The 144,179-nt window shown below is 42.9% G+C and overlaps 3 protein-coding genes across 7 annotated transcripts in view; all 3 read left to right on the top strand.

The window, feature by feature from the left end:
- LOC116516343 (TLC domain-containing protein 5-like) overlaps positions 1-7,603 on the top strand; it is a 10,953-nt gene extending 3,350 nt beyond the window's left edge. Inside the window, exon 2 of the mRNA XM_032228771.1 lies at positions 7,014-7,603. Coding sequence (XP_032084662.1) covers positions 7,014-7,603 — 590 coding nt within the window. The remainder of the gene's footprint in view (positions 1-7,013) is intronic.
- A 7,369-nt stretch (positions 7,604-14,972) lies between these two features.
- Positions 14,973-16,016, top strand: LOC116516369 (TLC domain-containing protein 5-like). The gene is made up of 2 exons (XM_032228800.1): positions 14,973-15,168; positions 15,478-16,016. The coding sequence occupies exons 1-2, from the start codon at positions 14,973-14,975 to the stop codon at positions 16,014-16,016; spliced, it is 735 nt and encodes a 244-aa protein (XP_032084691.1).
- Positions 16,017-27,121: 11,105 nt separating this feature from the next.
- Positions 27,122-90,095, top strand: ARHGEF12 (Rho guanine nucleotide exchange factor 12). Of its 5 annotated transcripts, XM_032228859.1 has the most exons (42): positions 27,123-27,269; positions 27,961-28,655; positions 51,178-51,201; positions 51,497-51,585; positions 53,852-53,908; positions 58,871-58,969; positions 59,359-59,408; positions 60,577-60,634; positions 61,393-61,574; positions 62,017-62,094; positions 62,562-62,681; positions 63,176-63,307; positions 65,142-65,213; positions 66,948-67,040; positions 67,593-67,703; positions 68,126-68,224; positions 69,205-69,247; positions 69,482-69,587; positions 70,073-70,210; positions 70,803-70,835; positions 71,486-71,600; positions 73,087-73,189; positions 73,343-73,552; positions 73,799-73,931; positions 74,190-74,225; positions 74,691-74,845; positions 75,268-75,414; positions 76,286-76,371; positions 77,439-77,564; positions 78,868-78,982; positions 79,467-79,567; positions 79,719-79,796; positions 80,143-80,218; positions 80,542-80,709; positions 82,699-82,786; positions 83,462-83,551; positions 83,720-83,799; positions 84,211-84,423; positions 85,203-85,676; positions 86,416-86,723; positions 88,115-88,184; positions 88,920-90,095. In XM_032228859.1, the coding sequence occupies exons 2-42, from the start codon at positions 28,624-28,626 to the stop codon at positions 88,928-88,930; spliced, it is 4,599 nt and encodes a 1,532-aa protein (XP_032084750.1). In that variant the 5' UTR covers positions 27,123-27,269; positions 27,961-28,623; the 3' UTR covers positions 88,931-90,095. The 5 variants fall into 5 exon arrangements, with proteins under 5 accessions (XP_032084752.1, XP_032084751.1, XP_032084750.1 ...); XM_032228861.1 differs by having other exon boundaries at positions 27,122-28,655; positions 63,218-63,307; XM_032228860.1 differs by having other exon boundaries at positions 27,122-28,655; positions 73,346-73,552.
- Positions 90,096-144,179: the final 54,084 nt, after the last annotated feature.

Genomic DNA, 144,179 nt, shown 5'->3' with positions numbered 1-144,179 from the left:
GGTAGGTAGATAGGGAGAGAGAGAGTAGGGAGAGAGGGAGGGAGGGAGGGAGGTAGAGGGAGAGAGAGAGAGAAAGAGAGAAATACAGTAGGTAGGTAGGGAGAGAGTAGGTAGGTAGATGTTTCCAGGTGTATTTATCCATGTGCTGGAGAAGGAAATCGCTGACAATCTGCAGTCCCTAAGACTTTGTTTCTGTTGGCACAGCACTTGATCAATCTAATTCTCATCAATCAAAGAGTTTTCCAAAAGGAAAAAAAAAAAAGTTTTTGCACTCTGCAAACCTCCCCAAAATGGTAATTATTCTTAACTGCCAGGAAATGTTAGATGTCCCTGCTCTATTCCCCACAACCCAGAAACCTCTCAGCTCACCTTGCAGGGTGGAGGAGACCGAGAGATTACAAGCGATCTTAGGCGATTCAGCAATCTGGGTTGTAAATAGGGATTTGAATGTTGCATTCGGGCGCTCTTAAGCCCTGTTGCTCACTGCATTGCACAGGCCTCGGTGACCCAATTAAACACCGAGATTTCTTTACAAGTTGCAGGTGGGTAGTGCAGAGCCAGGGACAAGTTGGACTCGCCCTGCAAGGATATTTCTGTCACTTCTGAAGCACGAATCCCGGGAGTTTCAGAGAAGATGGAGGCTCTTTGAGGTCACCACTGGACACCCCAGGTGTCAAGGTGGCAGGTATAAAGTCAGCCACCAACGAAGAGCTCTTAGCTTTATCCCAATCTTTACATAACTTTTGGGGGAGGCGGTGATGGTTTATGGAATTCTGAGCCTTTTGCTAGCAGAGTGGCCACCCAGTTTCAGTCATAAGGACTAGAAACTTCCTTCTGCAAGTGAAAACAGTGCACCCCAGGAGGACATGCCAAAAGCATGTGAGGCAAGTTGAGGGAGTAACATGCTCATTTTCTTCTTTTCCTTCCTCCCTCCCTCCTTCTGTTCTTTTCTCCCTTCTTTTTCTTCCCTCAACCCCCTCCTTTTCTTCCTCCCTTCTTTTCTTCCTCCCCCTCCTTCTGTTCTTTCCTCCCTCCCCTTTCTTCCTTCCGCGCTCCCTTCTTTTTTTCCTTGCTCTTTCCTTCTGTTCTTTTTTCCCTTCATTTTCCTCCCTCCTTTTCCTTCTTCCTCCCTTTTTTCCTCCCTCCCTCCTTCCTTCTCTTCTTTCCTCCCTTCTTTTTCCTCCCTCCCTTTTCTTCCTTCCTTTCTCCCTCTGTTCTTCTCTTCTTTCTCTTTTTCCTCCCTCCCTCCCTCCTTCTGTTCTTTTCTCCCTTCTTTTTCTTCCCTCAACCCCCTCCTTTTCTTCCTCCCTCCCTCCTTCTGTTCTTTCCACCCTCCCCTTTCTTCCTTCCTTCCGCTCTCCCTTCTTTTCTTCCTTGCTCTTTCCTTCTGTTCTTTTTTCCCTTCTTTTTCCTCCCTCCCTTTTTTCCTTCTTCCTCCTTTTCCTTCCTCCCTCCTTCCTTCTGTTCTTTCCTCCCTTCTTTTTCCTCCCTTTTCTTCCTTCCTTTCTCCCTTCTGTCTGTTCTTCCCTTCTCTCTTTTTTCTTCCTCCCCCCTCCCTCAGTTCCCTTCCTTCCGTTCCCTCTTGACAGAATCCTTCCTTCCTTATTTCTTTCTTTTCCTCCTTCCCCCTCCCTCCTCCCTCCCTCTTTCTTTCTTTCTTTCTTTCTTTCTTTTACTTTTTTCTTTTGTCCCCCCCCCCTCCGCAATCATCCATTTTGCATCTCTGTCTCTGTGTGTGTGTGTCTCATCCACTGCTTCCTGTCTTTAACGCTGGGACTTAGATGTGGATTCAGTTGTGCTGGCTGCATGTGGCCTCCTCCGTTGTGTCCTCACAAGCCCTCTCCTGCCTTTAGTTTAGCTCTCGTTCTCTGGGATTAGATCTTGAACCCTTTTCACGCAGCACCTGCCAGCCTTGTGTGTCAAATAATTCCTTGGAGGAAAGTCTTATTCTAAGCTTTTGGCTCTCGGCCTCCTACAACAGGGGCAGCATTTACAAGCCCTGCTCCTTATTAGCCATGTGGGAGACCTGTAATTACTCTGAGGGTGATAACAGCGAAGCAGCAGCAACAAAAATAATATCCTGTATTTTGAGGAGTATTCAATGAATAGTAAGCCGTGGCATTCCGCCCTTTCACCATAGAAAAACCCAGTATGTTTACCGGGAGAATTAGAGAGAAAACAAGGAGGAGAATCAGGAATGTGATCCCAGCTGGAGGAGTTGTGATCTACGCAGGGTTTCCGCACAAAGAGAATTTCGAGTTTCAGCTTTAATACCCTCCCATAAACATCTTTCATTTGCTCCAGGGAGAGTTTTTGGTGTGTAGATTTAGGTTCAAGGTCTCATAGGTGCTTCCCCCCCCCCCAAAAAAAAGGCAACTGAACTTTGTTTTTCCTTGAAGAGGTTTCGCTTCTCATCCCAGAAGCTTCTTCAGTTCTGATGGAAGGGTGGAGGGTGGAAATGTTTATAGACTTTACAGTCCTCTGGTTGTTAGGGCTCCCACTGAGAGTCTTTGAAGCCACTTGGAGGTTTATCTGTGCCCTCGGGGTCACCTGAGTAGCGCAAAAGGTGTGGAGCCCTTTGAAAAAGCACATTTGGGACAACCGTGACCTGGATGATGGAGAAACTGTGTAGGCCAGTGTTTCTCAACCTTGGCAACTTGAAGATGTCTGGACTTCAACTCCTAGAATTCCCCAGCCAGCGAATGCTGGCTGGGGAATTCTGGGAGTTGAAGTCCAGACATCTTCAAGTTGCCAAGGTTGAGAAACACTGGTGTAGGCATTTAGGATCAAGGATGAAGGTTTAGGTTTGTTTTTTTTGTTAAATGCGCCTTTACAACACCTGTCCAACTCCGAAGGAACTGCGAAGGAAAGACAGACACTGCTCAAGCATGGAGAATAAGCAGCCTATGGAAGTGTCATGTGCACAAATTGGGGGGGGGGCGGGAAGAGACCGAACAACAATACAGATTACAGATTAACAGAGCTGGAAGGGACCTTGGAGGTCATCTAGTCCAACCCCCTACCCGAGCAGGAGAACTGACACCATTTCTGACAAATGGTAGTCCAGTCTTTTCTTGAAACTGCTCCCACAACTTCTGAAGGCAACTTCTGTTCCATCGGTTGATTGTTCTCACTGTCAGAAAGTTCCTCCTTATTTCCAGGTTGAATCTCTCCTTGTTCAGTTTCCATCCATTATTCCTTGTCTGCCCTTCGGGTTCCTTGGAGAATAGCTTGACTCCTTCCTCTCTGTGGTAGCCCCTCAAATATTGGAAGATGCTCTCCTGTCTCCCCTGGTCCTTCTCTTCACTAGACTAGCCAGGCCCAGTTCCTGCAACTGTTCATCGTATGTTTTAGCCTCCAGTCAGATAATCTTAGATAGGTTCAGATGAACAGAGTTGGAAGGGACCTTGTAGGTCATCTAGTCCAACCCCCCGCACAAACAGGAGACCATTCCCACACCATTTCCAACAGACGGCAGTCCAATCTCTTCTTGAAAGCTTCCAGTGATGAAGCTCCCACAACCTCTGAAGGCCAAAGGAGGAGAAAATTCCTCCTTATTTCTATCTTGAATCTCTCCTTGGTCAGTTTCCATCCATTATTCCTTGTCTGGCCTTCAGGTGCTTTGGAAAATAGCTTGACCTCCCCTCCTCTCTGTGGCAGCCCCTCAAATATTGGAAGATGCTCTCCTGTCTCCCCTGGTCCTTCACTAGACTAGCCATGCCCAGTTCCTGCAACCGTTCTTCATATGCTTTAGCCTCCAGTCCCCTAATCATCCTGGTTGCTCTTCTCTGCACTCTTTCCAGAGTCTCCACATCTTTTTTTATAGTATGGTGTCCAAAACTGGAAGCAGAATTCTACGTGTGGCATTGACTTACAGCCATTTATTTAAGAGCCGAGGTGGCGCAGTGGTTAGGGTGCAGTATTGCAGGCCACTTCAGCTGACTGTTATCTGCAGTTCAGCGGTTCTAATCTCACCGGCTCAGGGTTGACTCAGCCTTCCATCCTTCCGAGGTGGGTGAAATGAGGACCCAGACTGTGGGGGGCGATGTGCTGACTCTGTAAACCGCTTAGAGAGGGCTGAAAGCCCTATAAAGCGGTATATAAGTCTAACTGCTATTACTATATAGAGCCGAGGTGGCGCAGTGGTTAGGGTGCAGTACTGCAGGCCACTTCAGCTGACTGTTATCTGCAGTTCAGCGGTTCTAATCTCACCGGCTCAAGGTTGACTCAGCCTTCCATCCTTCCGAGGTGGGTGAAATGAGGACCCAGACTGTGGGGGCAATATGCTGACTCTGTAAACCGCTTAGAGAGGGCTGAAAGCCCTATAAAGCGGTATATAAGTCTAACTGCTATTGCTATTAATGACCATTCATTGTTTCAACAGCACTGCTTATGACTTATGACCATTTTTCACACATTAAGACCACTGCAGCACAGGGTCAGATTTTGGATGCTTGACAACCGGTTCATATTCATGCGGTTTTCTCGGCTCTGACTTAGCGTGCTGCAGTAGATGAAGCCAGTAGTTATGGACGGCAAAGTGTGGTTTTCCCCCTTGATACGCTGTTTAAACCCGAACGCTGCAATTTGTCAAATTATAAGTTACAGCTCAGCAAGTGGGCCAAAGCCAGCCAGTTATGGCTTGTATAACCCATGATTAAAACAAGCCTTCTCTTAGAAAAAGTTAACGCTGAGGGAGTGGTGGGGAGACACGTCAAACCCCACTGAGAATGGAACTCAAGGTATAGCAATAGCAGTTAGACTTATATACCGCTTCATAGGGCTTTCAGCCCTCTCTAAGCGCTTTACAGAGTCAGCATATTGCCCCCAACAACAATCCGGCTCCTCATTTTACGCACCTCGGAAGGATGGAAGGCTGAGTCAACCCTGAGCCGGTGAGATTAGCAATAGCAATAGCAGTTAGACTTATATACCGCTTCATAGGGCTTTCAGCCCTCTCTAAGCGCTTTACAGAGTCAGCATATTGCCCCCAACAACAATCCGGCTCCTCATTTTACGCACCTCGGAAGGATGGAAGGCTGAGTCAACCCTGAGCCGGTGAGATTAGCAATAGCAATAGCAGTTAGACTTATATACCGCTTCATAGGGCTTTCAGCCCTCTCTAAGCGCTTTACAGAGTCAGCATATTGCCCCCAACAACAATCCGGCTCCTCATTTTACGCACCTCGGAAGGATGGAAGGCTGAGTCAACCCTGAGCCGGTGAGATTTGAACCGCCGAACTGCAGAACTGCAGTCAGCTGAAGTGGCCTACAGTGCTGCATTTAACCACTGCGCCACCTCGGCTCTTGGTATGGCAAACTCCCTCACCTATTATGCAGTACTGGCTGCCCTGATATAATTTTTTTTTAAAAGAGAGATTTTGAAGTCTAGACTAAAACATTTTGATTCCCACAGGCGATGTTTGATGCCGTTCCCCTATAATTTTCTTTGAGCAACGTAGGATATTTTCTTGGCAGAAGGTTGATTCGGGTGACAGCAGGGAGGTAAAAGGAATGTGTATCAAAGCTCAGCTGGCAAATTTATTAAACCTTCAAGACAGCGGTGGGTTCCGCATCCTGGTGCAACAGGTACGGTGCAACGGGGGCCGGCATTTACCACATGAATGCATGCAGCACGCACGCGCGCATGTGTCCTTACCTCCTGCGATGCTGCAGCTGCTCAGCAGAGCATCGTGCAGGCCCCTTACGCTCCGAGCGCATGTGCAAAAGCGTCGGAGACTTCAAATACAGGTAAGGATGGCATGTGGGCACTCCGGAGCACCGTACAAGAACGGTACCCGGTGCTCCCAGAAGGCACTGGTACGGCCATACCAGGGCGTACCACTGCAACCCACCACTGCTTCAGGATGCCAGACGATGATCCACATTATAAGAGCCGAGGTGGCGCAGTGGTTAGAGTGCTGTACTGCAGCCACTTCAGCTGACTGCTATCTGCAGTTCAGCGGTTCTAATCTCACCGGCTCAAGGTTGACTCAGCCTTCCATCCTTCCAAGGTGGGTAAAATGAGGACCTAGACAGTGGGGGCGATATGCTGACTCTGTAAACCGCTTAGAGAGGGCTGAAAGCCCTATGAAGCGGTATATAAGTCTAACTGCTATTGCTATTGCTATTGCTAAACCAGCTTTAAAATCTATCATTTCAGTGCTTTGGACTGGGAACCCTTCCAATATTTGAGAAGCTGCCACAGAGAGGAGGGGGCGGGGTGTGTGGCCATCTCAACGTCCACTCATCGAGGCTCTGTTTTCAGCCACAACGGCCTCCTGTAGCCCTTTGCCAGGGAAAACAAAGCTTTGGGGGGGGCTTTGTGTGGTCTGCCCAGGCTCCGTTTTCAGCCGGAGTGGCCTCCTGCAGCCTTCTGCCCACAAAAATGGAGCTCGGCGAGGCTGCACACCGCCCTCCTGGACTCCGTTTTTGCTGGCAGAGGGCTGCAGGAGGACATTGTGGCTGAAAACGGAGCCTTGGAGGCAGTGGTGGGATTCAATTTTTTTTTACTAGAGGTTCTGTGGGCATGGCATGGCTTGGTGGGTGTGACAGAAGGAGGTCACTGCAAAATCCCCATTCCCTCCCCACTCCAGGGGAAGGATACTGCAAAATCCCCATTTCCTCCCGATCTGCTGGGACTTGTGGGGGCAGAGAATGGATGGGGGCAGGGCCAGCCAGAGATAGTATTTACTGGTTCTCTGAACTACTCAAAATTTCTGCTAGTAGTTCTCCAGAATTGGTCAGAACCTGCTGAATACCACCTCTGCCCTGAGCTCTGTTTTTGCTGGCAGAGGCACTGCGGGCTGGTCCTTTGCTGTTTCCAGGGCGGTCCCGCTTTGCCAGATCTAAGCACCCCATCTGTTGGATCCAGCCCACAGGCCTTGTGTTTGGCACCCCTGTCCTAGACCCTCACTGCTTTCAAATGTTCAGAATGGGATAAAATGCAAAATGGGAAGCGCAAAACTCAATTGCTTTTCTTTTCTTTTTTTTCTAATTTACCCCTTTTCTAGGCCACCCAAACACGCCGCTCCAAGAATTTATCCTCTGCCTGTCGCTGGGCTATTTCATCTTTGACTTCTGCTGGTGCGTCCTTTTGGACGGTGAGAGCGACCTGATGCTCACTCACCACCTGCTAAGCATGGGCGGCATGTCACTGGTCTTGGACACCGGGAAGTCGGGCCCCGAATTGAACGCCCTCATCTTCGTGAGCGAGATCACCAACCCGTTTCTGCAAATGCGCTGGTTCCTGCGAGACAGTGGGGGCTACCACAGCTTGGCCGGCGATGTGGTGGACATCTTGTTCGTGGCTCTCTTCCTGGGGCTGCGGATCGTCGGCGGTGCCTGGATTATGCACTCCGTGATGAAGTCCCCCGAGACGTACGGGACGCTCAAGGGTGGAATCCTAGCGATGTACGGCGTGTCCTTCATGTTTTTGGTGGAGATCTTCAGTTTCGCCAAGAGGAAGATCAACAAGAAACTCCAGGCTTGGAGAAACGAAAGAAGCCAAGGAGATCACACCAAGGTTAGCCGACATCTTCCTAGCTTGGGTATCCGGGGATCTGTTGAACCCAACCTACAAAGAGCAAATAGATCTTGTTGAATTTGGAAACTACTTTCCGCGCCGGATCTGGATTCATCACCCAGCTCCAGAGCCATGCATAGAATTCAAGATGATGGTCAAAACACGGCCAAAGTCAGTAGGGATGGCCTGAGGAAAAAAAACGGTTTGCAAGAGGAAGAGGTTTACTTCTGAAATCAGCCAATCCAGTCGAAGGCTACATGCCCAAGGGGGCTGCTCAGATGGATTACAGTGAAGTAAGAGCAACAAAGATGATTAGGGGACTGGAGACTAAAACATAGGAAGAACGGTTGCAGGAACTGGGTATGTCTAGTTTGATGAAAAGAAGGACCAAGGGAGACATGATAGCAGTCTTCCAATATCTCGGGGGCTGCCACAAAGAGGAGGAAGTCAAACTATTCTCCAAAGCACCTGAGGGCAGAACAAGAAGCAATGGATAGAAACTAATCAAGGAGAGAAGCAACTTAGAACTGAGGAGAAATTTCCTGACAGTTAGAACAATTAATCAGTGGAACAACTTGCCTCCAGAAGTTGCGAATGCTCCAACACTGGAAGCTTTTAAGAAGATGTTGGATAGCCATTTGTCTGAAATGGTGTAGGGTTTCCTGCCTAGCCAGGGGGCTGGACTAGAAGTCCTCCAAGGTCCCTTCCAACTCTGCTATTGTATTGTATTAAATATGGATCTGAGATAAGAAATGTTGGGTTGTTTTGTTCCGGGGATCAAGCCAGGGGACAGTCCCACCAGATTTAGAGGATCACTGCAGGTGCTAAAGAGGAGATGCTTGCCAGTTGGTCAAGGACAGGATACGAAACCACATTTCTGGCTGTTCCAAAGATGCATTTTATTTATTCCCCCCCTCCCCCTACCACCCAAAGCAACTGGACTTTCTTGTTTTTTTCCTTGAAGATGTTTTGCTTCTCAACCCAGGTGCTTCTTCTGTTCTGACCGAACGGCGGAGAATGGAAGGGTTTATATGCCCTGCAGCCGTGGAGGTCTTAGCAGCCTGAAGGCCGCCCATTCGCTTTCTGAGAGTCTCAGAAAGAGTGCGCACTTGGGGGGGGTGTTATCTGCACCCTCAGGGTCGCCCGATTCAGGGTGCAAATGGGCGAGAAAACTTCACGGTGTTGTAAACAGGAGATAGGCGTATCCCACCCCACCACCCCTCAGTTGGGAGAGGGCTGTTCACTTTTAATGTGGATGGCTTCCGTGTGTGTGTGTGTGTGTGTGTGTGTGTGTGTGTGCGCGCGTGTGTGTAGCTGGGGGTCCGCACAGGTTCGGGCGATCCTCTAGCTAGAATTTTGCTCAGTTTGGTGAATCCCCAAATGCTACCCCTGGCTGGCCACGCCCATCCCATCCCATTCCCCCCCACCCTTCCCAGGAGTCTCCACGTGGCCCATTCATCATGCAGTGCAGGGCACATGCAGAGGGTCGGGGATAAGGGGGGAAATGGGCCTACTGGAAATTCCAGACATCCAGAAACAAGCCTGTTTCCAGCCTCCGGAGGGCCTCCAGAAAAATTCAGTTTTCACCCTCCCGGAGGTGCGAGAAAAGCCTCCCGAGCCTGGGGAAGGAGAAAAACGCCTCTCCTTCTGCCATGGTGCAGGAGGCTGACTAGGCCACGCCCACCATGGCCACACCCACTCAGCAATGGGGTAGTGAACCTGTTGGTGAAATTTTTGAAGCCCACCCCTGCTTCCTTGACCCCTCTTTCAAACCAGCGGTCAGTCCAGAATGTGGACTCTTTCCAGAATGTGGGATTCCCCCTAGACAGATTTCTGGTACTGTTATCCTACCTGGTTAAGCTAGAGGCTGGGTACCTACCAATCACAGGCCACTAATTTTGGGTAAATCTACACAATGTTTTAAGGGATGCGGTGGCTCAGTGGCTAAGACAGTGAGGTTGTCGATCAGAAAGGTTCGGCGATTCGAATCCCTAGCACCACGTAACGGAGTGAGCTCCCAGCTTCTGCCAGCTTCTGCCAACCTAGCAGTTCAAAAGCACATAAAAAAGGAAGTAAAAAAATTTGGTGGGGAGGTAACAACGTTCCATGCGCCTTCATTGTTTAGTCAAACTGGCCACATGACCACGGAGACATCTTCGGACAGCGCTGGTGCTTTGGCTTAGAAATGAAGAGGAGCACCGCCCCCTAGAGTCGGGAACGACTAGCACATATGTGCGAGGGGAACCTTTATCTTTATCTTTTATGCAATGTTTGCGCCTCCAGAGGGTGCAATTTCACAACTCACTCAAGCCCGTGTCTGCTCATCCTGAGAGCAGCCATTCCAGTCAAGCATTCCCACTACGACATCCTACTCATGGTTTGCTCTGGGTCTATTTCTTCCCAGCGCAAATCCCCGGGGGATTCGAATAGTTTTTGAACTCCCTGCTCCAGAGTGGATTTGAGGATCTGGAAAAAACAACAACATTCCAGCTCTTAAGTTTGCTTACAACTACAAAGGAAAATATTTCGAAGGACTTGCAAATACAAGTCAAACAAACAGATCCGTGAAATCAAATGAACAGGATCGGCCAAGGGAACAATGTTCTTGGCGGTTGGGTTTTTCCCCCCTACTTTTTTTGCAATATGGACAGAATAATTGCATCGATATAAAAATAGCTACAGTTTTTAAATAAACCATTAAACTTGAACTGCATGGAATCAGACTGTTTGGTGCTTGTTTTATGACAATTAAGGACCAATTCAAAGAGGGGAGAATGGACCGTTTGTGGTCTGTGACACACAAGGGTCCTTCCAGGAATATAAAACAATATTTTCAGCAATGGAGTGTGCAGGATGTATCCCAAGCTCTTTGCAAATGAACCCCTAGGACAATAAGGAACTAATCATGAAAATGATCCAAATATTGATATCAATATTTTGATGATATCAAAAATGACTCTAACAGGAAAGGAATAATCCAATTTTCCTCTTTAGGAGACCAATCAACCCGAAAAAGAATTTTTGTGGCATGCTTCTTTTTAGATCCTAACAAATATATTTCATATTCTTTGAGACCTGAAAGTATTTTGTAATAGAAGAATCTCTGTTTTTCCAAATTTCTTGTATGGTGTTCGAAATTATTGTAGTATTTTTTTTTAATGTTGATAGTATTGTTGTTTAACCTCCTATATAAAAACCTCTTGTGTAAATATATTTGGAGGTACAAGGTTTTCAGAAGAACTGGACGAAACACAGAACATGTTTTCACATATTATGAATAGTTTTCTAGATGTAGAGAAGAGATTGGTTCTTCTTACTACAGTAAGCCTGTAGGGATCTTCCTTCCTTCCTCCTTTCCTTTCCTTCCTTCTTCATATTCTATTCCTACTTCCTTCCTTTCCCTTTCTCATACTCTATTCCTCCCTCCTTCCTTCCTTCCTTCCTTCCTCATACTATATTCCTTCCTTCCTTCTTCCCTTCCTCATACTCTATTCCTCCCTCCTTCCTTCCTTCCTTCCTCATACTATATTCCTTCCTTCCTTCTTCCCTTCCTCATACTCTATTCTTCCTTCCTTCCTTCCTTCTTTCCTTCCTTCCTCCTTTCCTTTCCTTCCTTCTTCCCTTCCTCATACTCTATTCTTCCTTACTTCTTTCCTTCCTTCCTCTTTTCCTTTCCTTCCTTCTTCCCTTTCTCATATTCTATTCCTCCTTCCTTCCTTTCCCTTCCTCATACTCTATTCCTCCTTCCTTCCTCATACTATATTCCTTCCTTCCTTCTTCCCTTCCTCATACTCTATCCTTCCTTCCTTCCTTCCTTCCTATCCCACCTTTATTATTTTCACAAATAACTGATGGCAGCAAATAGATCAAAGACAGCTTCCCCTTCCTATTCCTCCCAACAACAACCCTGTGAGGTGAGCTGGGCTGAAAGAGAATAACTGTCTTAAAGTCTCCCAGATGGGTTTTGTGGCTAAGGAGAGTTTTGAACTCCTGGTCTCTTGCTTTCTAGCCTGGCGTATTAACCATTGGACCAAATCTTCCCAAAACTCCATGAACCAAGAAGCGTGTGGACATTTAACAAGCAGTGATTTCCCCTTGCTTCTCTACTCCTGACGTTGTTCTCCTGTACTCAGGGGAATAATTAGTGCTAACCTCACAATGCTCCAGAAAGCTGCCCTTAATCCTTCTCTTCAAACGTCCCACGGGATTGCTTGCGGAGTTTAACTGGGTCATATTTGCGGCAAGGAAAACTTGAACAAATCCACAGTCTAACCAATTTAGGCAAATACGGGAAACGGGGGTCTAACGTGTGAATCACGACATGGCAATTCAATTCAATTTCTTGATATCCGTGTGGGACGTGGGAATCTGCGACGAAGGGAGAAGGTTCAAGGATTTGTTCAATTATATCCTAAGATATTTGGAATTTGTCACATCAATAATACGTTTGCTAAGCGAGAACAGAGCTACTCGACGGAGTTTAGCCTGAATGAATGTGATTTAATAAATGTGCTTATTCAGTTATAAATTATGCTGTGTTTACTGATTCATAAACAGACAGCTTTCTTTTTGTATAAAACTATTTTGGGGGGGAGGGGTTATATGATTTGGACCCAGCGGGAATTCCCAAGCAACTAATAAAGAGCTAATAAAGCATCAGCCAGGATTCCTAGTCAGATGCAGGCTGCTTGTTGGGAAAAATCAAAGGTTACAAAAGCAATATCTGTCTGTCTGTCTTATTCTCCATCCATCCATCATCTATGGTATCCATCCATCATCTGTCCATCTGTCTGCCCATCTGTCTGTCTGTCTGTCTATCTATCTGTCTGTCTATCTAGGTTTCTATCTAATATCCATCCATTATCTATGATATTCATCATCTGTCTGTCTGTCTGTCTGTCTGTCTGTCTGTCTGTCTGTCTATCTATCTATCTATCTATCTATCTATCTATCTATCTATCTATCTATCTATCTATCTATCTATCTAGATTTTACAACCCCCGGTATGCCCAAATATGGGAGGAAGATCACTACTTCCATTCTCTGTCCTTCGGCTCATCACAAGAGACCATCCAGACAGAACCCAATATTTTTTTTACTGTTGCCTTTTTGTTACATTTATTATATTTGTGCTGATAAATAAATAAAGGGAGACTAGTATAGATCTATTTCAAGCTATTTAGCTCTCATCAGCTAGCCATACCCTTACTGGGAATCGAAACTGTGCTGTATTGCCTCTAAGGCAGATGTGTTAACCATTGAGCCACAGAGCTCGACTCCTTATCAGCCAGCCAGGGTGAAAGGTATCTATTCAGATACATACCTATCATCTATCTATCTATCTATCTATCTATCTATCTATCTATCTATCATCTATCTATCTATCTATCTATCTATCTATCTATCTATCTATCTATCATCTATCTATCTATCTATCTTCCATCCATCCATCCATCCATTCATCATCTATCTACAATATCCATCCATCATTGTCTCTTGTCTGTCTGTTTATCATCCATCCATCCATCTATCCTCTATCCATCCATCATTGTCTGTCTGTCTGTTGTCTGTCTGTCTATCTATCTTTTGTAACATTTGATTTTTTCCCAGTAAGCAGTCAGCATTGTCACCCCTGAAGATTTTACATACATTGTAACATGCAGGAATCCTCTAGACTTAACCCATTAAAACTTGCCCAATTGCCAGTCCTTAAATGGACGTGAGCCTTCCCAAATACTTCAATTGGCCACGTACATCTTCTTTATACCCAACAAGGTTTTGAAAGGATTGCATTCTGACCAGGGACTGACCAGCTGCATTGCCAACTGTAACCCAACAGCTGTTGGCCTTGGATCAGATTTCTGGCTGCTTCCTGCCCTGTTGCCAACTGGCCAAGCTGCAGATAGTTACAGGTATTTAACTTCAGCATTACCTGTTGGCAAACTAAGCGTAGGCGCCTCCTTCTATGGCATCTATCTACTGTACCTGAGGGACCGACGCGTTCCTTCGCCTTCTCAGTTTCGCTGTTTTCCTTCAACGACCGTCGGGAAAGGGTTTTCTAACCTTAAACCAAGTTCAATTTAACCGTGGTCTGCCTGCCAAGTAAGCCCCTGGCCGCGTTCTCCCAGCAAGCCGAGGCCTCAAGCGATCCAGCGAGGCGCCTCCTTCCCCTCGTTGCGCGTTGGGACTCCTGCGCGCAATCGGCGGGCGGCGCGGTGCCCGCGGGCGCTGCCATCCGTCCTCCCCACCAGCAGGTGACCCTAAGCTGGCTTCCGTTCTCCGCCTGCCCGGACGAAGCTCGGTGATCTCGGTCACCGGGAGACGCCTCGCCGCCGGGGGCGACCAGGAGAAGAAAGCCCGGGGCCTGGCTTGGCCAGGTGAGCTCCGACAGGTGCGCCCGCTCGCGCGCTCTCCTCGGCCGGAGGGACTGGCTGGCTGGCTGGCCTTGGCTTGGGTGGGGCGGTGGGCGAAGGGTCCGGGCGATTGCAGTGGGGAGCGCTCCAGCTCACCGGGAACGCGCTTCGGCCGGTGTGCGATGCTGCGGGGAAAAAAGGCTGGAGGAAGCGGCAGGGGCGCGCAAGGAACGCGCCACAGGTTGCGCTTGGGCACAAAAGTGAGCCTGGGGCTCCGTTCCGCCCATGTGCGGCATTGCAACCATGCGCCACGGCCGGGGGCGTGGAGGAGGAGGAGGAGGAGAGGGTCTCCGCAGAGTTAGTTCCCGCGGTGCGCTTGCTCTAAGTCTAAGGAATATATGCTTGATGGCTTGGAGATTTGCACAGCTTGGGATGTATGGGGTGAGCTCTGGTTAAGGGAGGGAGGGAGGTCTTGTCCCGTGTGGGAGGAACCCAACCATAGATCCCATGTGGCTTGGCCAGGGAAGGACCAGAAGGACCCTCTAGTGTTGTGTTTTTAACCTTTGGCAGCTTTGAGATGGGTGGGCTTCAAATCCAGTTTTGAGTGTTGAAGTAGGGCCATGTGGGGCTGAGAGAATCTAGGTGGTTGCTAAGATTGGACAACAACTTGATGCACATCATCCATCTATCCATGCATCCATCCAATCAATCATCCATCCGTCCATCCATCCATCTATCCATGCATCCATCCAATCAATCATCCATCCATCCAATCATCCATCCATCCATCCATCCATCCATCCATCCATCCATCCATCCATCCATCCATCCATCCATCCATCCATCCATGCATTCATCCAATCAACCATCCGTCCATCTATCCATGCATCCATCCATCCAATAAATCATCCACCCATCCATCCAATCATCCATGCATCCATCCAATCAACCATCCATCCATCCATCCATCCATCCATCCAATCAACCATCCATCCATCCATTCAACCATCCATCCATCCATCCATCCAATCAACCATCCATCCATCCATCCATCCATCTTTTTCCACATTTCCCTTCTATTCCACTGCAGAAGGATGGTGGCCATGATGCTGTGGGTGGCCCTCAGCCTGTGTGGCTGGCTCTCCCTCTACGCCTGGTCCTGCCATCACTACCGAGAGCGCCCCTGTGAATGGAGCTGCCGACTGGTCACGTTGACTCATGGCGTCTTCGCCACCTGCCTCTCCGGCTACATTGGGTTTATTGACGGCCCCTGGCCAATGACTTACCCAGGTATGTCTGGTTCATTTCCATAGAAGCAAACCTTGCAGAGGTGCAGAGACAAAGGATGACCTTGGCTTTCTAGAAAGGAATTTTGCTTTGACTACATAGCATCTACTCCGTACAATCCCCCCTCCCATCTTCCCACAGTAGAAAAGACATAGTAGAATATTAGAAAGTATGGCAGGCCAAGGTTCGAAGAAGAATATGACTGCAGGCCTGACATTAGAAGCAGAAGTCGCCTGCAGTACTGCACTCCTAACCACTGCGCCACCGTGGCGTACTTGTATCTTTGATTTTCCTCTCTTCCTTGTCCTCTAGGGTACCCAAACACGGTACTTCAAGTCTACGCGTTGTGCATCAGTTTGGGTTACTTCCTGTTTGACCTGGGATGGTGCGTCTACTTTAAGGCTGAAGGACCTTTGATGTTGGTCCACCATTCTGTCAGCATCCTGGGCATCAGCGCCTCCCTGGCCTTGGGCGAGTCTGCCGCCGAGGTCAACGCCGTCATCTTCGGCAGCGAACTCACCAACCCCTTCCTGCAGGCCCGCTGGTTTCTGCGGGAGAAGGGGCTGTACCCCAGCTTGATAGGAGACGTGGTGGACTTCCTCTTCGTGGTGCTCTTCGCAGGCATGAGGATCGGGGTCGGGGCTTGGCTGATGTACAGCGTGCTGCTGTCACCCAGGCCCAGGGTCTTCATCAAAGCGGGAGGTTTCATCATGTACGCTGTGTCGTGTGTTTTCATGGTCAGCATTTTTAGGTTTGCCCGGCGTAAAACTGTGAAGAAATATCAAGCCTGGAGGGCTTGGTGGAACAAAGAGGTGGACTTGAACGCCAATGGGTATCTCAAGAGTCACTGACCCAATTGTGGGTTGTTCTCCAAGATTTAGCATCGATAATTAGTCTGGGCTGTACCTCCAAGATCTTGTTCGAATCATCAACAGAGTGAAGGGGGGGGTGCCAAGGCGGCGTTTTAGATAGATCATGGGACTACGTCTGGAGAAACCCAGGGTCCACCTCCCTGCTCAACCGTGAAACTCGGTTGGATGAGGGTGGACTTGCTGCAACCCTACTTCCCAGAACTGTTGGAGGACGAAACAAACAACTGTCACTGCTACTGTCCTAAGCAATGGGTGGGAAGGTGGAAGATATGTATGATCTAGGGAGATGCGTCAGATGTCGCAAGCCGGAATAGAGTTGATTCCTGTTTCAACCCAGTGCAAATGCTTGTGCTTAGTGGGAATGTGTTGCACACCCTCCTATTATGTGTTTGTATGGAGGGGGGGCGGGACCTTTTCTAACAATCTTTCTATTTTTCAAAATTAAGGCACGATCCCAAGTAAGCCAGGAGTATTTCTAAAGAATCTCCTGGTTGGGTTGGTTTTCCTGGTTTGGATTTTTCCCCCCTCTTGTTATCTGAACTAAGGGGACTAGATGCAAAATGAGTAAGATATAGAAGAGCACAGTCTGTACTGTTAAATAATGTAGAATGGGTTCTTCCTAGGTCTTCTTTGGAGGATGGTTAAGTTATAGGCCATCAATCCTTAGCTTCCCTGGCATTAAATAGATAGAGGACTGTCTGTCTGTCTGTCTTTGTCTGTCTGTCTACCTCTATCTTTCCATCCATCCCTCAATTTTCCATCCATCCACCTTTTCATCCATCTATGCTTTCTACCTTCTTTCCATCTTTCCAACTATCTATTCATCTATCCTTCCTATCTTCTATCCATCCACCCACCCACCTACCCATCCACCCACCCATCCTATCTTCTATCCATCCATCTATGCATCCATCCACTCACTCACCCATCCATCCATCCACTCACTCACCCACCAACCCACTCACCCACCCACCCCTCCATCAATCCATCCATCCATCTATCTTCTATCCATCCACTCATCCACCCACCCACCCATCCTATCTTGTATCCATCCATCTATGCATCCATCCACTCACTCACCCATCCATCCACTCATCCACCCACCCACTCACCTACCCACCCCTCCATCAATCCATCCACTCATCCAACCACCCACTCACCCACCCACCCCTCCATCAATCCATCCATCCATTCTGTCTTATATCCAGCCACTCATCCACCCACCCACCCATCCTATCTTGTATCCATCCATCTATGCATCCATCCACTCACTCACCCATCCATCCACTCATCCACTCACCCACCCACCCCTCCATCAATCCATCCACTCATCCACCCACCCACCCACTCACCCACCCACCCCTCCATCAATCCATCCATCCTATCTTCTATCCATCCACTCATCCACCCATCAACCCACCCACCCATCCATCTTCTATCCATCCATCTATGCATCCATCCATCCATCCACTCATTCACCATCCATCCACTCATCCATCCTTTCTATCTTCTATCCATCCACTCATTCGCCCACCCATCTTCATGCATATCTCCTTCCCGGCCCCCTCCAGAACCCTTTCTCCATAGCTGCCCCCTTCCAGAAGACAAGCTGGGAGATCTTCTGCATTACTCTCTTTTCCTTGCCAATCCTATTGCTGAATTACCACAAAACAATTTCCGTTATCATCTGTGCTAAGCAAAGGAGAGTCAACTAAGACCAAGAAAAAAAGACGTTTAGAGAGCAGCCTGGATTCCCACGGTGAGATTGCAGAATTTAGAGAGCCTGCACCTCTGCAGACAATGCAACCCAATTCCCTTTCCCATGCCAGGCTGATTTTCATGTAGGGGAGAAAAGGGAGGTAAAAGGGTCTCTCTTTGGTGTGCTAGATTTCCCATGGTCAAGGAATCTGCTTGGCTTTCCAAACAGAGGAACCTGTGAATATTCATCACATCTGCACATTCCAGGTTTCGAAGTAGGCTTGTTTCCTTGGCTCACCTGGCCCCTCATCCATCTCTTCCGGGTTCAAAAGACAGGGAAGCAAGAGAGTCCAAAAGAGATGAGCTGTTTATTTATTTTTATTTATTTATTGACAAACGGATGGACTGACAAATGGTTTCCTTTACTACGGTTTCTACGCTGCTCTGTTTCCCCAAACTCTTCCTTTCCGGAGGGTGAAGGGTCTTTGAAAAGGCACTAAGAGTTGTCACTCAGAGGCCAACAACATATATCCGTCCTTGGCATTACCATGTAACAATGATTCCAATGTCCCACCAGTGATGGGCACAGCAAAACTTGTATTATGTTTTTATAACAAATAATAAAAAGAAATGATTTTATGGACATAAAATTGGCAGAGTGTATGTCTGGGGCAGGCATGTAGAAGAGGCAGCCCGGATGCTCATGATTTGGAGTTGTTATGACCGAGGCTTCCCAAGAGCATGAAGCAAACTCCTTGTCCCAACAAAAAGCCCTTTTATTAATTTGCTGTGAATTCTGCTCATTCACTTCCAGCAAAGCCTTTCAAGGGAGGATTTACGGTCACAGACCATATCTGGCTTGGAGAGCTGCCAGGCCGATGTCTGGAAAATTTGGCCAGGAGTCTCGGAGAGTCATGAACCAATTAAGTGAACTAATTATCTCCTGCAAACTCCACTCCCCTTTCGCTCCTCTTTTATCTCCTCTGGGAGGGGCCATTTGTTGTCCACCTGTGGCCTTACTCCCAAGTCGACCCCTGTTCTTTAGCTGTTCCCTTCATCTGGCAACTCTGTACATGCACACACTGGGAACAGGCTCCAGCTGTTCTTCTGCCTCACTGATGTCTGACTCTGAAGGCAGCTGATAACTGTCAGACGGCCCTGGTCCCCCCTTTGCCTCGGACACAGAGCCCTCATCAGAGCCTTCCCCAGACTCCAGGATTGGCCCAGGTTTCCTCCCCAACCTCCTCACTCTCCGAATCTGCTGTCAGCTCTGCTGGCTGCTGGCGGGCCACAAGAGGAATGTTGTTACATCCCTGCTCCACCATTATACGCATACACAAAAATAAAAGCTGTTTCCATTGTTAAAAAGCTTACAGTAAATAGGTGTTCTTTTTATTAACGCGTATAAGGATGGAGCAGAGATGTGATATACACCATTGGCAGGACTTTTCTCATCTTTCTCAAATTTGTCCAGTCCCCTTAAAAACACTAAAGCTTCTGGCTATCGTGTTTTTTGACATTTTGGAAAAAAAAACATACTAACAACTCTCCAATACTGGAGGTTTTTGAGAAGAGATTGGACAGCCATTTGTCTGAAATGGTATAGGCTTTCCTGCCTGAGCAGGGGGTCGGACTAGAAGACCTCGAAAGTCCCTTCCACCTCTGTTACTCTAACTGCTTCTCCAGACTGAGGGAGGGAGTCAAGAGCATCATGAGTCTCAAAACTCTCCGCACCCACAAAGATCTAAGTTAGTCCATCCGTTCACCTTATCTACCGCCAATTCACTTTGACCGTTAGTAGCTCAGATTCTTGTAGAGAATCTGATTTTGTTCTGTTATCCTAACAAATGAAAACACAGCTCACTATCCGGCTTTTTTCGAGCCTTCATCGGCACACCAGAGTTCCCCATCGTCACTCAAATGTTTCAAGCCTCCAGGAGTCGATCTGTCTATAAGGCAGAACGGGAAGGGGAGTTTGGAAGAAAGATTCATGAAGAAAAATTCGGAAAACCTGCTGCATTCTAAGACACATTTCACTTAACTATGTACTGCTGGATTTAGTTTGCTAAATGTGCACATCCCTCTAAGTCCAAAACTGAACAAGCCATGCTTGGTGAAGGGGGAATCAAGCATCATGGTTTATGCTTTGATAGATAAATCAAACCTAGCCTGCGGTTTTATTTAGTGTAATAAATTTGAGGCTTTGTGTGGTGCGTGAAGGAGGTCGCTGTTTCTGGAGCAAATTCATTTTCCACAAACCAGGCGCTGTACATAATAATAATAATAATCCTAATTGTTTCTTGAAACGCTGCGGTTGAAATGCTCCATTTTCATAGCCTTCGTATTTTATAACCTGCCACAGTTTTTTCTATTTTTCTCTTGCCAATTCTCTCTACAAGAGACACAATAATTTAAAAAGGAGGTTTCTGCAAAAAAATTTTTAATTAAAAGCAACAACAGCTGTCTAATGGCGTACAAAAATTCAGTTTTTCTTCCTGTATATCTGTGGCATGAATGTTGATTAGCAAACTAAAGCTTTTTACTCTGGGGTCTCTATAAAATTGTAGCAGGTTCTAGAAACTTCCTTCTTAGAAATGAAAAATGAGAGAATATTTAAAATCCCAGAAAGCTATCTATTTTGTGCAGTATAACAGCTCGTTATACTGCACACGGCAATGGTGTTTCTCAGCCTTGGCAGTGGACTTCAACTCCCAGAATTCCCAGTCTTCCTCCCTGGGAATTCTGGGAGTTGAAGTCCACCCATCATAAAGCGATCAGGGTTGAGAAACACTGCATTAGAGGAGCCTGCTTGTTTTGTATGAGTGTGTAAATTGTATTTATTACATTGCTTCGCAATGAAACTATGTGAGTTGTCGGAGACAAATCATGGTTCGTAATCCTTTGGCTCAGTGGTGGTCGGTGAATGAAACACATAAGGGATTATCACTCCCTCTGCCTTGAATCCGGATGCAGTTCCATAGGTAGAAGGCGTAGACATTTTGATAAGATACCGACATTTAGTACTGTAAGGCGCCCCAGACCACTCCTGAGTAAAGGAGTGGAACGTCTGCCAGTTTGAATTGAGGTAACGGAATGTGAGGCAAATGGCAGTTGGAACAGAGTTCTTTTCAGGTGTGCAGGGGGAGTAGACCTCCTTAGCAACAGAGCTAGCGTGTTAATTACTGCATAAGAAATACTAATGATCTAATGGTCATTTTGAAAAATCCTTTCTTACCGAGCACTTAGAAGCCAAGAGGAACATACATGCCAAATTTCAACTTTGTAGGTTTTACGATTCTGGAGATTTCGTGATGACTGAGTGGTATTAGCCTTTTATATATAGCTAGCTAGCTAGCTAGCTAGTGTTGGGTTGCTTCAATCATGCAACACAGCCATCTTTAATCTCAATTGCTATTTTCATCTTTCCGTTCTCCCTCTGAGAACGTTTCCTGGAAATTTAGAGCCTCTTTCAAATGTTCCTGACATCACCAATGGATGTTGTGCAGGCTGTTCATTTGGCCCCGAATCTGTGAATTAAAAGGAACTTGTGGGGCAATAAAGCTTTAATGGTGACAGATTGCAGCATTAGAGAATGAACTGAATTCAGGTTGCCCATGGATTTCCTGGCAAGTGGAAATAAATGAGGCAGGACTCCTGACATAGAAACCTTGCTTAGCCCAGCCAAACTGTTCCCCCCCACCCTCCAGAGGGCCGTGGATCTAAAAGAGAGCTGCAAAAGTCAATAAAAAGTTTGCCGTCTTTTTATTCCGAGTAGACAGTTTCTCAGAAACCGTTTGGAAGCTGGAGTTTTCAGCTCAGCTATTCTTTTTCCCTGAGTCAATACATCGAGCGATGTCCCCTTCGGTGAAGTATATAGGAGTCGTTGCCCAGCAAATGTAAGGAGGAAAAAATTCCTCTCTCTTTTTTGGGGGGGAGGGTGGGACTCTTTCTTAAAGTTTACAGCAGTGTTTTTTCAGCTTTGGCAACTTTAAGATGTGTGGACTTCAACTCCCAGAATTCCCCATCCAGCAACCTTGAGAAATAGTGGTCTAAACCAGAGGTGTCGAACTTGATTTCATTGAGGGCTGCACCAGGGTTTTGGCCTCGGGAGGGGGGGCAGAGTGGGCATGGGTGGAATGTGCATGGCCAGCTCGACGTCACTTGTGTCGGGAGGGCCTGTGGTGGCCCGAGAACTCTGCCAGCGAAAATGGGCCCCAGAGCTCCGTTTTCAGCTGGGTTGGCCTCCTGCAGACTTCTGCCAGCGAAAACGGCGTTTGGGAGGGGTGCACACCAGTCCTTCATTGTTTCCATGATGTGACCCTTGCAGGATTCTGCAGGCTGGATCCGGTCCCCGGCCTTTGAGTTTGACACCCCTGGTGTGTAACAAAACTATGTGGGTAGTTTTGTTACACCGTTTTTATTTTTGAAAACCTCCCTATTTTAAACGTCACAAGGGGAAAGAAGATAACTTGTGTTTCAGTACTTAATTTTGCTTTTCATTCGTGAAGAACACGGCTACAGCTGGAAGAAAAGTCTTGTTTCTGATATACAACTTTGGATTGTTTCTGCCATTTATGTTACCGAGCCGTAAGGCAAATGGCTGGGAATGGACTTAGACTTAAGAGTCTTTATTTATTGATTTGATTTGTCGCACCTTTTGCTTCAAGGAGATTCCTGCATCATTCCAGCTCTTAAATTGTGATTTGTTGATTAGCATTTTATGCAAACCTTAGTGAACTTGAACCACTTCAAGTAAGGCTGTCGGTTTGAGCTCCGAGCTTGACAACTTGGCTGCAAACATTTCATCACCATTCGAGGAGACATTGTCCGTGCATTTTGAGTTGGGCTCGTCTGTCAGAGCACTGGTCTTTAAATACCTTTTTATGAGATGCAAAATAATCCGGCTCAAACCAACTACTAATTAATCCGGCTCAAACCAACTACTAATATTTACACATTTCAGCTACTAAAGCTGAAACAAATTGTGGATAAATGCAATGAGAGAACCAATCCAACGGCGAGGGGCTGCCTCAGAATCAACTTCGTGCGTTAAAACTTCTAGTCCTCATGGTTGCAAAGGAAAGGACTTTAAAATAAGTGGGATAAACAACTTTAACAATCAAGAACCGAAAAGCAAGGCTTCTTTGTCATCCATCTTTCCCTTTCTCTCTATCCCACGGCAAGTCAAATACCAGCATGAAACCCACACAGATGCCACAGCTTCTTCGCCTGGCCTTCTGCAGCAGCTGGCTTTCATTCTGTAAGCAAGGACAGAAACACAAGCCCCAATCCATTGTTTCCATGCCATGAATAAATCTAAACATATCCTCATTATGCCTCTCACAATCACACACACACACACACACATAATAAGAAATGGTACTTGCACACAGTATAGCATGTTCAACTCTGCAGAGTGTACAATAGCAATAGCACTTAGACTTATATACCGCTTCACAGTGTTTTAAAGCCCTCTCTAAGCGGTTTACAGAGTCAGCATATTGGCCCCAATAATCTGGGTCCTTATTTTACTGACCTTGGAAGGATGGAAGGCTGAGTCAACCGGTCAGGATCGAACTACCAAATTGCAAGTTGTGATTAGTTGCGAAGTTGTGTCCGACCCATCGTGACCCCATGGACAACGTTCCTCCAGGCCTTCCGGTCCTCTACCATCCTCTGGAGTCCATTGAAGCTCACGCCGACTGTTTCAGTGACTCCATCCAGCCACCTCCTTCTCTGCCCTCCCCTTCTTCTTTTGCCCTCCATCGTTCCCAGCATGAGGCTCTTCTCCAGGGAGTCCTTCTTCCTTCTCATTAGGTGGCCAAAGTCTTTGAGCTTCATCTTCAGGATCTGGCCTTCTAAAGAGCAGTCAGGGTTGATCTCCTCTAGGACTGACTGGTTTGATGGCCCTGCAGTCCAAGGGACTTGCAGGAGCCTTCTCCAGCACCAGAGTTCAAAGGCCTCCATTCTTTGGCATTCAGCCTTCCTTATGATCCAACTTTCACAGCCATCCATTGCAACTGGGAAAACCATAGCCTTGATTATAGTAAATAGTCAAGGTACGTTAGTAGTAAGTGATCAAAAGTAAGTAGACTTTGTTTTTCCTGGAAGATGTTTCGTTCTCATCCAAGAAGCATCTTCAGTTCAGTTCAGAAGAAACTTCTTAGATGAGAAGCAAAACGTTTTCAAGGAAAAAGAAAGTCCAGGTGCTTCTTGAAAAAGCACCTCTGGGACATGATATGGATGGCCGAGAATTTCCATAGACAGGTTGTCTCTAATGCAAGTCATTCTCCTTTGTGTAATGATCACTGGATTTAGACCCAAACGGGATGGAATCAGGGCAAAATAATGTAGAATGACCTCAATTTTTGATTCACATCAAATATCTTCTTAACCCTCATAGTTTCAATCTGAAACTGTCTACCATGGACCTCACCCCATTCTTAAGAGGTCTGTAAAGGGGGCGTGCATAAGCACACCAGTGTGTCTATTATCCCTGTCCTACTGTCCCCATTTATCTATATTTACTTCAGAGGTGGCATTCATAAGGTTCTGACCAGTTCTGGAGAACCAGTAGCGGAAATTTTGAGTACTTTGAAGAACCGCTAAATGCTATCTCTGATTGGCACCACCCCCATCTATTCTCTGTCTCTCCAGCTGATTGGGAGGGAATGGGGATTTTGCAGTAACCTTCCCCTGGAATGGGGAGGGAATGGAGACTTTACACTATACTTCCCTTGCCATGCCCACCAAACCAGGCCACGCCCACCAGGCCACGCCCACTGAACCGGTAGTAAAAGATTTTGAATCCCACCACTGATTTACTTCCTTTGTTCATGTTTATGTTCATACCTGCACTTATCATCTTATACATGTTTGACAAATGAATACAAATAAATCTTTGGGTTGTATAGCCAAGCTATGGAATCCACACTGGAAAAAATCCCCCAAGAAATTCAGGGTTTCCAACCAACTTTTTTTGCTTTTCTTCGTCCTGGACTTTCAAGTTTTAATTATCTTAAAAGACTGCAATTTTTTTTTAAAAACTACTGATCTTATTCAAACATGGCCAAGCAAAAACACTAGGAAAGTGGGGCGGGGGGGAACCCCAGAGATTTTAAAAATTCTGTATTTGTGAGCACGATGGTTCTCTTGATACATCCCTGGTTTTGCCAGCCCTCCTTTCCATGTCTCAACATTTTGCATATCATATACGTACATGATGTATATTTGTATTTAAAGAACCGGTTTTGTTAGAGCACAAGCTGGTAAGTATACACTCTGCTTAAAGCATTAAAGGCTGGGCCACATTTGGACTCTCTCTCCATTGGTCTTTTCTCACTCTCTGGAAGGAAATCCTTGTTCTTCTTCTTCTTTTTCTTCTTCTTCTTCTTCTCCTCCTCCTCCTTCTTCTTTTTCTTCTTCTTCCTCCTCCTCCTGTTCCTCCTTTTCCTCCCCCTCTCCCCTCCCCTATCCATCACTGGACATTGGCAATCCTATTTTTATCAACAGCCGCACGAAAAAGTGCTGTGGAATTTTGTCCAAAATGGTCCCTTAGGTTTTGAAGCTATGATGTTGTTCTTCTGCTTGGACCTCATTTGCCTTCAATCTTTCCCTGGAGGATTAAGTGAAGGATGCTGTATTGCGTCACTTGTCCAAAATATTCTAACTTTTGTTTTTTTTAATGGCTTTGATGATTTCCCTTGGCTTTCCCAGGCCACCTCCTCGTTTCTGATTTTGTCTGCCCATCGTATACGTAACAGCTCCCTGTAAATCCACCTTTCAAATGCTTCTAGTCTCTTGAAGTGGCTTTCTGTCAGAGACCGACTTCCTGCTCCGTAGAGCAGGATGGAGAAGATGTAATATCTGACAAGGAAGGCCACAGGAAGGGAAAATAACAAAATCACATCAACTCGGCTGTATGACCTCCTCAAAAGCAGTTAGCAACCAAAAATGACGTTTCACACAGTTGGAAGTGTCCCTTAGGGCCAAAACTCTCCCCCCCCAGGGGGGGGGTGTTCTTAGCTGCAGGAGATTCTGAGCAGTTATTGTCCATGTCTGTGTCCTAACTTTGAAATCTTTCTTTAAAAAAAAAGGAAGGAGATGAGCTCACTTGGTTAATTCACAGAAGTGGAAGCAACTTTGCAGCTCAGTCTCAACTTCACATTTTGTGGCTTTCCTCTTTCGCACACCATTCCAAAAACTACTTCGTTGCACTTTAAAAGTCTCCTCTTTTGGAAACATTTGCATCTCTGCAACGGGAACTAAGTTAATACAAGAAACGGAAGAATTTGGAAAGGTGGCAGAAGAAATAATCTTATTCAAAATTATTCAAAAAATTTTTCAAAAGAAATAAGATAAGACAAAGATAATCACTAAAGACCTTATCTACAGCCAGAAAGAGGAATTAAGAGTGGAAACTGGAAATAAAGGTAAAAATGTTCCCCTTGCTAGTCATTCCCGACTCTAGGGGATGGTGCTCATCTCCGTTTCAAAGCCCAAGAGCCAGCGTTGTCCGAAGACGTCTCCGTGGTCATGTGGCTGGCATGACTAAATGCCGAAGGGGCATGGAACGCTGTTCCCTTCCCACCAAAGGTGGTTCCTATTTTTTTACTTGCATTTCTTACGTGCTTTCGAACTGCTAGGTTGAAAGAAGCTGGGACAAGTCACGGGAGCTCACTCCGTTACGTGGCGCTAGGGATTCGAACCGACGAACTGCCGACCTTTCTGATCCACAAGCTCAGTGTCTTAGCCACTGAGCCACCGCATTCCCTTGCAGCTAGCTACTTGCAAATTATTGGCTTGGATATCAGCATTTTTTACCTTGCTGTAATTTATTCAATTTTTATACCGCAGGTAGTCCTTAATTTACGGTCACAATTGGGGACCGGACTTTCTATTGCTGAGCAGTTGGTTGTTAAGCGAGTCACGTGTGATTGTACCACCTTTTTCACCCTGAATCACTGCAGTCGCTAAGTGGGTCGCTTAAGTCGTTAAGAGAGTCCGCTGAACCATCACACCGCGTCTTTCCAAAAACTGGAAATACAGACAACTAAAAAAGTTTTTTTTTTTTAAAAAATGGAAACCTGCATCTCTCTCCCCCTCCCCCGAGCCCACTTTATCCTTAAACCACGTGGCTCCTGCCTCCTAGCCCCCCCCCTCCTTCAAGGGACTCCTTTTCCTCCCATCCCTTTCATTTATTTATTTTTGCCACCACGGCGGAGGGGACAAGCGTACGGGGGAGAGGAGAAAAAAAAAACACCACCACGTCAGGCGAAGTCCCGGCGGAGGGATCTCGCGAGGTCGGGTGGAGGGAAGGGGAAAAAAAAGCTGGAGCGCGGAGGGAGGGGGGAGGAGGGAAGAGCGGAGGGAGGGGGGAGGAGGAGGAGGGAGTCGGAGTCCAGCGTCGCAAAGGGAAGCGGGAGAGCCGAGGCGGAGGAAAAACGAGTCCCGGGAGTGCCGGAAAAGGCCGAAGGTTGCCGAGGGGGAGCCGAGGCCTGGCTGAGGGAAGCCGGCGGGGACCGTTGGCCTGAGGTAAAAAAAAAAAAAGATCTCCTCAGGAGCGGCGGCGGCGGGAGAAAAGGCGGACGACGGAGGCGGCGGAGGAAGCAAAGCAGCGGCTCGCCAGGCAGCGCAGAGCCGCTTCTCCCCTCACCGGCCGCGGCGGACGCTCGTCGTTCCCAAATCTCCTCAGGCGGGACGGGCCGAGCGGGCCGGAAAGGGCCGCCGGTGGAGCGTCCGGAGGGGGGGGGGGTGTCTCTCCCGCCTCAAGCCGCCCTGTCAGCAGCCCCCGAGGGCGGGATGAAGCCCGCCGAGGCCTAGGAAGCGGGCCGGGGGGCCAAGGTGGGCTCCTCCTCCGCCTCCGACCCGGCCCACAGGCGCGGGACTGTCGGGGGGGGGCCCTCTACAAGCCCCCTTCCCCCCTCGCCTATGTAGCCATTTGTATTTTATTTTAATTTTTATGTCTGTCTCAAGGTACGGTGTGAGCGTCTTCCCCCCCTTGGAAGGGGCAGCTCCACTTTTTTTGACACCCCCTTAAGGAAAAGGCCTGCCTGCCTTCTTTTCCCCCCTCCTTTGGGGTATTTTTGGGTGTTTGGGGGTGCTTCTTTCCCTGGAGGTTTGAAAAGCCGCCCCATAAAGACTTATTTTGGGGGGGGGGAGTTGCTTTCTCAGCACCCAGACCTTGCAGAGATCCTGGACGTAAATCTTTTTTTTTTGTTGAAAGGGTGGAAGGAAGGAAGAAGCTGGAAAAAAACCCCACTTTTCCTGCTCCCCTGCCTTGAAAATATATACAACAAATCCACCCCCCTCCTGCACCCCCCCACCTCTAGTTCCTTTCCTGTTGTTTTTCTTGGGGGTCTTTCTGAAAGGGGGGGGCAGCCCCAGCCTATGGAGGAGGAGGACTCCTCTCTCTTTGACCTACCTGGCTGGACTTGGATGCCGTAAAAGACTGGAGAAGATCCTGGGGTTGTAATGAGGGAACTAAGGGCCGGGAAGGAGGAATTGAACCAGAGGCACCTTCGTTGTCTTCTTCGTCTTCTTCTTCGGCCGGTCAAGTGTCCTTCGACTGAGATGGGTCTCCCTTTCGGACCGAGGCGACAGCTGGGTCTCCAGAGGGGCGCATCATGGCTGTGACGGCCTTCCTTTCTTCCTGCCAGAAGATCCCGGTGGCTTTTCCTCGAGTGTCCTGGGAGGTGGATCTCTTGGAAGACTGAAAAACAAACTAAATAACAAACAAACCCCCGTGTGTGGCTTTTAATTCTGCTCTCCTTTTGGAATACGGCTGGATTCTGAACTCGGGTCTGGAGTGTGGGAAAGTGACAGTCGCTGGAGAATCGCCCGTAAGATGCAGATTGGCTAAAAAATCGTCCTGTTGCCGGGGGCTCCAATGAGTGGCACACAGTCCGCAATCACGGACAGGTCAGTGGGACCGGCGGCTGCTGCTGCTGTTTGCTTGGGATTTGGGTAAAAAAGAAAAAAGTTCAGTCCGGAGGCTTAAGCACAAAGGTGGTCAGGAGTGAGGGCTGGGCTGCACTTCTGGAAACGGCTTTGGATTTGCTGACCGAACGATCTGGATTTGCCTTTCCGAAATGTGTTGGCCTGGTAGTTTTCTAGGCCACCAGACTGGCAATTTCTCACGAAAGGAATTCCAATTGAGAACTTGATATAAATGCAATGAAGGTTTGGGCTGTGCAGAAGGTCCTTGTGTCTTAGGTGATGCTGTACCACTAGCAGTAAAGGTCATTCAGGGTGATGTTAGGTTGCCTACCTATGTCCCAAATGGTTTAGTGGCACGAATAGAATAGAATAGAGCTGGAAGGGACCTTGGAGGTCTTCTAGTCCAGCCCCCTACTCAAGCAGGAGAACCTATACAAGCTCAGACAAGTGGCTGTCCAGTCTCTTCTTAAAAAGAAGTGATGGAGCACTTTTTAGTGGTTTGTTTATCTCTACCTTTGGAGTCATTTTAGTAGGTGGACTTATTTGGCTCTCCAGGACTAAATACTAAAACGTTTCTTCGTGTAATAGAAGAGACATGTTATGGTTGGCCTATGGCCATGTTGTTTCCCCTCCCTTACCAATTTATATTTCTACCCACCCCATTTCCTCTCAGCAGTTGGAGACTTGGGAGTGATGTAGTCTTGGAATCTATAAGATACTCTTCCCCTGTAGAAAAAGGAACCTGTAACAACTTTGGTCTGGACTGCATTTCTCATTTTACATTATTGATTAAGTTTATTGGAACTGATCTGATGGGAATTGAACTACAATTGGAGAATCAACTTCCATTCTGTGGTAATTAGGGATGGGCCCAGTTAGCTCTGTCTCCTAATATACTGGATTTTGATCAGGGTCATGTGATAATTTTAAAGCATGAAATTTTCAGCTAATATAAGTGCAAAATCTAGGGCTACCACAAGCCTGTATGATGATGAGGAGATTCAATATCATAAATAGGAATAGTGCACTAGTCACCACCACCCCCAAGCAGATAACCTATAACATTTTAGTTTGCCATTCAGTACTTAAATGTTACAAGAAATAAATGTTTGGTATGGGGATCACTGCAACAGTTCTGAAGAATACATATTATAAAAGAGTTATGGAATCAGTAGGAGCATAGATTATTTAAGATACATGGGATGATTTTATGGATTCCAAAGCTGACTACAAAATAATGTGAATATGGTACATTCTTACATTTCTAAAATGCTGAATCTGGGGGATGGGAAGTGTTGAAATGAGGATAGATATCTGGTTCCTTTTAATATGATTTCATTGTGAATATTAGGAATTCTGGATGTTTTTCCTAACTAGATTCATATTCTAAAATATAGTAGAGAACATTGCTGAAACATTGATTATTATTCTTCATAAAGACTTTTTGAAGGTTGTAATATAAACATGTTTACTTCTGTAGCTCAGCAGAAGATCTGCAAGACTATGTTATACTTTAATGCAATTAATAGTTAACATCAAAGTAGGTGGAAAGTATGTTGTAATAGTAGAATACATTTTTTTCCTGATTCGTTTTATAATATTTTTATTCTGTAAGTTCTAAAATATTGCTAGTGATGGTGGTAACAACAACTCAGATGCAATAGCAACAGTGAATGTATAGGAAGCTGATAACTTTCCTTGCTATTGTCCTTGACTATCCTAGTGGAGCTTCCTTTTCTAAGGTAAATATTTTGCTACTCTCTCCTTTGTAAGCCTTAATTGGAATATCAAGTTGTATATAATGGTCTCTGTAATGCAATGACAAGATTATCTGATTGCTACTTTTGGCAATTTGATATTTCTTCAGTCATGGATTGAGTCAATGTGCAATAGATAAAATTGTATCTGCCTAAACTACTTGCAGCTCTTCCAGATAACTTTGTAGTAGTGGCTTTGTGTTAAAATCATTAATTTCTCTGTGCCTTGAAGTCTTCCAGAAACTTGGTTTAGAAGTCAGATTGGTGGGATTGAATGAGAGTGCTTTTGCAGTTGCAGTACTTCCACTGAACTCTCCATCCCTTGACATCATGATCTGGGAAATATGTCCAGTTTGTTTCAGTAAAAATATATTCACTAAAGCAAATGTTGTTTACCAAACTGTGGATCAAAAGTGCACATTTTTATTCTATAATTTTAATGAGGCTGATTGGATTAATGATATTATATTTTGAGAATCTGCTTATAACGTTTCTCATTTTGTAGATTGCTGAAATTCTGTTTTAAGCAGTGTGTCTTGAGAGGAGTAAAAAAGGAAGTGTAGATGGAAAATTTCTTTCGCTGTACATTTTATATTTTAAGTATGGTTTAGGCATATGTAGATGAAGCTTGAACTGCTCAGAAATGGGTTGTGGCACATTTTTGCTGATAACTGGAATACCCTCACAAATGATCTTCATCCTTTTCCATCCAGTTCCTTCCATCCATTTCATCAAGTTTATTGGGATTTTTCAGTATGCCTGTAATTTTTATGTAGATGAAATCATATTATCCCTCTAATTTTATTGATCTTTTTAACAATAGGAAGGATGGCTCTCTTGGACATTACTTCTGTCATTAATATGAAGTGAGTTTAGTAGTCTTTATATGTTAAGGCAGGGTATTTGCTATTTCAGTGACATTAAAATATATAATATTATTGCTTCTTGAACTACACTTAATAAATTTCCTACTTGATATTTCTCAAGGATATGAAATTTGTCTTCCTCTATTAGCTTCAATCAATGTCTGTAGGATCTCATTCAACTCATTTAGAACACTTGAATTACTTCTTTTAAAATATTTTATTCTCAGATTAAATAATAATACGCAATAATACAAAAGACTCCTTTAAACATTTATCTGGTAATAAGGCCTACTGAAGTCAGTGTGGCTTATGCTTGAGTAGATGTGTAGAATTGAGTTGAAATTGAATTGTAACCAGATAAAAAGAATGTTTCTATTCCAGCCTGATTGCAGACAATCTTTGTACATTTTCTGTCTTGTGTCGTTTGTGATAGGGAATACATAGCTGAGGTGAGCTAGATGCAAGTTTTTATTCTTCATTACTGGGCAAGCTGGGGCTCGGATGGAATTTAGAAAAATCTTAAGATGTGAACTCTGGCATATTATGTTGCTGCAGCCTAGAAACATTGACTGCCTTTTTAAAATTTGCAACCTAGACATTCTTTTCATGCATTTTCCAAACTATGCTCTTTTAAAACTTTTTATAGACATGGCATGTTTTATGTTTTTTATTTTATAGAAATAAAGACTAATCCTGGGGCAAATTTATGGGTACTTTTTTTTTAAAAAATGATACCAATTCTCTTGGTTATTTTCTGTGAAATCTTCTTGAATGGAAAAGGATTTATATAATGACTTCCAGTGGATTTTTAATTGTTGCTTTCTCCCCCCTGCTTAGATGCTGAAATTGATTGAGGTTGTAGCTAGCCATCCTCATATTCTCAATGAGCCCCGCTGAGTTCTAGGGATTTTTTTCATAACAGACATGTATAGAATTATAGTGCAATTGTTATTAATTTACTTGATTAACTTATATTGTCTTCTGTCTGAGTGTATGTCCATACACTATATATCATTTCTGATACTCAGCTGCACAGTCAGGAATCACACTCAATTCCAGAAGTTCAGTTTGTTGTTTTTATACTTCCACAAAAGCTGGACCAGCTTACTTTTTTCATCTTGATCAACTGGAGTGTTCAGGCAAGTAAATTATTGTTGACTGCTCTTTATTAGAACAGCGGGATAAAAGTGTTTTTAACCCAGATTATTAATCACAGTCTCTTGACTCATCAGAGAAACCCATTGAAGACCAAAATATAAATCATATCATAAAGCAATTAATGCATTTTAGTTCCTTAAATTCAATTTTTCAGGTAAATACCTCAAAGTTCACATTAAAATATTAGTATAATCCATTTTTCTGAGCAGATAGTTCACAGTGTATATGTAGCTTCCTACCACACAATCTTGAGAGGAAGATGAAGCTATGAATGAGTGACCTGAAAAAAGACACATTTCTTAGACAAGGTCATTAAACAGCCCTGGGTTGGCTTCCAAGGGAGACAAAGTGTGTAATAATTTATGTTGCCTTAGAGCCACTTTTTAAAATTTAGGGAAGCATCAAGCTGGTTTGGAAACCAATTGGCAAGAAGAAATCTAAAGACTTCAATATAGTTTTTTCCACACAAAACTTTGGGTGAATATCTAGATAATTTGTTTTAATGGGGCATCAGATATTACAGAAAAGTTTGTTTTTATCTAATGAACAGTTCACTTTTCTTTAGCAAAGTTTGAGGAATGCCATATGTGATGTAGAATAAACATCAAAAATATGAGCATAACCTTGATCTTTGCCTAGTTCTTCCTTCTCCTTCTCCTTTGTCTCCCCTTCCTTTTCCTTCCCTTTCCCCTTCCCTCCTTTCCTTTCCTTTCCTTCTTATTAAATGTTTAAGTTTTCTGTTGGTTATAGCTGGATGGTTATGCTATGTCTAGGCTTCTGTCAGTAGCTGATGCTAGATCTTGCTTTTCTGGTTTTGAAGAAAGCTGAGATAATTGCTTAGGTGGAGACATGATACTTGCTGGCCCAATATATGTAATTGGTTGCATTGAACTTATGACATAAATTATTAATATCTACAGAGAACTAAAAGATTCAGAGAAATGATATACTGAGTTATTTTCATTGCATTCAGAACATCCTTTTTGGATATATCACCATATGAAGGAAACTTATTCAATCTTCATATTTTAGATTGGCTGCCGAATACCAGAGGGACAGATTTTTGTACCAAAACCTGTATGTGAGAGCTGCTTAGAGTTATAGGGTTGGAAGGGATCTTGGAGATCATCTAGCTCAACCCACTGCCCAGGAAAGGATCCCATCCCACTCAAATGACTGTCCAGTTGAAAAAGCACCTTTGGGTGTCCACTCTTAAATAACTTTATATAAATATGATAGCAAGGGAGTTCTATCTATAAAGAATTATAAGTAGTGATGTAGGGGTGATTCTTGTCAAAGGATTGCATAATGAAATTAAGGGCATTTTTCCCCACCCCCGTGACTCATTTTGTCCTTCTGTAATGCTCTGTTCCTGCAACTCAGAATTGCAAGATGATACTGCACATTTTAGCAAAATATCATTGAATTTCAGTGTGGAAATGAAAAGCCATGAAAAAAATGGCTTTTGGTGAAGATTAAGCAAGGTGAATTTCCTATTAATGTTAAAAATAATCCCAAGGACATACACTCTTTTCAAGTAAATGTGAACCAAAATTTTTGAACTAGTCCTTTCCAATCATGGCCTTTTTCTATTAATGTATTTGGATACAATCTTAGATTTGTACTGTTGCTCAAACGGAAACTTCCCTGATATGTTTTCCCCAACCCAGTTAGCTAAGAATTTCAGGACTTGCAATCACTACATATTTCTAGATACCACATTAAGTGAAACACTTAAGAGATAGTGATACTGAGGCTATTCTATAACATGTTATTGAATGCTGGGACTTTTACTGTTCATAACCTCAGGGTGTTAGTTTTAATTTTTTACACAACTTTACCACACTTTTATGAAATATAATTCTCCTGATGCTTGGCTGTTTGCTTAGTATGATTTGTTAATAATACTATAAAACAACTTTAAACACTATGAAGCAATCTATAATTGCTTTTTAGCTCCTCTTTCCTGATTGATGTTGGTTTTAATTTTGAAGTTAGCATTTGTTGAACGTATCTTGTGATATATGATGAACAATCTGTTTATGTTAATATGAAAATCAGTGTTAATAATAAAATACATAGCACACCCAGCCTACTTATTAACAGCTTCAGTATTGTTCAGATGAATTTAAAGGGGGGGAGGGGTGTGTTAATTTTTTTTCCTCCCTCTCACCCAACACTTTTCCCCCCATGAAATCGTTTGCAGAGGATGTTGCATAAATAAACAATACATATTTGTTTATGAGAAGCAGCCAGAGGTTAAATAAAAAGATAGGAAGTTGTACATTCACTGTTTAAAGAATAAAATACAATGTATGAAAATGTGCATGGATCTGATGGAGGATGGTTTTCAAGATTAGAAAAGGGTATGGAAAGGTTATAATTTAACCTCAGATTTAACAAGTCTTTTTAAAAAAAAAAAAAAAAAAACAACCTCATGCCTTTAATTTCTTTAGCTTATTATTTGTATTTACTTACCCTAAGGGGGTAGCCTAATTAGTATGTATATATGTACATTCATTACTTTTGTTTTGAAAGCACAATCTTTAATTAAAGTGGCAGAAGGAGGAGCAAATCCAGGGCAAATCAAGGAAAATACAAGTTTTATATGGGACAAATTTCAGGGGGGGGGGGGACACTGTTTAAAATTACTAAGGGAAAACAAGAGGGATTTTCATAATGTGTATTGTGAAGACAATTATAAAAAAAAAGAAAACAGGAAAAGGAAGTGGACTGTCTGATCTTAGGGGTGCTTTTTTGTTTGGATTTTTTTTTTTAAAATCCTTTGGAAATATTTTGCAAGAACTTGGCATCCGGTAAAGAAAAAAGCTTATAGGAGTATGTTCTTGCAGACTTTTTAAGTTCTTGGCCAAACTATTGATCTTTATATGGCATTAATAGCCTATAAAGCTCCCATGGATTTGTAATAAAAATAAAGAGTTTAGGTATCCTAATTCCTGACAACAACAAAAGTTCCATGTACTCATTTCCACCAGTGGTGCGTTCCTAACCGGTTTACTACCAGTTCGCTGAGTGCGCTCATGCACAATTGAACGAAAATTACTCAGAAAAAAAGGAAAGCAGCTGAGAAGCGGCGTTTCAATCTGCCGCCCCAGATCAGCTGGGCTTCGGAAGCTGGAATAAAGATAAGTATAACCCAGGGGTGGGCAGGCGGGCGCACTTTTAAAAAACCCAGAGAACCGGTTCACTCTCTTGTTTGAAAGCAGCACTACTGGTTCGGGAGAACCACTCTGAACCGGTAGGAATCCACCACTGATTTCCACTACAAGAATAAATATCCTCCATTTATAGGCAGATCATTTTATATTTCCCATTGTGTTGTTTGAATTGACCCCCTCACATGTGCTTCCCCTTCACATGTAAGTTTCTGTCCCAGTAGGTCAGAGGGACAGAAAACGAGTTGAGGACCACGTATAGCTTGTCAAACAATCTTTTTTTGTGACTCACAGGGCCCCTTAGGATATGCAGGGTTTTTTTCATCCCACATTTTGGGGGGTTTGGAAAGCAAAATATATAGATTATGATTTACAGTTGCATGTGGTATCCAGTTTAGCTCTTAAAACTCGATGACTCCCACTCCCTTGCAAAATGCCTATGGTCCTACTGACATTTGAAGTACAGGCAATCCTAGACCTATGACCACAGTTGCACCGAAATTTTCGGTTGTTAAGTGAAACAGTTATTAAGTGAATTTTGTTCCATTTTATGCACTTTCTTGGCACAGTTTTTAAGTGAATTACTGCAGCTGTTACATTAGTAGCATGATTGTTAAGTGAATCTGGCTTCCCCATTGACTCTGCTTGTCAGAAAATCGCAAAAGAGGATCACATGACCCCGGGACACTGCAACTGTCATAAATATGAACCAGTTGCCAAGCATCCAAATGTAAATCACGTGACCTGGGGAATGTTGCAGTGGTGATAAGTGTAAATAATGGTCATAAGTCACTTTTTTCAGCGGGCCTTATAACTTTGAATGGTCACTAAATGAACTGTTGTAAGTCAAGGACTACCTTTATAAAGTTTTTTATTTTTATCTTTATGTTTGCAACAGGATGTGCTGATTTTGGGATATTGCACTTTAAATCTCTGCTTGTTTAAACAACTCAGCAAAATTATGCTGTCTCTTTTATGATCTCATTGGGCGATGTGGCATGAAGCACAAGGTGTGAATTAACAATATGGGCCTCTCAGTGTGGATAAAGAAGCAAAGGGAAAACCACTTAGTTGTGTGCTTGTATCCACACGAATGAGGTGTGGCTTTTCAAGGGCAGTGTATTTGGAATAATTTAATTTGCTGCTTAGCCAAATGAAGACTACAAAGATGTGACTGACTTATTTGAGCAAATTCATTGTCATTCTGCACTGATTTGACCAAAAATTGAAGTTCTTTATCATGAAAAGAATATGCAACTCTCTCACCTAGTACGCTTCTACAATTTGATGAAAAAATGCAAAAAAAAAAAGTGGTTAGTTTTGTGCAAGACATTGTGGTTTCAGAAGCGGAAGTGATTATCTAGATCTGGGTTTTATAAAACCCAAGTTCACAAAGTCATTAGTCTACTCTTGTTTAAACTGTTTTGCTTACTCTTAACCTATGCTAGCATCCTAGAAAGCTGATTTTCCTTGGAGGAGGAATATACATCAAATACTTGTTGCCTTTCAGTTTATGAGGGAATTATTTGTAAATTTTCTATTTTTAGAATATAAATTGTTAAGCTTATTTGAAATGCTTTCATTTGTGAGAAGGGAAATAGCAAATGATAGCAGTGTTTCCAGCTATCACAACTTAGAGATCTCCCATGTAGTCTGAGAATTTTAGAGTTGTCTGAACTCTTTCTATTATTGTTCATTACTGGGGTTTTCCAATTGTTGTTGTCAGGCATTAAGTAAAAGGAGCAGCTGATAATCCTTTTAAATATTATTTTTATATATGTAGCTAATGTACTGTCTCAATCCAACTGGATCCAACACAGTTTACTGTACCTGTAATACATATTGCAATAATGTAACTGTATAACTATAGCTTGTACTTGTACTTGTACTTGACGCCTCTTCACCCATCGTGGGTATAGGCGACTTCCATGGAAATTTGACGCCACTGTTGGATACGGCGATCCATGGAAGCTGTTTCGGCTGGATATACCCAAGGGGACGCCAGTCCCAAGGGTCGACAGAGCCCGATTGGTGGGAACGGGGGGCACCATGTGAAGGCCGGGTTGTCGTTTGATAGTTGAGAGGCTTTGCAATAAGCGTTGCAATGTATATTTTGCGCATCAACTATCCTTGCCCGCCCTACTATCCTTGCCCGCCCCTATCCTTGCCCGCCCTATAACTATAGCAATATAGATCATAATAATAATGTCAATATAGGATAGAAAAGTATTGGTGCTTTTGAAATTCGGTGTTGGAGAAAACACCTGAGAATACTGTGGACAGCCAAGAAAACAAATAAATAGATCCTCAGACAAATCAACCCAAAATTCGTATTAGAAGCACAGATGGTCATCAAATATTTGATGTATATTTCCTTGCATTGCTCCTACACTTTATGCTCCTTTGTGGTGGACAAATGGAGGCTTAAGTCTGTTGCCCTCTGTTGGCCAGATGTAGATGCCTCATTGATCACAACTGCACCTCAGGCCAAAGGTTTTTTCTGTGTGTATAGGACTATGGCCTTGGAATGCTTGTGCAATTATTCAACTGATTGTTGATTAAAAGATGAGGTTAAATAAAGCCGCATTGAAATGCTAGTAGTAAAATGTATGATGGTTTTGTTTCCCCAGATGTATATGTACCTTTCCATTTTACCTTCTATCATACTGAAATGTGCATGAGGCATGACGGACTAAAATATCTATGGATTCCTAATTCATGGATGAGTAGAAAGTTTTGACAGTATTACCAAAATAAAGTATTTTTAGGTATATTGTTTCTTTGCTTTGAAAGAGCAGCTGATTCTTGAACATTGTACAATGTATTTTAAAAACTGTATCTTTGCTAGAAATCTGAGATTTGTCAATTTGTTCATAGTGCCAAAATATTTTTCCCTGACGTTGATTCATTGACACTAAAAACTTCCTGATGTGAATTTAATAGTTTTCCCTAGTGTTCTGAAGTGTGTCTGATTTAAATTGCACTCAGTATTTAAAAAATACAGGATTGTGTCCATTAATATTGAAAAAGTATAGATATGCCAACTGCTGATGAAAATGGTTAGAATTAAGATTATTAGTATATGCACATATACAGTTGTATATTTGGACATGTTTTTTAAATAACTATGTACGATCATTTTATAAGGTGAATGTAGTGCAGTAATAGAAGAAAATAAAATACATATTTGAGGTACTATTATTTTTAATCTTTTACATTTGGGTAATCTTGCAGTAGTATATAAGGGGATGATATGAGCATCAATACGTGAATTGAATTGTAATTGAGTTAGAGCACTGGGCAATGAGATTTTCCCTTTAAAAAGTATATGGATATAATGTCAGGAAAGTTTCAGAATCTCTTGAAAGTCATTGCAGTTGAAAGCAGCCGTTTAAAATATTTATTTCCTAAGAAATATTGGGTCCTGCCTTTCTACTGCAGTCCCAGCAATGAAAAAACAATGGTATAAATTAGCTTTTTCTGTTTCTGGAGCTAGTGTATGTTACTAGTTGCAAGGGAGAAGGGATAGAGTAAGCAGGGTTGCATAAGTCCTCTGGAAATTTTACTAATATTAACATGAAAATAACTGAAAAGATGGCCAAGACTTGAAAAGTGTATATTAACTTTTCCATTCTACGAAATAAAATGTTATTTATTAAATAGCAAATAATTGGAATAAACACAACTGTTACTGCTGGGCTTAGAGATGTTTTAAAAGTGTTCAGTCACTCAAGTAAAACCGCAAACTTCCTTCTTAAACATTCCATTACTCTTCTTTTTTTCCTTTTACTATATAGACATTAACTTCAATTAGATTACTGTGTATGAATTTGTTTGTATGTCAGCATATTTGCAATAAACTGTAGACCAGTTACCTAGTATAGCAGCAGAGTATTTTAGAAAAATTGAGAAACATTCAGAAATCCAGAATGTATATACTGATTCCAATTTGTATCCTCTCCTTAAACTGGTTTTGTAAATTTTGTAGAGAAACCTTGTAGACTAGAAGTTTATATATTATTCTGTGGTGTATCATTTACATTCTTTTCACATAACTACTGTATAAAGAAGTATGTCAAGATTAATAAGCTTGTAACCAACTGATTTTCGTTTATTTAATGTTAGAGAACACCTGAGTGTCCTTTGTTTAAGAAATTATATAAATAACAGTGTTTAGATCTTACATTTTTATTTGCCACAATATTTATTTAACTACTATGTGGAAAAATAATTCTACTTACCAAAATTAATGAGGCAATATTGCAGAATTATTTTCTGGTAACAGCTGAACTTTGGAAAAAAGGTAGGAGATGGAGTCAATTGTATTTGTACCTTCCAGACTCATTTTTAAAATAGATATATACTTTTTCAAACAGAAATTGGTTCTGTTTGAACATCTGCAATATTTTTTCCTCCCCTTCTGGCTGAATATATTCACCTTCTTCTCTGGTGATAAATTGTATTGAATATTAGCATTTAAACTCTTAGTCATAAACTTTATTGTCAATCCCAAGGTATTGTTTTGCATTTCTCATTAAGAAATTGAATTTCTGTGAGCTCTTTGGTATTCTCAAGGTGTTCATATAGTATCACTGATAATAAATCTTGCCAAAGGGAAATCTAAGGCTATTTAGTAGCACTGTATGTATTCATTGCCATTCAACTCCCATTAGTGATGAGGCCTCAGTTCCTTGGAGATTTGTCCATATCTTCTGTGCACAGCTCTGAGAATCTGCTCATTTCCCATGCCTGACTTTTCATTTGGGGTAAAGGTCTGTGAATTCCATATAAATATTTACAGCTACTTTGTTGTTATGTCAGAAGGCTTTGATTGGTGAGTTCTTACAAAGAATAATGTCTCTATTAAACTGAAACAGAGAAGAATAAAGTAGGACTTAAAAACTTAATGTGCATAGGCACCTGTGTTGGCATCTAGTGTTCTTCAAACTCAGCCTGATTTTAAAAAAACGATTGAATTTAAATCAATAAACAAAAGGATATTAATTGTGTGACTAATACTCTAAAAACCTATAATATAAAACCAAGGTAATACTGGATTTCTTGTTGATAGACACTTATATTTTCTGAAAGCCTGAAGCAATGAAGCAAAACAAATTGAGTTTGGGAAGGGAAGCCATTTTGAGAAAACTTGAAATATATGCAGTATTGACTTTAGCAAACATTAGTGATGTAAAGTTACTTTGTGGCATTGTAAAATGAATTTGTTGCTCACAAAGGTATGTTTGATTTATAAAATTTAAAATATGATTTCTTTAATCTTAAACTAATTGACACAATTTACTTCAAAATATTCTTTATAAATAGAGATACAAGTTGTTGAACTAGGAATATAACAATTCATAATTAGGTTAAACAGGCAGGCAAAATGAAATGAAAAATAAAAAAATGGCAATAAAACTAAAATTATTTATTAATATATTTGCCTTGTACCAAAGAACACTTTTTCAAGTTTCTTAAGATCTTTTGTTATTTATCATGTTCATAAACTCATGAACATTGAAGATTTGTTTATTTATTAATCTAATGTATGAATTCATTTCTGCAAATGTAGTACTTGACTATTTCTCGGTAATAATTGCTTCGTAGGTGGCATGGCTGGTAAATGCAGTAATTCAGGTGTGTTCAGATTTCTGCTAGCTTTGTTTTTAGAGCTGCAGAATATTTTATAAGTATTGTTTGCTTTATAGCAGAGTCAATATTAAAAAGCAATAGCATTGATTAGCCCAAATCAGGCTTTATCAATAACTTAAAATTTACAGAAGATTTTAATTCTCTGGTATTTTAATTATTATTTATAGGTTCATTGTTTTAAAATGTTTTACATTATGTTGCATGTTAAATGTTCGTTAGTATATATTAAATAATATTTTATCCTAGAAAGACAAGAGGTAAGCTACCTTATCTCTTCTAAAATCTATGTGCTGCCTATTCTCATTTAAATATCTCAATTTAAAAGGCAAAAAATAAACATGGGCCCAACCTGGATAATGTCAGGTTCAACAAAAGTTAAGTAACACACCATATTTGTTTATGGAGAGGGACAAGAGGTGATTGGATTACTTAATACTTAAGAGAAATTTAAAGAATGAGGAACAGATCTTCCAGAATTGGTTGATGTTTTTCTTCCTCATCACAATATCTGTGTCATTCCATGCATTGAAACATTCAGAAATGAAGTGCTGAACTATATGCTGACACATATTGATGTATTTTCCAGTAAACTGAAATATAAACAAAATATCCATTATACTGTATAGTAATTGTTTCTAATATCATTTTGGTAACATTATTGGAACAAATTGGATCTTCTACCTTAGCATTGATTATGAAAATTGATATTTCTGTTCAAAATGTAATTATATTCTCCCTTAAATTACATCTTGTGAAATACATGAACATTGCAACAAACACTGTCTATTTTCTTCAGTTGCATAGATGCTGGTTAACAGAACTGCAGCCATCATACTGCCTAGGGCATGGTTAGAGTTGAGAAGATTTACATTAATCAAACACAAACAGACAGTGTAGCGTGAAGAAATGTCTCTCCTGCCAGCACTGCTCACAATCCTAATTAGGTTTATTGGGGCAGAAAAAGAAAACATGTCCCTCCACTGCTCTCTGTCTTCCGCACGTTGGTTAAGTTGCTAACTCCTCTTTGAACTGATCTCTTAACCTTTGTTCATTCCCTCCTGCCAGAGGAAGGCCTTGATTTCTGAATATTGTTCCTAATGTGGCTTATAGTTGGCAGGCGTTAATTTCAGAAAGACCTGGCAGACCAGAGGAAAGCAGCAATAGGCAAACAAATAAAATGTTCTTAACTTGGAAGCCATGTAAAAATATTCAACAGGGTTAAATGAGAGAAGTTGAGGGAAAAACAGCATTGGGAGCCTGGCAAAAATCTAGTTGAGCATAGAGTAGAATTGGAGTTATAACCAGGTAGAGCATGGACAGTGAAAAGAAAACATTGTGAAAATTGTATAATAGTGGGAGGTGAGCTAGAGCATTAATTGTCATCTTAGTAAATGAGCCATATAGCAAGATAATTAGGAACCCTTTTAAAATAGAATAAAGCCTTTTGTGGTGAAAGAATTGTACGTTTTTATAATGACAACCAGTTGCTGGAGACATGATAATAGATTCACTTTCCTACATATCATTTTGTTCTCTGTTTATGGATCAAGAAAATTAAAAACTAAGGTTGTGAAGGATAAAACGTCTAATGCGAAATTTGTTAAAAGTGTTTGTGAAAGTAATACTTTCAGTTTTGATGAAGTGGCAGCACGTCCATCATGTGCCAGAAAATGGAGAAGTAGCCAGACCTGAAGCTATTACAGTCACTGCATAGTCAATTATAATAGATCAATTCCCTTTTATCTAAAAAATAAGATATCGGAATGCCTGATCTTTCTTTAAAAAGTGAACACATAAAAATACTACAAAGCAAAAAACTGTGATTCAGTATTCCCTGTTCTAGTGCCTTCTACTTCTGCATTTTAGGATGATGGATGTTGTACTTCAGTACTCTGGAGACAATTTGAGATAAGTTGTTTCATACCATTTCATGGCTTTGATATCAGTTATTTTCATGTTTACCTTTTGCTTTGTGCTGAAGCTATTTTGATTTTTAATTTAGTTGACCATTCAGGATAAATGAATGCCCAGATATAAAGCATACTAATTCTTTCTGGTAGGAATATTTCCAGAAGAGCAATATAAATAACTATATTATAATCCATTTTGCTGCTCTCCTAACACCACACAGTTCAGCAAATACTGGGAGGGAAAACTGATGAAACCCCACCTCCTTTTTCCTGCCTCCCAACTGATTAAAAGCCTTCAGTGATTTTAAAGCATCTCTTTAAAGAAACCTTCAAAACCAGATAGATAGCAGGTTTTTTTTTTCTTTTTAAGATTTGGCTTTTGAGTGGAATGACTTTTCCTGGATAATTTTTTTTTAAACCCAGGTAATCTCCATGTCTTTGTTTCCTTATATCTGATGCAGTTAAAAAAAGAAGAAGCTGGGAAATAGCTTACTATGAGAGTATATGGCAAGCAATATATATATATATATATATATATAATACTAGTTAGTATATGTATTCTGTGCAGCTAGGTTATCGTTGTGCCCTGGCTTTTCTGAGAGATGGTTTCTATTTTGTGAAAGCATATTTTGCTCTGGTTAGCCTCTGTTTGAGAACAAAGCTTTTTGACAGCCAAGAAAGATGTCTTGCATGGAGGAAGCAGGCAGCAATACTGTTCTCTTGATCAGAGATTCTGAGCTGAATGCAAACCCTTATCCTGCTTTGTAAGAAGTCGCTTGTGATTTACCCATACGCAAGGCTGGCTAATGTCTCTGTAGTAGTTATTGTTCAGTGTTAGTAAATGATTATAATGGTATTGAATATCTTATTTGCCTTTAACAACATTGTAAGAGGGAAACACTGTGTTTAGTAATCAAGGTGGCTAATTTAATAGGAATGAACCAGGGAATATGGGGCTTTTTGGAAAACAAATGTTATATAGACTGCAATCTATTTTAATTTGACAATTTCAAAATTGGATCAGTGGAGTTTTGCTGTAAACCCCTTTGAAATATGATTACTGGCTGGGTTACATTATTGTTGCTTTTTTTTAAAAAAAACAGTCTGCGAATTAGGTTGTCAGTTTGTATATTTTATTAGGTTGTCAGTTTGAATATTCAATAATATCACCGGTCCAGAATTTGAACAACTAATTTGAAAGATTCTATTGTCAATATGTGTCAATATTGACACATATGCTGAATAATATGCTGATAAAAGGCTCTGTGGTGCTTTGTGACAACATGGGAAGTATCTATATCCATTTGCAATTATCACAGATAATGCATGTCTCAGCAGGTGGCAGCACCTCACTCACCTTATCTCAGAAATATTGGTCCTGGTAGTATGTGGATAGGAGATCACCAGCGAGTATATTCAAGGCTAGACAGGGAAATTGAAAAAAACTTCATGTAAGTAGACAGTAGTGAATCGCATCTATACATGAATGTTTCCATTAAGTTATCAGCAATCAACCTGACTTAAAAAAGACTTCACTTTTATCATCGCCTGTTAAAGCATTGAAGTGAATTAGATACACTGAGTAGAAGAAGGATGCTGTAAACTAATTTTATTTGAAGTATTTTTTTTAGAAGAAACAGAGGAAGCATATTTTTTCCTAGAAAAACATCATTCCAGTTACTCTTGTCTTTAGGCCACCTCATGTAATCGTTCACTAAAAAAGGCATTATAAATCTTCAGCTTTCTTTCAATTAGTAACAGCAAAGATTTTGTATTGCATAAGATGGTCTTTTTTTAGCTTTAGAAACTTTAGAGCTCAAATAAATTTGAGCTGAGTTAGAGATCATATGCTTTTTAAATGTCAGTTCCAGTATCTTCAGGCAAAGCTAGATAGGGTGCCTGTGTCGAATTTTAGAGAAGTTCCACTCAGGGCAGAAAATACTGATCTAAACAGACCAAGGATCAGACTTGATAGGAGCAAGATCCTGGTTGCTATTCAAATTAAATAATATGCTCTTTATATCCTGACTATCCAGAAATTCTTAGCAAATCTTTTTTTCTTTAGGAGTTACTGTAGTAGATCCCGCAGTACAGCTGATCATAGCAACTAAATTGAAGATGAATGAAATGATCAATAGAATTTTATACCTCATTAATGTAAAGGCTCAGCCTGCTGGTCAAACCATAAAGATTATCCACCTTAGAAGAATAATTTATAAAATTATTATATGGAGAAGAGCCAGTAATTGTGGTTTATCCTTTGTTTTTAACAGGGTTATTTCACAGTCATACATTTTAAGCTATTGAGGGCCAGTCCTTGTTGCTATATGCCTCTATTTGATTGATCAAATATGTTGTGAGAATCGTATACAATGAAACATATGCCAATGTGTAATTCATATATTTTAACAAATGTACTCTTATTCCTTGCTTTCTGTGCTTATACAGCAAGAAATATAGTAAAAATAGAGACTAGGAATCTCAGAAATTTATTCTGTGAACTTCTAGTCATATTTATTGGATTTTAATTTTCAGTACCATTTAACATAGAAGATGAAAATATTTTGGATACTTGGGAAATCTAATTATTCAACTCCTTCAAGTACAGTCTAAAATTATCGTAATGTTCCTTGCACAGATTTGAAGTAGAAGATCTTAATAGCTGTTTAATGATGCAAAGCATGTGAAATGCAGCTAATAGATACAACCATTAAAATTGCTGTAAGCTTATTGGGCTTATTATAGTTATGACTGTGGTAGGTAAAATAAACAGGTGCTTTATATGAAAATCGACTCTTGATCCACCTAGCTCAGTGTTGCCTATTTTTAGACACAGTTGTTTCCCAACCCCTTGAAAGATGCTCGAAATTTCGAATCTCCTGCATCAGACATAGGTTTTCAGTCATTGAGTTATAAAGCCTTCCCTTGATTATTTAGATTATCTCTGCATGGAAATCTATATCTTATATTTTTGAAACAAAAGATTCCAGGTAGATCTTACATTAAGCATGCTTGAGTTTCAAATTATTAAATGTAATTGATATATTTATATTCTTTACTTTGTCTTCCAGGTTCTCAAAGTCATAATTACAGAGCCAAACTTCTAGAATTATTTTGATTCGTTTAAAGTTATTAATAAAATGTTGTTTGCTTCCCATAATAGTTGTTTGTGCCACCCATAGTTGTCTTCAATGAGATGGGCAACTATACAAAGTTTATATATAAATAATAACATACTTTATAGACTCAGTTTATCAAATTGTATTCTCTGTTAATAGAAGAGGGATTTTTCTCAACTTAACTTTATTGTATTGGTTCAGAATTTCAGGTTTTGCCCAATACAACAGAATCTTAGTGACTAGAAATCTATAAAATAGAACTCTTCAATGCCATGCTGTTTACCAGTAATTATTTGCAAATTAAGAATAACTAGTGGTGTTAGATGTGTTAAATCTCAGTGCAATGTGACTTCACATGTATACTGTTTTTCTTTATTTTTTCTTTAAAAATAGGATAAGCCAAGTACATTAACATATAGTGGAAATACACCAAGGGGAGGAGGAGTAGGGAAGAATAAAGATGGGTAGAGAGGGATGGGAGAGAGGGTGGGGGGGGGAAGGCGAAAAGGAAGGGGGGGAGCGGATCTGGAGAGAGGAGTGGTAGAGGGCGAGGGGAAGTAGGGTAGAGGAGGAGGATGGAGGGAAGATAGAAAGTTGGAGGGTGGGGGAAGAAAGAGGTGTATGAAGAATGGAAGAGGTATATTGGGCTTTTATTTTCTGGGGCATTGTTGACAAGCGGAATTGATGCAATTATTGTTTAATACTGTATGGTGTATACATGTGAGTGTATGAAAATGAAAATAAAATATATTAAACCGAAGAATAACTAGAAAAATGGAAGCCAGTTCTGATTGGCAGGTTCATTATGACTAAAGTAGTTTACTACCCTGTTTGTAGAATGAATTATCAATGGTAAAAAAGTGAATATTTTTGGGAAGAACAGTATTTGATAGGAGAAATATTTGACATTTTTTGTTGTAGTTAAAAATCCTTTTTCTTAAGTGAGCACAAGTTCGGCAGCAAGTTAAGCCTTTGACAACACTCTGGCTCCCACTTACAGTGCAGTACAATGGCTACATTGAGTATAGCTGCTGGGGAAGCCCTCCTTTCCTGCTGATTTTGTAAATGCAGTTCTTTCTCTGTGAAATATCCTGACATCAGCTTTTGGAAAAATCCAAGGACCAGTGTCATGGAACAGTGCTAAAGAGCTTGCTCCAACGAGGGCTGAATGGCTAGACTATAGCTGAAACTTTAGTAACTAAACTCTTACAGTTTCACTATATTTATACTTCAGTTGAGAACCATTTCAGGGTAGTGATTAAAGGACAAGGCTAGAAGCTTGGAAGCAGTGAGTTTCAGTCCTGGAACCAGCTTTGTAAATTTGTTCGGTCTCGCTCTCTCAGCTCTAGGAAGAAGGTAGTGGCAAAAACCACTCCTGAAAATACCATCAAGATAGTCCTTGCTTAGTGACCAGTCACTTAACTATTATTTGAAGTTAAAAGGTAAAAGGTTCTCCTCAAACATAAGTGTTAGTTGTTCCCAATGCTAGGGGGCAGTGCTCATCTCCGTTTCAGAGCAGAAGAGCCAGTGCTGTCTGAAGACATCTCCATTATCATGTGGCCTGCATGACTAAATGCCAAAGGCGCACGGAACGCTGTTACCTTCCCATCAAAGTGGTCCCTATTTTTACATGCTCACTCCATTACGCGGCGCTAGGGATTCGAACTGCCAACCTTTCTGATCGACAAGCTCAGCGTCTTAGCCACTGAGCCACTGCTTCCCTTATTTGAAGTTACAACAGTCTAAAAAAAATTTACAACCCATTCTTGAAGTAACAACTGTCCCCCTCCCACAGTCACATGATTGCATTCTGTGTCCTTGACTGCTGGCTCACATTTGTGACTAATTGCAGCATCCCGTGGCCAAAACCATTAATTAGGGAAAATGGATTTGCTTAACATCCACGTAATTCACTTAACAGCCATGTGATTTCCTTAATGGCTGTTGCGACAATCAGTCGCAAAAATGGTTCTAAAATCAAGTGAAAGGATATGGTGATCCACTTAATAGCCATGATATCTTGACCAGAATTACAGGCCCTACCCCACTTAATTGAGTGCTACTTATATGTTCAAGAGTCAAGACTGGCTCAAATTTTGAAAACAAAACAAAACAAAAAAACTTCAGCTGTTGCATAACACTTTTTCTAATATAGACATTAATTCATTACTTAAGGGTGGGATTCAGAGAGGCCCAACTTTGCATTTGATATGGCATTCTATGTATGATAGTGTGGTATATGTTTGAAAAACATACTGTTTTTATAATTTGCTGAGTAAGACCTAATGTTTGAAATGGGCTGAAAAGTTAGTGGAATATATTGTGCCAGTTTTGAACCCCTTTCAGACATCATACAATAATGCCTCCAGTGTTAGTCCTCCCTGAAGAAAAAATAAATACTGTACACATACTTTGGATGAGTCATACAATATCATCTGATGTGGTCATCTCAAGATAATTTGTAAGGATTGTCAGTTGGCTGCCCCTCTCTGATTTCCTGTTTTGATAGTGCTGACTATCTCTGCCTCTTCAGTACATTGTTATAAGCAATACAATAGCAGTTGCAATTTTTAACTCAGCGCAGCCCTTTTTTTTTTTTACTTTTTGTAAGAATCATCACACAATATCAGTGCAGTAGAGCTTATTTTGTAGAACTTCTCTTGAATAAACACAAAGCCTCATTCTAAGAGGAGTGGGATGATACAGTATTCACACAGGTGTAGTATAGTTTTAAAATAAGACTGTCCTCTTGTTCAAAACATGCCTGACATAACAGTTATTGAAAAGACGAAAGTATACCATATTTTCTGGACTATAAGACACACTGGAGTATAAGACGCATGAAGATTTTGAAGAGGTAATTTTTTTAAAAAAGTATTTGTCCTCCAGGAGTACTGTGCAGGCATCCCAAATCCTCTGTCTGCCCCATTTTTTGTGAAATGACACGTGGGAGGGTTTGGAGGCAAAAAACAGGATGTGCAGAGAGTTTGGGAGGCCTGTAAAGTGCTCCTGGGGGCAGGGAAGGCGAAAACACCCCCATTTTTGTGAAAAACAGGCCCGTTTTCACTCATTTTTGCCCTCTGCAGCCCCCAGGAATACTCTGCAGACTTCCCAAACCTTCTGCATGCCTTGCTTTTTGCAAAAAATGGGATAAGCAGGGCGGTGTTTCGGAAGGTCAAAAATGGCTGCATTCAGTGTATAAGATGCACCCAGATTTTCACCCTCTTTTTTGGGGGGGAACGGTGTGTCATACTCTGAAAAATATGGTGGTTCATCATTGTTGCTATACCAGATGCTAGTGTCGAAGCATGGAAAAAATTATGACATACCGGTGCTTGAAGTTGATCTTGAACACTTATGGAAAAAGAAATCTGTTGATATTAAAGCCCTTGGAGTGATATCTAAAGGATTTCCTTGATATCCGGAACTATTTAATTTATTGAACCCGAACACCCTAATTTTACATAAAAACACGCTGCAGGGAACGGCCTAAATTCTTAGATGCTGCCTAAATAATTCTTAGTGTGGTATGTTGGAAAGATAGTTTTACCTCCATGGTAATTTTGGTATTAAACCATGTATTCAGCATATAATCATCTTCTGTGAAATATCTAATTCATACGAGTCAAAATATTCCCCTTGTATATATGCTTTGTTTGTGATGGCATATTAAAGTTAGCGTTGGCTTTTTTTGAATTATACAGAAAAGAGCAGGATTTTAATAAAGACAGGACATTTCTCTAAATTAATTTGTTATCTTGATCTTTTATGCATACTATCGGTAAGAGATAACATTTCACAGTGGAAGGGAAAGACTAACATTCTAAGGTCCCAGTCTCTAAGGAGTGGCAGTGCATAATAGCAATATATCAGATTATTTGTGGTTTTCTCTGTCTGTTTTGCTATCATTACTCTATTTGCTCCTCCCTCCCCTTCAGGATGGATGAAAGGAGGGAAAACCGGGAATCTGGCTTGCAGCCGATAAGGTTCTGAGAATCTATCCCAGAAGCCTTTTGTAAAATTTGTCCTCTTGACATTCCAAGTTTCGCTTGGAAGCTAGATTTTTATGTAGAAAGATGAAGGTAGAGAAAATAAATATGGAATTCTCAGTAATGCACTTCTAAATGTTTCTCTCTAAACCTAGAAACAAATTTGCCCTATGTTTTAGTAACAGAATTGAAAAATGCTATAAATGCTAATACTGATCTTATTTAAGTTTTTTAAGCTTTGAAACAAAGCTGCTTAATTGCATTATAATGCTATACAGTTTATAGCCAATTTTCAGTTGAGAGTTTTATGTACAGTAAAATGAGTTACTCAATTGTTTATGTGTGCAACAGATTCTTAAATACTTTTCTAATAGATGTTTTAAACAGCTTAGGATAAGGTGTATATTTGTTAAAATCTATTATATTGAATTTAGGAGTAAATTATTTTGTAGTTGATTGACTGAATGAATGGCTGAATTGTGTACTAGAACATTAGTTGTCCTGACAAATTTAACGATGCATCTCATTTTGTGGATTCCAGTAATTTTATGATAATGAATTATTTCAATAAGTAGAAGAAGTATGAATTTTTTCATGTGGAAGAAAGGAATAGAATATTTATGTAATAGAATCACTATCTGAAAGATACCTTTACAATTGTTGTGTAATAGAATGGAATCCCATGAGCATATCATGGGGTTAAAATCTTCCATCTTTCTTTAGTATTTTTGTGGGAACCCAAACAACAGTTCAGATTTGTGCATCTTAAAATCAAAGTAATAAAAGAGATTATCCTTAAATGTATTACATTGATTTCTTGTAATCTGGAAACAACTTATATGGTACTAATTATTTTATTTGTTATTTTGCTTTTCAGGTTTCCCCTCAAAAAACCTACAAGGTAAGTTTTTAAGGTTTGATTTTCTGCATCTACTAAGTAAGTTCTGGTCCTCTCCCATCTTGCACTAAACCAATACGGAAGGTTTGAGATATATTTAGGTGCACCCCACTAACCAGATTGAATTTATCTGAGACATGAGAAATGAACCATGGATTCCTGCCTTTGGGTAAATTATTTTCTCCCAATAGAAACAATATGGAAAATGGGCATATATTAATGGGGTTCTTAAAATTAGCTCAGTTTATGTAATGCAGTTTAAAAAATGATTTTTTTCCCCCTTTCTGTTTGGCTTCAGGCATGGCAGCATTCTGAGCAGAGAGTCTCCAGCAGACAAGAAGCAGAAGGTCGAGCGCTGCATTAGTGCCCATGATTTTGACCCAACAGGTAGAATTACCTTCACATCTCAAAGAACACCCAAATCTTCCTGTTGTCCAGCTTTGGAATTAAAAAGTTGCCAAACCTCTTTTACCAATATTCTTTTCGAGGGCAATAACAGGGTTTCTGCCCTTTTTTTTAAATTTTCCACTTTAATTGCATAATTTTTGTCAGTGGGGTTGCACACTGTTCTTTATCCTTGTGTTTTTGAGTTATATACTTCTGGAGTTGCATAGCAGATGGCACTTTGTTTTAAATCTACCTAGAAAAGTTGAAGACCAAGGTAGAAAACTATGCATTAAAGAGGACATATTTTAATGTGCAGATTATATAACAGATATGTTTTAGTTTTCCCCTGTGTTCTTATTTTGATTCAGTTTGAGACTCTGACTGTTCTTCTCTGTTTATTTTAGTTGGAAAACTAGTGTTGTGAATGTACCATCCTGTAGTACCCTTTCTGTACTTACGAACAGAGCCCATTGTGAGCCTATGATTTAAGCGTTAGAAACTCCAGCTTTGTTTGAGTGTAAAGCTTCAGGAAACAGATGTATGAAGCCTATCCAACAGTGTTAAACTGCATTACATTTTGCTCATTTGCCTGTGATTATACTCAATTGTATATATATATATTTCCTTCCAATTAATAGGGGGTGACAGGATTAGCATTGATCTGGCAGTGTTATTGCCTCTCAAGGCCATCTGCTGGGAAACTATGAGATCAGGCTGCTGGAATAGACAAGCCAGAGGTCTGATCCAGCAGATCATTCTTGTTTTCTTAAAGAAAAAGCCATATCACTAGCAATTAGCCCATGTGAGCCATGGAAATGAGGAACTTCACAAATTTATATTTATTTTGCAGGCTTTTTCTTGATTATGGTGCAGCAGTTTAAAAAGTGCAATGTTGTTCAGTTCACCTGTCTTTGGGAATTCCTTTGGGTGGGTCTTGTATTCCATTTTCTCTTCAGTACTCAATCTTGCTCTGTAGATAACTGTCTGTTAGTTTGCTTGTCTATGGAGCAAATGCTTAACAACCCTCAGCTCTGGAGCTGAGGAGTGTTTTCTTCTGAGTGAAGTTGAGCTCAATTATTTTATATTTCTATCAACTTTAACTGGACACATTCATTTTCTTTCTTTTGTTTCCCTGTACTTGTAGACCATCTGTATTGCATTCAGAGTCTAATGCTGTCTTGGAAATTAGTCTGCATGTGAAGGTTCCACCCACCCCAACCTACTAACCCAGACTGACTGCTGTATGCTCCTAACTGTGTGACTGGCTTTGCGGGTGAGCCTCTTGGCCCCACATGGTGTGTTGCTTTTCATTTGTGCAATTTAGCTATTCTGTCTGTTATTCTCCCAAGAATTTACCACAGATGAGAATAACTTTGACCATCGCAGAGTGTGACACAGGAAGATGTATAACTACAGAGAAAAAAAAAACATATGCTGTGTTGGGATGAAATGTTTATTCCTTCTCTTTGCTTATACTTCACTAGATGAGGATTTTGGAGAATTGGCTATTCCCTGCATAACAAACATAATGTAGCATTTCCCCATCTGCAACATAAAAAGAATATTTCCTTAGAGTTTGACTGTGGGGGTGAATGAAGTATGATCTTTTTAAGAGTTGGGCTTTTAATATAAAAGTAGCTGATATTTCCCAAATGTTGCCAAATTAGTACAAATGGACATTAAAAATAATTGAAATAAGAATAGCTGAAGGAATGAAAGTATATTTATACTTTTGTATGTCCCTACAGCATTGTGATTAGACATATTCAGGATCCTTTGACAGCATATCTCCTAAGAAGACATATCCATGAAGCAACACATCATCCTTACCTATTTCAAGGATGGAGGGAAAAATATATATATTTTAAACTAACCAAGACTTCTCCCTTTCCCATTGTGGTTGGGATACTTCAAATATTAACTATTTTCTGGGTACCATTGGCAAATATAAGGCTTTGCATAAAAGGCTGTGCATTATATTTTTATATTTATAAAACATCTTTTCCAATTACTCTTTACTATAGAAAGGAGGGAGCTTGATTATGATGCCTTCTTTTTTCTGTAACTTTACATTTGATGTTATCTATACAGTCAACTACTATTATTTCACATTCTGATTTCAGATGTTATCATCTCTGTATGCTCATATCTTGTTTGTGTTTTGCATGAATTAACCCAATTGTAGAAATCATTTTTAATGAAGTTTTTCCATGTTGGTCTCCATATTTCCTATATCTCTTTCTCCTTTTCTCCTGCTTTCGTGCAGATAGCTCCTCCAGGAAGACAAAGTATAGCTCAGAGGAGAGTAGATCCGAGACATATGGTAAGCTGAAGCAGCCACTGTAGCCTTGTGCCTTTGTTCAGTGTGTTCTGTTCAATTGTTCTGTACGCGCAAGGCCTCTGCCTTTTCCCTGCTATGCATGGCTAGCTTTGCATCAGGGGAAAGGACTGAGCTTTTAATGTGGCTTAAATGTGCAAGCTTGCTGGTGGATACTAACCTTTGTAGCGAATATTAGATGTTTTTTTATATTGTCTTCCAGGATCTAAATGACATCTTTTCTTTGGGTTGGAAAGTTTGAGGAATTGGCACTAACCATTATGTAGGTAAAACCATTTTCTGAAAGTGTGGAGTTGTACTCTTTGGAATATGATAGCAGTTTGCTTGAAAAAGGGACAGTCTTTTTATTTATTTTTTAGCTTCTCGGCCCTTGTGTAGGTACCTCTTTTATCATATGAAATATTTTAAAAATTCCATAGAACTGTAGCATGGAATGGATGACTTTCTAACTACAATGACATTTCAGTTAATTGCATGATAGAAACCTTTATAGTTTACCTTAATTTTTTATCTGCTACTATTTAACCCTATGAATAGTTGGATATAGCTTAAATTGAAACATCGAAAGCTGTTAAAATTGTTGCTCATAACCAGTTCCCAAAGATTTCCTTAGATCCCCCCCCCAAAAAAACCTATCTCTTCTGTATAGAGACAGAAAGTTTTATAAAATACATACTTCTGTCCCTTTGATTTATAGATAAGAGGCTGCAGATATATCCATAAAAAAAGGCTCAGCCATCTCTTTAAAAACATTTTTTTTTAAAAAAAACTTTGTTTGCAACTGTGGTTTTATCAGATTAAAATCCTTTTATGGTGATTTTATATAGTCCCTTTGCAGCTATTTGCACATTTTTCTACATTCAGAAAAACCATTTACATAACAATTTAAGAAATTGCAATGCAATTCTATTGTACAGAGGTGTAAGTACTAGTTTTAGTCTTTCCTAATGTACCTAGTGTGAGAAACCACTGCATAACAAAGTTTTTTTGTGTGCTATATAACTAATCTATCTTGTTTATGGGAATATTTAGTATGCGTATTAGCATTTATCTATAGTTCGTTTTCTCTGTTGCATGCTGTATCTTGACTTTTCATAAACATGTATAATAAAGCATGACTTCATAACACAATCCGTTTCCTCTCAGACTTCCTGCAAAAATTCTATGTTCAGTTACAATTGAACTGTGAAAGCTCCTCTCCTTTCCTTGCAGTAGTCATTTGCTTTCCTAGGTTGCTTCCTTTTCTCCCTCTTCTTTCTAGTCCTGAAATCTGTCGGAAGGTTTGCAATATTTGCTTTGGATAGGAGAAGCTATTTAAGAACCTTCCAGCAGAAAATACTGTGCTTTATATTGCTGATGACTGCAGTCTTTCTGCTTGCTTTTGGACATTGGGAAAAAATATCTAAAAGTGTCAAAGGGGATTAAGGCTGTGGCAGTTACCTTTTTGAGATGAAAACTATTGAAATTCCTTTTCTGAATGAAAGGTCCATAGACCTTGATTGCTGTATGGAAAGATGTAAAGTAAGTAAGGAATGCCATTTTAGTGTGGATCAATCTCTTTCAGTCTTTCTGTTTCTTAACACCTGAAAGGATGTTTGCTATAGAATGGTTAAATGTTATTTTCCTTTACATTCTGAAAGAAGAGATCTACAGCACAGTTCCAAGCCTTTATCTTAAACCTGCATTATTTGATAAATATTCTGGTTTGATCTCAAGGAAAGTAATTTTAGACATTTAAATGCTTCTAAGAAGGCATGTTGAAATCAAGTTATTTACAGAAATTGTAGTTTCCTAACCAAAAAAACATACAGATCTTGAGTTAAATGTAAACATTTATGGCATAGTATGACTTAGTTTTATTTTTAAGTTATCAAGGCATTCTAATCACCTAGCCATTAAGATTACTATTTATTTCAATCACCTTGACAGCTTTTAAAACACACTGTTGCATATACTAGACACAATGTAAACAAAAACTAAGGTTCATAAATCTCTTATACATTTGCTTGCCTTATTTTCCAGATGGATACTTTGTGCTATTCCATTTCATTTATTTAGGTCTTTATCATAGCTATAAGCAATAACTATAAGCAAAAATCATACTTTAAAATTCTTGGTTCTGCTTTTATAACCACAGTATAACATAATATCAAGGTATGAGTGAGCAGTTTCAGTCAATAGAAGATCTTCATCTGGATCAATACCTGTTCCTTTTTTAAAGGTTGTTCTCTTAAATTATATTTATGAAATTTGCTAGAAAGTGTCACAAGGCATCTATTCTAAAACATTTAATCAATAGCAGTTTTGGAAACAAAATTAGGAAGATATTCAGAGAAAAACTAACTATTCATGATCATGATTGAAATTGCTAAAGGTTTTTCTTGGAAGATGTACTTACTCCTAAGTTTTGTCTGTTAGGCAATTTATATGAGTAGTGGTTCATTTATTTGGCTTTACTTCTTCTCTACACTTTACCTTCAATACCATGTTTTTGAATTAAGGCTAATATTTAATTCCTTACAATCAGAGGTGAAGTGATACTCAAGATTTCTTTTGTTTGGAGACTTTTTTAAAATCAGAAATATAACCAGTTCTATTCTGTATAGAACAACTGACACTACCTTGATAGCATGGTTAAACCAAGTATACAAACCAGAATAAACTATCCAATTAGCCTTCTTTGGGAAATAGTCCATAGATATCTTGTGGTTGCATTTTTATTTATAAGTATTTTGTTAGAGGCTTAAAAAAATGAAATTAGTGCATAGGCAGAGAAAAAAATGCTTCAGTTCTTATGTGTGAGCAATTGCTTACATAATGAATTTTCAAACTACTGTATTTATCAAAAATTATTGCAGTATCAGATTTTATTCTTATTAAAAGTTGGTTTACCCATCACATATGTGCTCTAAATAGCTGACTTGATAGAGCTCTACCCAGTGATGTTTGCATGAATGCTTTAATTTTGCTCTAGTATTACATAATTTTGTATTTAAAGTTAATTGGCCAATTATCTGAGCAATTGGATGTTTTGCACTTTTCTCCCACTTTCTTATTCAGGTCAATTATTTGTCTTAGTTATGAGGCAGCTTCCAAAATATACAGCCACATTTTAATAAAAAAAATCAATCCATATCTATTCTACTTTATTATCCATGTATCAATGGACTGTTACCCAGGGTTTACCCAGAGCAAGACACAAAACATTAAAGTTAATCTTCACTGAGTTTGCATAGTATTTACCTCATTAAATAGAGAAATCCCCTTTACAATTATTGTAGCTTTCAGCTATTTTATGCCTAATGTTATGACAAAGGAAGCTACACAGTGAGCAATCGGGACACCATATCTAATAAAAGAAACATCCTTTTGTTGTTCTTTTGTAGAATCTGGGCAATAAGAGCCTATTACCTTGACAAATCTTTTTCCGCACAGTAGGAAGAGACAGTGAAATAGGCAATTTTCAATCTGGAATTGGCAATATCTTTCAAGAATCTCTGCATTACAAAATGCAATGATATTACCCTGCGATAGGCCTGGCCCAGTTTATAAGAAGTGCTATTAATTAAATAGCCAGCTGTTTTGGTAGTTTGTTGCCAAGGTAACACCCTGTGAAACAAATCTAGACTTTGATGATTGGATCGTCAGTTTTAAAGTCATACCAAAACAAAAAACAGCTCAATACCTCAGCTCCTTAGTGTGATTCAACATAATTGTATCCATAAATCGGAGAGAATATGAGTGGAATCAATCACTGTGTGCTGAGTCCTTGTGATTCCCAAACGCATCAATGTATTGCTTAATTAGGAGCTTACTATCAATTAATGAGATGCATCCTTGATAATTACAATTTTTGAATCTGAGCTGTCTCTGAACATAAACGCACAGAAAGGTATTTGGAGTTGGACACCGAAGAAATCCTGATCCTCTTTCATTGGTTTAGCCCACATCTGATTGAAATGATTGACTTCTCTTTGAGGGGAAAAAAAAGAAACAGATTGCATCCTTTGTAATTAAAGTTTTGTTGAAATATAGATAATATATTATAGCTGCAAACATCTGAATGAGTACAAAATGGATCTTCGTGGCATTTAATAGATTAGCAACTTGACTGATCATTCCTCGCAGTTGAGTGTGCAAGGCTGTAATTTACTTTGTAATAATGAGTTCAAAGTATGATCAGCTTCCACTCCCTGAGAATTTAAATAGCTTATTAGTGGTTACTTTCCTGCTAGTGGAAATATGTACGCACATTTGAGTGAATCTTACGTCCTTTTTGAGAATAAGACATTTCAATCCATTTTATTTGGAAAGATTATATGTATGGGATGATGCAATAGCAATAGTATTTAGATATATATACCCCTCCATAGTGTTTTACAGCATTCTCTGAGCACTTTATAAATGTCAGCATCTTGCCCCCCAAAATCTGGGTCCTCATTTTCTCGACCTCAGAAGGATGGAAGGCTGAGTCAACTTTGAGCTAATCAGGATTGAACTCCTGGCAGTGGGCAGAGTTTATCTGAAATATTGCATTTTAACCACTGTGCCAAACTATGGATTTAAAGAAGAATTTTGAAAAGATATTTAGAATATGATCAATGAGGGGGGCTTGGTTCTCTCTGAGCTTGGTTGTTTTCTTGCAGACGTTTCACTACTCAAACTAGGTAACATCAGGTAACATAAGCTCAGAGACCACCAAGGACCCTCTACAAATATTCTTCTTTATTAAAATGATCAATGTACAAAGCAAACTTCTTGATATCTCTATTTCATGTTAGCAGTACTTGAAAGGCAACTGCCTTACTATCTTCTGCCTTCTATCCAAATCTTCCATGTTTGGTTTTCTTCCCTTTGGTGGACTTTGAGAAACTTTCACCAGCATATGATTTTTCTCTGATGCCTACACTGAGGTCTCCTTGTCATCCCCCCGCCCCCCCTCTACAGGTCTAGTTCAACGATGTGTTATCATTCAGCGGGATGAAAATGGATTTGGGTTAACAGTCAGTGGTGACAATCCAGTCTTTGTACAATCCGTCAAGGAAGGTAAGTAGGCTGATTCAGGATCACTGTGTCTGTTATAGTCCTATCACACAAATCTTGCAGTGTGCAACTGTAATGCATGAAATATAAATGTGTTGTGTGCTGTAAAAACATGCTTAAGTCATTCTTTGTTCAGTGTGGCCCTTGCAAACACTGCAAGGAGTCTGGCAGAACATATTCCAGCAAATACATTTTATTAAAAGGGATGAGTTTTTGTGAGCCGAAGTTCCCCAAAAGCTTATGCCTTTTAGTAAAACATGCTAGTTGGAAAAGATGCTACCACGCCCTTTCTAATTTTTTGCTAACAAGACACTTTTTTTTACAATACCTTGCATAACTGGAAATGCTAGAAATAATGTATTGAATTCTAAGTAGTTGATTCTTCTCTCTAGATGGAGCAGCCATGCGGGCTGGGGTTCAAACTGGTGACCGAATCATTAAGGTAGGATCATTAAGTGCTGGAAAAATAAATTGGAAGGAGGTGAGAAGTAGGAATGCTTCAGTAGTTTTCATCACTGTATATATTTTGCTAAACCTAACCTCTTGGGAACAGTTTGAAATGCAGGCTGTCTATCTATGTTTAGAATTAGCAGTACAAATAAACCCTTCTTTTGATGTACAGGTGCAGTGAGGGGTGTTCATTAAAACTGAATGTTAAGTGGCAAATTATTTTTTTCCAAACAAAACAAAAACCCAGGCCTATACCAAAAGGGGGGGGGGGTTTGAATTAGAGATAAAAAGAGGCAGTCTGAGCATAGGTATTTGAGCATCTGAAGTCCATTGAACTTAGTGTTTTACTGTGAGCAATAAGTGCCTTTTTCCAGCTGCTCTTTAAAGTAATTTTGCTTTGTAGGTTGATATAAATGGCACTCGGTTCAACTTCATGCCCATGGCCAGTGTTGGTGAATTTTTCGGCCCTGAGTGCCGAAATGGGAGCACGCGTGCACACCTGGGGGAGCTCTGGAAACCAGAAAAGCAGTTTCCCGGCACCCATGTGTGTGGCAGGAAACTGAACTTCTGGTTTCTGGCATGTGCATGCACACCGGTCAACCTGGTCTTCCGGTTTCTCCCGCACATGTGTGCGTGAAGACTAGATGGCTGGCGCATGTGCGCCAGGGAGTTGCTCTTCCGGTTTCCGGCACTCCTGTACACATGAAGACCAAGTAAACCTGGAAGACCAATGGGCAATGGCTGACGTGCCTGGAGAGATGGCTCTGTGTTCCACTTCTGGCACACGTGCCATAGGTTTGCCATCACAGCTCTAGGCCTTAAAACCTGATGGAAGCAAAGCCAGAATTCCTGCTTATAACTGTGCAGTTGATTTTTTTTTTCTTAATTAGCCCTCCGAATCCGTAAAATTTGGTTGCAGAGTACTGTGCCCATAAAAAAAAAAATGCAGTATTTTTCTGTTTTACAAATATAGGCTCTGTATGCTGATCTTGTTTTTTAAAAGAGGTGGCAGAGTCATGGATGATACTTTTGTTCACCATGATATTGGGACAGATTTCCTAATAAAGAGCATTAAATCAGTTTAGCTCTGTAGATTAGGAGTTTGGTTGTCTTAACCCAAGCTGAAAATCAAAATAAGTTCATTTGTTATCTTTCGGTAGGTGAATGGAACTCTGGTAACACATTCCAACCATTTGGAGGTGGTTAAGCTGATAAAGTGTAAGTAAATGCTTTTCAAGCTGCTTTATGTTAAACTAGGCTACGTTAAACTTTACATATTCTTTTAAGAGATTTCAGCAAGAGATGATGGAAATCAAACTCTCATGATATTTCCAAGAATTTGATTTAACAATAGTATTGAAAAATATCCCATATTTGAAAAACTAAGAGTGTAGTTTTGAAAAAACATTTTCAAGAAACCCTCAAGCCTGTTGAATGTATTTTGATTGACAGTTGTCTTCCACTTTTCTACTGTGTTATCCCACTTTCTATTTTTGTCATGTCGAACATCCGCAATTGATCCAGTTGCCTGTCTTTACTGAGTCCATATTAGGGCTTTGCTGTTATGATGCTGTTCTGATTCATTTTCCCCGCCTTCTCCATTCTACTTCCCTAAAGAAAAGTTAGCATCTTTCTTCCTCACTTTCTCTTAAAGAAACTGAGGGCTATAAACGAGCTGAATAAATTTGACATACTTGAATTTATGATCAGGCAGGCAGATTGGATCACTGACACATCTCAGTGATGTACTGAATTAATCCACCTATGCAAAACAACTATTTGCCTTTTCTCAAATACGTGTATAATTCTGCTTCCTTGTGGAGGAAGAACTTGCCTTTGTATGTTGCCCTTGACGTCAAGCCATAGTAGCCCTTCCGTGAACCCCATTCTTTTATTTTGAAACAAACAGGAAGTATAATTCCAGTCTTCCTTGTCCCTCGTCTCCCAAATAATGGCATTTCATCTTCTGTCTGCAGCGGGTTCCTATGTAGCGCTCACTGTGCAGGGGCGCCCACCTGGGTCGCCCCAGATTCCACTGGCTGATTCTGAGGTGGACTCAGCAGCTGCCTTTGGGCATATGTCTCCCATCATGACATCACCTCACTCCCCTGGATCCCATGGGAACACCGAGAGAATTACCAGTCCGGTGCTGATGGGGGTAAGATATTCATTGATTTTGATTAGACTATATGGCTGGAAAAAGTTCTTTGCCCTACTTTGCTTGCGGTTAAGATACCCATTCCGGAACTCATCACTCTTGATTATTTTATGTGTCACAACAGAATCATTTATGTGAAAAGTTTGAGGAGAAGATGGAACTAAGATAGCACTAGAGAGGGTGTTTGCAATTGGTCTGATCTGCTGCTCTGGATAGACAGATAAACACACACACGCACACATGTTCATGATTTTCTGTTGCAGTAGCAGAGAGAGGAACATTGGAATGGGAATGAAATTGAAATAATAGTTGAATCTAATTAAAGCTTAGTTAAGGTTTGTTGTGGTTGTGCTTAATAAGGTTGTTAGACTTGTATGTTGTGGGAAATCTGTTTGAGTTGAGTCAGACTGTGAAATGAGAACTGGCCATCTTTTCTTTTTAGGAGGAAAATAACATTGTTCACAACCAGAAAGTAGAGATTTTGAGGAAGATGCTACAGAAAGAAGAGGAACGACTGGAGGTACCAAAAAGGAAATTTAAGAGAAAGTCGGGGGATGCCATTTAACCTAACGTAATTTTCTGTGTTTTGTTTGCCAAATAGAAAATGCTGCTGGTAAGAAACCAGAAAAACTTGGGAGGCGGAAATTCCTTGTTCAAATCGATTGAATGGCTGTTCCCTTTAAGCCAAGATTGGAGGGGCAACGACCTAACATAGTTGTAATCAGCCCCGTTTAGAAACCCGTCTCCCATCCAGTCTTAGATTAAATCTGTCTTGAGTTTTAGAGGAATAAGTGGTAACATCTCATCAGTACTCCTTGGGAAGCCGAGTTCTCATTTCATACAGTGGCCCAGGCATTGTATGAAAGCTAATAGGGCTTTCCTGGGACTTCCTTGCTTGGGCCAGTAACTGGTCCAACCTGGCCTTCAAAACCAGGAACCAGGGAACTATGATGAGGGGCGATTCCTCTTATCCTCGAACCCTTTCAGTTCCTGCAGGAAGACTACAACCGCACTCCGGCTCCCCGGCTGCTCAAAGACATCCAGGAAGTCAAGAAGCACATTCCTCAACTGCAGGAGCAGCTGTCCAAAGCAACAGGCTCGGCTCAGGTAAGAGGAATCAGGAAGCTTTTATGGTCCAGATCTGGGCTGCCTTAGCTGGGAATGCTGGGTGAAGGCGAGCTGTTCCCATCCACACCTTGCAAGCAATTCGCACGAGCCCATTTAGTCTTCCAAGGATAGCAAATCAAAGGATGCGCAAACGAATGCCAGCACTGACTTCTAATTTAGCTCATAGAAACTGGTTTTGATAGGGAGAGCATTATATGCAGAAATTAAAGCCTTGCGTTAAGGAATTACACACTTGTTACTTTGCCAAGAGAGAGTGGTTTCAGGGTATTTATGCTATAGTTGCAGGCAAGGATGTCTCCGCTTTTATCTTTTGGTGCATCTCTTTAAATTATGAAGAAGCTGAAGGGGTATTATTTGTTTTGCTTGCTTGTTTACAAATAATTAAGTTGTTCTCTAAGCAGGTGGCCTTGCCTGTTTCAAATGTTTTATTCAGGTGCCTGTTGTTTCTTAGCCTCCTTTTTGTCCTTTTTCAGGATGTCATTTTGTCTTCCAAATCTATATCCGAATCTTTGCAGATCACTGAGGTGGAAGCTGAGAGGGGGGATGGGCCAAACAGAGGAGACTGTCATTTTGGTGATGGCCCCCAGCTGAACGACACAGCAGAGGTGAGCTCTTGACTGGGGAGGGAAAATGCTGTTTTATTAGTGAGATGTGGCAAAGCTCTGTGTCTCCTCAGCCAAAAGGAGAGAGATTCTAGCACAGGTAATCCTCCACTAAACATCACAATTGGGACCAGAGTTCCCATTGCTAAACAAGGCTGTTATTAAAGGAATCACACCTAGTTTTACAACCTTCTTTGTCATGGTTTATTAAGCAGATAATGGCAGTTAGGGGAATCCGGCAGTCATTAAATGAATCCCAGCTTCCCCTATTGACTGGGCTTGTCAGAAAAGCCAGCTGGGAAGATCGCAAATGGCAGTCACATGACCCTGGTGTGCTCTAGTCATTGCAAATACATGCTGGCTGCCCAGCATCCAAATTTTGATCACGTGACATGGGGATATTGTAACAATTGTTAAGTGTGAAGACCAGTTGTAGGTCACTTTTTTGTTGGAACAAGTGCTAAACTACTGGTTTGGGATTATCTGTGTATGTGGAATGCTATTACGTTTATTTATTTTGTTACATTCTCTGCCCTGACAGTAAGAAGGTAGAAATGTTTACAGGTAGCAAAGCAGCTTCCTGATTGAGCTGGAATTTCCTGTTTGTCCTCACAACAGCAACCCTATATTTGTGACATTTTATTCTCCTCACCCTTCTCCTTCTCGGTTGTTACATTTAAAAAAAAACATTTGGCAACTGTGTATCTCCAGATTTAATTATTAGTAGCCAACATAGCTAGAAGTAGTTCAGAAAAACCTGTATTTATGCAGTCTTTTTGTGAGAAAGCGTGTTTTGGTGGATAGAAATTTGGGTTTTGCTTTGTCCCATTCATCCTTTATCAAGGGATTTTTGTAATGCACTGGTTAATATTTCTAGAAAACGTTTGAAAATGGTAACCTCATAAAAGGATCTGAATAAACAAATCTAGCATATTTTCCTATCTTTGGACATTCCTTCTGGTTGGAGTGAGGTAAACATTTGACCTGGGTTCAAGGGATGGGTCAAAAGCTGTTGACCCAGTCCTGCAAATTTGGAGGTAACTGACAAGACTAAAGTGTGGCAGACTCTGTGCACAAGTAAAATCCCGTGTTAGTTCTCTGAAGCTTTGAGGCACAAGAACTTGTGACCTCTCCAAAATATGAACTGTGGAATGAGCATGACATAAGCTCACATTGGTTAAATTCCTGCTCTTTGTGTGTGTGTGCTTCCTGTCATTACAATTGAGTGGTTAACTTAGTGTGGTCTTTCAACTGGCCCCACCAATGAATTGCAGTGGTTCTGTTGTAGGGTAATAATTCTTGTGAACCAAAACTGTTTATTGCCACTGTGAAGATTAAAATCGGCATTGTGGTATTACTAGTAGCATCAAATTGGACAACCTTCATCTGGCAGAATCTGACTGGAGATCTTGAATCCACTGTGGCAAAAGAAAATACGATTCCTGGTATTTTGTGAGCTGGTTTTGGAAATTTGTTATTTTTATTCCCTTAAAGAAACATTGAACCTTATGGAATCTGATTTGAGATTGTGTTTCAAAAGGAACTGGAATATTATTAGAATGTGCTATGTTTCAATGCCTCGTACACAATTAAAAACAACCAGAGAAGACATTGAAATTAGAATTATCAACATTTGGCATGTATACAGTGGAACATGCAAAAGCAAAGTTAAATGAAGGCATCTAACAATATGTATCCCAAATCTGTTTTTTTTTTAAATTAGTCTCCTACATCCTCTTTAAATTATAGCTGCTGGACTTGATAGGATCTTTTGTTTGGTCCTGCTTTTTAACATAGTAAATACTGAGTGGAGCGTTCTTTCACTTCTTCTCCTCAGAGTCCTCGCAGTGTCTTGAGAGAGCAGAGCTATCTGGATGACAGCCCAGAGAAGACCGAGACTCACGAAACAGTAAGAGTACCATGAATATTCGGATATAAATTTCTGCACTAACCACAAACTTTGTGTTTTTTCTTCCTCTTTCTCTTCTTGACTTGCCACTTGATTTTTGACCTGTAGGTGCATGCTCAACTTTTCATTAGGTTTTTATCAATTTAAACTACTCAGAGATTTAGAAATCAACATCGCTTGTTTCTTCTGGTTTGGATACTTCCATCTGTTAAGATTTTGTAGTTGGCAGAGCAACTTTCTCATTACAGTTTATGGAGAATGGCTCCGTGACATTTGCTTATCTGCAGGCATTTTCAGGTTCTGTTTCCAGCACTTCTGTCCCTGGTGACAAAGCTGGGAAAGATGTCTGCCTCTTACCCTACGTGGGGTCTCCCAGTCTGTTAATTTTTTAATTGTATGAGAGAGATAGAATAATGCTCTTAGTCTGTATGTACACTTAACAAGCAACTATTTCATTATATCTGTGGTCTGAGTTCCTAACTTTGTAGGCAGGCATTTTTATAACAATGCACAAAGTTTGCAGGCTCTAATACGGGGATGTCCAACATTGGCAGCACAGCTGGCTGGGGTATTCTGGGAATTGAAGTCCACAAGTCTTAAAGGTTGCCAAGGGTGGACACCCCTGTTCTAGTTTATTTTCTCTGGAGTGTCCCTTGACCTGAAGAGGCAAGGCAGTAGCCATGCTTGACTAGTTCTGCCTTGACATTAAGGAAGCGAATGTATGTCTTTCCTCTGAGGAAAGAGAACCGGCTATTCTGAAGGCTTCAAAGACATGCAGAGAGTGACCTCACGGTATTATGTCAAGAAGCATCAGTTGTAATAGAAACACACCATGCAACTCTGTATACTGAAAACATTCATGGAACAGGCCTTTTAGCTCAAGTTTTCACCTTCTAAAAATCCACCACATCTATCCACTAAATCAAGTGACAGAACACCCGTTTTCCTTAAGCAAAGAAACTTTGTTTTTCCCATGGTTCTGTATTTTGTTGGGGAGGGTTTATTACTGGACTGGCATGGCGGTGTTCCACATACCAGTTTTTAATTTACTTAGCAGATGTGTATCCTGTTTTCCAAAGTCCTCAAAATCAGATGACAATGTTTATAAGCGTATAACAGATTCAGCAAGAATCACACACTGCAAACACAACAAAGCAGCCAGCTCCATTAAAACGGGACCTGACATCTGACTTTTTTTCTTCCTTACAGGGCAGTTTGGGTTAATGGCTCCACGGTAGGGAGGGAGCAGTCCAGCTGGAGAGGATGTAGGCCCCCAGTGTTTTCTTTGCCTCCTCCCTCCTTCAAATTCCACACTGCCTTTTTTCCCATTCTACACTCTACACTCCTCATATAACAGTACTTCAGTGAAAGTACCAACTTCTGTAGTGGCTCAAATATTTGGTTTAAGGGCAGGCTGTGCAGCTGTTTAACAAAAGCTATCTTCACTTTCAGTCGCTGGTTGCGTCATTTGGTTTAATGAACAATAGCGCTTTTGATAGAAGACTTCATTTTTATTTGATCGGATTATTTTATATAGGTGCTCACACTATGTACAGTGTACTGGAACCAAAAAGTATAATGCATATCGACCAAAAAAAAAAATCCCCTAAGATTTCTTTTTAAAAAACCTTTCTTTTCTTCTAGTGTATAGAACAGCAAGGGGGAAATGCCCTTGTCATATTCACACACACTGAAATAGAAACAACACTGATTTCTTTTCTCTGATAATGCCAGGATTCTCCATCCAGTCTTGGAAGTCCTTCCTCTCGTGTGGCACCTCCAATCATAGGAGCAGAAGATGATGACTTCGATGGTGAACAAGAACAGGTAGGATCTTAGCCTGCCAACCATAACTGCAAAGCTGTCACGTGATTACTTTCTTCAGCTTAATTTATCTGACCTTACTATCACCATCGCCACCCCACCCCAAAATTTGGATAGAGGGTTCATTTTAAAGAAATTCTGTTGATGTTTGTTGAAAGATACACTGCTGTTTCCCAGTAACAACTTCCATTTCCTTCCAAGGGTTTGTGAAATTAGTTTTGTATACTTATTTGTAATCTTAGTACTTTACACTGATTACAAAGTATAAGTATATAATTATAAGATTTATCAATATAAAGTACCTTACCTTAGACAATTTAGTACCTAAATTGTCTTACCTGGTTTGAATTTTGGTGGCAGCATCTAAAAACTTCTTTCTCAATATATATGCCTTTGGTTCTCTGGAGATTCATAAGGGAGTCTCAGAGAAAGGGGTTTGTAATTTTAAAATATTAATGATACACATTAGAGTGGGGGTTTTATGTTGAGTTAATGATGGAAGAAATATGAGTGCTTGGAATTCTCATTCTGAAAATGTCCATGCTGTCTCTACAGATCAACGGGCAGTGTAGCTGTTTCCAGAATATAGAGCTACTGAAATCACGTCCCGCTCACTTGGCTGTCTTTTTGCATCATGTCATCTCCCAGTTTGACCCTGCTTCTTTGGTAAGATGCCAGTTTACAACTCATTTCTGTGTTATGGATCAGATGGATTCTGAATTCCCATTCAGCCTAAATATACCTATCCCCATTTGTCACCTCCCAGCTGTGTTGAACCAATTCCAATTTCACCTCAGCCCTCTACAATCTGTCAGGCAATTCAACAGATGTGGAGGATACCAGTTTGAGGAAGGCTGATATTAATTTGATTGGGGGGAAATGCTGTTTTGTTCTGATACTGTAAATGTTGCACAAAGCTTGGTCACAGAAGTGAACGCCCGGGGGAAATAATGTCATTTTCTAACCCTTTGAGAAGAATTCTTCCCTGTGAAAACTCTCTTTACAACCTGAAAGAAGCATTTGTATGTAGGATTACATTTCCTCTCAATTTTTATCATTTACTATACTCTCATTTTCTGTTCATGTAGCTCTGTTACCTGTTTGCGGACCTGTACAAACAAACAAATTCCAAAGAGACTCGCCGAGTGTTTGCTGAATTTAATCAATTTTTTCTGGATCGAGCTGCAGTAAGTTCCAAACGCATACAGAAAAGCTACAGAAAGCACAGTCTTGTTTTAATCTTCTGATCCTTGTTTTGATGGGTTGGGAGCCTTTGAAATTAGATCATCCACAGTGCTTTGTAACTCTTTTTTTTGGGGTGGGGACCAAATCACTTATGTTTTGAAAGTAGATTACATTTTGATTTTACATCCAGGGAAATGGATACCGGTAATCCTTGACTTTAACCAAATTCATTTAATGACCTTTGAAGTTACCACGGTACCGGAAAAAAGTGACTTATGACCTGTTTTCATACTTATGACTATTGTAGAGCCGAGGTGGCGCAGTGGTTAAATGCAGCACTGCAGGCTACTTCAGCTGACTGCAGTTCTGCAGTTCGGCTGTTCAAATCTCACCGGCTCAAGGTTGACTCAGCCTTCCATCCTTCCGAGGTGGGTAAAATGAGGACCCAGACTGTTGTTGGGGGCAATATGCTGACTCTGTAAACCGCTTAGAGAGGGCTGAAAGCCCTATGAAGCAGTATATAAGTCTAACTGCTATTGCTATTGCTATTGCTATTGTAGCATTCCCATGCCCACAAGCAACTGGCATGCATTTATGACAGTTGCACTCTCCTGGGGTCATGTGATCCTCATCTGTAACCGTCCCAGCTGGTTTCTAGGAGACAAAGTCAATGTCGTAAACCCAATTTGCTTAATGGTCACATTATTCACTCAACAGCCCCAGTGATTCGCTTAGCAACTGTGATAAAAAGGTCATTAAATGGGACAACTGGATTAAGAACTGTCTGGAACGGAAATGTTGGGCTCAGTTGTGGATGTAAGTCGAGGACTACCTTTATGGGAAAAGGTTCTATGTGTGTTACTCTGTCTGTATCTTGGAATGATGTACACTCAGTGGAAATCAGGAGTTAGAAGAATATTAATTCTCAGAATTAGTCAAAGTAAGAGTTTCCCTGAAAAGTTTTAACTTTTCGTTTTTGCAGAACCTGAAAGTCCCAGTTCCAGATGAAATTGCAAGTGATTTAGGTAAGTTTATTGAACATAATCTAGATAGGATTGTTTTAGAACATGTAATGCTTTTTGAGAAATTCCAATGAATTTTGTATCCATGTAGCATTTTTTGATATCAACAGGTATAACTTGGGAGGCAGGAAAAATTGTATTTAAGCTACAGAAGTGAAGCAAAAAAAAAAAAAAAAAAAAAAAAGGTCAGCTAAATACTTGGTTCTAAATAAAATGGATTTCCCCCTTTATCTGCAGAAAAGAGAAGGCTGGAATTAATTCCTGAAGAATTGCACCGCCACTGTATTCAAACTATGCAAGAAAAAGTGTTTCTTGAAGTACAAAAGCACCTTGAAGATTTTAGGTACATGTTGTTTATTGGTTGAAGTTTGTGTAAACTTTGAAGTTTAGTTATTGTTTATTTGTAGTGTTTTTGCAAATACTTCCTGCAAAGTATCCATTTTGAGGATTTGGGGTTTTGGGGAAATTACATGCTGCAGTGGTCAGGCTCCCAAGCACCCAAATTCAGATTATGTGACCATTTAGGGGTGCTATAGTGGCTGTTACTTTGAGAACTGGTCGTAACTACTAGTTTTTCAACGTCACCATAAATTACCAAAAGGATAGTTGTTAAGTGAGGACTGCCTGTCTTCTTTCACCTAAGATAATGCATAATGTATTCTTTTTAACTGATTGGATTCACTGAGATACCAAAGGCATATTTAAGAAAAGCCTGCTGCATCGGTGGCCCACTTGCTTACAGTCCTGAAGGTGCCCCCCCCCCATTCCTTCCCTTCTTGTGCCCACAAGGGTTTCAAGGGTTTCTCGCTCTTTATTCTGTGCCTTTAGACAGAAACGCAGCATGGGCCTCACGCTGGCAGAAGGAGAACTGACCAGGCTGGATGCAGAACGTGTCCGGGACCGGGTGACCTTAGAGAAGGAGAGAGCGTGTGCAGAGCAGATCCTGACTAAAATTGAAGACGTGCTGTAAGTTTCCCTGAGGCAGACACAACCTTTTACCTGTCCCGTATAGAGGAGGGACCTTGGTGAGGAAGGAAATTACAGCATCTTTCCCCAGTGATGACTTTTATAGATAGATGCTGCGTTCAGATCATTGTGTTCCGTTGTAGCTGTTAGTCCAGCTCTTAAAGACGGAGCTGGGGCCCAGAATTTTTTTAATTATTTCTGTTGATGAATTGTCGCAAAGCAGAGCCTATGTTTTGCAAAGAAAAAGAGAGCTTGACCAACTGTAAAATTAGAGGTATGCCTGTTAATAATTACAGCTAGCTCTGGTAGTTACATTCACGTGCAAGATACACCTTAGATTATCCAAATTCAGTTCCTTTTTCACGATCTGAGTCTTTTTGCTGACAACTTTCAACAACAGAATGTAGAGTTTTTATGCACTCTACATCTGATAGTTGTTCCATTTATTATTTAACCCCCCTGGCCACATTGCTATAGTAGTATAACAGTTTGGGTTAAAGGACAAGCCAGTTTTTGCCAGTCTACATGAAAGTGAATATCAAACATTGAAACTCTCATTTTTTAAATAAATTTTTGCCTATTTCCTCTGCAGGATGTCATCTCAGCCTGTAGAAGAGGATAAGAGGTAATTAAACCCTAGTTATAATCACACTAAATCTTTCCATTCTGGTTTATATGTGCTGAACTGGTGGAGTCCTCTGTTGGCTGTTTAGGCAAATTACAGTTATTTTCTGTATATTCTTCTCTCTTACTCTTACTCTGTTTAAACTAATACAATACAATCCGACAGGATCTGGGTTTATATAATAACAGACAAGGGATCTTTCATACTTATTTCATCCCATATCCTACTTTAAGAGAAATGGCAGTGACTGAATTTAAAACTACATGCCTCCCTGTTTTTATGAGTATTATAATTGCTAGTATTCAATGAAGTTGCAGTTCAGTACTTTTTCGATCACATAACTTTTCTTTCAATTATTATTATTATTATATACTTTATTCATTAAACATGAAACTCAGCCAACTGAATATTCAACAAATCAACAATTTCAGGATAATAATGGTGTTGATTATTTCACTAATAAGATAATAGAAATGTTGGCGACATAATCATCTGTAGGTAGCTCTTCACATCTTCCTAGGGGTCATAACAATATAAATTGCTGTCAGTGTCAGAAATATATATTAGAAAAGAGAAAAGTTCATTTGCCATCCCTTCATTGAAGTAACTTGATGTTGTTTTCCTGTTCTTCTGTTTGGTCTCATCTGCAGTTCAGCTATACAATATGTTGTTCTTACCTACATGAAGCACCTTGGTGTACGTGTTAAAGAGCCCCGGAACCTAGACCAAAAACGGGGACGGATTGGATTCCTGCCAAAGATAAAAGTAAAATGGATATTTTTGAAAAATCAGAATTTCTGTCCAGGCAGGGGTGAAATGCTACCAATTTGGGCCGGTTCACATGAACTGGTAGTTAAAAAATGCTTTAAAAAGTTCCCACGATTGCACGCCACAGCTGATTGTTGCACAGCTGATCGTCGGAACTTTTTTTAAAACTTTTTTTTTAGCATTTTTTATCTACCGGTTCAGGCAAAATGCTAAAAAAAAGTTTTAAAAAAGGTTCTGACGATCAGCTGTGCCATGCAATCGTTGGAACCTTTTTTGGGTGTGTGAAGTCCAGCTGCTTTTGCATTGTGTGTGAGTCAGTTGCGTAGCTTTTGTGTTGTTTTTGTGTAAAGTGTGATAGTTGGTTTTTGAGCGCTCTGTGACTCGGTGAGGTTCCTGCTTGTTGCCCACCCAGTCACATGACCACCAAGCCACGCCCACAGAACCGACAGGAGAAATTTTTGAATTTCACCACTGTGTCCAGGTGCCGATTTGGCAAATTGATATATAACAATTTCAATAACATAATGTTAACAAAGCACAACTGTGATGTTAAGTAGTGCCACATGTCTCTGACACTTTGAGCCTGTTTGCAAAAGCCTTTTCCCTTCAGTAGAAGAAAAAAATGTATCTAGTAGAAAATAGAGGCACTTTGTCTGTGATGTTGGGGACAAAGTAAACTATATCCTATGTATAGTCACTTTAATTAGCCATACCAGCAGAGAATCAGAATTAAGCATTATACCCATCTTTATTACATGGACTGAAAGCGTACTAGGTCTTGTACCAGAAACTGAATTCCTTATAAGCTGTTGCAAAAGAGTGAAAAGTATCAGTTTTGAAACTTAATTAAGGACATCCATACAACATTGTAGAACAGCTCTCTTTCAATAGGGCCTGCTAAGGGAATTTCAGTGGACTGTTCCCTTTCATTGGAACTCTGCAGTTTTCTGCTTTGAGCACTAAATGTCCTAAGAGACCATGCAGGTCTCTTGTTATTTATACAACAATTTATTTCTGCCTTGAAGGTGTAAGATTCTTTGGTAAATCTGAATTGCAGAATAACTAAAACAGTGTTTCTCAACCTTGGCAACTTGAAGATGTCCGGACTTCAACTCCCAGAATTCCCCAGCCAGCATTCGCTGGCTGGGGAATTCTGGGAGTTGGAGTCCGGACATCTTCAAGTTACCAAGGTTGAGAAACACTGAATTAAAACTTTCCTTTTAAATCAAGCAATGTCCACCCTCTGGCCCAAAGGCCGCATGGAGCTTGGACAGCTAGCGATGCGACTCATTTTTAACATTATTATGTGATTTTTAGCGATAATACACATTAGTTATATTTTCTTTATCTGTGGCCCAAGACAATTCCTTTTCACTCAGTGGCTTGCCTAGGCAAGCCAAAAAGCTGGACACCCATGTTTAAATGGTTCCATGAGAAGACCCTTTTGACAACAATGATTCCTTTGGTTCCTTTTCAACTGCAGCAAAGTATGAAGAAAGATAAGGAAGGGGATGAAAAGAAGAGGAGGGTCTTCTCAAATATCCTGGGACCTCCAAGGAGGCCAAGCCGCCATGACAGCTATGCAAGTATGTCAACTGAAGATACACGTATGTTGTTTTTCTAGTTAATTTGATCATAGCGTCCTGAAGCTGAATGTTGCTAGACTATAGTGGGTGTGTTGTTCAGATTTCAGAGGAGAGTAAATTTCCTGCATTGCTGATTACTCCTTATCCACCCAGTAGGCAGAGCCATGGAGATGCAAAAACAACGCCATCCAAAGCACTTAACCTCATCGTCTTCGGTCAGCCCAGAACCGCCAGATTTGGTCAAGATGCGCCAAAGTGGGATCAGTGATGGCATGGATTCAGCCTTCCAGCCTGCTAACTTTGTGTCTCCAGCGGCTTCCGGAACATTCCCATCTCAGGAAGGGAGCAAAGATGGCGAAACAGGTAAATTGACATCATTGTCAAAAACCGCATTACAGTCTCTCTTTTCACTTTCCAGTTGCAAGAGGAAAACATTCCATTGCCATGGGGGTCACTGTCATATTATAGGTTTGTGACTATTGAAAGGCCATTTGTCTCATTCAAGAGATGATGTGGTCCTAGGAAAAATAGATGGAGAAATAGTGGAAAACACTTTAGAAAGTGGGTTTAATACAGCTCTACCTTATTGATTTGTTGTGTTATATTTAGGGCCAAAACAAGTTGGAGAAGCAATTAATTCTGGTGATTCTGTGGACGGCACACCTTGTACATCTGGCGTCATATTTGATTTCCCATCTCCTCCCCTGGACCATTTGCAAGAAGAAGAAGGAGAAGTTGATAGGCAAGTCTTAGTCCCAAACTTAAGCAGTAACTTTTGTCGTTTAGAGAACTAAGTATGGCATGTCTTTTTAGGACAACAGAGATGACAGCTTAAATGTTCAAGTCAATTGTTGACCACTGTTTTTATTCTTTTATAACTGTGCTCCTCATTGATATGAAGTTCATCTTGAACTGCTCTTGAGCTCTCTGTCTAAAGTGATCAATTTTAAAAATCACTTTATCAAGTAATGTTTTCATAAAAGTGTGTTTTCCTTTCTAGGTTAGGAGAATCAGGGACTCCAAAACCTTTCCGCAAGTGAGTATAAGCATACATGTTTTGAAAATAGATTTGGCCATAGTTTCTTATATTAGTCTGACTATAGCGGAAGAAAGAAAAGTCCCATAAACTATCAGCATCTTTATTGACTTTGGATAGAGACAACTAGAAATCCAAATACATTCATATGAAGTTTTCCTGTGAAACCTAGATATGGTGTAGAGCAAGTGGATCCTCTTTAAAATTTAATTAGTTGTTGTCTTTGGGAAATGTGCCTTTCCCCTTTTTGCTGAGCTACAACCTTGTGACTCTCTCCACCTAAAGTATAAAAAGAAAATTCTGAGGATACAATACAAAGCTTGATTAGACATCATTTCTAACCCTAAGGCAAGTGTTAGTTACCAAGGACCCAGGCTATGTGATCATTCGTTTTTTCCCCTTACTCTTCCCACAGACTTCCCCTTGCTAAAGTTAAAGAGGCCTCTTTCCTTTCCCTCTTCCTAGGGTGGACAGTGTGAATGCTGGGGATGTCCAGAGTGAAGATGAGCTCTTCGATTTCGACATGGAGACTGACCAGCCCAACTGGCAGCAGCTGGTGAGCCGTGAAGTGTTGCTTGGCTTGAAACCCTCTGAAATTAAACGCCAGGAAGTGATTAATGGTGAGTTTATGGAGGAGGGGGAGGGCATGGGGAGGACCAGAGGGATGCCATGCTTGATGGTTTCTTTGTTTTCTGTAACCAAGGTGCTGTGTTCACCCTCAAAATTGCATCGTTGGCTTTCAGTCACCTTGTCCAGAGGAAGATTGTTAGGAAGATGAGAGGGAGATTGGCCTGCCATTGTTCTGAAGGCAGTGCCAATTGTGATATTTTTGGGGTAGTAAAGGACAGCTAGAGTATATGATTTAGATTCTTCTTTATCTAAAAGGGTTTTTTTGTTCTATTGTTCAGCAATTGTCACCTTCAGGGAATACCTCCTAATATTCTTCTGAAGGTGTTCTTTATCTGCCCATTCTTCATCTAATCTCCTCTTCTCCCTTACGAAGACCGTCACAGTCGCTCTTATTTCTTGTCCTTCTTTCCAGAGTTATTCTACACTGAACGTGCTCATGTCCGTAAGCTGAAAGTCCTGGATCACTTGTTCTATCAGCGTGTGTACCGCGAAGGGATCCTGACAGCGCCTGACCTGCGGAAAATATTTTCGAACCTGGAGGATATCCTCCAGCTTCACAGTGAGTGAGGCTGTCTGACTGCTGGGTTAATAAAGCAGTGATTAGAGAGACTAGCCCAGAAGGCTTCATTGAGGGTGTCGCATCTAAGGCACAAGGGGCTGCCTGGGGTTTTAGGGCCTCAGATTGTGCTGCAGAGCTGTTTGTATGTGTGAGAAGAAAGGGTTTTCTTAGGCCACTAGAGTAGAATGATGCTTGAATATGCGCTTCCTGCAAGCTTCTTATCCTGTCTCAGACTTTAAATTAATTCACTTGTAAATGCTATTAGACAAAAAAGGGTATATATTACATATATCTAATATATAAATATATAAAAATCTGGAAGATGATGACCAGGAGGAGGAGGATTTTATGGGGCTGATTATTTTTCATTTCTCATCAATATTTCCCAAGAAAATAACCCCACAGAAGATTGTTCCCTTCTAGCACATTGAATAGAAAAACAGCTTATTGTAATACATACTATATTGTGTTATATTATACTATACAGAGAGCTATCTTGATCTGGTTGTTAAAATCCCAGCCTAGAAATCAGGAGACTTGAGTTTTTCTCCTGCTTTAGACATGAAAGCCAGCAGGGTGTCTTTGGATTAGTCATTTTCTCAGCTCACAATGTCAGGTTCGGCTACCAAGCTGATCAGTCAATTTCTGCCCCAACCAATGGATCAACCAAGCGTTGTTCTGAAAACAAAGGGGACCCTGCATTGCAGAAAAATGCAGGAGGAAAAAACAACTTAACGTGTCTGGTTGTTATAACCACTCAGAAGTGGATCTTGAAATAACCATGGGGTGGTTAAGTATCATTGGTTTCAGGCAAATTTGCTTTGGTTTTTCCCAAATCTCTCTCCTTCTTTCTTTTTTCTTTGCTACTTAGCTGGACTGAATGAGCAGATGAAAGCAGTGAGGAAAAGAAACGAGACATCTGTAATTGATCAAATTGGAGAAGATTTGTTAACTTGGGTAAACTAAATGTTTGTGTGTGTACTATGAAAAACAACACAAGTTTGGGGCTTTTTTATCTGAGAATTGAAATATTTGAGAAATAAAAGATCAGCTGAGGTACAACTGCTTATCTTGTCTAGAAATCTATTATATGAAACTCTTCCATTCCGGGCAGTAATAATAAAATAAAAGGGGCAGTATTAATATAGGAAGATTGAGAAGCATGGGCATGTATTTGCTTCTGCTAAGAAATATCTAGCTGAATGACTTTCTTATATAATTAATATGTGAATAAGGTAATTTAGCTTAAAGGTGACCATACCTCCTAAAGAAAAAATAGGACTTTTTATTCTCTAAAATTTGTTCACAAAGTCAAGAGAGTGCAAAAGTTGGAAGTGATAGGTAGAAAAAGTTATTAAACATCTTGAAATGTTTCAGGCCATAAGTTCTCACTTTAGGTTTTTGGAGAGGTAAGAATATTTAAAATTCAAGAGTGCAGCAAGTATTAATGCATCCATCAGGGCATTAAAGGGTTAATCAGGATTCACTAAAAATGAAGTATGCTGGTATTTAGTAGCAATAGGTTTTATGATAATTACTATTTAATCTTGGGAGTTGTATATTAAAGCTGGTAATAGGAACCACGATTTTCCAAAATTTGTGTACACGGATGGAAAGAAAGAGGCAGATAGGTCTTCCCATGAAGTGGCTAACACAGAAAGATGTTTTGTCCTAAGCACCCATCTGCTGTGTAAATAATTAATTCATGCTAGCAGTAGGACTAGACTTATATACCGCTTCATAGTGCTTTTACAGCCTTCTCTAAGCGGTTTACAGGGTCAGCCTATTGCCCCCAACAATCTGGCTCCTCATTTTACCAACCTCGGAAGGCCGGAAGGCTGAGTCAACCTTGAGCCGGTGAGATTTAAATTGCTGAACTGCAGCTAGCAGTCAGTTGAAGTAGCCTGCAATACTGCACTCTAACCACTGTGCCACCTTGGCTCTATACTAGCATTATACCTGCAGATGACTGTTTATGATTTACATTTATTTTAACCTTTTGAACCTGTGGATTCTCATCCCAGTTCAGTGGAGAAGGCGAGGAGAAGTTGAAGCAAGCCACAGCTACCTTCTGTAGCAACCAACCTTTTGCTCTTGAAGTGATCAAGTCACGGCAAAAGAAGGACTCTCGCTTCCAGACTTTTGTCCAGGTAAATATTTGGGGGTTCGGTGTTTAGCTGATCCTTGCTTTAGGGCTACTGGAGATTGGAGGAGAGGACAAAGCATTCATTCATTCATTCATTCATTCATTCATTCATTCATTCATGTTAGATGCTGCCCTTCTCAGCTCGAGGCAGCCGTAGACAACTTATAATAATTAAAATTATACTTTTTTATACAGGTAAGCCTTGACTTACAGCAGTTCATTTAGTGACATTCAAAGTTACAATGGCTCTGGGAAAAAGTGACAAGGCCATTTTTCACTGTTACAACCTTTCCAGCAGCCCCATAATTCAGACGCTTGGCAACTGACTCATATTTATGACGGTTGCAATGTGCCTGGATCATGTAAACACTTCTGACAAGCAAAGTCAGTAGGGAAATGAGATTCACTTAGCAACTATGTTACTAACTTAAGAACAGCAGTGATTCACTTAACAATTGTGTCAAAACAAAAAATAAAGTCAAAACTCACTTAACCGAATGTCTTGCTTAGCCACAGAAATTTTGGGGCTCAATTGTGCTTGTAAGTTGAGGGCTACCTACAATTTATAAATTAGAACGGTACTTAATCTGCTTGGGCATGAGCTACTTTTTGCTATGAATCTTTGACAGACTAATCCAGCGAAGGTGGCATTTGCTCCATTTCCGTATGAGACCTACCAAATAGTGCCTCCTCTCCACCCGCCCCCTTTAGCTCAGCTCTGTGATGAGCTGGTAGCTCATTCAGATTCATGTTAGCTTCATGAGCTTTCTGGGAGTCAATTTATAGGCTGGAAGACAACCTCTCACATCTAAGCCTCTGCAGGAAGGGGAGCTCTCCATTTCCAAAGTTGAGCTCTTTAAAAAGAAAAAGAAAAACCTTGTCCTGATTTTTTTTAAAAAGCTGAAGGAGAAAAAAGAATAAATGCCAAGTATCTCACTTGATTTATGAAAGATCTTTGCTAATTTTCTCGGCTCAGTGGTTGTGATTCTAAAATATTATGTAGTCTTTACGTGGCGCGAAAAACTAAGCTAGCGTCTCCTGTAAGCCTGCGACTGAGATTGATTGCTGATCATATTAAGTCTGAAATAATGAGTAGCTGAAGCTGTTCCCAGGTTTCACACTGGACCTTTCCTCTAATTGCCTACTAAAATAGAATTGTTTGCATTTCTGCTTAATTTTGGGTTGTTGCTTAACTTGCCTTTTCTAGCATGAAACGCAAACCACTAAAACGTTTATAGGGCAGTATCAATTCATGTAATTATGGTCTTAATAAAAATTACAAATGCACTTCCACTTTTTCCATTTAGGAAGCTGAGAGCAATCCACTGTGTCGCCGATTACAGCTAAAAGATATTATTCCCACTGAGATGCAACGGCTCACCAAGTATCCCCTCTTGCTGGATAATATTGCAAAGTACTCAGGTACCACGTAGCCCATTTTGTTTGTGGCTGGATTGGGATGTGGCCGTTACAGAGAACAGTTTGGGTTCAAAATGGAACCCAAATTAACAAATCCTGTTGAAAAATAATTTGCCCCCATTTCCGTACTGCTTCATCTTTCTGAATCTCCCTTATTTTCCTCCAGATGAAGGAGCAAAGTGATGAGTTGTGATTTAAAAAAATTAGATTGTCTATGATGAGATAAAGTATTCCGGGTATTCATTTTTGCCATTGTCATTCCTCCCGTTTTGCACTCTTATTACCTACAACATTAATGCATGAATTTCACAAAGCATTGATACAAAGTTCAGCTTCATAATTTGCTTTTAAAAAAAACTCGAAAATGCGGGGCATTCACGTTTTGTCTTAGCAGACAAAAGAATGCATTTTGTCTTGAGAATGAGTGTGGGTGCAGCTATGTGTTTCATTGTTGTTGTTTCACATTTCACCCGTTTCATTTTTTTAGAGCAACCTTTAGAGAAGGAAAAAGTGAAGAAAGCAGCAGATCATTGTCGGCAGATTCTCAATTTTGTGAACCAAGCTGTCAAAGAAGCCGAGAACAAGCAGGTAAGAACAGGCAGGTGTAAGGGGATTATTGGCTGCAAGGTCTTGTCTATCCTTTGTTTTAAAGGGAATCCCAGAGTGACTAATTGTTGCTAGCCTTCAGCCAATTGTCCTTGGCCAGAGTAACTGACTTGAATTTGTCTTTTCTCAACAGCATTTGGAGGACTACCAGCGGCGGCTTGATTTGTCCTACCTGAAGCAAGTGGAGGGCCCTTTGCTGGATGAATTCAGGGTGAGTGGAAGAAAGAAGAGAGGGATCCTGAAATCTGATAAGCATTCATAAATGCAAAATGACCTCCCTACAATAATCACAAAGTGAAATAATCAAAATCACTCTTTGCCTTTTTCTGTGAATAAATAAGATGGTGAATAGATATCAAAAGATCTCTGATATTGGCTCTTCAAATTTGAAATGTTGGTCCTTCTAATAAATATTTTGAATTCTACAAACAGTGACCAGAACAGTAGTTGCAACACTAAAACAGTTACTAGGAAGTAAAATACAGTAAAAACAGGTAAACACCAAGGAGCTATCAATCAAAATGGATAAATTAAATTTTTTTGCTCTTTTTTGATAGAATTTAGATCTAACAAAGAAGAAAATGATTCACGAAGGGCCTCTGACTTGGAAGGTGAATCGTGACAAAACTATTGGTACGTTGTTACCTGTTCTTTTCATTGAGACTTGTAGGACATTTGGGCCGGGGGGGGGGGGAATTACTTGAGGATGTTATGTTATTTCCTCAGAGCTAATTAAGCAGTGAGTATTTTGAAGTGGGTTGGAAGATAATAAAGACCGCAGCGGTTTTCAAGCTGGTTCTCAGAATTACAGATGGGTCTAAAATGCTTTGTATGCCTGGCTAAGACATTTTATGGCTTCTTATTGCTTCTGCCTGGGATGCAGCCTTCGATTGCAGCTTTCGATAACAACAAGGTAGAAATAATAGCCCATTTCCGTTTTTCTCCTACCACTGCAGATCTCTATACATTGCTCTTGGAAGATATTCTGGTATTGTTGCAGAAGCAAGATGACAGACTGGTGTTGAGGTGTCACAGCAAGATCCTGGCTAATACAGCCGATAGCAAGCACACATTTAGCCCTGTTATTAAATTGAACACCGTCTTGGTTCGCCAAGTGGCTACAGGTTAGTAGGACTGAGAATGTTAAGTGGTTCTAACACTGTTTTGAGAAAAATGGTGCTATCTAATCCAGTCTGCCCTTGGGTATAAGGATGGGATTCAGGGAAGAATCATTGCTCATTAAGAAGAACCTTGACGCCAATCTCAAGCAGCTAGCTGACCCTCCGCTTTCTGACAGAATGCACTATGAGCAGCTGAGTCAGAGCTGAAATTTTTCCGGCTGTATGGATGTCGTTTTGTCTGGTCAATTCAGAGATGTGTATTTTCCAGTAACAGCCTCCTATCAGTCGGTGGAAGTAATATAATGGACTGTTGTTTCCATACCCTGGATGGAAAGGATCATATCAGGCCAAGTATCTGTTACCAGTAAAGAAGAATATATGGAGCTGGGGGTTGAAACGAGGGTCCTCGGTGTTCTCTCTGAGCTTGGTTGTTTTCTTGTAGGCATTTCATTGCCCAAACTAGGTAACATCATCAGAGCATTGATGATGTTATCTGTTTTGAGGTAATGAAACCCAAGGACCTCCCAAGGGTCTGTTAACTGAAGTTAAAACACAAATAGGTAATACAACAAGACAATGGTTCAACCCGTTCACACAGGACTACAGTAAAATCCATGGTTACCATCTTGTTGGTTACCTGTATCTTCAGTCTGCTGCACCTCTAGGTCCTAGGAGGGTAATACTGTGGCATTCTCCTACCCTGTAGATTTATACTTAATAGAAGCAGCCCTGTTTTAATCCAGTTAAATAAAAGTGCTTGCCGGAATTGACTACTCTTAAAAAGCCGGCTTTTAGTCCCTAACCTTCATTTAAGTATATATATTCCTAATTGCTCTCCTTGTAAGGGCCCAGTTTGGGAAAAGAGCCTAATTAGGTTCCATGCAGAAGTTGTATAATTGATTTTCCAGCAAATGGCGTAATAGATGCTGTAATTAAACTTCTGACCTGCGAGAGGTAAAGTGTGAGAATTGCTGCTTCATTCCTTTGGGCTAAGATTAAAGCAATGGCTAATTTCAGCTATTTGGTTTCTAGTGGATTAAAACATAACCAGTCTTCGATGTTTGAAGAATTTGATTTTTATTAGTAGTATCCGTAAGGAGCTCTGGTAACTGGTTAGTGAAAGGACCGGGGTGGGATTCAGCCGGTTTGTGTGAACCAGTAGCTCCGACGATCAGGTTGGCCCACCCCTGCACTTTACTTACCTATATCCTCTCAGCTGATTCACGCAGCAGAGCGGATTGCCGCGTCTCAGGTGTGTAACTCCCCAGAAGTAACGTGGAAAGTAAGTTTTGTTAAAACTGCTGACGTGCGTGGAGCTGCGATCACTGAACTGGTTGTTAAACCGGCAGGATCCCACCACTGGAAAGGACTAACTTTTCCATAGAACTTTATGCAAATAGAAGTGAACTGCATTGCCCTTTTTATTCACCTGTTCGACAATCCTTAATACAAAATGGCCCGCCTCAGTCACGACACCTGTGCTAGCGTTTACTCGACCAAGGATTGATGCAGGAAATACAACATTAAGAGCCACACTTGAGCAAAGAAATATATTGAAGGAATATAGAGCCACATAACTTCTTCCCAATTTAAGAAACCAGAATTTTTAAAAAAAAGACAGGATTATTTAATCTCATTTAATTAGTTGAATAGTTAGGCATGGCTGCTTTTCTGTGTGGAATTAATTTCTTACAACTATGGCATTTCTTATCATTTATTTATCTGCATATTTTACCCAATGGATAAGAACTAGTTTAGAGCATTTTACAAAACAGGCTGAACACACCGACTGTTGGAAAAGTCGATTGGGGGAAAAGGGGAATTGTGTTCTATCAGTTCAGCCTGCGCAACTCAAGTCCATTCTAAACTCATGTAGTTACTGTAACAATTACTGTCTTCTTCTCAGCCATATCTGATACACAAAGCTGAATTCTAGTAAATCAAAAGAAGATAGAGGTTCTATCAGCCTTAACTTGTTCTTTGTTTCTCCAGATAATAAAGCATTCTTTGTCATTTCCATGTCGGAAAACGGAGCCCAGATTTATGAACTAGTGGCACAGACAGTTTCTGAAAAGACAGTGTAAGTTGGCTTGGGAAAATGCAGACTATTTATCACTTGTTAAGGAGGGAAATAAATCTTGTGTTCCAAATCTGTGAAGGAGCTTCCCTCTAGAAGTTGTAGGGTGTTTTTTTTTTAATCCAATTCTTTGAGGATTCTTCCTCCCATTTTGGCATATAAAGTCATTTTTCTCTTCTGCCGATAAAAATGGAGCATAGATTAGAGGAGATTTAACCAAGAAACAAAATTGTGGTCCGTGTAGTATTCCACATTTAAGGTCAACCTGAATTAATAACATATTACTCAACAGCAGGGCTTCTCAAAACATGTCATACGGAATATGTGTGGTCTTTAGTAAGTTACATTGGGCCATCTGTCATCGATTAGGCAAAATGTTCTGCTGTCGTTTGAGAAGAAGGACAGGAAGGATGTCCTTGCCCTATGTTTTGCTAAAGTTTTTAATCTCAGTTAGTTCAAGAAAAGCACCCAAAGTATGAAAATTAGGGATATGGCCCTATTCAGTTTCAAGCAGAAAAGTTACTTCAAAGCGACGTAAGTACCCTCATTACACCAAGGCCACACATACGTAGATAAAGACGCAATACCTTAAATGGAGCACTGACAAGAGTAGAACTTGTGTCCATCTCTCAGGAGATGGATTTTTTGACAAGTTTCTTTATATTTGCATTATTACAGATGGCAGGACCTCATAGTACGGATGGCAGGAACCGTCAAAGTTGGAAGAGGCAGAAATGTAATTCCATTGCCACAATCGGGACCATGCGAGTAAGTTGGAAGAAAAAAAAAAAAACTCGTGTGAACGAAAAGAAATTTCAATTGGTGTTTAATTCCATAGATAGCAAGTAACCAAGCAGGATCTTCCTTTTACAAAGACACAACTTACGAGTGAGGATTCCAGAGTGGTTGATTTTGTTTTTCTTCTTTGGCTTTCAGGGAAGACCATGAGGAAGAAGATGACCAGCATAAATTGAAGGAAGAACAGACGAGCCCAGGTAGCAGCAAACAGAGTCCAGGTAAATAAAAACAAACAAACTTAAGGGCAGATTTCAACGCACTGCTGATTATGCCGGAGAGCTTGAAAAAGACTTTCTCAATTAAAATGAGCATTTCTGGGAAATTACCTTAAGACGGGTATGGTACAGCATTCTGCAGATATTTCACTTCTTTCTTCAAGAGACTCAGTAGTCAATAATACAGTAATACTATTTTGTATTCTGTTTGACATAATATTCCCTGCCTCAAAAGATTTGGAGGTCCATAAATATGTAGCTGTCTAATCGTAAGCTCTGCCGTTTGAGCTGTCACTCCAAAAGAAGAGCTAATAAGATTTAAACTATGAGACAAAGAGAATGTCACATACTTATTCATGTTTATGCTTTCTTTTAAGCTCTCGCATTCATTTTGGCATTTGGCTTCTTTGTTAGATAAAGATTTGGGGCTGAAGACTCCCTCTCCTTCAGTCACCATGTCTGAGAAGTCAGAAGAGGAAGAACTTCTGGAAGCCAACAAGCAGTTTGGAGAAAAACTACCGGCGGACTTACTGATCAAAGAGTCACCGGAACATTACAGCCAAAGTAGTCCAGAGCTCTCGTTCCAAGCTTCAGAAAATCGATGGGCATTGGATGCACTAAGAAACTGTAAGTAATTGAAGGTACATGAATCTGAGAAGACTAGGTAGAAAATTTGTCTGATGGATTTAGGGGTACCTATTGCCCCTTGAACAAATGAAGATAACCTGCCTTTCACACCGGGTAAAAGAAAATCAGATTATCCGCCTGTGACTGTACTCCAATAATAATACCAGTGTTGTCCTTATACTGTCTTCCAGTTTGGCTTAGCTTTCCCTAAAACGGGCCGATAACCTTAAACACTCAAAAAGCCACAAAGGTCCTAAACGGAAGCCCCCATTCATTTCTGGAGCTGACCAGAAGTCCAGTTCCCCCATCATAGAGTCTCCTCCTAGCTCGGCATCCTTGTTGCTCTGTTGACCGGAGGTCCTGTTCCCCTACCATAGAGTCTCCCCCTGGCATGGCATCCTTTTTCCTTTACCTGTCCTAACCGAAAGCCCTATCAATTATGGTGCCGACTGGCAACAGGGAGCCGCAGCAGAGGGATGAAAGAGCCACATGCGGCTCCAGAGCCTTTGGTTGCTGACCCTTGCTCTAAATGAAGCGAAAGGTGACTTGGGCTGTACTTCTAACTTCTCTGACCCCTAAACCATTTGACTGAAGGCTGATGGCGGTTAGTGCTAGATTGGGGAAATCTGACTTCTGTCTTCCAGTTGTTAGGACAAAAGCAGCGAGAACCAGGGGCTCCTTCCCCAGGGCTTTGGGCTCCTGCCTCTTGACTGATGCCTTCCAAGAAGAGGGAATGCTTGCCAGGACTTTCCTTTGATGCTCTCGCACTTCCTTTTCAGTGGGTTTACTGAAGAAATTACTGATGCAGCAGCTTGGCATGTCTGAGCAAGTGTCCCTTGAAGACTGGCATCCTTTTTCTGACCATGGAAGAGATCTGTCAGGGCCCCTCGAGGAGAACATTGTCAGGAGAGGACTTCAGTACTCAGATAACAATGACACTACCCTGTCCGGGCCTGGAAGGACACCCATGGGGACAAAAACAAATGACTTTGAACTTAGTTGTGATAAATGGCCTTCAAACGAGTTGGTCTCTCCAGGGGACCCTGTGTTGCACAGCAGGCAGTTGATGGACCCCTTGAGGACAAACGCAGAACCCCCAGCCAAGGAACTGGAAGGAGGAGGAGGAACCAGTGCTGCGGATGATGGTGGGGAGCACTTTTTTGATGCTCAGGAAGCTCACAGTGAAGGGAACCCATCAGAAGGTGGTGTGGTAGATGGGAAGGAGGTAGAAGAGGTGCAGCTACGGATCTCAGGTGAGTCAATCAACAAAGGTACACATTTGAAACGGACAACTGAGTTATGAAAGCCCCTGGATGTTATTGGGAAAGATGATGGAGTCCTTCTGAGCCATGACAAAACCTGAGAGTATCTGCTAAATGCTGAATCCTCTCATTAAGCATGTTCCTAGCAATCAGAGTTTCTCTGGATATGTTTGAAATGCATTGGGAGAGAAATAAGAAATAGAATTTGGAGGTATGGTGTCGAGTTCCAGCCGTTGGCTGTTTTATCATGGTTGGACCTTTTCCCCTTTGATCTTTTCGAGCAATAAAAGACTGATTAAATCCAATTAGAGCTTCATCACTGGAAGCTTTCAAGAAGACACTGGACTGCCATCTGTCAAAAATGCTGTAGGGTCTCCTGCTTGGGCAGCGGGTTGGACTATATATAAATCTGTATACACCCCTTCTGTTCACCCCAAATCCCATTCAGATTGCCACTTCCCCTACATGGCACCTACTTTTGAAAAAACCCCACATTTTTCCCATCTAGCACAAGTTGTGCGCCTCTCTTTTATTCCAGAGCGAGGGCAAAGTGTGGCAGGAATTAGTTGACTGTGGAACAGCTTCCTAACAGAGCGGCAAAAGTGTGTTGAGAAATAGGAAGTTTGCACGAGGCACACAGACACAGATAGATTGGGTTATGTGTTCCCCAAGCCATTTATTTGCTGGAGCTGTTCATAAACGGGGCCCTTTAAGGTTGTTCTCTTTGCAGGAAATTATTTGATCCTTGATGGATATGGCACAGTACAGGAGAGCTCCACCGACGAAGAGGTCACTTCGCTGGTTCTACAGTGCACTGCAGACAGAAGCGCAACAGACTCTGCCCACCAGCAGCCCAGGTCTCGGGATGACCAGCCAGTTACAGCCAGCTCACCATTTGCAGAGGAATTGCTGGCCTCCCACTGGCAAGCTGCCAAGGAATCCAGTTCAGATGCATTAAGGGCTTCCTTCTCTGTCGAGTCGCGTACCCTGATGATGCGTTACATCCAGAACATAGAGGCCAGCCTTCAGCATTTGAAGGTAGCGTGTTCTCATGTAAATGAAATATCTTTGGGCTGTATATATCTTTTTTTTTTTAATGGCTAGATTTTAAGAAATTGGAGATTAAGAGGCTTGTGGGGGATAAGTCATCCAGAGAGAGATGTTTTTCTTCTTGACTGATTTTCACAGTATCTTTTCAAACTAATGTTCAGTTCTGCCCTATAAATTCTAAAATCAGGAGAATCAGATGTTATCCAGAATTATATTTATATATTATCTGTCCCTTTTGCTGGCTGGGTTGCTGAAGATTAAAGATTTGTCCTAGATTTTAGAGACAGAGATGAAAAATGAAAACCTTGGAATAACCCTGAGGAAGAGAAGCTTTCATGTCTGGAGAATGTGAATGAATGTTAGGAACGACTTATGGAAAAGAACGGCATCATACAGTTTAAAGCTTTGAAGACTGACATGTAAAGGTTGAAATCAATGTTGATTTATCAAAGCCAAGGTGTTGAAACTTCTTGAGCCAAAATTAAACAAAACCCTATTCAAGTCTCAGAGGCTCAAAAAGAGAAGAGTCAATATTTTATTTAGAGGAATCTAGCAGAGCTGACAGTACTAAGATCAGACAGAAAGATTTGATGGGGGCATAGTGTCCTAAATGGAAGAGTTGATTGCCACCTTATAAAAAGATTCTTGCCTAACTTTGGCTTTAAGAATTTGTGTTCTGCACTCAAACATCAAACATTTATTTTAAGATAGCTGTTTGATGCTCTCTAGTGTCCAATCTTCATTAGTTGTCTTCATTAGTTTCACAGTGTATAAACAAAGGATTTTCCCCTGACAAAGGATCTTTTCAATTAGCTTCAGAGGCTTAAATCAAGCCCCTCTGAACAATAATCTTCCTTTTCCTGCATATTCCTTCCATTTGTTTTGATATAAATCTTAAAACTTGTGTAGGTAAACATTTTTTAAAGGATTGAAGGAAACTCACCCAGTGATTTCAATCAAACTTGCCAATCTCAAAGTTCCCAGCCTTTAAAAAAAAAACCAACCAAGTCATAGGGGAAAAATTGAATCCAAAGTGATGAAAAGAGTCCATGTAGGCAATATTAGCTACTATAAGCACAATGAAGTCCTCATTCCCAGCCGATCACAAGGCAGTGACCAAAAAATGCAGTTCCTGCTGTCTGCTCACAAAAAAAGAGAGGGGGAGAGAGAATGAGAGAGAGAGGTAGAGAGAGAGAGAATATGCTGTACAAAGTAGAGGTGGGTAACCTTGGAATCTCTCCTTACTCTGGAGAGCTTTTGGCAGTCTACATCCCCCATTCAAGCAGCCTTTTGGGCCACGACGTGTTTCTCTAGAGTAGTTCACCATGGTGAGTTCATCGGAATCTCTTCAAGTGTATATGATGGATTGTGTTTTTCAGGAAGTGGAGGAAAACTACACTGCTCTTCAGCATAGGCTGTCTGGCTCCATCACCACAGACGAGCATTTGGGTATGCCTGTCCTATTCCTCTGATAGCCGAGTTGGTAGTAAAGTAATGTGTTAATAATTTGGGGGATTTAGCTCCCAAGGGAAGCCACTGTGTGGTGCTTGTTGAATTCTTCAGTTTTCATGACACTTAATTTAAAAAAAAAAAACTGGTTACAAAACATTATGAATCAATGCCTAGTTGTGCTGATTGTGCGTTTCTGGCCTGGCATCCTCTCTGCTCAGCATTTTTCCCTTTTGCTAATGTCTACTTGCGTCCCTGTCTAAACAAAGATGCCCAGTCTAGGACTTCCAGAAGTCTTTGTTACCACATTTTTATATATTGTGCATTATTAAATACATTGCGTCAGGGATAAACATGGTGGTAACATTTAATTTTATTTAAATGTTAATCAAACAAAATTAAATTTAATTTGTTGAGCGATGTCCTTGGCGTGCCATTTAAAGGCCAAGTGTAATCCCTCAGCCTGGAAAAGGTTACACACCCCTTAATTAATGGAACAATTGCATCTAAAGAACCAGTTTGGGGGCTGGGGGAGAATGGTTCTAAAATCTTTCCAGAATTTTGACACAAGTTTGGAAATCAGTAAAAATGGTTTTATCTATTCAGTTCTCAGAACTGAAGAAGCTTCTTGGGTGAGAAGCAAAAGGCTTTCAAAGGGGGGGCAGGGGGAACCCGTAGACCTCCTTGGTGGCTTTCTTTTCAGCCCTTCTTTTCTGTTTCTATTTTTGTCCTCAGATAAAAGTTAATCACCTTCTTGCCAATCGCTGGAGATTGGATGGCGCCTTCTGCCTTGAGTCAGCCTCTGCTAGCCACAGCCGGCCTCTGCCTGGACTCTCTTGGCCTTAGGCCTCTTTCAATGGACCCTTGAAGCGGGAGGGGGCTCCACATAGTGGAGAAGGGGGCAGGTTTTTTTTTCCTTTGAGGTGTCTGCACTAGCCTTTCAGGGAGAGGGGGGGGGGTGATTTTAGTTCCCCTCCTCTTGCTACCAGAAATTCTTTTTGATTCCAAACAGAGGAAAAAAAAGAGGAACAGAAAGAAGAAACCAAATGTATAAAGTTCTGGGTGTAGGATATAAAAATGTATCTATACATTAAAAAAAAAAATCAATGTATTTATTTGACTTCATTCCGTGTACTGAAAGCACACTTTAACTTGTATTTTATTTTGCTTTTTTTAAAAAAAAAAATTGATAGTGCCAGTTTCCTAGGTTCCCAGCATCTTTCTTCTCCTCCTGAATCCTTACTCTGAACTGAGTTGTGTGTGTGTGTGTGTGTCTTGATTTCCCCCCTGGATTCTGCCAACAACAAGTCTGTTCCTCAGAAAGGTGTGTGTGTGTGTGTGTTTGTGTGTGTGTGTGTGTGTGTGTGTGTGTGTGTGTGTAGAGCGAAATCTAGCAGCAGGCAGGCGGCCTTCTTGTGCACTACATAGCCAGGGAAGGATTTCAAACTGGCAACCAAATTTCTCTTTGGGAATGCCTTTATTTTAAAAATAATAATTATTTTTTAATTATAAAGGAATGCCTTTATAATTAAAGAGAGATAAGGATCAGAATTTGGGAGTTGCGTTCCCTGCCCAGGTACTGATTGTGACTTCCCTTTGAAAGCAACAGCTCATTTGTAGCTTGGGGTGGGAGTTGGGGGAATTTTGCCAGTTAAGAGAAAGCAATACATTTGTCAGAAATTCCCGAGGCCACCACGTTTCTAATGAACTGAGAGGAGTAACCGCTGCAGAAGTTAGCCACTACGTTTGGAAGGTAGGGGCCAGAATTGTTCAGTATCCAGAAGTGTGCCTTACTGACTAGTGTGGCTAGTAAACCACCTGAGACCTAGTTTGGAATAGTGCTATTTTTTCCCCCTCTTTATGCAAAAATGCTCTGAAATCACACTAGGAACATCTGCAGTAGGAGAATCATAGCAACAGACACCACCTGTGGCATAATAATCTCAATGCAGGGCTGATATTCTGATGGAGCTGGCCCTTTTCAAGCTTTATAGCATTGATACAGAAAATTAAGACACTGGGTGGGTTGTCTAGTTTTTCCATTCAGGATACATCTCACTTGAAAAAAGTTTCTCCCTGTATCAGCTGTCCAATCCTTGGGTCCTTTCTTTTTCCTGGCAAGCCAGCTCTAAATGTGCCAAATTCTAGAAACCCCTTTAATATTTTAACACTATGCTGAATTCACTGTAAAGTGTAGAGTATCTTCTTTTCCTTCTTCTTTTCAGCATGAATATCAGAATATCCTCTATTAATGCAGAGAAACATTCCCCTCTTTGTCAGGAATCCATTTCCACTTATAGGGAAGAGCTGTAAGAACAGGAACTATTTTTGAAACTCCCCCCCCCCCCTTCCCTAATATTTCCAATCAATGTACTGGTGCATATTCAAGGCAGGAAACTTCCTACTTGTCTGGGTCACAAAGTAATTTGGGCCTGAAGCCACCAAACACTCAAAAGGAATTCTCAGAAAACCAGGCCCAGATTACAGATGGCCCTGTTTTTAAAAGTATTTCCCTATTTTTAAAGGTGTAAGTATTTTAGTCACTTCCAGGCGAGATGGGCAACAGAGAAGTCTAATAAATGAAATTTTCCTTGGTCCCTGAACATTTTCATCTCCCCATGCTTCAGTTCCACATCTGTGGAGCCATAAGAACTTAGATCCAGATGTAGACCTTTCCCTAATATAAGTAGGTGAAGGAGCCAGAAATCGGTAAATTTTGGGTGACACTTGGATACCACTCTTTATAGATATTCTGGCAAGACCAGTGTCCGATCCTCTGCCACAAGGTGCTTCAGCATCCTGAGAAAGAGAGATGGGATCAGGTTGCCCAAAGGCTCCGCCAAGCAGCCGAAGGGCTAAAAGAAGGCTTGTTTGACCTCTACAGAGGTTTCCCCCCCTTCCTGGAGATCAAAGCAGAATACTCTGTTTTTGTCTTCCTCACGGTTTCTTTGTATCGTATATGTTTGTGTGTGTGTTTTGTCCAGGCTTCTCTAGGCCACCGATTACACAATCCCCTGTTAAGGGCATTATTGTTTTATGATAAGAAAGAGAAGGTATTGAGAAGCGGGGATCGCCAACTGCTTCCAGCATCAGAACTGACTTTTGCAGGAGATGTCCCTCGCGCATCTACTGTACAACAGGCCCCGAGCACAGATCCATTTTTATGAAAAGGATCAACCCTAAAAAATGCACTTTGTGGGATTCCCATTGGTGTTGAACTTTTGGATCCTTAATGTTCTAGAACAGCCATGAGGAATTCCAGCCAAAGAGACTTTCCCTGTCCTTCCCTACTGGCTGCAATCAGGTCTTCCTCGGGCCCGTCTTTTTCTTTCTTTCTTTCTTTCTTTCTTTCTTTCTTTCTTTCTTTCTTTCTTTCTTTCTTTCTTTCTTTCTTTCTCTCTCCCTCCCTCCCTCCCTCCCTCCCTCCCTCCCCTCTTCTCTTTCTTTCTTACTCTCACTCACCCATCACCCACCCACCCTCGGCTAGCTGAAAATAATATAAGCAATGAATTTTTTTTTTTAGCGAGAGAATATTATGTTGTTAGTGTTACCATCATATTTAGGAAGTGTTTGTTTTTAACCTGGATTTATTGGACTAGTATATTGGAATTTGGGCTCAAGAAGGCAAACACTGAATTAAAGACAGCTTCCTTCCCTCTTCGTTCGCATGTCCTTTGACTGTACACCCAAACTAGCGTTTCTGAACTTTGGCAAATTTGAGACATATGGATTTTAACTCCCAGAATTCCCCAGCCAGTATTGCTGCTGGGGAATTCTGGGAGTTGAAGCCCACACATGTTAAAGTGGCCAAATTCAGAAACATTGCCCAAGATGAGAAGAGTTGGAGGATTCTGGATGGGATAGAGGATTGCTTGGACTTAGGGATGTCCCGAGAAGTTATAGATACAATTCATAAAAAGGATTTTGCTTTCCAATCCTTCTGTATTTTGCAGCGATGGTGCTTTTATCTGCCAGATACCGCTGATTAGCTCTGAGTTCTCAGCTTCTTACTTCCCAGTTGACTAAATCAGCACTGAACAGCCACGTCTCAAGGCCTGGCAGACTGCAAAGCATGCGTTCCATTTTTTTTATTTTTATTTTTCTCCCACGGCCCTACCGATGGTTGAAAGAGGTTGAAAATAATGATCCCCAGTCGCATCTTGGAGGTCTGCTTCGAATGACCTGGGTCATTCTAACCCCCCAAAGCTCTACCAGCTCCTCTGTGTCTTGCCTTACTGCCTGTGTAGACGTGGTCTTGTGCCTGATTCACAGCGAGGCATTGTGCAGGAGACAAATGGAAGTCAGATTGTCTTCACTTGGTTTGGGGCGGGTGTGTGTGTGTGCCTTTTGCATAACAGTCCTCTCTCGCTGCCTGCCAATTTCTCCCCAATCTACCCTTGAGAGTAGGAATGGCGAGAAATAGGATTGCTTGATGGAGTGAGGGAAAGGGCACACAGTTCCCTTATTGCTTTGGGAAGTTGGATATTCTTGACGGTTGTGCTGAGCTTGCCCCAGAAAATATTGATAGCTTCTGAGAAAAAGGAGACCCTTAACAACTAAAGTGCAAAGAGAGGTTGCCTAGGTGAAAGACCCATACAGTATTATCTTTCACTCTGCCATATGTCAGGATAACTTTTTTGGGGTTTTGGTAGGGAAAAAAAAATTACTTTATCTGTGCTGTTTCCTCATCTAGAATCTCAATGCCGGTTGTACATTTGATGAGTGAATTGCATCTCCCTCTCTCTTCCATTCCAAAGAAGTCCCTTCTTGCTCTTGATCCCCTTTTCATCCCCCACACCCCCGCCCCGCCCCAACTTATAGGCAGATGCTGTGGAAAAGGATTCTGCAGCTGGAATGTTACTCTGCTCTTCTTTTTTTTAAAAAAAAATGGAATTGTTTGTTGTAATGCTCTAACTGCTAGAACTGTATTTTATTTGCTTGCCATGCATTTACTCCTTTTAACAGATTCTGCTTTTAAAGAAAAACACAAGACTACAATCTGAAAATACTCTTTGGAAAGGAAAGTGCAAAAACCAACCAACCAACAAAAGGACAGCCACCATAAGACAGATCAAATATCCTGTATTTTTAACTGATCATGTTTGAATGTCTAAGGAAAAAAAAGAATTTATTGTTCTAATTATCCAGATGTATGTATGTTTGTAAAATAGCTCTTATTAGCTGATAAGGTTGTATGTTTTTGGAACAAAATATTGATCATTAAAAAAAGTATTGAGTTTTATGGGCGTTTTTTTGGATTTTGAGAAACCTATAATTAAAGCATTCAGATATCAGTAAGTAAGGTCAAAAGAACCAACATTTGACTGTGGTGTTCTTCACTTAGTTTAGAATTTGACAGCAGCAGCTGCTGCTGTCACGGGCGTTATTGACAGGCAAATAAATTGGTTGTAACTCAGTAAAATTTACCTTTCTGAGTCAGCAGTACAATTATGAAAGAAGGTGTTTTTTTTTCCTCCCAGGGTCAGGGCTTAATATAACACATGGAATAAGCTGTAAGCTGGATGGTACAGCACATTTCCCAAGCCTCAAGGTCACTTCTCTGCATTTTGATCTTGAAAATTCCTTGTCAGCTGAGAAGACTCAAGTCTCAAGAACTGCTGACCCTCAAGAACAGGCAGCAGTTTGGATAAAGGAATGTTTCCAAACCAGGCTGACAAGGTCATTCTATTCTGGTGCATTTTGGTATCATCTTCAGTTTTGTGGACCACCATTTCCACAAATGGTTTCCACACTATTTCCACTATGGTTTCCCCAATTGCAATGTGTGGCTGTGAAAATTGGACCATAGGAAAAGTTGAACCCCAAAGAATGGAGGCCTTTGAACTCTGGTGCTGGAGAAGACTCCTGCATTGAGTCCCTTGGACTGCAAGGCCATCCAACCGGTCAGTCCTAGAGGAGGTCAACCCTAACTGCTCTTTAGAAGGCCAGATCCTGAAGAGGAAACTCAAAAGACTTTGCTCACCTAATGAGAAGGAAGGTCTCCCTGGAGAAGAGTCTCATGCTGGGAACGATGGAGGGCAAAAGAAGAAAGGGACGACAGAGAAGGAGGTGGCTGGATGGAGTCACCGAAGCAGCAGGATGGTAGAGGACAGGAAGGCCTGGAGGAATGTTGTCCATGGGGTTGCGATGGGTTGGATACGACTTCACAACTAACAACAACAAATTTCCACAAAGAGACTGGGAGATAACAATTTGAGTTGGATTCTCAGGTTCTTTTTAGGCAAAGAACTTGCCAGAATACTTTATTCTGGCTTCCATATTTATGGGGAGTGAGTGGGGTGGACACAGTCCAATTAGGAACTGGGCCACATCAACCCTTGTGGCTAATATTTTTTTTCTGAAGAACCTTCTGAGGTCATTTTGGAGTCCAGAAGTGGACATTGCAGCATTTTTTAATTTTCCCAGTTCTAATTGCTACTTGAAGCAGAAAACCAAGCGATAAGATTAATTGGACTAATAAACATGCATGTTTTATTCACTTGTGTATTAGTTGTGCAAATCATTTCATTTACAGATATCAATAGATGGCTAATGTGATGCTATATTTGTCTAAACAGGATGTTTAGAAAAGAAAAGAAAAAGATTCCCAGAACAAATTGTTTTCCCCTCTCTCCCCCTCCCACCCCAAGCTCTTTGAAAAGAAAGAGTAGCACAACTATGGGGAAAGGACAGAATTAGGTATGTATGACAAACAAGGGACACCGTCAATTCAAGGACAGTCTCGTAGTTTGCTTGCAAGCACAGCACGTTGCCCTGAAACGTAAGGAATGACAGTCCTAAGATTTGCAAGACCTGGGTGTCGTTTTGTACATAACGTTGCCACAAAGTCAAGGTCCTTTGTCGACTTATTAAAATACAGCCTCCCTTTTCTCCGCTTTTAAAAAAGTTCCACATAGCTTTTCGCAGCACGGAAAAACTGTGGATATCAGCAAAAAAATAATAATCACTGTAATTGCCAAAGGAAGTGTCTCTGCAACTGGTAAAAATCCAGAAGTCTTCAGGCACGCCAGTAGCAACTCGAACCTTCCCCAAGTTCATCCATATGCCGATTTGATGTTCAGCCTCCCTCTTTGGACCCTAAGCGGGAACTAGAATTTTGAAGCCATCCGTGATATTGAGAAGCATCATCTGAGCTGCACTTCATGGATCAGAGAATTCACCAAGGATGGCTTTGCAACTGGTCACCTGTTCTGACCGAGGCTTTGTGAGAAAGCATAAGTCGCAAACCTAGTCCCCAAAACCCTCTTTTATTTAGACGGCTGTGAATTATGGTCATTCACAGCTCGTAGTGATTCACAAACAGTCTGTGAAGATGAGTTGACACACACTTTCAGGGGTAATGTTGATAAACACCCACCTTTATCTCCCTTGAAACTCTGCCAGAGAGCTAATTGCCAATTAGTTTTGCAAGGCCACACGGAGCACAGAGTCAACAGGGCTTCTCAGAGCTTGAACTGACTAGATGAATGAATTGCTTCCTGCAAAGGCTCACTTCCGTTTGCTCCTCTTTTATGTCTTATGGGAGGGGTCAATTATCTCCAAGCCTTACTCCTGAGTTGCCCTTTCTTCCTTAATCTTGCCTTCTGGCAGCTTTGTGCATACGCACACTGGGCACAGGCTCACACTGTTCTTCTGCCTCACTGATATCAGACTCCGGAGGCAGCACATCACTACCAAGATGGCCTTCGCCCCCTCTCTGCCTCCGACACAGAGCCCTCGTCTGAGCCTTCCCCAGACTCCAGGACTGGCCCATGTTCCTCCCCAACCTCCTCACTGTCCGAATCGGCTGCCAGCTCCACAGTGGACCACATCACCAAATAAGCTAAATGTCAGCGTTCCAAGTATAATGTAGAATTAAATCGGAGTCCAAGGCAAAACAATCCTTAAAGTTCCAATTTAATAAATCAGACATCTTAGCACATCTGTGGAATCCCAATTCTGGAAGTTACATCGGATTCCCACCCAGTTGAAAGTTCATGATCTTGTCCCCACACCCACAAATCCATCACATGGTCCAATCTTCTTATTCCACACTGGCATCTCCACCCAGCTGCTTCTGGTCAGGTGCAGAGGTGCGGAGACAAAAGATGACCTTGGGCTTCTAGAAAATAATGACAACAACACATTCCACAATCCTACTCCTTTCTATTCCCCGCTCCCAACTACTACAATAATGAAACAGCATAATGGAATAGGAGAGAGTGTGGAAGGCCAAAGATCCTAAAAGGGATATAACTGCAGGCCTGACACTAAGTTTAGGCCAGTAGTTTTTCCTCTTGCTTCGAGTTCAATCTAAGCCAGGAATTCCCAATCTCGGCAACTTTTAAAGATGTGTGGATTTAAAACTCCCAGAATTCCGAAGCCTGGGGACTTCTGGGAGTTTAAGTTCACAAGTCTTAAAGTTGCCACAGTTGGATACCCCAATCTAAGCCGTAAGGAAACTGTCACAATGAAAATACACACCATGACACAAATGGAGCCTTTCCATTTTTTCCCATTTTCCCAGTCTCGATACTGGATATTGTATTTCTCCCCCCCCCCCCCCCCACCTCTTCCATCTTTCTCTGCTGTTATTTATCCGGATGTTTTTATCCCACCGTTATTATTTTTTTAAATAAATGATACAAATTCAAAAGTTCTGATGAGAATCAGGAAAAAGGGCCCCACATTTAACATTTGCAGTCAGCTTCTGGTGCCTGCCCCTAGATTGTTTTCGCTGTTACTTTCTGTTTTGTTTATTTGAACGAAACAAAAGGTTTAAGGACACCACATCGAGTTTATCTTTCCATTAGTGTGAATGTGACTTTTCTGTTAAGCTGACACATGGCTTCCAATACACTCCATTGTCTGGGACCATTGAAATATTTGCAATCTTCCTTCATATCCCTCTTCCCCCTTCCTCATAATCTCCGTATAAAAGCTGCCATTTATTCCTATGTAATTGTTCATTTGAGCTCTATTTTGCGTTTCTGATGATAAGTCTTCCTGTTATCTTGGACATTTTTTTCTTGCGCGTCTTGTTAGGATAGCGAAAATAATAATTTGATGTAAGACAGACTCCATTGCCGCATTCTGTGTTTTCCTAAACTGCTACTCTCGAAGCTTAGCAGGAAGATGAATAGGGGGACAAACAATTTATTCATTTCTCGTAGCAGGGGGAAAAAAAGTCATTTTCCTTCATGGAGCTGTATTTATATTGCAGGAAAGCGGCAACAATTTATTGGGGAAAAAAAAGAATTAAAAACCTCCCACAAAACAAAAATCTTTTAACAGAAGGTGACTTTCTCTCAGCTTCCAGGTCTTATTAATTTTTCAAAATTAATGAACTTGCATTCATTTCTGTTCCACCCCATTAGAATTCAACATGTTAAGTCATTTTGAATTGGGCGGCTGTATAAATCCAATAACTAAATTAATGAAAATGTGTGGCTTCTTCTAGTAAGGCTGAACAGTGGGAAATGCACAACAAAAAGCATTTCTCGTGTGAAGGTGCCCCTCGCACTTGTGTGCTAGTCATTCCCGATTCTAGGGGGCGGTGCTCACCTCCGTTTCAAAGCCGAAGAGCCAGTGCTGTCCAAAGACTTCTCTGTGGTCATGTGGCCGGCATAATTACATGCCGAAAGTGCATGGAACGTTGTTACCTTCTCCCCAAAGGTGGTTCCTATTTTTCTATTTGCATTTTTACCTGCTTTCAAACGGCTAGGTTGGCAGAAGCTGGGACAAGTAACAGGAGCTCATTCCGTTACATGGCGCTTAGGGATTCAAACCGCCGAACTGCGACGTTTCAGATATGCGTGCGAGGGCAACCTTTACCTTTAAGTTGAGGACTATATGCAGACAGCTGATCGTAATGCAAGGCTTCCTTTGCTTTAAATGCATGTAGGGTTCCATTTCGCTTCCACAGAGGTTTCAAAAATGACCATTTTCTTTCTTGCGCGTTGCATAAATAAGGCAGGCAGAAGTAAATATCTTTTGATGGAGATAATTACAGGTTTGCTAATACCAATCTAAGGAAGCTTTGTACAGAGACTCGGCCAGGGAATGATGTTTATGAGCAACTATCGAAAAGAGAAGAGCTGGTGCTATTTTTTCCTATAAGAGAAATCTTTGGTGTCTCTGCAATTGAAGGGGGTCGTTTTCCTGTGCAATTTTAAGTGCAATTTTGCTTAGCGTTGGACTAAAGTCTCTGATGTAATGGCTGAAGAGGACCATAGACACAATTAAGGTGCTCCCAGCCACCCTCAATTAAACAATGTCATCTATCTGAATCTTGAAAGGGTGCCTTCCCTGTTGCAACATCTGCCGTCTGAAATAGCATCCCTCAATAGCCCCTTGTGGTTTCTCCATGATGATGATCCCCAAATATGGCTCTTCTCCCAGATTTTAGGGCAGGGAATCTCCAAACTTGGCAGCTTTAAGAATTGTGGACTTCAGCTCCCAGATATCCCCAGCCAGCCGTGGGTATTCTGGGAGTTGAAGTCCGCAAGTCTTAAAAGTCTCCGAGTTTGAAGATTCCTTCTGCCTTGGGTAAGATGATTGATCAGATTTTCCTTGCTGGAATGGGATGGTTTTTCTCTTGAACGTTCATGACCAGGTTTTTAAATTTTAATTTTAAGTAATTTTCCTTTGGTTGGAGTTAATGCTTAATGAAATATATGTCTCACAGAAGGTGTGGTAGCCTCATGGTGTTGTGGCCCACCAGCTGCCAGCGGAGCTGGCGGCAGACTCGGACAATGACAAGGTTGGGGAGGAACTTGGGTGAGTTGTGGAGTCTGGGGAAGGCTGCGATGGATGCTCTGCGTCGGACAAAGAGATAGAGCCAGGGCCATCCTACATTTCCCAGCCACTGAAGAGGCAGCTGCCTTTGGAGACTGATATGAGTGAGGAAGAAGAACAGCTGGGGCTTGTTCCAGATGCGTGTATGCACAGAGCAGTTAGGAGAGGTGGACAACGGAGGACGAGGAGTCGACTCTTGAAGCAAAGCACACGTGGACGCTGAATGGCCTCTCCCTGGCTGGGGAATAAATAGAAGGAAAGGGGAGTGGCTGTCGTAGGAGACAGCAGTTCGTATTTCTGAAGATTTTGCTCACCGTGTTTCGTGCCACAGAGACTGCTGGGTCGCAAGGAACTGATAAGGTCACTGCAATTAACTCTTTTGAAGGACTTGCCTGGAGTTTTCAGTGGGTGAATGCAATTAATTCACAATAAAGATGGGTTTTCGTGACAAGGAGTCTGTTTCTTGCTTCTGCTAATTGATTTGACACATGGAGGTGTCAATCAAATGTCTCTTAGAGGTTTGGTGCTCTGCAATTTAGTAGACTTAGTAAAGACGTAATGTACCTGTTGTATCTCCTCTTTTTTAATACAGAATATTATACCCCTGAAAAATCGGAGATTGGCTGTTAAATTTTAGCCGCATATTTCTCAAGACCATTGCAGAAATAGACCTAGGATTCACATAGGTGTTCAAGAGATGGTCCTTTTTTCACCGCTAGTGAAAAAAATATGCACCCCATGTTGTCGTGCTTAAAATTACAAGTGTCACCTTGCTTGCTTAAAGCCGTTTTAGCTGAGCAGCAGCAGGAATCTTGCAGGGCAATAGCAGGAAATAAGTTTTCCCCCACTTCAAAGCAACTCAACTCCAAGTGACACTCTGTGTTATTTGCACAATTTCAGTCTGCACATAAATCAATAAAGGGCTTCTCTTGTTCTAAAGGATGACTCCTTTCAATTGTGCGTGTGTGTGAAAGAAACGCAAGCCATCACAATTGAATTGAAGCTTGACTATCAGGCTTGTATTTAAATAAAACACTTGCTACTACTAACAAAAAAACCAACAACTTTTTTTTAAGCAATAGGGTAGAAATTGGACTTAAGAGCATCTGTTTTAATTAATTCCAGGAGGATTACGTCCACTTAGATGTTGTCACACTACAAATAATGAATTTGGATCTTGAAACAAAAGGGATTTGGGGTCCCTTTCTCGACTCTTTGAGCATACTCTACAAACACCCCCACACCTCTGGAAATCTCGCTTAATAGAGATCCGTGATGGGGAATCTATCGCATGGGAGCTGGAAGTGGCACGCAGAACCATCTCTGCGGGCACAAGCCGTCGCCCATTGCTCTTCTGAGTTCTGGCACGCCGACCAGCTGGTCTTCGCATACGTGGGAGTGCCGGAGAATGGGCGCCTGGTGCACATGCATGTCGGCCGCCTGGTCTTCCAGTTTATGGCACGGATGCTCGTGCGAACACCAGCTGGCTGGTGTGCCAGAAACTGGAAGATCATCATCCCGGCAGGCACATGTGCATTCACACTGGCCAGGTGATCTTCATGCGCACATGCGAGCCAAAAACCGGAAGATCATCTTCCTGGCATGCACATGCACACTGTGCAGCTGCTGTTTCCGGCACACCAATCGTGTGTCCACATGGTCCCGTTTTGGCACTTGGTGCCGAAAAGGTTCTCCAACGGTGATATTGGTTGTCCTCTGTCTTTCTCTTTTGGTCTCTGCCTCTGTCTCGTCTGCCTTTCTCTCGTCTTTCTCTCTCTCTGTCTTTTTCTTTCTCTCTGTCGGTCTTTCTCTTTCGGTCTCTGTCTCTCTCTGTGTCTTCTCTGTCTCTCTCTCTGTCTCTCTCTCTGTCTTTCTCTCTCTGTCTTTCTCTTTCTCTGTCTTTCTGTCTTTCTCTCTCTCGCTCTCTGTCTTTCTCTTTGTCTTTCTGTCTGTCTCTTCTTTCTCTTTCTCTCTCTGTCTCTTTCTGTCTTTCTCTTTCTCTCTGTCTCTTTCTGTCTTTCTCTTTCTCTCGCTCTCTGTCTTTCTCTCTCTGCCTTTCTCTTTGTCTTTCTGTCTTTCTCTTTCTCTGTCTTTCTCTTTCGCTCTGTCTTTGTGTGTCTTTCTCTCTCTCTCTCTCTGTCTTCTCTCTCTCCCTCTCCCTCTGTCTCTCTCTGTCTCTCACACACACACACACAAACACACCCCCCTCCCTTGGATGGCAACTATCAAACCATTTTCTTTCCCCAAACACAATTTCATTCATGCAACTCCGTCTTTCTACTTCATTTGAGTCAGCTAACACTCTGTGAGAAATGTGTATAATTAGATGTGGGAGGGCGGGGAGAGGAGAAAGGATGGTTTACAATGGCTATTATATACTTCACTGCACCACAATAGTTTCCTCAGATCTGTTCCTGCCTATAAAATTGTTCATTTGGATGCTCTAGCAAGAAATGACTATGGATATTAGGATCCAGGAGGCGGGGAGCCGGATGCCCAAACTCACTTGCATCGTTGTTTAACCGGACAAATAATTCTGGTTTGTTTTTCCAGGCCTTTGCCTTTCTAGGAGAAGCTACCAGAAACATCCGATTTTCATCCTAAACGGGTGCATGGCTGAAATGGATCACGAGAGAATTCTGACCCAGACTTCCTTAGAAAGCATGAAGCAGAGTCTTGGTCCCGGCAAAACCCCTTTTATTTGCACGACTGTGAATTCCTTTCATTCACAGTCAGCAAGGCTTGGCAAACAGTCTTTCGGAGGAATGTTTATCAACACGAACCTTATCTCGTTTGGAGAGCTGCCAGATAACTAGTTTCCAAACTCAGGGCAAGGCAAAACTTGGCACAGCGTCTCTTAAAGTCACAAACAGAATTTTCCACTATTGAAACAACCGAATAAATAAATTGTTTCCTGCAAAAGCCCCCTCCCCATTTGCTCCTCTTTTGTTTCCTATTGGAGGGGCCAATCACCTCCAAGGTGTGGCTTTACTCCCAAGTCAACCCTGCTTTCTTAGTTGTTCTTTTCTTCTGACAGCTCTACGCATGCACACACTGGGAACAGGCTCCAGCTGTTCCTCTGCCTCACTGCTTTCTAATTTCCTCTCTGCCTCTGATGCACAGCCCTCGTCCGAGCCTTCTCCAACCTTCAGGACTGGCCCGTGTTCCTCCCCAACCTCCTCATTGTCCGACTCTGCTGCCAGCTCTGATGGCCACCAGTGGGACACAACAGAGAGGGTAACGAAATGGAAGCTACCTTGAAGCGATCAAAATTATTTTGGATCTATCCCAAGGGTGCTTTTTCCAAAAGATGACTTCCTTGGGTTGTTTTTTTTTCCCCCTTTGAAAATATTTCGCTTCTCATCCAAAACTGAAGAAGTTTCTTGGATGAGAAGCAAAATGCTTTCAAAGGGAAAAAAAACAAAAAACAAAGTCCAGTTGTCTTTTGGAAAAAGCACCTTTGGGATGAGCGTGACCTCGATGTCAGAATATTTATAGAAATTGGAACTAGTGGGTCCTTTTTTTTAGTCCAGCAACATATCCATTTTCTGGACTGATCTACTTAGAAGGACCGGGACGGTGACTCAGTGGCTAAGACACTGAGCTTGTTGATCAGAAAGGTCGGCAGTTCAGTGGTTTGAATCCCTAGTGCCGCGTTAATGGGAGGAGCTCCTGTTACTTGTCCCAGCTTCTGCCAACCTAGCAGTTCGAAAGGACGTAAAAAATGCAAGTAGAAAAATAGGAACCACCTTTGGTGGGAACGGAACAGCGTTTCGTGCGCCTTCGACATTGAGTCATGCCGGCCACATGACCACAGAGATGTCTTTGGACAGCGCTGGCTCTTCGGCTTTGAAACAGAGATGAGCACTGCCCCCTAGAGTCAGGAACAACTAGCACATATGTGCGAAGGGAAACTTTACCTTACCTAGAAAGGTTGACATACTTTGCCATGTGGTCAATCTACTGAAGGTGGGGCACCCAGATTCCTGCCCCCTATCCATGCCCTGTGTTGTGAATCCAGACTCCCAGCACAGAGACCGAGTGAAAGAACATTATACTTCTGCAGAGATGCTATCCTAAGAAAAATGGGCAAATCTGTCATTATTCCTTCCTCTTTTCCCCTACCTATCTATCTACTAACGTCTGCAGGACAGGTAGCAATAGCAATAGCAGTTAGACTTATATACCGCTTCATAGGGCTTTCAGCCCTCTCTAAGCGGTTTACAGAGTCAGCATATCGCCCCCACAGTCTGGGTCCTCATTTCACCCACCTCGGAAGGATGGAAGGCTGAGTCAACCCTGAGCCGGTGAGATTTGAACCACCGAACTGCAGATAACAGTCAGATGAAGTGGCCTGCAGTGCTGCACTCTAACCACTGCGCCACCTCGGCTCTTTCCCTCTCCTGCCCCAATTCTATTTTAAAACCTCCGTCTTTCGCTGGCAGAAGGAAACTGGTGAAATAGCTCATTAATTGAAGGTTTAAAAGCTTTATTTTTCCTGCTGTTCGAGAGCAAGCGAGAAGAAAAACAATAATAGACTGTGGAAATATTCCAAGGCTTGGATCTTACCAAGGGGTATAAAAAAAATTCCAGATTTGATATGCCAGGGACAGGTGAGGGGAGAATACTGACAAGAGAAAGGAACACTTCCGCTTGAATTTTGGGGAAATATAGTCTGAATGCTGTAGTTTTCATGCAACCTGGTTAGCCAGGATTAGCAATAGCAGTTAGACTTATATACCGCTTCATAGGGCTTTCAGTCCTCTCTAAGTGGTTTACAGAGTCAGCATATCGCCCCCACAGTCTGGGTCCTCATTTCACCCACCTCGGAAGGATGGAAGGCTGAGTCAACCCTGAGCCGGTGAGATTTGAACCGCCGAACTGCAGATAACAGTCAGCTGAAGTGGCTGCAGTACAGCACTCTAACCACTGCGCCACCTTGGCTCTTTCAAGAAACGATGACAGATTAACAGAGTTGGAAGGGACCTTGTAGGTCATCTAGTGTAACCTCGCCACCCAAGCAGGAGACCTTACACCATTTCTGACTGACGGCTGCAATCCAGCCATCTCTTCTCAAATGCTTCCAGTGATAAAGCTCCCGCAGCTTCTGAAGGTAGCATCTGTTTCTGCTAAGGAAGGTATCCCGAGCTTGGCTGATGTTGAAGAGGTTGGAACCTGGTTCAGTTTGGACGGGGCACCAAGAGGAAATCCAAAAGCCGGCATATCATTGGACAGCTTCCCCCAATTCTATCCATCCAGCCCAGGAGACCTGTCAGAAGAAAAACTAGCATGGTTCAGCCGTATTAATAAATAATAAATGCCCTGTTTCCCTGAAAATAAGACACCCCCCGATAATAAGCCCAATCGGGCTTTTGAACGCATGCGCTAAAATAAGCCCTCCCCTGAAAATATTGCAATATGGTAGGAGCCATGAGGTGACCACACTCACCGCCTCCTGCACCTCAAAAATAATAAGACCACCCCCAAAAGAAGGCCAAGGGCTTATTTTGAGGGTGAAAATAAAATAAGATCCTGTCTTATTTTCGGGCATACACAGTACATACCTCATAGTCCGAGAAGAAGCCAATGACCAACCACTTCTAACCATTAAAAAATACACCAATGCTTTTGGACAAAGTGGGGCTAAACGCAGCGCGAGTGATTGTGGGCGCACCTCGGTTCACCCACATAACGCCTATCCTCCGCGAGCTGCACTGGCTACCTGTTGATCTCCAGGTGCGCTTCAAGGTGCTACTCACCACCTTTAAAGCCCTCCATGGTAGTGGATCTGCGTACTTGAGAGACCGCCTCCTGCCAATTACCTCCCTGCGACCTATAAGATCACATAGATTGGGCCTCCTCCGAATCCCATCCGCCAGTCAGTGCCGACTGGCAACTACACGGAGGAGGGCCTTTTCAGTAGCAGCTCCGACCCTCTGGAACGATCTCCCCGTGGAGATTCGTACCCTCACCACCGTCCAGGCCTTCCGCACAGCCCTTAAGACCTGGCTATCCCGTCAGGCCTGGGGATAAGATCACAATCTGTCCCCACCCGAATGAAGAATGAATGTTGAGTACTATTTTAACTCTTATGTATTGTTTTATGTTTATTGTTTATACCCCCCTCCCTATTTTATGTAAGCCGCCCTGAGTCCCCGCGGGGAAAAGGGCGGCCTATAAATATTAATAAAATACTAAAAAAATACTAAAATACTAAAAACCAGATTAATGACTCCTGTTTTCCTATTTTCGGCGTTCAAAAGTTTTATTTCTTTTCAAACAAACATTTCATCATTCCTCAATCAGTAAGACATCGGAGTACAATTTTTGGTGTATCAAAATAGTTCTAGTTTACCACCAAATTCTTGTCTAGCCTAATGTATGCCCCTCCCTCCCTCCACCCTCCCCCCCAACCCCCCTCCTCCTTCCCCCCCCCCCCCCGACTTCCCGGAACCCGTACACGGTATGGATTTTTAACAAACACAGTCTAAAATCTATTGAGAAAAAAAGAAATAAAGAAATTAATGACATCTCTACATTGACCTTAGCTTCTTCTTGCTGAGCTAACTTTAAACAATTTAAATCATTTCTGATCTTAAGCATAGGCTACTGTTTTCCTATTTTCAAGGCGTCTGCTTCCGACGCCCTGCCCCCCCCCCCCACTCCCATTTTGTAACTTCACTTAATGGTCAAACTTTTTTTTTCAATTCAATTTACTTTATTTGTATGCCGCCCTTTTCCCTGAGGGGACTCAGGGTGGCTCACAGTTGAACTTTGGTGAGCTTCTCCCCTGCACCCACTTGCTAATTTTCGAACTAGGCCAAAATGCCCAGGAAGGGGACCTCATTCCCCTCCCTCAACCCAAGAAGTTATGCCACCTTTTGGGCAACCCAAAATGTAGATGTTTCTGCCAACGGAGCAGGTGCTGGCATTCCTGAGCAACGCTGCAAAATCCTAATGAGCCGTTTTAGAGGGGAGAAAGCCATATTGTACTTGGCTGGAAATCAAGTCTAGCCAAGCCAAGGTGGTGTGTGTGTGTGTGTGTGTGTGTGTGTGTGTTGAGTGCTAGGTGGAGATTTTTGTATTAATGCATTTTCCCCTTAGCATGACTGAGCCATCAATTGCAGGGGACGGAGTTCTTGGCAGGGAGAGACTGAGTCGTTTTAGCAAGCGAGCTGTTTTTAGGGTTGGATAATCTCGAGGTGGCAGCACGAAGGGTGCAATTTTAAACCCTGAACGCTATGCCAGGTTCAGGAGGGACGCGGCGGCTGAGTGGCTAAGACGCTGAGCTTGTCGGCAGTTCAGCGGTTCGAATCCCCAGCGCCGCGTAACGGAGTGAGCTCCCGTGACTTGTCCCAGCTTCTGCCAACCTAGCAGTTCGAAAGCATGTAAAAAATGCAAGTAGAAAAATAGGAGCCAGCTTTGGTGGGAAGGGAACAGCGTTCCGTGCGCCTTCGGCATTGAGGCATGCTGGCCACTTGGCCATGGAGACGTCTTCGAACAGCACTGGCTCTGGTACTTAGAAACGGAGAACACTTCTCCCTAGGGTCGGGAACAAGTAGCACATATGTGTGAGGGGAATCTTTATCTTTACCTATCCCATATTCAAATCCAACCCAACCTATATACAGTGCACAACTTATAACCACAACTGGGATTAGAATTTTTGTTGGTGAGCAAGTTGATTGTCTGATTTTAATCATCTTTTTCACCATCTCGCAAATCAATGACCCAAGTAAATATTATCCACCGATAGAAGAGAAACTCCTACACTCCCTCCCTCACACTGATGACTTTACCTGTTGGGGGAGAGAAACGTTTACAAGTAATCTTCATTAGGGACCACAATTGGGACCGGCGACGTGGTTAATAAGCGAAGGAGTTACTAAGTGAAACATCACAATTTAGTGATCTTTCTTATTGTTTCATAGACCTACAAAGCTTCTCAATGCAAGGATTGACTGCAAAATTACTTTTCCATCACTGTTGCAACTGTGAGTGGTCGCTAAATGAGACAGTTGCTAAACAAGGACTACCTAGGCAATCTAATGACAAAGGTCAGAGGCGACCAAGAGCTCCACATCATCATCATCATCATCATCATCATCATCAATCATCGCCTAACTTTTATCGACAATTGCTCTGTCAAAATTGGAGAAAATATAGTCGCTAAAAATGCATCCATCTTCACATCTTCCCGATTCAATTCTACCCACCCTGAGGCAGAAATGTATTTTCCTTGAACTTAAGTGAGTTCATTCTTCAAAGAAAATAAAGTGGTGAATTTTGCTGTCAAAAGGCTGTGTGGGAAGTTCTGGAGACATTAGAACCGAGCAAATGCAATTGCCAAAGATAGAATGGGCTATAATGTCTCAATCATAAAATTTTATTTGAATTAGGATCACTAAATATCTGTTAATTGGGGGGAAAAATGACATTGGTCCAGGTTCAATCAGATGTGACCGATTTCAGTTTTCTGGCCATGACAAATATGAGAAGAAAAGGAATCAAAGAGGGCAAAAGAAAAAAAAAAAGATAAAGTGGATAAACACCTAAAATAATCAGCAACTGCCAATCTTCTTTTCGACTTATAAACAAACCCATTGTTTGTTTATAATTCTTTAATTACAAATTTTAATTATAAACAAATTATAAACAAACTCTTCCTTAATATTCCAAAGAGAAAGGAAGGAACGAAGGAACAAAGGAAAGAAAGAGAAAGGAGGGAGGGAAAGAAAGAAGGAAAAAGAACGAGAGGAAAGGAAGGAAGGAAAGAAAGAAAGAAAAAGGAAAGAAAGAAAAAGGAAAGAAAGAAAAAGAAAAGAAAGAAAACTCTTTTAACCTCTTACTCCACCATTTTTTCAGTTGAAATCACCATTTCATTCTTTTTTCATTTTCAGGAAAAAGTCCATGAAAGATCTCCAGTTTTTAATAATAATTTTATCTAACATCGTTTGTCCCAAAGGTGCTTTTTTTCAAGAGGCAACTGGACTTCCTGTTTTTTTTCTTTGAAGCTGCTCACCTCCATCCCTGGCTGCATGGTGGGAAAAGGAAGGTCAGAGCTGAAGAAGCTTCTGGGATGAGAAGCGAAAGGACTTCAAAGGGAAAAAAAACCGGAAAGTCCAGTTGCCTCTTGCAAAAAGCACCTTTGGGTTCCTAAACAAAGCTGAGAAAGTCACTGCTTTAGGGAAGCCTGAGGATCCTTTTTCTGAGCTGGGGGGTCAGGCTAGAAGACCTCCAAGGTCCCTTCCCATTCCATGATTCTGTGAATGGTGGCTTCTCTGTGTTTGAAAAACCGTCAATGGTTTTATCTTTATTAAGTGTGACCAAAAATGATTTGGCTTGATATGCTGCACTCTGCTTCCTTTCTGACCACAGAGTGGCGCCCGCCCTGCTCTGTGCCCAGTCTCAGCCGTCAACTGGTCAGTCGCCCAGAAGAGGGAGCCCCGGGAGGCTGGGTGCCCACCCTCTTCCCCCTTTGTGATGGGCCAGCCTCCTCCCCAACTCCAGCACCAAGTCCAGCTGCTTCTGTGTCCTTGGCTGCAGCACCCCAGAGCTCTCTCCAGCTGCTCACTGCCAGGGAAGAAGTTCAGCAGGAGTTAAGCATTGTCTCTCCTTCCTTCCTTCCTTCCTTCCTTTTCCACCTCCCTCCCTCTTGTCATTCCTCCCTCTTGTCATTCCTCCCTCCCCTCCCCTTCTCTTCCTTCCCTCCCTCTTTCTTCTTTCCCCTTCCCTCCCTCCCTCTTCTCTGCCTTCCCTCCCTCCTTCTTCCTTCCCCTTCCCTCCCTCTGTTCCCTTTCCTTCTTCCCTCTTCTCTTCCTTCCCCTCCCCTTCTTTCCCTCCCTCTTCTCTTCCTTCCCTTTCCCTCCCTCCCTCTTCTCTTCCTCCCCTTCCCCTTCCCTCCCTCTGTTCCCTTTCCTTCTTCCCTCCCTCTTCCTTCCTTCCCTCTTCTCTTCCTTCCCGTTCCCCTCCCTCCCTCCTCTTCTTTCTTCCCTTTCCCTCCCTCCTTTCCCCTTCCCTTCCTTGTTCTCCTCCCCTTCCTCCTTCCCTCCTTCCCTCCCTCCCTCCGTTCCTCTCCCCTTCGTTCCTTCGTTCCTTCCTCCTTCCCTCCCTCCCTCCCTTCCACCTGTTGCTCCTTTTTCTTGCTGCAGCTGTCCTGACTTCTTCCCAGCAGCGTCGACGCTTCCTCCCCCTTCGCTCTAAATCCCTTGCCGGGGCCCAGAACTCCAAAGCGACTCCAAACGTGTCCCTGCCCGGGGAGGGTGGGGCGGGGAAGCGAAGAAAGAAGCGCCCCCCCCTCCCGAGTCTTTCCCCCTCCCCCACCCACACAACAGATATGCCCAAATATTCTTTTTTCGGTACTGCAGCCCCCCCCCCATCCTGATCTCCATATGCCCCCTCCCCTCCTCCTCAGCCCCTCGGCGCCATAAAGGTCGGCAGTTCCGACGGTTCGAGTCCCTGTTGCGGGTCTCCCGGGGTTAGACTACATGACCTCCAAGGTCCCTTCGTTACTGTGACCGTGACTGTTTCTGGCGGGGCCGAAGGATTATTTCAATTGCAAGCCTCTCTCTCTCTCTCTGCCCCCTCTCCTCTCCATCACTCCCCCCCGCCCTCCCTCCCGCATCATCCGCCGGTAATTCGGCTGCGTGCCCGTGCAATTCCCCCCGGCGGCCACCGGGGGGCGCCCTGCCGCTCGCTCGGCCCTCTTCGCCGCCGGCGCTGGACGCGGCTTTGCTGCTGCTGCTGCTGCCGCCGGTTGGCAGAGCGCGTCGCTTCTCGCTCCGGGTCCCCGCCAGCGCGGTCGGCCAGCCAGCGCTCCAGCCGCGGCGGCGCTGCTCTTCCAGCCTTCCCTTTGGCAGCGCTGCCCTCCCGGCGGGAGGAACCGGGGGCGCCCACCGAAGCCGGCCGCCCAGCTGCGCCCCGACCCCGCGGAGCCGCCCAGGTAGGAGTTCCGCCGCCGCCGCAGCTCAGCCTGCCTGTCGCTCGGCCGAGACCCGCCGCCTCTCGGGGAGTCGCGTCTCGGGGGGGGGGGTCTCGGCTAGGACGCCGCTGGGCTCCTGCGCCCCGGATTCCGGACTCATCTTTTGGGGGAGCCCCCTCCCCATCCCCGGAGAAGAAGGTGGGAAGGGGGACCCCCTTCTCCTCTTTGCTGGGCGCCAAGACTGGACCGGTCCTCCTGTGGTCTTTTGGGGGGTGAAGGGAAGGGTCCGCTTGAGGGCCCGTCAACCCTCCCCGTCGCCGTGCCAGCGTTGGGCTTCTGAGCGCCCACGTTTCCCCGTGTCACCTCGGAGTCGGGAGCTGCGGGGTGCCCAGGCGTCATTGGGTCCCCTTGGCTGGTCTGTTGGGGGGAGGTCGTGCCCAGGTCTCTGCCCTCCTTCCCTTCAAGTTCCCTTCCCGTGTTTTCCCCATCCCCGTCTCCAGATGGCCACTTCTCCCCAACCTCACTGGAGATTTGTGGGGGGGGGGAGTGGGAAGGAAAGAGAGGGGATATTTGGGGAGGAAGGGCATGTCTCTCTAAAGAAGGGGGGGACACCAAAACAAGCCCCTTCCTGGGTGGAGAGCCCAGGAGGGATTGCAGAAGGGAGTCCGGGAGTGGTGGGTTTTGTGGGCTTCCCCTCTTGCAGAATGGGGAGGGAGAGGGGCCCCTCTCCCCCAACAGTGTGTGACATGACTAAGTCTTTGAACTGTTTCTTTGGCTCATTCCTGTCTTGTTTTTCTTTTTGGAGGAACCAATTTGATATAAAATTGTGGGTGGTGCGGGGTGGGGGGGGGGTGAGAGGCTTTGTGGGTATCTTTATTCAGCTTTGGCCAAGCGGAGTGGTCTAAGGAAGGAACAACTGGTTGAACTGGGAGGGAGAATCAAGGGAGGGAGGAAGGAAAGAAAAAAGGAAGGAAGGGAAAAGGGATAAGAAAGGATAAGGAGGGGGGAGGGAGGAGAAAGAAGGAAGGAGAACAAGGAAAGAAGGATAAGGGAGGAAGAGAACAAGGAAGGAAGGATAAGAAAGGAAGGAAGGAAAGGAAGGATAAGGAAGGAAAGATAAGAATCATAAGAAGGAAGGAAGGAAAGGGAGGATAAGGAAGGATAAGGAAGGAAGGATATGGAAGGGAGGAAGAATAAGGGAGGAAAGAAGGAAGGAAGGAAAGAGAACGAAGGAAGGATAAGGAAGGATAAGGAAGGCAGGAAAGAGAAGAAGGAAGGAAGGAAAGGATAAGGAAGGAAGGATATGGAAGGAAGGAAGAATAAGGGAGGAAAGAAGGAAGGAAGGAAAGAGAACAAGGAAGGAAGGATATGGAAGGGAGGAAGAATAAGGAAGGAAGGAAAGAGAACGAAGGAAGGATAAGAAAGGATAAGGAAGGCAGGAAGGCAGGAAAGAGAAGAAGGAAGGAAGGAAGGAAAGGAAGGAAGGAAGGAAGGAAGGAAAGGATAAGGAAGGAAGGATATGGAAGGAAGGAAGAATAAGGGAGGAAAGAAGGAAGGAAGGAAAGAGAACAAGGAAGGAAGGATAAGGAAGGAAGGAAAGAAAGGGAGGATAAGGAGGGAAGGATACGGAAGGAAGGATAAGGGAGGAAAGAAGGAAGGAAGGAAAGAAGGTTAAGGAAGGATAAGGAAGGATAAGGGGGGAAGAAGCAAGGAAGGAGGGAAGGAGGCTGAAGAGATTGGTGGAGTGGAAGGGAAAGGGGCTAGAGTAACTATGTAGGGAACCGTTCTAGGCTAGGGGGCTCTCAGGGGCAAGTGAGTGATGGGTGCAGGGTGGAGAGCGAAGTGCCCAGTGAGGGGAGAAGAGGATGCAGCCAGAGATGGACGTGGGCAGCCTTGAGAAGGAGGAAGGAGCACTTGGCTAAGTTATGTCCAGTTTCCTCCAACACCCCTTCAGGAACTCCCCAGGGCTCCCTTCATGAAGGGCCAGCCAGGTCCCTCTCTGCTGTTCGGTGCCTCCCGAGTTGTGTTTGCCAGCAGGCCCTTCCAGAAATTGTCACCTCATCTTCACCGGAGGGAAAGCTGCCTCTTCCATACCGGACCTCTGGGCTGCAGGTGTAAATGCAGCCGGGCTGTCATTGCAAGGGCGCAGCTGCAGTTTCTCCGTCGCTTCTACCTTTTTTGCAAAGGCGGCTGCGTCGCCCCCACCAGGTGTGGGGCTGGGGCTCTTGCGACCGATCGGGGTGTTTTAGGAATGGGAAACACGGGGGTGTGTGGGGGGTCTCCTGGTGTTACTTTTTACGGGATCTGAACTCAAAAGGAAAAGGATTGTTGCCGGTTGCAATGATGACACTCTTTCACTGTTACTTCCTTTGGAAGTCTTCCTTGGTCTTTTTCCAAAGAGTATATAATTAAACCAGTGTGATCAAGTTACTGGGCCCAGTTACAACTGGGATGTGGTACAAAATGGGCAGCAGGAATCAAGGAAAAAGCTGGGATGGTTGTTGAAATGTTAAAAGGTACTCTTTTGCTCTCTCATTATCTCTCTCTCCATCCATCCATCCATCCATCCATCCCTCTCTCTGTCTGCCCGTCCGTCTGTCTGTCTGCCCATCCATCCATCCATCCATCCATCCATCCATCCATCCATCTATCCATCTATCGATCTCTCTGTCCATCCATCTATCCATCCATCTCTCTGTCTGTCTGTCTGCCCATCCATCCATCCATCCATCCATCCATCCATCTATCTATCCATCTCTCCGTCCATCCATCATCCATCTATCTATCCATCTCTCCGTCCATCCATCATCCATCTATCTATCCATCTCTCTATCTGTCCGTCCATCTGTCTGTCTGCCCGTCCATCCATCCATCCATCCATCCATCCATCCATCGATCTCTCCATCCATCCATCTATCCATCCATCTCTCCGTCCATCCATCATCCATCTATCTATCCATCTCTCCGTCCATCCATCATCCATCTATCTATCCATCTCTCTATCTGTCCGTCCATCTGTCTGTCTGCCCGTCCATCCATCCATCCATCCATCCATCCATCCATCCATCCATCGATCTCTCCATCCATCCATCTATCCATCCATCTCTCCGTCCATCCATCATCCATCTATCTATCCATCTCTCCGTCCATCCATCATCCATCTATCTATCCATCTCTCTATCTGTCCATCCATCTGTCTGTCTGCCCGTCCGTCCGTCCATCCATCCATCCATCCATCGATCTCTCCATCCATCCATCATCCATCTATCCATCCATCTCTCTGTCTGTCTGTCTGTCCATCCATCCATCCATCCGTCTATCTATCTATCTATCTATCTATCTATCTATCTATCTATCTATCTATCTATCTATCCATCCATCCATCCATCTCTCTGTCTGTCTCTGTCTGTCCGTCCATCCATCCATCCATCTATCCATCCATCCACTCATCCATCCCTGTGTTTGTCTGTCCGTCCATCCATCCATCCATCCATCCATCCATCTATCAATCATGTATCTATCTATAATCTATCTGTCTGTCTGTCTCTATCTATCCATCCATCCATCCATCCAACAATCCATCCATCCATCCATCTATCCATCCATCCACTCATCCAACCCTCTGTCTGTCTGTCCATCCATCTGTCCGTCCATCCATCCATCCATCCATTCTTCTATCAATCATGTATCTATCTATTATCTATCTTTCTGTCTGTCTGTCTCTATCTATCCATCCATCCCATCCATCCCTCCCTCCGTCCATCCATCCATCCATCCAACAATCCATCCATCTATCTCCATCTGTCCATCTCTCCATTCATGCACCGTTTCCTTGGAATTATTAGACCTGTTTATAAATTGGATAAAAGCCCAGGTGCGTTGGCTGTGAGACTTTTTATGGACAGCAGGTTACACAGACCAATGTTGCTTTTCACAGCTTTGAAACCTCGCCTAGGGCATCTTAATGATGATGTGAGTTTCTCACCGGGGAACTAATTCATTGCTTCCCCCGCAAAGATCAACACAGCACAATTTTTCCATTGGTCTGTCTCTTTTATTTCCCCTGTAAGGGCAGTGCTGCGTTGGGGTGGGGGGAATTCTGGGACTTGAAGTCCACTCCTCTTAAAGTTACCAAGGTTGAGATACACTGTGGTGTGATATGTAAATAAGAGAGGTTTGGCTCACAAGAGCAATAGAGAGAAAAAACAGAATGCAAACTCTCCAGAAAATCATAACTGTTCCTTCCATCATCCTAGTTTCCAGAAAGTCTAACCAGACACTTCCAGGGCCTATGCAAAGAACCTTCCATCCCTCCTTTGCAACTAAGTCTTCAGTTGCTGTCCAAACCCATTACAACGGGAGAAAGCTAGAACATAAAATTATCTGCTACAACGTCCTACCTGTCAATGACTACTTCAGCTTCAACCACAACAATACACCAGCACACAATAGATACAAACTCAAGGTGAACAGCTCCAAACTCAATTGCAGAAATTATGACTTCAGCAACAGAGTGGTCAATGCTTGGAATGCCCTACCTGACTCTGTTGTTTCTTCCTCAAACCCCCAAAACTTTAACCTTAAACTGTCTCCTGTTGACCTCACCCCATTCCTAAGAGGCCTGTAAGGGGGCGTGCATAAGCGCATCAGCGTTCCTACCCTCCCTGTCCTAATGTTCCCTTGTATTCGTATCCATTTCCTGTGTTCAGAATCATGTTGATACTTGTGTCTGTTAACTAATTCATGCTTGACGAATTAAATAAAATAAATAATAATAAAATAAAGCTCTCAACATCCCTTTAAATCACCCCCTACAACATTACTCCAAGGTCGGCTAGGACTCTTAATCCTTTCCTTAGGACAGACATCTCTGTGGGTGGAAAGGAGGAGATAAGTTAGCAGCTCACCTATTGCAAAATGCGCTGGAGTTTGAAAGGGATGGAGGAGGAGGGGTCGGTGGCGGCATAATTAGGATTCCAAGATTCATTCCCATCTCAGAATCTGTGCAACACAACCTATTCCCCCCCCCCCCCCCACAACCTGCCCTGTGCAAGGGATGACACCCCGGTGTCAAGGTCCTCTTGTCCTGCCAGGCAGGGGACCAACGACGTAGGCAGGACCTCCTCAAATGCCCTCAGATGGAGCGTTTCCCCCCCAACAGGCCGCTGGATTCATCCTTCAAGGTCAAATCATCCTCCCGAGTGCTCATCTCAGTTAACCGGCGGGAGATCTGTGGCTTGCCTTGGCTGCATTTTCCCTGGGTTTCTGGCGTCTCCGGCGAAGAGGCCAGAAGGGACGAAGGACGTTTTGCTTCTCCACCTGGGGGTGGGGGCTGAGATGAAAGGCAGGAGCCTCTCTTTTCACAGCTGCAGTGGGGCAGTTTTGGGACCGGGTGGCTGAATGCAGCCGTGCTGGCGAACTCCTGGCGTGCAGCATCTGGGATGTGAAGCTTTCTGCGGAGATGCCAGGGCGAGAGTTATGGCTTTCGTGCGTGCGTGCGGGGAATCAGTTGGAGAGGAGGAGCGGAGAGGGATGCCACGGACCTCTGCGTTAGGAGAAACGGGTGGTCAGCGGGCGAAGGAGAAGCACTCCCTTCCTCGCCGGTCAGAATTTCTTGATTGAATCTTAGCGCAGTCACGCTTGACTTCCATCCATCATCTGGAGTCCTGGCCCTGGCTGATTTGACGGACATTTTCCCCATAAAGAGGTTATCCCCATCTGCCGTGTAACCCCGGTTTGTCAGATAAGCAACAGTTAGCCAGGTCTGCTTCGGTTCCTGCCAGTTTGATGGCTCAGAGTTGAGTTTTTCTTTCCACTTCCATTCATCTGGAGAAGGAAGAGGGGGAAATAATTTAAAAAAAAATTATTTCTCATTTGTTCCAGATGGATGTTTTGTTTCTAGAAGGCGTGAAGAGGGAGGATGCATTTAAAGTTGGGTCTTCTCATGGTTTGGAATTGGGCCTAGTGTCGCTGGGGCTGAACAGGGCCCAACCGAGGGTTATTTTAATCTGCAGAGTAGATTTGACCTTCCACCAACAATAGATTTGCTCCAAAGTTATCTTAATTTGCGGAGAATATTTGTTCTTCCAACCCCCCTCTCCCCCCAAGATTTGCTCCAAAGGTAGCTTAATTTGTGGAAACTCTCTCGAGTTGGCGGGAGAATGCTGAGGGGCAGAAGGAAAATGGGAAGGGGTTGGATGAGGAGTGAATTTCCTTGTTATGCACAGAATAGACTTGGCTAAATGCAGAGAGCTCTTTGAATGGAATAAATGAGATGAAGTTAAGTAGTTTTGCATAGATCTAATTGGATATATTTCTCGTTTTCTCCGTGATCCAACCATGCAATCAGCTTTATTTATTTGTTTAGCATAGGAGAGAGGGGGAGGGAGGGAGGGAGAGTGATAGACAGAGACAGACAGAGAGAGAGACAGACAGACAGAAAGCAAGAGAAAGAGAGAGAAAGACACACACACACACAGAGACACACACACACACACAGAGAGAGAGAGACAGAGAGAGAGCAAGACACAGAGGGATAGAGAGACAGAGAGACAGAGATAGACAGCGAGACAGAAAGAGACAGAGACAGAGACAGAGAGAGACAGAGAGAGAGACAGAGGGAGAGAGACAGACAGACAGAGAGCAAGAGAAAGAGAGAGAAAGACACACACACACAGAGAGAGAGAGAGACAGAGATAGAGAGCAAGACACAGAGGGATAGAGAGACAGAGAGACAGAGATAGCAAGACAGAAAGAGACAGAGACAGAGAGAGAGACAGAGAGAGAGAGAGAGATAGAGAGAGAGACAGAAACACACAGAGAGAGACAGACAGAAACAGAGAGAGACAGAGGGAGAGACAGAGAGAGAGAGAGACAGAGACAGAAACATAGAGGGAGAGATAGAGAGACACAAGTTAGAGAGAGAGAGAGAGAGACAGAGATAGACAGCGAGACAGAAAGAGACAGAAACAGATAGAGACAGAGAGAGTGAGAGATAGAGAGAGACATAAAGATAGACAGAAACACACAGAGAGACAGAGACAAAGACAGACAGAGACAGAGACACACACACACAGAAATGTTATTCAGAACTTCTTTCTTTCTTTCCCCAAAGCTGTGTTTGAAACAACTGCACAGCCCTTCCTTCCTGGGGTCACAAAGCAAAGCAGTTAGGGCCGACACGGTGTGGTCCCTGCACCAATATATCTCCATGCTGCTAATTTCGGTTCTCGGTGGCTAATTGAGTCTCCGAGGGCTTCGGAGAGCACGGTGGGTTTGTTCCAAGCTGACTTGTCAATCTGAAAGCAGCCTTAACCTTTCTCCATCCCTCAGCTGCCGATGGGGACAGTGGCACAGAGCTCCCGAAATTGGTGCCTCTAAAGTGCTTCGAACACAGCTTTAAATGCTATTTAAATGCTATTATCCCAGGGATCCCTCCGCTTCTCATTCCTGCTGAGCCAGTGACTTTCAGACGGAGTTGGTGGGCAGGCGCCTTGAAAAGCTACCAGATTGGAGAAGTTTGTATTTTTTTTTAGAAAAAAGATAAAAGGCAGATCCGTGATTGATGACCACAATGGGGACTGGAACATTCATCATTAAGAGGTTTGGTCATTCAGTGAGACATCATATATATGTGGTCACGAACTGTGACCTTCACTACTGTCCCCTTGGACTTTGTGGGAAGCCAGCTGGGAAAATCACCAATAGTCACCATGTGACCCATCGTAAATAGATGACTGACAGACAGACAGACAGACAAATATAATGAATTCTTTATTGGCCAAATGTGATTGGACACACAAGGAATTTGTCTTTGGTGCAGATGCTCTCAGTGTGCATTAAAAAAAAAGATGCATTCGTCATGAATCATAAGGTACGACACTTAATGAAAGTCATAGGGGACAAATAAGCAATCAGGAAAAAATCAATATAAATCGTAAGGATACAAGCAACAAAGTTACGGTCCTGCAGTCATAAGTGGGAGGAGATGGGTGATAGGAACGATGAGAAGATTAAAAGTAATAATAATGCAGCCTTTGTGAATGGTTTGACGGTGTTGAGGGAATTATTTCTTTAGCAGAGTGATGGCGTTCGGGAAAAAAACTGTTCTTGTGTCTAGTCATGGTGTGGAGTGCTCTGTAGTGTTGTTTTGAGGGTAGGAGTTGAAACAATTTATGTCCAGGATGTGTGGGTGCTTTGGAGAATAGCTTGACTCCCTCTTCTTTGGGGCAGCCCCTGAGATATTGGAAGACTGCTATCATGTCTCCCCTGGTCCTTCTTTTCATCAAACTAGACATACCCAGTTCCAGCAACCCTTCTTTATATGTTTTAGCCTACAGTCCCCAAATCCTCTTTGTTGCTCTTCTCTGCACTCTTTCTAGAGTCTCAATATCTTTTTGACATCGTGGTGACCAAAACTGGCTGCAGGATTCCAAGTGTGGCCTTTCCAAGGCCTTATAAAGTGGAATTAACACTTCACATGATCTTGATTCTATCCCTCTGTTGATGCAGCCTAGAACTGTGTTGGCTTTTTTGGCCAACACAGTTAAGGACAATCATTGTATAGGTAAGGTCTATGAAGGCCAAGCTATTTTTAGCTGCTCTGGATGATGGGATCCTTGACCAACTGTTGGTCCAGATGAGGTCTTTGAGATGGGTCCCACTAGGTCCCACTGGTATGTATGTATGTATGTATGTATGTATGTATGTATGTACGTACGTACGTACGTACGTACGTACGTATGTACATACATACATATACATATACAATACATACACACATACTGTAAATTTCAAGACACTTGAGGCCTATTTGGAAGGAAATAAAATTGAGTTCCTTTGCAAGGTTCTTTCTGTGCAATCAAGAGATGACAAAGTCCAATTTATTCGATTATAAATCCTGCTAATGAAAATATTATACTAATTGGGGGAGTTGTACCTAGAGCTCTGGACCATGCCTTAGGAAATTGGCATACTCTGAGATATTGAAGGGCTTACAAATCCGGCTCACTTATACTGAGTCTTTTTAACCGTCCTGATATTAACTCGCCTTATGGTACGTTAGGTCTGGATTGGAGCAACGATTTATGATCTTAATAACAACTTCCTTTTAGAAAGACTTGCTTTGATGCCTACCTAGAGATTGGTAACCCATGATGTAGCTGGGGAGAGCAAGGTGTGGGGGGTGAGGAGTACACGCAATAAAATCAGGGAGAGTAGCTACACCGAGGGTAACTGAAGAAGCCTCTCCTAAACTCAAGGCAGTGAGTAGCAACTATAGAAAATTGGAATCACAAGAGCATTTGGCCATGGTGACTTAACATGATGAGCTTGATGGTTTTGGAAAAGTCTACCTGGGTTATTCTCTTCTATGTTAACCTTCTAGGGCGGTGATGGCCACAGCTGGCACTCGGAGCCACTTGTTAGGGCACACGAGGCGCTGCCCCGTCAGCTGGCCAGCTGACTTCGGCCTCCTTTTGAGGCCGTTTTTCACCTTTCGGAGGCTGAAACCTCTGGAGCGCAAAAAACCGGCCCCATGGGCAAACAGGAAGTTCAGGAACGGACTTCCGATTTACTCTTGGGGGCGATTTTTGCCCTCTGGAGCCTTCAGGGAAGTCTCCTGAAGGACCCTGAAAGCTCCGGAAGTCAAAAATTGACCCTATGGACAAACCAGAAGTCACCATTCCTGAACATCCAGGTTCCCTGTAGGTCCGTTTTTCGCCCTCCAGAGCCAAAAATTGGCCCTATGAGCAAACCGGAAGTCACTTCCAGTTTGTCTGTAGGTCCGTTTTTTGCCCTCCGGAGCCTTCAGGGAAGCCTCCTGAAGGTTTCGGAGGTTGAAAATCGACCCTATGGACAAACCGGAAGTCACCATTCCTGAACTTCTGGATTCCCCGTAAGTCCGTTTTTCGCCCTCCGGAGCCTTCAGAGAAGTTCTTGAGGCCTCTGGAGGGCATCTGGGGGTGGGCGGGGGAGGCTGTTTTCGCCCTCCCCAGGCTCCTAGAAAGCTTCTGGGGCCTGGGGAGGGTGAAAAAAACGTGCCAAAAGCGGTGTGTGTGTGTCGCTGGTCACACGTGCATGCATGCAGTGGGGGGTTACGGACATAGCATTATGGGTATGGAACACCCACACACGACCCCCTGCGCTCCCCCCACTTTTAGCAATAGCAGTTAGACTTATATACCCCTTCATAGGGCTTTCAGCCCTCTCTAAGCGGTTTACAGAGTCAGCATATTGCCCCCAACAATCCGGGTCCTCATTTTACCCACCTCGGAAGGAGGGAAGGCTGAGTCAACCTTGAGCCGGTGAGATTTGAACTGCCGAACTGCAGCTAACAGTCAGCTGAAGTGGCTGCAGTACTGCACTCTAACCACTGCGTCACCTCGGCACGGGAGCCAAAAAAGGTTTGCCATCACTGTTCTAGGGTGTTTGGCAGGAGAGAAATACACAGAGCCTTAAGGATGATAAAAATGTAGGTCAACCCAGTTGACAATTGGGGTTTTTATGACGTTCCTTAAGACAGGTGATGGCAGGTTGCAAAGCCCAAGAGGAGCTTAGAAGGAAAGCAATCATAAGTGTTGGCAGCAGGAGAGAGCTTGGAAAAGAGGAAGAAGATGTCCAGGACGTTGGCTCGATGCAAGGAGAAGATGCCAGACAGGAACTTGGCCCAGGTTCTTCAGAACCTGCCTCTTGGTTGATCTTCTGAAGGGGTTTTTGGAAATTCTGGAAGAATTTGCTGAAAAGTCCATGCCCGTTTCTCCTGTTTCCGAAACAGCTAATAATTATGAGATGCCTAAGACACACTGTCACTCTCCATGCCTCACAAAAAAGCTTGAGTTGACTTAATTATGGTTTGAATAAGCCTTTGCAGTTGGTTTGCGGTGATACATGAAGACAAAGCCAAGCAAGATATCACACCATGGCTTAGCAGTGGGTGGAACTGACCGATCAGCTGGAGCTGGGAGATAAGAGGTCTCTTTGCTTTCCATTCCCCTCCTTACCCATCTAGAAATTGTTAATCTCTTTTCAGCCCCGAAGTGCTCAACAGATTTCATTCATTCATATGTGTGTGTGTGTGTGTGTGTTTGTGTGTGTGTGTGTTTGTGTGTGTGTGGGGGATATATATTTAGTGTCACAACCCCTGGTAAGGGAGGAAGCTAACAGCTCCCATTATCTGTCAATCGGCTCGTCACAAGAGTCCATCACGACAGAAACCCAATATTTTTACTGTTGCCTTTGTTACACATTTTGTGTTATATTTCTGCTGATAAATAAATAAAAGGAGACTAGTATAGATCTATTTCAAGCTATTTAGCTCTCATCAGCTAGCCATACCCTTGCTGGGATTCGAACTTGGGCTGCTTACATATTAGGGAGTTGTATTAACCTCTAAGCCACAAGTTCTCCTCCCTTTATCACTAAGCCAGGGGAGTGATTAAGTGTTTTTTTTTCTTCTGTCAAAGTACCCGGTCTACCCAAATATAGGAAGGAGCATACTGCTTCCTCTACACACACACACACACACACGCACGCACGCACACGCACACGTGCACACTTGCACACGTACTCACACAGCGTACATAGTTATCTGAAGGGCCATAGTCCATGAATTTAATTCCCAAAAGAAGGTTTAAACTAGTGTTCCTCATTTTCAGCCACTTTAAGGTGTGTGGACTCCCAATTCCCAGAATTCCCCAGTCAGCCATGTTAGCTGAGGAACTCTGGGAGTTGAAGTCCATATATCGTAAAAGGTGCAGAGAACGAGAAACACTGTTCTAAAGCCATAGAAATCTGGTGCTCTCTGAGCTTGCTTGTTTTCTTGCAGACGTTTCATTACCCAACTAGGTAACATCATCAGTGCTGGAAGGGGGTGCTGTTTGCTGTCAGCACAGACACTGACTAGCACTGATGATGTTACCTAGTTGGGCAAGGAAACATCTGTAAGAAAACAAGCAAGCTCAGAGAGCACCCAGGACCCCTCATTTTCAACCCTGAGCTACAAATATTCTCCTTTATTGGTACCAGAGAAATCTGTCGGCTGCACCTGACAAGGGCCAATATAAGGATGAATCCTGTCATAGACTGCCTCCTAGTGGCCAATAGTAGTTTTTACAGCCAAGTACTGAAACTTTTGACCTTGTCTGGAAGAGAACATTTTCCCTGCTAGTGAGAATGAAACATCGGGGAGCGGAGAGAAATAACAGGGAAATGGCACATTTTGCTGGCGGCTGCGGATTTTTTTTAGAAAAACCCATTCCCCTGTTTTCACAGTTATTATTGGATTCCGATTCTTATGGGTGTGCTTGGAAAGAAATAGGATTACGGTAGCTCTGGTTAGAAGCCAGCCATTTCGATGCCTCAAATAGAACCAGTCAATGGGATTTCTCTCACCCATGGTAGGATTGTCCCATTAGTGGTAATGGATTTGCTCTGGGGTCAGCGGAAATTAGACCGAGGGTTTTGACCATGAAACGCACAGCTGGTGCCTGGCTTTTATCTTACGGTCATCAAGAAAGAGCGAGCCTCATTAAAACCACGGAAGTAGCAATAGCATTTGCCTTTTTGCTGGCGCGCTATATTTCTTTGCGCTAAAAAGGCCCTGTAATGGTCTTAACCTCTGGTGAACTTAAAGACCATCTGTTAATACTGTTAATATCTGAAGTAACTGGCATTAACCAAGCGCTTTAACCTTTGCTTGATGCCTTGGTAAGGCCACACTTGGAATTTTGCATCCAAGTTTTGGTCGCCATGGTGTAGAAAAGATGCGGAGACTCTAGAAAGAGTGCAGAGAAGAGCAACAAAGAGGATTAGGGGACTGGAGGCTGAAAAGAGCCGAGGTGGCGCAGTGGTTAGGGTGCAGTACTGCAGGCCCACTTCAGCTGACTGTTATCTGCAGTTCAGCGGTTCTAATCTCACCGGCTCAAGGTTGACTCAGCCTTCCATCCTTCCGAGGTGGGTAAAATGAGGACCCGGATTGTTGGGGGCAATATGCCGAGTCTGTAAACCGCTTAGAGAGGGCTGAAAGCCCTATGAAGCGGTATATAAGTCTAACTGCTATTGCTATTGCTAAACATACGAAGAACGGTTGCAGGAACTGGGTATGTCTCGTTTAAGGTGGCTCAGTGACCTAAGATGCTGAGCTTGTCAATCAGAAAGGTCGGCCGTTTGGCGGTTCGAAGCCCTAGTGCTGCGTAATGGAGCGAGCTCCCGTGAGTTGTCCCAGTTTCTGCCAACCTAGCAGTTCAAAAGCATGTAAAAAATGCAAATGGAAAAACAAGGACCATTTTTGGTGGGAAGTGAACAGTGTCCTGTGTGCCTTCGGCGTTTAGTCATGCCAGCCACATGGCCATGGAGACGTCTTCGGACAGTGCTGGCTCTTCAACTTTGAAACGGAGATGAGCACCACCCCTTAGAGTTAGGAACGACTAGCACGTATGTGCAGGGGGAACCTTTATCTTTTTAGCTTAACAAAAAGAAGGACTTGGAGGGACATGATAGCAGTCTTCCAATATCTTCTTCAGCTTTGAAGAAGCTTCTTGGATGAGAAGCAAAACGTTCAGTTGTATTAACCTCTAAGCCACAGGTTCTCCTCCCATTATCACTAAGGCCACTTCAGCTGACTGAAGGGACCGCTTGATTGCACCTTTCCTTGACCAAGTATTTTGGTTGAGGATGCTCTCAATATTTCCAGGTGTTTCTTGTCCTGACACCAGGAAATCCAACCAGGTAACTCGGGGAATAAGTTGATGACTTGTTGACATTGTTGCTTTGAAGTCTTCCACCGTTTATGAAAGACAAGAGACTTTTGAATGTGTTGTTACAATTGACAGTTAAAATTGGTTATCCCTCCTTCCCCCTCCACCCCCACCCTCTTGATCTTGCCAGGAAGTCAAGGTGCAGATGAAAAAGCTTTACAAAAAACCTGGTGTACTTGGCTAAAACCCAGTGTTCCTAGTCCATAAGCCTTTCCTGCTGCGTCTTTTCGAAGGGTGTTTAATTAACACCACACATTTGTGGGGTTTGTGCTGACTAAAATATTGCCTATCCGTGGGGTCACATTTCCTAGGAATCTTAAAAAGGTTTCTCTTTATTAAGATCACCCCGCGAATTACACAAAATTCAGAAAGAGGTCTGTGGTTTTTATTTTCTCTACACTTAAAAAAAAAATTACCTTAAGAAATTAAGTCTCAAATGTGGACATATTACAAGAATCTGTTTTCCCCCCTCCGTGCTTGGTTTGGCCGGGGGAAGAAATAGGGTGAAGAATTAGGAACGCGGTGGCTCAGTGGCTAAGATGCTGAGCTTGTCGATCAGAAAATGCCGGCAGTTCTGCGGTTTGAATCCCTAGCGCTGCATAACAGAGTGAGCTCCCGTTCCTTATGCCAGCTTCTGCCAACCTAGCAGTTCAAAAACAAAAATGCAAGTAGAAAAATAGGGACCACCTTTGGTGGAAAGGGAACAGCGTTCCATGCGCCTTCAGTGTTGAGTCAAGCTGGCCACATGACCACGGAGACGTCTTCGGACAGTGCTGGCTCTTCGGCTTTGAAACGGAGATGAGCACCGCCCCCTAGAGTCAGGAACAACTAGCACATATGTGCGAGAGGAACCTTTACATTTACCTTATAAGTAGTTTGAGTTGAGTTTGAGTTTATTGATCTTGTATGCCGCCCACTCCCGAAGGACTCCGGGCGGCTTACAATAAACAAGGGAAAGGGATAAATACACAAAACAACACTTTAAAATATACAACAGTCACAGTTTCCGTGGGGCTGGATATTTCGAGAGCCCCCCAGCCTGCTGGAGCAGCCAGGACTTAACGGCTTTGCGGAAGGCCAGGAGGGTAGTAAGGGTCCGGATCTCAACAGGGAGATCATTCCAGAGGGCTGGAGCTGCAACAGAGAAGGCTCTCCCCCCGGGGAGTCGCCAGCCGACATTGGCTGGCAGATGGAATCCGGAGGAGACCTAACCTGTGAGATCTAATCGGTCTATGGGAGGTGATCGATAGCCTCACCTCATTCTTTTGTAGTATCTCTTTTTTTAAAAAACCCGAAAGATTGGGGGGGAGGGAGCAGTTCTAATGTGTCAGATAATTAATCTACATTTCTGAGCATTTTGTAGACACATTTTGCGGGCATGCTGAGGAAGCTGATGTTTTTGCAAATGGATAATCTCTTCTTTTCGAGGCCTCCGTGAATGTATTTCCGGCATATGTTTTGCAAAGCCGCAGCCAAAATTTGCATCTTTCTGTTTTCAGCATGTCAAGATGTCATTTGCTCTGATGGATTTATTCCCGATAATAGGATGAGAATTCAGATGTGTGTGCTTCAAGAGAGAATGGCATAAGAGAGGGGGAATGGATCACCCAAGAGGAAAGAGGCAGAAGGAGATGGTTTGATCTTCACGGGTGGTTTTCTACAGCCCAACATCCGAATAACCAAGCAACCTAGTTGCAAATAAAACATGATTAAAACAGGAGGGCATGTTCTAGGAGGTAAGAATTGCATATTGAAATCGGACCAAAGGTGGATTTCTGTCGGTTCGCCCCGCATCAGGCGAAACAGTAGTGGCGGCGGCAGGAGGCTCCTCCCACCCGGCCAGATGCTTCTGTGCATGCGCAGAAGCATCACATGAATAGCAATAGCAGTTAGACTTATATATCGCTTCATAGGGCTTTCAGCCTCTCTAAGCGGTTTACAGAGTCAGCATATCGCCCCCCACAGTCTGGGTCCTCATTTCACCCACCTCGGAAGGATGGAAGGCTGAGTCAACCTTGAGCTGGTGAGATTTGAACAGCCGAACTGCAGATAACAGTCAGCTGAAGTGGCCTGCAGTACTACACCCTAACCACTGCGCCACCTCGGCTCGCATGAACTCACATGCACCCACTGGCGAACCGGTAATAAAATAAATTGAAACCCACCACTGAATCGGACGTGCCTAAATTTAGTATGCAACAATTGGATGTTTTTATTTTTGAATTTGGGGGACGCGGTGGCTCAGTGGCTAAGACGCTGAGCTTGTCCATCAGAAAGGTCGGCAGTTCGGCAGTTTGAATCCTTAGTGCCGCGTAACGGAGTGAGCTCCCGTGACTTGTCCCAGCTTCTGCCAACCTAGCAGTTCGAAAGCAAGTAAAAAATGCAAGTAGAAAAATAGGAACCACCTTTGGTGGGAAGGGAACAGCGTTCCGTGCGCCTTTGGTGTTGAGTCATGCCGGCCACATGACCACGGAGATGTCTTCGGACAGCGCTGGCTCTGAAATGGACATGAGCACTGCCCCCTAGAGTTGGGAACAACTAGCACACATGTGCGAGGGGAACCTTTACCTTTACCTTATTTTTGAATCTAAGTGTTCTCAATGCAAAAAATTCCCAATTGGGATTCCAACATTTCCCAAAATAGATCCCATCCGTCTCATCAAATTAGGGTTTTGTGCAACCTTGACTGAACTCAGCACAGGTTGCGTTGTCCGTTCTCCCACATGCTGGCTGGGCAATTCTGGGAGTTGGAAGTCCACATCCTTTAAAGATTCCGTGAATCCTCGACTTACGACCACAGTTGAGCCCAGAAATTTCTGTTGCTAAGCGAGACAGCGGCTGAGTAAATGCTGCCCATTTTTAGAACCTTTCCTGCCAGAGTCGTTAAGTGAAAAATGGCACTTGTTAAGTTAAGGATGTTAAAGAAGGGAGTTCTTCCCTAAAGTATGGGGCATCCTTACCGGCAGAGATGCTTTAAAAAGGAGATTTCCATCACATAGAGGCAGTGATCTGACCTAAACATAGTACACAAAATTATTTGCTACAATGTCGTACCTGTCAATGACTACTTCAATTGCAACCACAACAACACACGAACACACAATAGATGCAAACTCAAGGTAAATCGTTCCAAACTCGATTGCAGAAAATACGACTTCAGCAACAGAGTGCTCAACACCTGGAATGCTCTACCTGACTCTGTTGTTACATCCTCAAATTCCCATAGCTTCCACCTTAAACTGTCTATCATGGACCTCACCCCATTCCTAAGAGGTCTGTCAGGGGGCGTGCACAAACACACCAGCGTGCCTACCTTCCCTATCCTAATGTTCCCTTGCATTCGTATCCATTTCATGTATTCCTAATCAATTCTATACTTATATCTGTGATAGTAGTAGTGTAGCCTTTATTGTCCTTGTACAAAATAAAGACAACGAAATTGGTTTTAGCCTCACTGGTGCAAAATTATAGAGGAAACGAAAAAAGAAAGAAGAAGAAGAAACTAGTCATACGTTTCCGGGTGTGCAAGGGAGTGATTGTGATTGTATTTAAAAGTCTGGACAGAATTTATCTAATTCATGCTTGATGAAATCAGTGCATAAAAATAACTAGAAATAACTAGAAATAACTAAAATTAACTAAAAATAACTAAAAATAACTAAAAATAACTAAAAATAACTAAAAATAACTAAAAATAACTAACTAAAAATAACTAAATAAAAATAACTAACTAAAAATAACTAACTAAAAATAACTAACTAAAAATAACTAACTAAAAATAACTAAAAGTAACTAGAAATCGTGGCACGACAAAACCGCGGTCCACTAAAGCGCGCCCGATTAAAGCGCGTACCTGACGTCATCAGCAGCGTGACAAATACGACTGCAGAGAAAAAAGGGCGCTTTAAAAAGCGCTTTTAAAGCAAGCCGATTCACATAAAGGTAAGGGTTAGGGTTAGGGTTAGGTTAAGGGTTAGGTTTAGGTTTAGGTTTAGGGTTACGTTAAGCGTTAGGGTTAGGTTTAGGGTTAGGTTAAGGGTTAGCGTTAGGTTTAGCGTTAGGTTTAGGGTTAGGTTTAGCGTTAGGTTAAGGGTTAGGCTTAGGGTTAGGTTTAGGGTTAGGTTTGGGGGGGTTAGGTTTAGATTTACGCGTTAATTTTAAGTTTACCGCTCACAGTGTGCTGTTTTCGTCGCGCTGTGATGATGTCACGTACGCGCTTTCGACGAGCGCGCTTTAGTCTACCGCGGTTTTGTGGTGGAACCACTAGAAATAACTAGAAATAACTAGAAATAAACTAAACTAAACTAAACTAAAAAAAAAAATAAAATAAATATTGCTGTGTGCGGGGAAAAATGGCCTTTCGGAAGAAGATTCTTTGCAAACAAGTGTTTTCCCAGGAGGAGAGGGTTCACGCTTCCGGCAGGCAACTGCAAACACACACACACACACACACAGCCTAAGTTAGCCCGCCCCATTTGGCGTCTTTCAAGCCCTCCTTGCCTTTCCAGCTTGTCTGATTTTCGGAGAAGGGCTTCTAAATAGTACAAACTAGGGAACAATTTATGGAGAATGATAAGTACGTGAGCAGAACTCCTCTGCCGGCAGCTTGACATTTTCAATCCCATCTTTGGTTTGCTGGAGAGGAAAAGGAAGGAGGGGGAGAGTGGGAAAAAAAGAAGAAGAAATGATTTCCCCCCATCCCCCTATCTTGACACGCTTCTCCATTCACAGCTGGTGACAACTGTCTTATTGTGGGGAAGGATCCCTCCGAGCGCTGAGGCTGGGGGGGAGGGGAGATGCCACAGCATCTGGGCCAAAGAGTAGCCCGGCCTGTAATTAAAATCCGAAGGTGTAAGGACAAGATAAGCGGAGGTGGCACCGCAGGCTGCCAGCCTGCCCTCAAAAGCCACAGGCAGCGCAGGGAAAGTGGTGAGAACAGGTTTCCTTCTCGGCATTCAGGTTCTCCTCGGATGGGGCAGATCAACCCAGGTTGTCCTTTGCAGTACTGGTAGTCCTCTTTCTTTCTTTCCTTCTTTCTTTTTCTTCCTTCCCTCCCTCCTTCCCTCCCTGCTTTCTTCCCTCCCTCCCTTCCCTTCTCCCTCTTTCTTTCTTTCTTTCTTTCTCTTCCTTCCTTCTTTCCCTTTCTCTCTATCTCCCTTTCCTTTTTTCCTTCTCCTTCCTTCCTTCCTTCTTTCTCTCCCTCCCCCTCTCTTCTTTCTTTCTTTCTTTCTCTTCCTTCCTTCCTCCTCCCATTCTCTCTCTCCCTTTCCTTCCATCTTTCCTTCCTCTTTCTTCTTTCTTTCTTTTTCTTTCTTCCTTCCTTCCCTCCCTCCTTTCCCTTCTCTTTCTTTCTTTCTTTCTTTCTTTCTCTTCCTTCCTTCCTTCTTTCCCTTTCTCTCTATCTCCCTTTCCTTTCTTCCATCCTCTTTCTTCCTTCCTTCACTCCCTCCTCCTCCTTCTTTCTTTCTTTTTTCTTCCTTCCTTCTCTGCCTTTATCTCTATCTCCCTTTCCTTTCTTCCTTCCCACCTTCCCTCCCTTCCCCTTCCTTCCTTCCTTCCTTCCTTCCTTCCTTCCTTCCTTCCCTCCTCCCTCCCTCTTGTCCTCCATCCTCTTTCTTTCTTTCTTTCTTTCTTTCTTTCTTTCTTTCTTTCTTTCTTTCTTTCTTTCTCCCATTTCACTTCAAAGCAATTCTGGGCAGCTTGTTACAACACCACTGAAAACAGTCAGTTGCACCCCGTTCTCCCACTTGCATCCGAAGCAGCATCCCCACCGAGGTGTGTGACCCAGATGTGGGTGCTTGCCAACCGGTGTGTATTTGCCACAGTTGCTGCATCCTAGGGTCATATGAACTCCAGCTGCGACCTTCTCAGCTGGCTTCCAACAAGGAAAGCCCGTGGGTGAAGCCTGATTTGCTTAATGACCTCGATTCACTTAACCACTGCAATGATTTGCTTAACAATTGTGTGAAAAACGGTCGTAAAAGGGGCGTGACTCAACAAACGCCTTGCTTAGCAGCAGAAATTCTAGTCTCAACTGTGGTCGTAAGTCGAGACTACATCATCAAGATGCCACAGTTAGAGCGAGGTGGCTACTGAATTACATCCAGCTGAGATGTCCCAGCCTCTGTGATTCCAAGCAAAGTGGCTGTGGCTTGTGGAGCTTGGAGTCCAACCAAGGGTAACCATGTTGGGGAAGATGGCTGGGAGATCTGAAGCAACCCAGCCCTTGGCCATGCCTGTATCCTTAGCTTTGATTCGAACCCAGCTCCGTTTTTCCGCATCTGCTCTGTCTCTTTCTCTTCTCTTTTTACCCTGCATTACGATTTTACTTTCATCGGACTTCACGTTTTATGGCTCCATTATTGGGGCCATTACAAGCATCTAACAGTATGAGTCATTAGTTCTGGCTACCCCTTTCAAAAACCACCAGAAATAACCAACAGAAAGATTCATGCTACAAGGCATTTTTTTTTTCATTCTCAATGAGGATTACATTTATTATGATTATTAGAATAGAGTAGAATAGAAATTAGAATAGAAATTAGAATAGAAATTAGAATAGAAATTAGAATAGAAATTAGAATAGAAATTAGAATAGAAATTAGAATAGAAATTAGAATAGAAATTACATTAGATTAGAATAGAAAATAGAATAGAAAATAGAACAGAAAAGAATAGAGAATAGGATAGGATAGGATAGGATAGGATAGGATAGGATAGGATAGGATAGGATAGGATAGAAAGAAAAGTCTTTAGAATGGAAGGGAATGCAATACATACAATCTTTATTGAGAATAGGATAGTATAGGATAGAATAAATAGAATTCTTTATTGGCCAAGTGTGATTGGACACACAAGGAATTTGTCTTCGGTGCATCTGTTCTCAGTGTGCATAAAAGCTATAAGTGATAAATCATGATCATAGTCACCATAAATACATTCATCGTGAATCATAAGATACAACACTTACTTAGATGGCTCCCAGTCACCTCGTCGCAGCTGCAGGGCAAGGTGGCCTTGATTTTTGGAGAAAGAATGTTATTATGGCTACATATCACCAATGCCACCCCCACCCCCACAGTAGAAAATGTGGCAGGCCTGAAATCTCAAAGGAAAAAAAACATGGCTTCCTGGTCTGACATCGGGAGCTGCTAAGAAGGTGGTGAGACTTCTTAAGAGCCACCTAACTGGTGAAGCTCCTGCAGTTAGTTGTTGCCAGATTTTAAAAACCTGCCTTGGCAGGAAACGGAGTTTAAGCAAAACCTGCCAAGTTACCCCCCCCCCCAAAAAAGGTTAACTTTGATCGCTGCTCGTTTCCATCTCCTCTGTATCTTTTCTCACCGGTCTTTCTCCCCCTGTGAAGCTCGGAGGTCCATGTGGGAAGTCTCTAAGGGGAGCATGTGCCCTGTTTAAGGCCATCTGCTGCTGGAGACCTCTCTCTCTCTCTCTCTCTCTCTCTTTCCCCACTCTTGGCAGCTGAATGAATGGCACCCACTGGGAGCTATTTAACTTCAGAGTTCAACTCACTTTGAACGGAATTTGGAGAGGATGGAAAAGACGCCAGGCATTCAGAGAAATAAATTAAGAAGAGCTTTACTCTCCGGTGCATCCAAATCCTGCCATCTTATTCTTTGCCTCGGAGGTCTTTGGAGAGCAGAAGCTTTTCAGGAAGGCCAGGTGGGGATGGTTGACTGGACACTGTGAGGATTCGGTTGGTTTCAACCCCATTTGAGTGTGGATGTGCCCAGGGGTGGGATTAAAAATTTTTTTAGCAACCAGTTCTCTGCCTGGTTGCTGGGGTGGCCTACTCGACCTCCTGCACCACAGGAGTGGGGTATTGCAATTTCACTGTCCCCAGGCTCCGGAGGCTTTCCTCGAGCATCCGGGAGGGTGAAAATGGCCTCCCCCAGGCTCCAGAGGCCCAAAGGAAGCCCATTTCCAGACTTCCAGAACTTCCGGGAGGCCCATTTTTTGCCCTCCCAGAGCCTCTGGGCAGGCCCTGCACTTACCTGGCATGATGAACGGGTTGCATGGAGACTCTGAGGAGGGGAGGGGTGTGGCCAGCCAGTCCTTCCAACTACCGGTTCGGTGAACCAGATGCAAAATGGACATTCATTGGCCCAAACCATACCTAACTGGCTGAATCCCACTCCTGGATGTGCCTTCACATTGAGGGGGGTGGGGAAGCAAAGATGGGATGAAGATCACAGTGTGATGGACCTGTGAGTGCAGGGGGATGGATCCTTGATTTTCTTTTGGGTGGGGAAAACCCGGAACTCTCGGATTCAGGTTTTCCCCAAATGTGCCAATATGGCATCTCTAATAAAATGGAACTTTGAGGAATTATCGGCCTCGGAGTCTTCTTTCGTTGGGGGTGTTACTTGGAACCCTGACGCATGAGAAGTGCTACTGCCAGTTTATAATGCACTGGTAAGAGCACACTTGGAATACCACAGTGAGGGGTTTCAGCCAGTTCGCACCTATTCGGGAGAACTGGTTGTTAACTTTCTAAACAGTTTGGAGAACTGGTTGTTGGAAGAAATCTCCTTTTGTTTTTTTCCACTTTACAGGGCTAATCCTGTAAGGAAGGCAGGAAGGAAACATTCTGGTGTTGTTTCTAGCCTCATTTTTATTGCCCTGCTTACAGAAACTGCCTCTCCGGTTAACCCTTATTACATTGCAACAGCTAAGACGAAGAGCCCATCGACGTGAGTGATGTTGAGTTGGCCACGCCCACCCAGTCACATGACCACCGAGCCACATACCCCCCCCCCCAGCTGGTCATTAGGGCAGAGAACCGGTTGTTAAATTATTTGAATCCCACCACTGGAATACCACATCCAGTTTAGGTCATCACAATATATCAAAAAGAGGTTGAGACTCAGGAAAGAGTGCAGAGAAGAGCAACAAAGATGATTGGGGGACTGGAGACTAAAACATATAAAGAACGGTTGCAGGAACGGGGTATATCTAGTTTAATGAAAAGAAGGACCAGGGATGACAGGAGAGCAGTGTTCCAATATCTCAGGGGCTGCCCCAAAGAAGAGGCAGTCAAGCTATTCTCCAAAGCACCTGAGGGCAGGACAAGAAGCAATGGGTGGAAACTAATCAAGGAGAGAAGCAACGTAGAACTAAGGAGACATTTCCTGACAGTTAGAACAATTAATCAGTGGAACAGAAGTTGCCTCCAGAAGTTGTGAATGCCCCAACACTGGAAGTCTTTAAGAAGAGACTGAACAACCATTTGTCTGAAATGGTATAGAGTCTTCTGCTTGAGCAGGGGGTTGAACTAGAAGATCTTCAAGGTCCCTTCCAACTCTGTTCAATTTTGTTAGGATTCAGTTGGTTCCCAGCCCGTTTGAGGGTGCACGGACCTTCACGTTATTGAAGGCAAAGCAAAGATAGAAGTCAAAGAAAATGCTTCTCTTGATTGTCTTCTACTTTGACAAATTGTCTCAACATTTTGAAAACAGATGGTGCTGAAGGAGAGACCCAGCTTGGGAGTTGTGTTCTCTGTTTTATAAACCCAAACTGCCTTATCCTCATCTCCTTGAACCAAAACCAGAACAAAGCTTTGAGGTGTGAGGCACCTCCAATGATGTACAATGTGTTCCCCACAGCATCGGGGCTCCCCTCCAGTGGGGCAGTTGAGGCTACACTGTCCTTTGAAGCATTCCCTCATTGCCATAGTCATAGAGACAGGGAGATAGAATTCTTTATTGACCAAGTGTGATTGGACACACAAGGAATTTGTCTTTGGTGCAGATGCTCTCAGTGTACCTGAAGAAAAATAAAATGCATTCATCAATAGTCATAAGATACAACACTTAACGATAGTCATGTGTTACTAAAAAAATAATCAAATCATGCTAGGAAACAAATAAAACAATATGATTTGTAAAGATACAAGCAACATGGTTATAGTCATAAGTGGGAAGAGATAGATACTAGGAAGGATGAGAAGAATAATAGTAATACAGTCTTAGTAGGGAGCTGAGGTGGTGCAATGGTTAAATGCAGCACTGCAGGCTACTTCAGCTGACTGCAGTTCTGCAGTTCGGCGGTTCAAATCTCACCGGCTCAGGGTTGACTCAGCCTTCCATCCTTCCGAGGTGGGTGAAATGAGGACCCGGATTGTGGGGGCGATATGCTGACTCTGTAAACCGCTTAGAGAGGGCTGAAAGCCCTATGAAGCGGTATATAAGTCTAACTGCTATTGCTATTGCTATTAGTGAATAGTGTGACAGTTGGGGGAATTATTTGTTTAGCAGTGATGGCTTTTGGGGAAAAACTGTCCTTGTGTCTAATTGTCTTGGTGTGCAATGCTCTATAATGTTGTTTTGAGGGTAGACGTTGAAACAATTTATGTCCAGGATGTGAGGGGTCTGTAAATATTTTCACAGCCCTCTTTTTGACTCGTGCAGTATGTAGGTCCTCAATAGAGTTGGACACTGGTCACGGCTTCTGATGTTTGCTTCCCCTACTTTAGGTGGGTGAGTGATGCTTTTGTCCATGGCCAATTTCAAGGACACCTTGGACGCTTTATCAAAAGATCGGCAACTTCACTTGGGATTCCTTGAAGGACTCTTGAAAGTCTGCATTCCAGACCAGATGGTTTGTGAATTTCTAAACAGTCACCGTCATTTTGTGATTTATTTATTGCTAGGGGGAGTGGTTTTCCCACTTGCAATGCGTGGCTGTGAAAGTTGGATCATAAGGAAGGCTGAGCGCCAAAGAATGGAGGCCTTTGAACTCTGGTGCTGGAGAAGACTCCTGCATTGAGTCCCTTGGACTGCAAGGCCATCCAACCAGTCAGTCCTAGAGGAGATCAACCCTGTCTGCTCTTTAGAAGGCCAGATCCTGAAGAGGAAACTCAAAGACTTTGGCCACCTAGTGAGAAGGAAGGACTCCCTGGATAAGAGCTTAATGCTGGGAAAGATTGAGGGCACAAGTTCTTCTCCAGGGAGTCCTTCCTTCTCACTAGGTGGCCAAAGTATTTGAGTTTCCTCTTCAGGATCTGGCCTTCTAAAGAGCACAGGGTTGATCTCCTCTAGGACCGACTGGTTGGATGGCCTTGCAATCCAAAGGACTCGCAGGAATCTTCTCCAGCACCAGAGTTCAAAGGCCTCCATTCTTTGGCCTTCCTTATGGTCCAACCTTCACAGCCATCCATTGCAACTGGGAAAACCAGAGCCTTGGCTAGATGCACTTTTGTTGGCAGGGTGATATCTCTGCTTTTTTAGTATGCTGTCTGGATTTGCGATTGCTTTCCTCCCCAGGAGCAAGCATCTTTTAATTTCTTGGCTGCAGTCCCCATCTGTGGTGATCTTGGAGACCAGGAAAACAAAATCGGCCACTACCTCCATTTTTTCAGAACAGAAAGGTACCATACATTGAAGACATTCAGTAGTCTGCCTTCTGTCCCATTAAAATAAAGCAATTTAGTACCAGCTTTGGAGAGGGCTGGGGAGTTGAGGCCCAAGGGGTGCCCCTCTTTCTTAAACCAGGTATTCTTTCCATTTGCCTCCTCCTGATCAAGTTGATTCCACTTGTTCCTCTTCCTGCAATCCTTTCTGAGATGCCTCCAACCGCTTGTTCCAAACAATTTCATGGAGGCAGGAAGCAAAGTTTTGTCCCCAATTAATTGGGGCCTGCTGCTTAAATCCCAGACCCCCAACAAGCTACAATTTAGGCTCTGCCTGCTGGAAATCCAGCCACGTCTGTCTCCTTCTGTATTTCTAGTTATTTCCTAGCCCTGTGCTACGTATCTGCTCTTCCTCCTCCATGGTGAGGCTTTGTTAATGGCCTTTTCTAACTCTGGCAGCCACATGGCCACCAATAATGACACCGCTAACAATGCAAGGGGGGAAAAAACCCTTGCAGGCTGGCATCGGTGAAGGGTTTTTTGAGCACCTGGAAAAAAGGAGATTGCAGGCTGGGCCTGGCTTATGATTCAGCCTCGATGCTTCAGCAATGGGTTGGCCTGGCCGGGGAGGGGATAGTCTGAGAGGCCTTAGAAAGAGTGCAGGCAAGAGCCACAAGGATGATGAAGGGTCTGGAGGTTGAACGGTTGTGGGAACTACGTATGCCTGGGTCAACCGTGACCTGAATGACTGAGAACCTCCACAGACTTTTAGCTATACAATTTGGGATGGAGACCTTTTGAGTGGTGTGGGAGCAGGAATTGGATTTCCAGAGGAAAATCTGAAAACCATTTGCACCACTCAGGTGACCCTGAGGACACAGATAAGCCTCCAAGTGGCCTCAAGGATCCTCTCAAAGGATGCAAACGACCAGCTGTCTGCAAGGAGTATCAATCCTTCCATTCTCCACCATCCACTCAGAGCTGAAGAAGCTTCTTGGGTGAGAAGCGAAACATCTTCAAAAGAAAAAACAAGGAAGTCCAGTTGCCTACAGAAAAAGCTGCTTTGGGACAACCAGGACTTGGAGGACTGAGAATCTCTACAGATGTTTAGCTACACAATTTGGGATGAAGACCCTGAGGACACAGATAAACCTCCCAAGTGGCCTCAATGCCCCTCTAAAAGGATGCAAATGACCAGCTGTCTGCAAGGAGTCTAAATCCTCCCATTCCCCACCATCCAGTCAGAGCTGAAGAAGCTTCTTGGATGAGAAGGGAAACATCTTCAAAGAAAACACCAGAAAGTCCAGTTGCCTCTTGAAAAAAGCACCTTTGGGGTACTGTATTGTTTTTGCATAGAAAATTTTTATTTTCCATTTTCATAGCATATAATCACATGTATACTATTACATAGTCAATATCATGTTGTGTTATTAAGTAATTACATCAATTCATCTTCCCATCAACTACCCCCCCAAAAAAAACAGTTATTAGCTCTTCTGCTCTCCATATAACCATATTTGTACCTTATCTGACACTTTCTTCCCTCTCTCACCTCCCACTCTCTACATCCTGTCTTCCCTCCATCATTTTCTACTCTTTCCCCTTCCTTTCTCCTTCTCCTCTCTCCCCTTACCACTCCTCCTTATACACCTCATCTTCCCCCTTCACCCTCTGTCCTGTCTCTCTCTTCCTATCTTTCTTCTTTCCTCTGCTTCCCACTCTTCTACATCCTGTCTTCCCTCCATCGTTTTCTACTCTACTTCCCCTTCCTTTCTCCTCCTCTCTCCCCTTACCACTCCTCCTTATACACCTCATCTTCCCCCTTCACCCTCTCTCCTGTCCCTCTCTTCCTATCTTTCTTCTTTCCTCTGCTTCCCACTCTTCTACATCCTGTCTTCCCTCCATCGTTTTCTACTCTACTTCCCCTTCCTTTCTCCTTCTCCTCTCTCCCCTTACTACTCCTCCTTATACACCTCATCTTCCCCCTTCACCCTCTCTCCTGTCCCTCTCTTCCTATCTTTCTTCTTTCCTCTGCTTCCCACTCTTCTACATCCTGTCTTCCCTCCATCGTTTTCTACTCTACTTCCCCTTCCTTTCTCCTTCTCCTCTCTCCCCTTACCACTCTTCCCCTTATAAACCTCATCTTCCCCCTTTGGGGTACTGTATTGATAATTTGAGAATCCTTTTTTTTTTTTTTGATGTTATATATGTTGATGGCAGCAAGATTACATTAGGCACAAAAATGGAAAGGTGTTTTGATTCTCACAATAGCTGCAGAAGTTGACTGAGTTAGCAGTTGCCTCTTGAAACAGCTGATTGTCACACAGCTGATTGTAGGAATTTTTTCAAAACTTTTTTAAAGTTTATTTTTTAACTACTGGTTCAGGAGAAACCGGAAGCATTTCACCCCTGTATATAGTTGAATTAGACGTTCCGTTTTCTTCTGAAACTCTTGTTTACTTGGATTTATCCATGGTTGGCCTGGGGGTTGAGAAGCTCAATAAATCGCGTCCTGGCGGTTATCACACATTGGCAGTTGTGATGCACATTTTGAGCGACAGGGAGCCGCAGCAGAGGGATGAAAGAGCCACATGCGGCTCCAGAACCGCAAGTTGCTGTCCTCTGATGTAGTGCATATGGGAGGTGGTGACCCTTTGAGAGCCGTATGCAACAAAATTTGACTTCAATGTATGCTGGTTAGTGTACATTCAAAGTGATAATAAAGTCAATTCAAGTCTTCTAAGAAGAGATTTGACAGGAACTCGTCCGGAATGGCATAGGGTTTCCCCCTTGAGCAGGGGGTTGGACTAGAAGATCTCCAAGGTCCCGTCAAACTCTCTCGTTCTCTTATGTGTCTTTTGGGTTGCTGTGGATTCATAGTCAGAATGTGGGTTGGGTTTCCAAAGTTGCACTTCAAACGGCTCGCTACTTCAAGGCGTGTCCCAAATGCCTCTTTTCAAATTCTGCATTTACCTCTGTTCTTTCAAAGCAATTTTTGTCCTCTGCCTACCTTGTCTTTCTTTTTTCTTTCTCTTTCTCAAATCTGATTCATTCCTAATTGTTCAGACTTTGAACTGCCCTGTCTTTGATTTGCTCTGTCCTGCCTCTGAAATTTAATTTGCAAGGGAGGTCGTTGGAATAAGCGGGAGTCTGTGTTTGTGAGCACAGCCGAGTTTCAATTTTAATCTGTCCCCATTGTAAGCTTCATAGGTGGGCGGGAGCCAAACCACTCCAAAATCTGTTATTTCTCCTGGGAATAACTCCTCCTCCTCCTCCTCTCTCTCTCTCTCTCTCTCTCTCTCTCTCTCTCTCTCTCTCTGTTTCGCCTGAACCCGTAGTAAAAAAAATGCTTTAATTTTTTTTTTTAAAAAAATGGTTCGACGATTGTGCGGCACAGATGATCACCGGAATTTTTTATTAACTTTTTTAGCATTTTTTAAAAAATACCATTTCGTGCAAAAGGCTAAAAAAATAGTTTTTAAAAAGGTTCCGACGATCAGCTGTGACGATCAGCTATGCCGCGGGATTGTCAGAAAGTTTTTGTGTCTGTGAAGTCCAGCTGCTTTTGAATTGTGTGTGAGTCGGTTGTGTGGCTTTTGTGTTGTTTTTGTGTAACGTGTGATAGTTTGCTTTTTGAGCTCTCTGTGGGGTTCCTGCTTGGTGCCCGCCTGGTCACATGACCACCAAGCCATGCCCACCCAGTCACATGACCGCCAAGCTCTCCCCACCCAGTCACATGACCACCAAGCCACGCCCGGCCAGTCACATGACCACCAAGCTATCCCCACCCAGTCACATGACCACCAAGCCACGCCCGCCCAGTCACATGACCACCAAGCCATGCCCGCCCAGTCACATGACCACCAAGCCATGCCCGCCCAGTCACATGACCACCAAGCCACACCCACCCAGTCACATGACCACCAAGCCACACCCACAGAACCAGTAGGGGAAAAAATTGAATTTCACCCGTGTGGGAGACCAACTTATAACATAAACCGAACTCCCCCCCCAAAAAAAGTTGTGTTAACCCCTTTCACTGTTTAAGTAGGCTATTGCTTCTGTTACGCTTAGGAGGGAAAGAGGAGTAACTGGCATTGGGGGGGGGGGTTGGCTGGGTTTCTTCCTCCCCTCTTGCCAATATGTGGAGCTTCTAAACGAGGCTCAATCTGGGAAGCGGCTGTTTTTAACTTGGAGGTGAGCTAACAAGGAGCGCATTGAAAAGAGAGAAGGAACATGGGCCTCCTGGGAGCAGTTACTCAATGAACAGGACAGGACAAAAGCTTTTAACGGTGGCAGGAGGAAGGACTTTATGGGAATCCTGAGCCAAGAGGAAGCCGAAAATAGATGCAGGGCAGCTTCAGGATGGAGGCAAGATCACCAAATGCAACCCAGCGTGGTCATTTGTGGCACACTTTACCGTTCTTTGGGGTGGGGGTCCTGTCCCCTTTCTTCTCTGTTGCGTGAACCTGGCAAGGAAAGTGATCAGGGGTTTATAGCACATTCCAAATCTGGTGAGGCCCCAAGTATTTAGTATTTAGTATTTTATTGTCACTTATAGGCTGCCCTTTTCCCTGGGGGGACTCAGGGCGGCTTACAACTCATGGGAAGGGGGTGCAAGACAGAACGTAAAATAATATGTGAGTACAAATAAAAATAGCAATAAAACACAACATTCATTCAACATTCGGGTGGGGTGTATGAAGATCTTATCCCCAGGCCTGACGGGATAGCCAGATCTTAAGGGCTGTGCGGAAGCTCTGGACTGTGGTGAGGGTGCGAATCTCTACGGGGAGATCGTTCCAAAGGGTCGGAGCTGCTACTGAGAAGGCTCTCCTCCGCGTAGTCGCCAGTCGGCACTGACTGGCGGATGGAACTCGGAGGAGGCCCACTCTGTGCGATCTAATGGGACGAAGGGAGGTAATCGGCAGTGTTCATTTGCACCTTGGAAAGGAGAGTGGATATTAGGGGAGAAGAAAAGAGGGAAAGAATGTGATGGCCGGAGCTCATAGGATGGAATTTGAAGGGGGGGGGGAGAAATACAATTCTGCTATTGGACCTGGCTACCTGAGAGACCGCCTCCTGCCATTTACCTCCCAACGACCAATAAGATCACACAGGTTGGGCCTCCTCCGGGTGCCGTCGACCGGTCAATGCCGGCCGGTGGCTCCCCGTGGGAGGGCCTTCTCTGTAGCTGCACCGGCCTTGTTGGAACGAACTGCCTGCAGAGATCCGGACCCTCACCACGCTCCCGGCCTTCCGTAAAGCAACCAAGACCTGGCTGTTCCAGCAGGCTAGGGGAGACATGATAGCCGTGTTCCAATATCTCAGGGGCTGCCACAAAGAAGAGGGAGTCAAACTATTCTCCAAGGCACCTGAGGGCAGGAGAAGAAGCAATGGGTGGAAACTAATCAAGGAGAGAAGCAACTTAGAACTGAGGAGAAATTTCCTGACAGTTAGAACAATTAATCAGTGGAACAACTTGCCTCCAGAAATTGTGAATGTTCCAACACTGGACATTTTAAAGAAGAGATGGACAACCATTTGTCTGAAGTGTCTTAGGGTTTCCTGCTTAAGCAGGGGGTTGGACTAGAAGACCTCCAAGGTTAGATAGATAGAAGTTTATTTATATGCCGCCCTTTTCCCTGGGGGGACTCAGGGCGGCTCACAATCCAAGAGGGAGGGGGAGACAAACTTTTTAACATATAAGACAATACATAATTAAAAAACACAACATTCATACCATTCGGGCGGGTTACAGTCTTAGCCCCAGGCCTGACGGGATAGCCAGATTCTGAGGGCTGTGCGGAAGGTCTGGAGGGTGGTGAGGGTACGAATCTCCACGGGGAGATCGTTCCATTGGGTCGGAGCTGCCACCGAGAAGGCTCTCCTCCGCGTAGTTGCCAGTCGGCATTGACCGGCAGATGGAACTCGGAGGAGGCCTAATCGATGAGATCTAATAGGTCGCATGGAGGTAATTGGCAGTAGGCGGTCTCTCAAATACCCAGATCCACTACCATGTAGGGCTTTATGGGTGACAAGTAGCACCTTCCAACTCTATTTAGATTTTTATTTAGATTTAGATTTTATTTAGTTTGTATGCCGCCTTATTCCCGAGAGACTCAGGTGTGTTTGATTTTGGACTAATATACTGTAGGAATCCCTCTAGTTGGAGTTTGCAAACTGTAAGTTACAGGAGAGTGACTTGTGCATAGGACTTGTGTCCATTTTTCACCCTCACGATAATTGCCATATGATCCCATTGCCCCGTGATCAGAAATTCCCTTGGACTTCTGACAAGCAAAGTCCATGGGGAAACCCCAATTCACTTAACAACCGTGTGACTAACTTAAGCACAGTGTTACACTTAACCACAGTGGCGAGAAAGGTTGTAAAACTCACCCAACAACCTTCTCGTTTAGTAACAGAACTTTTGAAGTCCGTTTTCATTGTAAGTTGGGGATTCCCTCTATTTAGTTCTGGGCCAAGTGAAGCAGAGTTAATGCTGAGTTGATTAGGTTAAAAGCACCCTCAGTTTGCTTAATGTAGGATCTGTTGTGGTTTGTGATCTAGTCTGGGCTGGTTGCTGGAATGATTGAATGTGTCTCGTTGTTGTTGTTGTTGTTGTTGTTAGTTGTGAACAGGGGTAGGTTGCTGACAGCATTACTGCCGGTTCGTTTCGTGCATGCTTTGCTTTTGCATGCGCAGTTGCCTGTAAATTGTTCTGTGCATGCGCAGAACATTGTACAATGACTAAAAATATGCTGGAAACAGCAAGGGCGACTGGGGAACCAGTTCGGGGGCGTGGCCAGCCTGCCATCCCTGCCTGTTTGGCAACCCAGTCCCAATTTCCACTACCGGTTCGCCCGAACCAGTTCAAACTGGTAGCAACCTACCCCTGGTTGTGAAGTTGTGTCCGACTCATTGTGACCCCATGGACATTGTTCCTCCAGTCCTTCCTGTCCTCTACCATCCTCTGGAGTCCATTTAAGCTCTCGGTGACTCCATCTCATTCTCTGCCATCCCCTTCTTCTTCTTTTGCCCTCCATCATTCCCAGCATGAGGCTCTTCTCCAGGGAGTCCTTCCTTCTCATTAGGTGGCCAAAGTCTTTGAGTTTCCTCTTCAGGATCTGGCCTTCTAAAGAGCAGTCAGGGTTGACCTCCTCTAGGACTGACCAGTTTGATGGCCTTGCAGTCCAAGGGACTCAATGCAGGAGTCTTCTTCTCCAGCACCAGAGTTCAAAGGCCTCCATTCTTTGGCGCTCAGCCTTCCTTATGCTCCAACCTTCATAGCCATCCATTGCGACTGGGGAAACCAGAGCCTTGACTAGATGCACTTTTGATTGGCAGGCTGATCTAATGTGTCTCCGGACATCCTTCAATGTTTCACTTGCCTTCAAATATTCTTGGGAGGCAGGAAAATGTGCCCAAACTGCTAACTCCAAGCAGGGTTTCCCGTTATTTTCCCACCCCAATTGGTATTCCGAGAGACTCCGGCACCAATAAATGGAAATTCCATTTAGTTGGCAGGGCTAATAACCATCTGTATAGAGAGCTGTGTAAGGAGTCTAGATTGTAACTTGCACCTTAACAGGTGTTAGATTGTTTCTCTCCAATTTGCATTGCTATTATTCATCAAATTCTGCTTTGGGGGCCACGTTTTTATGCTAATAGCCCTCCTGACCCATCTCCTTCCTCGTGTTTCCCAGATATTACTTTTCTCTCTCTCTCTCTCTCATTCCTGGAGAGCTCATAAAGAATAGATTGGCTGTTGCTAAATTTCCAGCTATTTGACATCACAATTTTTTCCTTTCTCCTTCTCCTCCTGTACCTCCTCATCCACCTTCTTCTTTTCCTCCTCCTCCTCTTCCTTCTCCTCCTCTTCTTCCCCTCCTCTTCTCTTCTTCCTCTTTTTCCTCCCCCTCTTCTTCCCCTCCTCTTCCTCCTCTTCCTCTTTTTCCTCCTCCCTCCTCCTCTTCTTCTCCTCCTCTTCTCTTCCTCCTCCTCTTCCTCCTCTTCCTTCCCCTCTCCTCTTCTTCCTCCTCCTCTTCTTCCCCTCCTCTTCTCTTCCTCCTCTTCCTCTTTTTCCTCCTCCTATTCTTCCTGCTCCTCTTCTCTTCCTCCCCCTCTTCCTCCTCTCCCTTCTCCTCCCTTCCTCTTCCTCCTCTTCCTCCTCTTCTGTTCTTTCTCCTCTTCCTCTTTTTCCTCCTCCCTCCTCCCTCTCCTCCTCTTCTTCCTCCCCCTTCACTCCTCTTTTGTTTCCTCTGGGAGAGGCCATTCATCATCCACCTGTGGCTTTACTCCCACGTCAACCCTTGTTCTTTAGCTGTTCCCTTCGTCTGGCAACTCTGTGCATGCACATACTGGGAAGAGGCTCCAGCTGTTCGTCTGCTTCACCGATTTATGACTCCGAAGGCAGCTGATAACTGGCATACGGCCCTGACCCACTCTCTGCCTCCGACACAGAGCCCTCATCAGAGCCTTCCCCAGACTCCAGGACTGGCCCAGATTCCTCCCCAACCTCCCCACTGTCTGAATCTGCTGCCAGCTCTGCTGGCTGCTAGGGGGCCACAACACTCAGGACAATGGATCATTCCTTCAGGAGATGCAGTTAGACAATGCAGGAAAGGTCACACCAATGATGCTACCTCCGCAACACACATCTCCTGCAGTCCGTGGAAAAACCTCTATCCACAGAACCAGTTCCTGATGCCTCAAAGGTTGGGGGCCACTGATCTAGAACCCTGAGTAGATACTCACTTACCCATCACCCCAATCTTCCTAGGGAAGTCTTGATTTCATTCTCAGTGTCCAATTTTATCTTTTTGGATTTTTTGTTTTATCACTAGCTCTGCAGTTCTGTTTTTTAATTGATTAGCATCCCAACTCAAACCAACCAACTCTTGTACCATCCAGAAGAATAGTAAATAAATAGGAACCTGGTCTGTTTGTTTGGCCCTCAGGCGCGAGTCCTATGCCAATATTTTCCGGAGGTTGTCTTCTTCTGCTGGGGAATGCCAGCCGCCGCTTGAGGTCTAAATCTGGCCAGATGGAGATAGCTGCCAAGCGTTTTTCAACGTACCAGCGAGATTATGCTGGCTGCCTTCCGATACCACTGAGTAGAACCATTTCTGTTTCCTCCACCCAACCAGGGCGAT

Source organism: Thamnophis elegans, chromosome 13 (genome assembly GCF_009769535.1).
Source record: "Thamnophis elegans isolate rThaEle1 chromosome 13, rThaEle1.pri, whole genome shotgun sequence".
Classification (NCBI taxonomy): Eukaryota; Metazoa; Chordata; class Lepidosauria; order Squamata; family Colubridae; genus Thamnophis; species Thamnophis elegans.
Note: the sequence above shows the minus strand (reverse complement) of the source record. Positions and strands in the feature narration are given on the sequence as shown.

What these genes read in the sequence shown, in the direction of transcription:
- LOC116516369 (XM_032228800.1), top strand. Translation starts at nt 14,973, where the DNA reads ATGGTGGCCATGATGCTGTGGGTGGCCCTCAGCCTGTGTGGCTGGCTC. An exon ending in CTGGCCAATGACTTACCCAG is followed by an intron (nt 15,169 to 15,477) that starts GTATGTCTGGTT and finishes CTTGTCCTCTAG; the next exon opens with GGTACCCAAACACGGTACTT.
- ARHGEF12 (XM_032228859.1), top strand. Translation starts at nt 28,624, where the DNA reads ATGAGTGGCACACAGTCCGCAATCACGGACAG. An exon ending in GAGAAGATTTGTTAACTTGG is followed by an intron (nt 76,372 to 77,438) that starts GTAAACTAAATG and finishes TTCTCATCCCAG; the next exon opens with TTCAGTGGAGAAGGCGAGGA. An exon ending in ATTGGATGCACTAAGAAACT is followed by an intron (nt 84,424 to 85,202) that starts GTAAGTAATTGA and finishes CTTCCTTTTCAG; the next exon opens with TGGGTTTACTGAAGAAATTA.